The sequence below is a fragment of the Patella vulgata genome, chromosome 8, assembly GCF_932274485.2.
Source record: "Patella vulgata chromosome 8, xgPatVulg1.2, whole genome shotgun sequence".
NCBI lineage: Eukaryota > Metazoa > Mollusca > Gastropoda > Patellidae > Patella > Patella vulgata.
The window spans coordinates 53,918,360-54,045,612 of NC_065886.2; the positions used below are offsets into that span (position 1 = coordinate 53,918,360).

The 127,253-nt window shown below is 36.2% G+C and overlaps 6 protein-coding genes and 2 long non-coding RNA genes across 12 annotated transcripts; 4 read left to right on the top strand and 4 right to left on the bottom strand.

Moving 5' to 3' along the window:
• The first annotated feature begins 1,180 nt into the window (after nt 1-1,180).
• LOC126829967 (uncharacterized) lies at nt 1,181-17,576 on the top strand. Its single transcript, XR_007683615.2, has 4 exons — nt 1,181-1,304; nt 8,850-8,966; nt 16,028-16,202; nt 17,359-17,576. It is a non-coding gene; the product is annotated as an uncharacterized LOC126829967 (long non-coding RNA).
• A 4,426-nt stretch (nt 17,577-22,002) lies between these two features.
• On the bottom strand, nt 22,003-24,180 carry LOC126829954 (cell division cycle protein 20 homolog). Its single transcript, XM_050560155.2, has one exon. The coding sequence runs from the start codon at nt 24,079-24,081 to the stop codon at nt 22,504-22,506; it is 1,578 nt and encodes a 525-aa protein (XP_050416112.1). The 5' UTR covers nt 24,082-24,180; the 3' UTR covers nt 22,003-22,503.
• A 982-nt stretch (nt 24,181-25,162) lies between these two features.
• Nucleotides 25,163-36,225, bottom strand: LOC126829966 (peroxisomal biogenesis factor 19). Its single transcript, XM_050560167.2, has 8 exons — nt 36,065-36,225; nt 34,079-34,158; nt 33,200-33,356; nt 32,307-32,392; nt 30,828-31,001; nt 29,972-30,148; nt 27,337-27,381; nt 25,163-26,117 (listed from the first exon to the last, which is right to left on the bottom strand). The coding sequence occupies exons 1-8, from the start codon at nt 36,186-36,188 to the stop codon at nt 26,043-26,045; spliced, it is 918 nt and encodes a 305-aa protein (XP_050416124.1). The 5' UTR covers nt 36,189-36,225; the 3' UTR covers nt 25,163-26,042.
• Nucleotides 36,226-36,397: 172 nt separating this feature from the next.
• LOC126829956 (peptidyl-prolyl cis-trans isomerase-like 4) lies at nt 36,398-40,713 on the top strand. Its single transcript, XM_050560157.2, has 3 exons — nt 36,398-37,072; nt 38,055-38,237; nt 38,977-40,713. The coding sequence occupies exons 1-3, from the start codon at nt 36,499-36,501 to the stop codon at nt 39,642-39,644; spliced, it is 1,425 nt and encodes a 474-aa protein (XP_050416114.1). The 5' UTR covers nt 36,398-36,498; the 3' UTR covers nt 39,645-40,713.
• A 91-nt stretch (nt 40,714-40,804) lies between these two features.
• LOC126829963 (leucine-rich repeat-containing protein 58) lies at nt 40,805-49,764 on the top strand. Of its 2 annotated transcripts, XR_007683613.2 has the most exons (4): nt 40,805-41,801; nt 43,420-43,823; nt 44,360-45,927; nt 45,967-49,764. XR_007683613.2 is itself a non-coding variant. In XM_050560164.2 (3 exons), the coding sequence occupies exons 1-3, from the start codon at nt 41,287-41,289 to the stop codon at nt 44,554-44,556; spliced, it is 1,116 nt and encodes a 371-aa protein (XP_050416121.1). In that variant the 5' UTR covers nt 40,805-41,286; the 3' UTR covers nt 44,557-49,764. The 2 variants fall into 2 exon arrangements, 1 of the variants encoding a protein (XP_050416121.1); XM_050560164.2 differs by having other exon boundaries at nt 44,360-49,764.
• A 2,300-nt stretch (nt 49,765-52,064) lies between these two features.
• LOC126829968 (uncharacterized) lies at nt 52,065-64,591 on the bottom strand. Of its 2 annotated transcripts, none has more exons than XR_007683617.2 (9): nt 64,546-64,591; nt 61,762-61,841; nt 61,036-61,096; nt 60,136-60,178; nt 59,412-59,443; nt 58,632-58,700; nt 57,376-57,511; nt 55,987-56,157; nt 52,065-53,759 (listed from the first exon to the last, which is right to left on the bottom strand). It is a non-coding gene; the product is annotated as an uncharacterized LOC126829968 (long non-coding RNA). The 2 variants fall into 2 exon arrangements; XR_007683616.2 differs by having other exon boundaries at nt 64,466-64,591.
• Nucleotides 64,592-64,731: 140 nt separating this feature from the next.
• LOC126829960 (glycogen synthase kinase-3 beta) lies at nt 64,732-88,337 on the top strand. 3 transcript variants are annotated; one of them, XM_050560161.1, is made up of 10 exons: nt 64,732-65,124; nt 65,372-65,524; nt 72,060-72,256; nt 73,560-73,643; nt 74,222-74,332; nt 74,968-75,098; nt 77,263-77,369; nt 77,814-78,007; nt 82,239-82,425; nt 84,425-88,337. In XM_050560161.1, the coding sequence occupies exons 2-10, from the start codon at nt 65,506-65,508 to the stop codon at nt 84,610-84,612; spliced, it is 1,218 nt and encodes a 405-aa protein (XP_050416118.1). In that variant the 5' UTR covers nt 64,732-65,124; nt 65,372-65,505; the 3' UTR covers nt 84,613-88,337. The 3 variants fall into 3 exon arrangements, with proteins under 3 accessions (XP_050416118.1, XP_050416117.1, XP_050416119.1); XM_050560160.1 differs by lacking the exon at nt 65,372-65,524; XM_050560162.2 differs by lacking the exons at nt 65,372-65,524; nt 82,239-82,425; nt 84,425-88,337 and adding an exon at nt 79,471-82,200.
• A 1,682-nt stretch (nt 88,338-90,019) lies between these two features.
• Nucleotides 90,020-101,558, bottom strand: LOC126829950 (adhesion G-protein coupled receptor D1). The gene is made up of 11 exons (XM_050560150.2): nt 101,421-101,558; nt 100,182-100,296; nt 99,380-99,483; nt 98,711-98,810; nt 97,602-97,819; nt 95,687-95,753; nt 94,617-94,702; nt 93,789-93,918; nt 92,412-92,453; nt 91,392-91,541; nt 90,020-90,192 (listed from the first exon to the last, which is right to left on the bottom strand). Exons 1-11 carry the CDS (start codon nt 101,438-101,440, stop codon nt 90,127-90,129), a joined length of 1,098 nt encoding a protein of 365 aa, XP_050416107.2. The 5' UTR covers nt 101,441-101,558; the 3' UTR covers nt 90,020-90,126.
• Nucleotides 101,559-127,253: the final 25,695 nt, after the last annotated feature.

The following is a 127,253-nucleotide window of genomic DNA, read 5'->3' on the forward strand; positions in this document are numbered from 1 at the left end:
TGGTTAATTTTATTTCAATAATTTGCTTGCGCGTAGGGGTGTTTAGCAGTGGCAGGTCCCGGAGAAAACCCACGAGGTTTGACAGGCGACCCAACACGGAAATCGAAACCACATCAGTTGACTCAATGACAGACACCCCCCCACCCCCCCACACACACACACTTTAAAAAATAAAGCAAAATGAAATGAAATGAAATGAAATGGGGTTTAACGTCCTACTGTTTTGCTCCGAACTGGGCTAATGAAGACGGGCATACGCCATACAGTGTGCTATGAGGGAAATTTTGCCCGGACAGCGGCACTACGGCCTACTCTTATATCGAATTCCAACTGCCAAGGGATCTATTACGTGCACGCCAATGTGTACACGGGACCTCGGTTTTTCGTCTCATCCGAATGACTAGACAGCTGTCCTTGTCAGGCCCTCCGTCCTGCATCACTCACAAGGGGGAATCACGCCGGAAAATCGGGATGAACTTTCTCGGCCAATGCAGGGATCGAACACCCGACCTCCAGGCTAGCGAGCCAGCGCCTTACCCACTTAGCCACCGTGATCCCAAAAAAAAAAAAAAAATAAAAAAAAAAAAAAATAAAGCAAAATGGTACTAAAATTATACACAATGCATGACAAATGGGGTTGGATGGAATTCAGGGATGTAGAATGCTTGGGGTTGAACTAATGAATGTGTGGAATGATACGGTGGAACCAATGGATATCACATTATTACTGGAATGATTGTCGTTAGATCATTGGTCCGCGGTTAATAGACCCGGTTTGTTTCTATGCCAAAGAATCCAATCTCATAGCAGTAAGTAAACGACATAAAAACATTTATATACATGTTGATTAAGTTATTTTTTATGTGGTCGTTGTTGGAACAGGAATGATCTGACAAAAAAATATTACCATCAAACGTTTGTAGAAAGTAGCGGGATACGTCAAACCATTCACCAATACACCCAAGAATTTTGATAAACGCGGGCCTTAATCCGAAAAGCACAGAGGTCGCCGTTTTCCTAAATTTATACAAAAAGGAGTGTTATGTACACTTGGTTGGTAATTCACAGTCATAAGTAATGTATAAATATCAAAAAGTCATCTCGGCCTCGGTATATCGCCATATTTGTTTAAGACCGCCAACCATGGCGTCTTCCTTACTAAATGTATATTATAGCGACATTTATCGGGGAAACCTCAAAATTTTGGTGAAACTGCCGAAATAAACTGAACAAGTCCCGTCATGTTCAATCTTTGAAGGAATACAAGTTTCTGTGTGAATCAGAAAGTCGTATATATTACGCAGGTAAGTTCTTGTTTTATTTCTGTGTCAAGAAAAAAATAGCCTATCAAGTTGGAATACTTCAATTTGACCCCCCCCCCCACACCCATAACCTCCCCTCCCCTCCCATCCCATCCCACTTTTCTTGTAGTTTTACCCTGCATCATTTATAACTTCTTTTAAACAGGGGGGTCACGGTGGCTAAGTGGCTAAGAGGCTGGCTCGCTCGTCTGGAGATCGGGTGTTCGATCTCTGCATTGGCCGAGAAAGTTCATCCAGATTTTCCGGCGTAGTTTCCCCTTGTCAGTGGTGCAGGACGGAGGGCCTGACAAAGACAGTTGTCTAGTCGTTCGGATGGGACAACAAACCGAGGTCCCGGTTACACAATGGCGTGTACGTAAAAGATCCCTTGATAGTTAGAATTCGATATAAGAGTAGACCGTAGTGCCGCTGTCCAGGCAAAATTTCCCTCGTATCAAACTGTATGGCATATGCCCGTCTTCATTAGCTCAGTTCGGAGTAGTACGTTAAACCCCATTCCATTTCATTTCTTTCAAAGATGGTGCGCTGAGTTAAGAGTACAGACTGGGTATGCTCTGTTGGTCTTTCAGGCAGAAATAGTAGAATTTCATTTCTCCATTTTTTACAATCATTTCCTATTTCAAACGTTGACGTCATATGAAATATGCTTAATCATTGCTGTTTAATAACTCTTTAATGATCCAAATCAAAAATATAGATTAGTTTTCAAAAAGACAGGAAATTGATGAGAGTAATGAAATGACGAACACATGAAATCACATCAATGTAATAATTCTGTCAGATCTCCAATTACACGAAACCAATACATGTACAAATAATGTTCACCACAACCGAGTTATTAATTTATACCTCAGCTTTTATACATGATAAATTGCTTTCTGGACAAAGCATGAACGATTATTTTTGCTTTTGTTCAATATACTATGTAATTATTCGGAGATTTTCAAAAAAGAAAAAAAAGAAAAAAAAAACAACACATGTATTTTATGTGTAGATTTGTTTTTAGTTCGAAGGAGATTAAAATATGGATGCCAAGGATTTCGCTAAAATTACGGAAATTAAATAGGATCACGTTATTTTTTTTTTAAAATAGCCTATAATTAGTAACTGGAAATTTCAACTTTGCAATTGGAAATTTCGACTACTCTTATATCGAATTCCAACTGCCAAGGGATCTTTTAGGTGCACGCCAATGTGTACACGGGACCTCGGTTTCTCGTCCCATCCGAACGACTAGACAGCTGTCCTTGTCAGGCCCTCCATCCTGCATCACTGACAAGAGGAAATCACGCCGGAAAATCTGAATGAACTTTCTCGGCCAATGCAGGGATCGAACACCCAACCTCCAGGCTAGCGAGCCAGCCACGTGATCCCCCATTATGCAAGAGCTAAAAGTGCAGGTCTTTCTCTAGACTTTTATTAACATGACAGGAACATAATCAACTCTCGATGGCATCGGATATCTCCGATATTTAGTAGATTAGAACGGTTTAGCAATATTTTGATTTTATCTAAAAATGGTGAAGCGAGGCTAATCTTCGAACAACCAGTACGGTGATTGAAATTATTAGACAGGTCTTGTCAAACTTTCAAAAGGCTAATATCTTCGCTCACAGTGGAGCAATTTGAATGAAATTTTCAATAAATTCATTTTGCGTTATCTTTTTTCGAACTATTATAGTAAGAATGGCCAGCTCTGAATCTAAATTTTACATAATGTATCTTTAATTGATTGGAAATTTCCACTTATATCATTTTGAAATTTCTACTTATACAGTATTATCAATCTGATTAGAATACAGATCTATATTTCATTTCGTTTTTTTATACTTTCAATGGCCTACACTACATGAAGATCTGACCGGTTGTAGCGACAGGTCACGTCAGGGATCAAAAGAAAGACCGACTTTTGACCCTATAACGTCAGACATTTGATTAACCAATCAGCATTGATGTTACTAGTGGATTACCCACGGTTCCGTGCAAAACACGCCTAAAGTTCGCCGTAACAGACCGTTTCATTGGCTTATCCCTGACACCATGCAGAACACGGGTTAAATAACAACTTTTCCAGATTCTAGTGTAGTACAGACAAATAAAACGAAATATTGAACTATAAAAACGAAACGAAATAGGATCTGTGTTTTAACCAGATTGTATTTTGGAATTTTGTGTGATGAATGTTTCCCATAATGTTGATTATATTGTGTATCGTTGTGCGGTGGTAAATTGTACCACAATATTTACCAGAAATGAAATGGAGTTTAACGTCCTACTGTTCTGCTCCTAACCTGGGCTAATGAAGACGGGCATACGCCATACAGTGTGCTATGAGAAAATTTTGCCCGGACAGCGGCACTACGGCCTACTCTTATATCGAATTCCAACTGCCAAGGGATCTTTACGTGCACGCCAATGTGTACACGGGACCTCGGTTTTTCAGCCCCTCCGTTCTGCATCACTGACAAGGGAGAACCACGCCGGAAAATCTGGATGAACTTTCTCGGCCAATGCAGGGATCGAACACACGACCTCCAGACTAGCGAGCTAGCGTCTTACCCATTTAGCCACGTGATCCCCTCACACACACAATATTTACCGAGTGCACTATACTTATATCAAACGTTGGAGATACTTAACGAAAGAATCGGGCGGTCAAGAAAAAGCGATTACGCTATTTAAAGTAGCTAAGTCTATAAAACTCAATATCTTCCAAAGTCTTCGACATTGAAAACACGATTTATTTGTCAATTTAAATCAACATTGATGTTGTGATCTTACCGGGAAAATAAACATTTTACCATTGGTACACGAATCGTGTATCATAATGTGTTTCAGCGCCATATGTAACAAGCAAGGGACTCGTAGACACATTCCACAAGTCATGTCAAACAGTGACGCCACATTCTTATCTGGAGAGCATGCGCAATAAATAGTATCGGTGTAGACGCTAGAGATTGAAATTCGATTAAGACTTCTGGCTTATTTCGCCGAACATAACTGATTAGAAATTACAGTAAAAACAGAAATGATTGAATGTAAATCAGTTTATATACATTCGTATTACATTATTATATGCGTTACGACCCATTTGTGTCAATTTCTAGATCCTAAATATTAGCGATTTAGCTACTTTCAGACGTATTGTATCTATATCATTAACATTTCACAGCATGTGAGAAGTTGACAAAAGCAAATGCCCCCATCCCCCCGCACCCTCTCGCACCCCCTCGTCTTGCCCACACTGATCCGCAGTGAATATTTGCTTGGCCGCGACAATCACTGATAAGGATGACATTGATGCGGCTTAATGAGCTAGAAATATTAACTTTTTTCCTGCGACAAATTAAATTCTAAAACATTTTTTGTATATATTGGAAAAATAAATAAAGGCGTTTGACGTATTTGTAGTTAAAAATTATTTCCGATTTAGTGTAAATAGGTATTAAAATGACTAAAATGCAGCATTCTCTCCGAAGCAGTTATGTCTTATGTAAACAATGCACGCGCCATTCAGCCAATGATTCACACCGCGTGCTGTGACAGCACGTGTTAAGGCAGTCATCTATGACAGAGATATTATACGAGACTCGTAATTCTCTGTGAAACAGATTGCGTCTTGCCATGTGCGCCTTTGTCACCCAGAAATCGGATTCCAAATTCCTTGTATAATTGTATCCCTAAGTTCATGGGGGGTTGGATGGCTGAGTGGTTAGCGTGCGCGCGCTGTATCATAAAGTCTGTCATTGAGTCGACTGGCGTGGTTTCGAATTCCCGGTTGTACGTGGCAAGGAGTAGGGTCGCCTGTCCAACTTCGTGGGTTTTCTCCGGGTCCTCCGGTTTCCTCCCACTGCTAAAGACCCCTACGCGCAAGCGAATTATGTAAATAAAATTAAACCATATGTTAGTCCCGAAATGACCTAGTTTGTGTCGAGTGGACGTTAAACCCCATTTCTCACTCGCTCTCCCTAAGTTCATTTTCCGTAAATTGTTATTCCGTCCTTTGAACTGCGGCAGCCTCTGATCTTAATATTGTTTCTTATAACCACACAATCTTCATAGTAAAAGTTCAACTTTTATTGATATTCTGAAATAATTAGCTATAAAGTAACTTTGCGTTTCTTTTAAATTTAACAAAAATAAATGCTTTTCGTTTGTTATCTGTTAATCTCTTTGTTTACATTATATCCAGATGCCAGCCTTCACATAAAGAGAGGGGATCACGTGGCTAAGTGGGTAAGACGCTAGCTCGCTAGCCTGGAGGTCGGGTGTTCGATCCCTGCATTGGCCGAGAAAGTTCATCCAGATTTTCCGGCGTGGTTCTCCCTTGTCAGTGATGCAGGACGGAGGGGCAGACAAGGAAAGCTGTCTAGTCGTTCGGATGGGACGAAAAACCGAGGTCCCGTGTACACATTGGCGTGCACGTAAAAGATCCCTTGGCAGTTGGAATTCGATATAAGAGTAGGCCGTAGTGCCGCTGCCCGGGCAAAATTTCCCTCATAGCACACTGTATGGCGTGTGCCCGTCTTCATTAGCCCAGGTTAGGAGCAGAACAGTAGGTCGTTAAACCCCATTTCATTTTATTTAATTTCACATATAGAGAGAGAAAGTATCCAATTCAATAATTTATTTATTTTTTATAAAACTGATTGTGGCAGCCATAACATCCAAACAAGACTTAACGATAAAATCAATCAAGCAGTGTGCTCTTTCATGGAAATAACTTGGCATGGAAATAATAACAATATTATAATAAAAATACTTTCTTTGCTTAATGAATTTACTTTTGAATTCTGATCATCGCCATTATTGTTGTTATCAACAATTAAACCAAACTGATGTTATCCCACTAAAATAACTCGGGTTTTTTTTGTTCTCTAATAACGTGGGGATTATTTAATTAAATTTACAACAATAAACTTATTCTGTACATTATATATACCAATGTGCTGTGTAACGAATTCTATCAAATTCCAATTGCCAAGGGATCTTTTACGTGCACGCCAATCTATACACGGGACCTAGGGTTTTCGTCTCACCCGAATGACTAGACAGCTGTCCTTGTCAGCCCCCCCCCCCATCCTGCACCAAAGACAAGGGGAAACCAAGTCGGAAAATTCCGATGAACTTTCTCGGCCAATGCAGGGTTCGAAAACATGACCTCCAGGCTAGCCAGCCAGCGTCTTACCCACTTTGCCACCGTGACTCTACATGGAGTCTTGTCTTCATTAGCCCTGTCGGTGCAAAGCAGCATTTCATTTCATTTTCTTCGTTCTGTTACAGTTTCAATATTTGAATATATTCAAACTGTTACAGAACTAAGAAAATAAACTGAAATACATAACATGAAATGAAATGCTGTTTTGCACCGACAGGGCTAATGAAGACTGGCATACGCCATACAGTGTGCTATGAGGAAAATTTTGCCCAGACAGCGGCGCCAAGGCCTACTCTTTACAGAAAGCCGACCAATTCCGAGGAGTAGTCCTCGAAATAAAAAAAAATGGTAATAATTGCTTAGATAAGCAAGTCGGGGTCATTGTCTTAAAATGATGTATCTTGTAGGTTTATTTAACAGTAATTAATGATTTGTTCTAAATAAAAGTAGAAATTACTCAATGTTCATCTACAGGAAATTATTCAACCATAACTTCATTGATGGGGCAAACTCTATACAATTAAATGCTTTTTGAGTAAGATTAAACGGCGGAAGTCGGCTTGTTTGCTACTTTTGGTTTAATTTTTGTCTTACTGCTCGAACAGTGTGAAACTAAATTGATCATTTTAACACTGGCTTTATCTGTAGATGTAAAATATTCAATGAAGCCTGATCAATATTTAAAGGGACAATAACACTCTTGCTGGCTTTACAGCTACAGAAAATAAAAAAATAGCCTTATTCTAAGTACTAGATGTGTTAGTGTCCTACCTGTTGTGTAAATTATCCATTAAATCCTATTTTACTTGTCCAGAGGGTTCAAAAATATTTTTGAATCCAAGCCACATTTGAAAAGCTTTACGTCAGGCTTTTCAAATCATTTAGTTGAATTTTTCCAATTTTTTAAATTAGGTGTGTTAAGATGAAATTTGTATCATCAATTAATTGGAATATTGTAAAATAGTACAATTTGTTGACCAGAATAAAGATTGGGACATATTATTCAGTTACAACAAGAGTGGTATTGAGCCTTTAAAATCCTATAAAATTTTACATTTTATCTTTTGTAATAATGTACTTCTGTATCGATTCCCTAGAATTATCTAAGTTCAAACTATCAATCTTGTGGGTTATGGGAAGCCGCAGATGTCGTTATATATAACAGCTGATACCACATCCAGTTTATTTAAGAAGTTTGAGTTATGTTAACTGTATGTGTATTATATTCTACTCACCAATTCAATATCTTAAAATCTGGTCACAACTCGGAATCTGTGACAAACAGGATTAATATTCATATTTAAAGCAGCTAAATCGCTAATATTTGGGACCTAGAAATTGACACAAATGGGTCGAAACGCTTATAATTCTATAATATGAATGCATATAAACTGATTTACATTCAACCGTTTCCGTTTTTACTCTAATTTCAAATCAGTTATGTTCGGCGATATATCGGTACATCAGAAGTCTCAATCGAATGGCAATATCTAACGTCTGGTTATTCTAGTCTACATCGAGAGTATTTATTGCGAATGCTCTCCTGATAAGAATATGACGTTACCGTTTGACATGACTTGTGGAATACGTCTAGCATCGTTCTTCGAGTCCCTTGTTACAAATGGCGCTGAAACGCATTATGGTACACGAGTCGTGTACCAATGGTAAAATGTTTATTTTGTCTTAAATATTAGATACCAGAAGTCCATCTTTTCCCGGTAGGATCACAACATCAATGTTGATTTAAATTGACAAATAATTCGTATTTTCAACGTGTAAGTCTTTGGAGGATATGGAGTTAGAGACTTTAGCTACTTTCATGTAGACTCGGTTATTTTAATTACCTAGACATTTGGCAACTTTACCTGGAGATAATGTTAATGGAAGTTAAATAATTTATATTATAGATTATTGTGAACCGCGATGGCTCAGTGATTAAGGCGTTGACCCACTAACCAGGAGGTCCGGGGATCGATCTCGGGTGTTGATCGAGAAAGTTTCCCGGAATTTTCCAGCTTGGTTTCCGCTGGTCAGTGGGCGCCGGACAGTGGGCCTGGTATGAACAGTGTCTAGTCGTTCGGTTGGGACGAAAAACTGAGGTCCCGTGTACATATTGGCACACATTGGCGTGCACGTAAAAGATCCCTTGATAGTTGGAATTCAATATAAGAGTAGGTCGTAGTGCCGCTGTCCGGGCAAAATTGTGCTCATAGGACACTGTATGGCCTACGCCCATCTTCATTTGTCCAGTCAGTGCAGACAAGTAGGACGTTAAACCCACCTCATTTCATGTTATTTTAATAAATAGAAGGTAATTAAATTTTGAATCGTTTCAACTTTGTCTAATAAAAACAATATTTTTCTTTCAGCGAGATCAATGAGATCGATATATGGATTATTTCCCGTTTTGGCCTTTGTGTGTGCCACATCAATTTTTAAAAATAAAGATGTGTTAACTACACCCACCAAATGGGGAACAGGACCGGGTATGAGTATACATATTTATTTCTCCAGCCCCGTCTCCGTCAGTCCAGTCGGACATTAAACCAGTAATGGGATTTCGCCCGTATGTTCCGGACATGTCCGACGCTATTTTCCAAACGTCCTAAATTGTCCGACCAAGAATATGCCCAATCGGTGAATAATATTCAAAATTCTAAAATTAATATAGTGTACTGAGTGTATAACTACCACTCAACCCGATTATCGTTGATAATAAGCTAGATTGATTATACCGTCTATATACCTACCTTGATTAACTGTTACCCGCACACTGTTAGTCTAATAAATTAATAGACAAAAACACTTCTAAAAACACTTTCTACTACCAGACATAAAGACTAAATATAAATAAAACACTGTGTTCAAACGCTGTCAAAACACTTCCTTGAGCCAGGATAATAATATCAAGTTTTCAAGACGAAAAGGCTAAATATACATAAAAACAGTTCGATCAAACACTGTTAAAAAAACACTTTCTTGAAACACTTCTTGAGCCAGGATATTACTATCCAGTCAAAGACGCAAAGGCTAAATTAAACACTTCGTTAATTACACTTTCTTAAAACCTTCTTGAGCCAGGATGTTAATATCCAGTCTAGAAGACAACAGGCTAATGCATGGAGGCAATGAGACTCTACTTATTCATCCACCTAGTAATAAAAGGTGGGGTGAAATCCTAAACTAACAGACACAAAATAAATAAAAGAACCCATGCCTCAACTAAACCAACATGACACATGGCTTACAACATGCATAAATAATAATTTGAAAGGATAAAATATACTAAATAAGACTTAAATTAAACATGCCTACTAATTAATAAATTCTTGATATACAAGAAGCTAATATTATCTCCCTTGGACAAGTCGGCATGGAATCTAAAATCCAGACACGGGTACTATCCAAAAAATATGCAGAACTTTTGACACAAAGTAGGCACCACAAAACTAAGGATAGGCACGGATAGCTAGATAATTTATCTACCAGATACATATAAGTCCCCATCAAAAATGTTTACTTACAAAATCTGCCCACTAAATATTATAACAAACTAAGTGAAAATACATATAAATACATAGTAAAGTTCTTGCTTGAAAATACAGTCGGCAGACACAATTAACAATAATAAAAACATAGGCAGCATGCTCAATTAGAAATATATACTCTTACACAATATAAAAATATCAAAATATTAAACAGGCGATGACTGTGCCGAGAAAACCATAGATTTTACTAGAGTAGCGATAGGTACCAAAACTTACACCCATAGTCTAAATATAGAACTACGGAGCGCTTTTCCGGAAAACGAAATACAAATAATTAAGATAGCTACGGCTACCGGTTACACTACCCACGACTCCGAAAATCGATCGTCCTCGATCGAAATAGTAAACATAATGAACAAATTAAACATTTCAAAACACTGATAACTGGAATAAACTTATAAAGTTCAAAATGTCAAATCATTAAATCACAGTTCAAGTCACTTTTACTCCAACACGCGACATATTGTCCAAATTACAGCTCGCAAACGCGATGTTTTCGCGAAATCAGTTCACACTGATGATCTATAAAATCACAGTTTAAAGAATTAACACAGTCATTAGAGTTGAAAATCACTGATTTGTTCCCGCGATATATATATTCATCACAACACAAATAACGTATACCACCAACACACTTTTATATCACAATGAACCACGATCAGTTCAACACGATAATCGTCGATTAAACTCGCAAACATTACTCAAAGTTCACTTAGCGTTATCGCGTAATCTCTTTTCTTCTAATTTTTCCAAGGGTGGTGGAGGAGCTTCATCGACGGGCCAATACAAAGATTGTAGCGTTGTCCTGAAACCCTTCAGTTTCCCGTTACCATCAAAGTCTGCAACTTCCTGTCCCCATCTAGGTATAAGTCGGTAAAGGCGTTCTTTTCCACCAGCCCCTGATGTTTTGTGTATGGATTCTTTAATTGTAAATCCCAATGGCTCATCTGAGTTAGACATAGCAATGGGCCATAAGGGTGGGGGAGATGTTGATACATCGGAAGTTTTAGGCCTTGCATCAGATTTCATAGGTGAATTATCCTTCCTGGGACTCAAAGATATTGTAGGCAGTTTCTTTGGACTTAACGAAACTGCAACAGATTCTTTAGGGCTAAAAGACATATCAACAGGTACTTCAAGATCAACAGTCTTCTCTTCGTTCGACAAAGTCGATTCGGGCTGCTGAGAAATTTGACAAACAAAACGTTTGGTAGCCTCCGAATCCACAACACTAGCTGGACTAGAACCAACAGAATTACTTGTTACTGTTGCCACCGGAACAGTCTTCAGTGTAGATTTTGAAGTATTACCTTTAGCCTTTGCAACTTCATCCATGACAAGCTTAGCATATATATCATCTGTATTGTCGTTCTTCGGCAAATGTGTAGCTAGATGTCTTCTCCAGAAATATTTTGAGCGAAACCTCCCTTTACAATCAACAAAATGACAATGATAATTGTAAGACAAAACACCTGGCGGTAATTTAGATGGTTGGCAAATCGGTGGATGACTCCCAGTTTCTATACAAGGAGACATAAGTTCCGTTCTACCAACGTCATCACTATCAACCGCAAAAGCCTTTATATGCCTGGACAAAGTAGTCACTGTAATATTATACTGCTGACTTGTTAGGCTTTCCTTACAAGATTTAAGCAAAGTATCAATCAAAGAACCACGAACCAAATCATCCTTTTCGGTACCCGATTCGGGGATAACACGACATACACCAATTCCACCCTTAGTCTGACATGGGATCACCTGACCACCAACATAAATCTCTGACAAAGGAACATTAATAATAACATTTTCCTCTTTTGCAAAATCTAGACCAAGAATAGCCTTTGTTGGCATGGTCACAACTGCAAATGGGAAAACAAAACTCTTATCGGTAACTTCGATCTTAAGAGATGCACGACCCTTAACGTTTAAAGGCGAGCCATCAGCCTGTAACAGCTTACAATTAACCGGACGCAACTCGGTTTTCTCTTCAAACGAATCATAAAAATCTTCTGAAATCATCGACAGGCTAGCACCTGTATCAACTAAAAATTCTGTGTCCAGCCCCTCTACTTTGCCTTCAACAAAAATACCGGAACTGGAAGGGTTCACAACACCAACAGTTCTGTCTAAGCTAGAATGATGTGACCTTGAAGGTGCTGGCATGGGAACTGGTACAGCAGGTGTATCTCTCTGATTAGTCTGCTGAAATGGTACCCTCCCATCTCGCCAAGAGCCAACAGGGGGACTCTTGCGAGGTGAGGGACATGTCGTAGAATAATGCCCTAACTCTAGACAATTAAAGCATGTTACTTCAGACAGGTCTCTTCTTTTCCTATCTGAAATCTTATTTTCTGACTCTCGTAACTTCTCTTTCACTTCTTTTAATTCTTCTTTCAAACTTGCTATCATTTTATGCAGTTCAGAACTCTCAGATTCTGCCTTCTTTCCAGACTTGGGTTTTGCATTAGCTACATGAGTGGAGCGTACATCGGGATCTGAATGTTTGATGGCTTCTAACTCCATAGCATGGTGTAGTGCGGCATTCAAATCACGGGGACGTGCTTGGCTTACAAGCATTCTCATCTGGCTATCTCCAAAATACTGGATAAAATGATCTTTAGCCATCTCTTCTTTCGTTATTTCACTACTTCTGGGATAAGCAGAATACACCAGGCGATGGACAGCTTGAGCAAACTCCGATAAACTTTCGTTGTTCTTTCTTCGTCGTTCTCGTAACTGTACCTTGTGCATCTCCGCTAACTCCGGGGGATCAAATTTCTGCTTTAAAGCTTCTACCAAACAGGGGTAGTTAAGAACATCAGTTGGTTTCAACGTACCAAATATATCACTTGCCTTACCTGTAAGACTAATCGCCAAAAATCTCGCTTTATCACCTTCACTCCATGAGTTGATCTCTGCAGTGACTTCAAATTGAACCAAATAATCATTCAATCGTGTTTCACCATTATACTTGGGGGGCATCGCAATAGGCTTAGCCAACCTTTGTAATGGTCTAGCATCGGCTGTCTGAGCTCTGTCAAATCCAGACATATGACTGTCTGCTTGTCTTGCCCTTCTGCTAGATTCTGGAGAACAGCGACTGGCTAAGGTTGAGATATTAGACACAGGTCCATACATATTATCTCTCTGTCGTTGAGTATCTACTGGCGTAGACGTCCTCGTTCTAACAGGATTCGAATCTCTGTAATAATCTGCAGTTCTCTCCAAACCTGACGTAGATGAACTGAAACGAACACTGGATTGCCTTTGATTCTGACATCGAACAGGAGATCTGCTCATGTCAGAAAATAAAGATGGCGAATTAACAGGAACTGTCGATCTCTGACTCATGAATGATGGAGGAACAGCATCAACCCTTGTTTGGGATAACATCCTCCCAAGCGTTGCAATGTCGCTGTTATACGAATCCGTAAGTTCTGCAATAGCAGCCTCCAACTCTCCAAGACTCAAGTTATCAAGTCTATTCATGTTGGCAATTGATGACATCCCCACAGCAATAAAACATAGTATAACTCCAAACATCAACTTCTTCCGAATTCTTCACAAAACTATCCCACTCCAGCCACCAATTAAACTTTAGTGTTACCCGCACACTGTTAGTCTAATAAATTAATAGACAAAAACACTTCTAAAAACACTTTCTACTACCAGACATAAAGACTAAATATAAATAAAACACTGTGTTCAAACGCTGTCAAAACACTTCCTTGAGCCAGGATAATAATATCAAGTTTTCAAGACGAAAAGGCTAAATATACATAAAAACAGTTCGATCAAACACTGTTAAAAAAACACTTTCTTGAAACACTTCTTGAGCCAGGATATTACTATCCAGTCAAAGACGCAAAGGCTAAATTAAACACTTCGTTAATTACACTTTCTTAAAACCTTCTTGAGCCAGGATGTTAATATCCAGTCTAGAAGACAACAGGCTAATGCGTGGAGGCAATGAGACTCTACTTATTCATCCACCTAGTAATAAAAGGTGGGGTGAAATCCTAAACTAACAGACACAAAATAAATAAAAGAACCCATGCCTCAACTAAACCAACATGACACATGGCTTACAACATGCATAAATAATAATTTGAAAGGATAAAATATACTAAATAAGACTTAAATTAAACATGCCTACTAATTAATAAATTCTTGATATACAAGAAGCTAATATTATCTCCCTTGGACAAGTCGGCATGGAATCTAAAATCCAGACACGGGTACTATCCAAAAAATATGCAGAACTTTTGACACAAAGTAGGCACCACAAAACTAAGGATAGGCACGGATAGCTAGATAATTTATCTACCAGATACATATAAGTCCCCATCAAAAATGTTTACTTACAAAATCTGCCCACTAAATATTATAACAAACTAAGTGAAAATACATATAAATACATAGTAAAGTTCTTGCTTGAAAATACAGTCGGCAGACACAATTAACAATAATAAAAACATAGGCAGCATGCTCAATTAGAAATATATACTCTTACACAATATAAAAATATCAAAATATTAAACAGGCGATGACTGTGCCGAGAAAACCATAGATTTTACTAGAGTAGCGATAGGTACCAAAACTTACACCCATAGTCTAAATATAGAACTACGGAGCGCTTTTCCGGAAAACGAAATACAAATAATTAAGATAGCTACGGCTACCGGTTACATAACTACTTAATCTGCCTTGATTAACTGACCCCATTTCGTTTCATATTTTCAGCAAACACATTTTTAAACAATTCTATGTATTGTCTACTGGCTATGTAATCCCGTGTCAAAGTTTGGGTCACTATCTAGTTTTATAAGGGATCCAGTTTTGTTTCGTTCGGTTTCTCGAATGTAACCACATCAGTTACGTATTTTTTTTTTTGTTGTTTCCAGTTTTCATATGAAAGCTATTTTACGGCAACCAAGAATTGATTTATCCTATTGGTACATAATCTTTATATCTATTATCTTCAGGTTGGGGGTGGAGGGGCTAGATGACCGACTGGTTAGTGCTTGCTAAGGTCTGGCGTGATTCCGAATCCGCGGTTGTACGTGACAAGGAATAGGATCGTTTGTCCAATCTCGTGGGTTTTCTCCGGGTCCTCCGGTTTCCTCCCACTGCTAAAAGCCCAGACGAGCAAGCGAATTATTGAAATAAAATTGAACCATATGTTAGTCTTGAAAAGGCCTAGTTTGTGTCGAGTGGACTTTAAACCCCATCTCTCTCTCTCTCTCTCTGTTGCTCTCACAACTAGACTATTTGTCTTTAGTATTTCTTATTTATTTACAGATTTTTCTGTCTGACAATAGGTCTACAAGTCTGTTAAAACAGAGATCCTATTTCGTTTCGTATTTTATAGTTCAATATTTCGTTTTATTTGTCTGTACTACACTAGGGCCTGGAAGAGTTGTTATATAACAGGCGTTCTGGATGGCCAATGAAACTGTGGGTAAACCACTAGAAACGTCAACGCTGATTGATTAATCAATGTCTGACGTCATAGGTCAAAGCCGCTCGTACGACTCCTGACGCGACCTTCCAGTACAACTGATCAGCTCTTCATGTAGTGTAGGCCATCGAACGTATAACAAAACGAAACGAAATATAGATCTGTATTTCAATCAGATTGCAACTATATCAAAGTCGAATTCATACCTTCTCTTTAACTCCTCGGACTTCTCGCTTAGACCAAACTCTACTTTCATTTCTTATTTAGAAGCGAATTTACATTATGGGTACATCAATTAAAGCTTTTGTGAATTTTGCCAATTTGAAACCGTAATCATTGTCAATCAATTTGTATGATCAAGGATCTTCATTTTTATATTTTTATCATTAATCCATGGGACGCAGGATGAGGGACGGTGGCAAACTTTTGCATCATGGAAAAAGTATAAAATCATCCCTCGATCTATAGACAGGACTATTCTCCACGAAACAGTGCCCTTGATAGATTATTTTTTCTACTTTCGTTTTTCTACTTTCAGCGTGTATTGTCGGTTGTTCTGGCAGACCGGATGGTGTATATCAATCATGTGATTCTTGTCAGACATTTATTAGATGTATAAGTGGTAGGTTTTATGAAAATGAAACTTGTGGAGAACATTTAGTGTGGGATGATAATGTAAAGGGGTGTGTCTATCCACCATCTGGAACCTGCTGGTGAGTCCGTACGTTTTAATTTGATGGGGGTTGGGATGGCCTAGTGGTCATCTCTGGCTTGTGGTTGTGGTTCCGATCCCTGGTGTGAGCGTATGTGGCTTGGAGATAGGAGCACCTTATCAACCTTGTGGGTTTACTCCGGGTACTCCGGTTTCTTCCCACAGCAACGACCCCTGCGCGTGCTCTAAGATAATAAAAATGAAAAATATGACTTGTGATATCACCTTCGGTAGAAGCGGACGTTAAACACTAACAACAACGTTTGAATTTGACCAGAGTAAATCTTTTAACAGCCCCATTTCGAACTGTACGCTGTATTTGGCCTAATAAACGTAATCTCTTTTTCTATAAGGGAAGAGAGAGAGAAATGGGGTTTAACGTCCGCTCGACACGAGCCAGGTCATTTCGGGACTGACACATGGTTCAATTTTATTTCAATAAATCGCTTTCGAGTAGGGGTCTTTAATAGTTGTTAAGTACAACCAGGCTCAATGAAAGACCTTATGATACAACGCACACGCACTAACCATTCGACCATCCACCCAACCTCCCTTTTCTATAAGGGCGTGCTGTATTACTAACAGTCTTGCTTCCCAAACCCGTACGAAACTTACGCTGCCTGGCTACAATGAGCTCCGTTTGACAACAGACGCGAAGTTAGTTGACCGACATTTTAATTCCTGCATCAAGATTTTAGCCGAAAACACTAAGTATACTTTGGGTAGTATTTATTCCGCTTCTATTTAATGAAACTGAAGATTTTTATGTATATGAAAGATTGATTGTTAAAGATTTACTCTTAAAGAAAAGTGCATTATCTGAGAGCTAAAGCTGCGTATTGCAGATCTTCTGTTTGGCCTCAAATATTATATAAACCAATAATTAGACATTTAATCACATACCAATCACACACTCTCTAGACCATAGGACGGTTGAGATGTTCAACGGATTTATACACGATCATTTAATTAAACAATGGATAATCGAGACTTTGTTTATTATCATAGCAACGACAGCCTTGATAATCGAGACTACGTTATTCCTCCAAGGGCCTAGCCCCGCCCCCCCCCCCCCCTGCGTCATTCACATCCTCTGCTACGCCAAGCATAAATAAAGACAAGTGTGCTAAAATACTATTCTCTGTTTCATATTACAGGACGAATGGACCGTGTACATACAACTGCAGCAACAAACGAGACGGTAATTACCAATCGTGCAAATCATGTAACGTATATGTTACATGCGTAAATGGAATTTTATACGCAGACCAGCCGTGCATGGATGGCAAAGTTTGGGATGAGTCAATTCGGGAATGCGATTTAGCTTCATCAACTTGTATTCAAGATTAATTAAATAAAATATTTAGCTTCTTTATACCGTGATTGTTATTTTGGTGGATGTATTTTATTTTAGAAATAATACATGTTGAATCTAATTGTCGACGGGGTACACTGGAACAATGCCTATTTGTACCAGCTATATAACAAACACGAGAGAGAGAGAGAGAGAGAGAGAGGGAGAGAGAGAGTTAACGTCAACTCGACACAAACTAGGTAATTTCGGGACTAATAATGGTTCATTTTTGTTTCAGTAATTCGCTTGCGCGTAGGGTTCTTTAGCAGTGGGAGGAAACCGGAGGACCCGGAGAAAACCCACGAAGTTGGACAGGCGACCCAACTCCTTGACACGTACAACCAGGGAATCGAGACCACGCCAGCTGACTCAATGACAGACGTTATGACACAACGCGCGCGCTAACCATTCGGCCATCCACCCCCCTATAATAAACACAAGAGCCATGCAACATCCAAGTTAACATACATTAGACAAGAGCTAAATCTGCCTATCGCACGTCTTTCTTGAGGCCTGAAATGTTATCTACATAATTAATTAAACATTAATTAACTTATCCAGACCAGAATCAACTCTCGATGCCATTGCTAGTCTGTGATGTTTATTGGATTAGGTTTCGATTTGCTGTTCGACTTCCATTCATGATTTAATCATGAAATGGATGATCGAAACTAAGTTTTTTTATCGTACCGACTTAATGATGATCGAGGCTAAGCCGAAAATTCAATCGCTAATTGAGTGGATCAATTTGGCAGAAATTTTCAGCAAATTCCCTTTACATTATGTAGTTTTTAACTATTATAGTAAGAACTGCCACTCCTTAAGATACAGTTGTTTTTCGTTTAGAACAGACTACCTGGGGCGTATAAAGATAGCGGCGTTAAAAATCATTAGAAAATATTATAAACTTCCAATGGTCCTGATCGATTTTAATTATTTTTTAACTTAATATTTATTTATTTATGACAAATATTTATTTTATATACGGTCTCAAAAGCAGAAAATCGATGTTTTTGTACGTTGTGTGCTACTTTTTCAGAACTTTACAAAATTGATATTAAGTGCACCAGTTCCGTAACAAACAATATATTGTTCATGTTTAAAGCACCAACATGCCAGAGTCGAACAGCTAACTGCAGAAAATCGTGGAAATCGTTCAAATTGGAACAAATACTCCCTGGGAACTATTCTTTTGAAAAAGCTCATTAGCCATTGGAAAATCCAAGATGGCGACCATTTTCAAGATGGCCGCCTTTCAGACACCGAAATCACTCGGCAAACCTCGGCAGATTCCGGTATCATACATCTAGCCTCGGCTGTATGATGGTAAGTGATATGTACATACGCCTATACAATTGCGATGCGGCGCCGGTTTACTTATTCGGAAAACTTGCCGCTTTTAGAAAGAACTTCTTACAATTGCCTTGTTCGAAGAGTGTGTAGAATTTTCAGTGCAAACTTGTCCTTGTCTAAAGAAAATTGGATAAACTTTAGACAAAAACAGCTTCAGACTTTGAAATCTTTGTATGATAAAACATTCTTCAAAGGCGTCGTCATGGGCAACGCCGTTGGTAATCATGCAGGGAACTTGAAAGTAGTTTCAATGGCGGACCTCGTCACACAGCCGAGGCTAGATGTAAGGTAATAAATCTGCTGAGGTTTGCCGAGTGACACCGAAATATCATTTTTTTGCGATAGAGTCACACCAAATTCTCTATTTTATTGACCTTTAAAACATATTTTAAGTTTTTATCTTAATCGAAAAAAAATGGGTGGCTCTAGAAATGTCCACAAACTTTATATAATTCACATTTTGCGTAAAAGATAACCATCTTGGAAATTCAAGTGGCTAACGGGATTTTGCTAATAAATGACCCTAAACGAAGAACACCCATGCAAATTTTAGTCTGTGTGTCGAGATTTGGAGAGGGAGGGAGAGAAATGGGGTTTAACGTCCACTCGACACAAACTAGGTCATTTCGGGACTAACACATGGTTCAATTTTATTTCAATAATTCGCTTCCGCGTAGGGGTCTTTATCAGTGGGAGGAAACCGGAGGACCCGGAGAGAACCCACGAGGTTGGACAGGCGACCCTACTTCTTGTCACGTACAACCAGAGAGTCGAAACCAGGCCAGTTGACTAAATGACAAATGAAATGAAATGAAATGAAATGGAGTTTAACGTCTTACCCACTTAGCCACGTGATCCCCGACTCAATGACAAACCGTAGGATACAGCGCGCACGTGCTAACCATTCGGCCATCCAACCCTCCATCCAGATTTGGAGTATTTTTACAATTAGCTGCCCAATTAAAGTCCCCCGCCAGTTGACTCAATGACAAACCGTAGGATACAGCGCGCACGTGCTAACCATTCGGCCATCCAACCCTCCATCCAGATTTGGAGTATTTTTACAATTAGCTGCCCAATTAAAGTCCCCTGCCGACGCGAACAAATTTTACAATGCATGGGTTTATAAGCACATGCGTCTGTAATTACGTGGCAAATCTCTTTAAAGTAAAGCTATTATCTTTCAAGTCTTATTATGTTCATGTTCCAATCAAATTCAGCGGCAAATAACTCGTCTGAGACAGAGTCGCTGAAAAATGTCATGATAATTTAATTCAAATGTGACGTTGGGTGGTGTAATTAAGTTGGCCTTAACAGATCCAGCCTTTAATTGTGTGTTTTAATTTGGGTTAATAACATAGCTATTCAAGGTCATTCCAATAGTATATCTATTCCTCTTCACTTCCACTCACTACTTAAACCGTTAATGGTACTAACTTAAAAATCGATCATTTATAACTTCAAGCGTAAAGAATCGATTTCTGTGAGTTATGGGCTATTTATTCAAAACTTTACAAAGCTAATATTAAGTGCACCAGTTCCGTAACAAATAGTATATTATCCACGTTTAAAGCCCAAACATGCCACACGAAAGTTAAAAAAAAAAAAAAAAACTTTATTAACAAATATTGGGCCAAGTCAAACAATTCTTACATCAGCTATTTTTTTTATTTTTTTTTTATAAACAATATTTTATTCACAGAAATGGTCTCAGTTGATTTTACACCCACAACCTTTATGCGTCTTACACAAATCGGGGACACGGGGGCTCAGTGAATGAGGCGCGGGGTAATTAACCAGGCCACTGATCATGAAGGAATACGTTAAAATAATAAGATGTCTACTCGACACAAACCAGGTCATTTCGGGACTAACATAATATGCTTCAATTTTATTTCAATCATTAGCTTGCGCGTAGGGGTGCAATTGAAACCACGCCGCGCGCTGACCATTCGGCCATCTATTCCCCCTGGCCCAGATGACCTTGAGGAACTGATGTGTCAAGGGAGACAATTCATGCGTGTATATATGACTATTCTATTGCAAAAGGGCTTTAGACATTGGGAACACTGAGAAGACGGATAACACACATGCCTCTGTACTTGACCATCAATAGAAGACGGATAACACGCATGCACCTGTACTTGACCATCAATAGAAGACTTAATTGATATAAAATTCAGAAAGTGAATGTCTTCAGATTAAACAAATCTTTATCAACATTATTTTATGTTTTACACATAATTCAATGTTTTCATCAATTACAATTCATATTTATTAAGTTTATCAAATTACGATTTTTAGCTTTCTATTTCCTATTCTTGAATAAAAATAAAATTCCCTCAAGTAATATTATAATTATGGAAAAACTATATCACTGTCTAGACTGTGTTTTATAAATATTTTATTCCATGAAAAATGATACACATATGAAAACACCACATATTTAAAACAGTACAGAACAAAGGCTTTAGTGCACATGAAAATTACCCAAATACAATTTAGATTGCTTATTACATCAGTGGTATCTTAGCCTCATTAAACAAAGATATCACTCTACATGAAAATTATAGTATTCTATTTTTATCACAATTTAAATAAAATGATATAAATGAGGACATATTTATGTCATTGTTCAAATACAAACTAACATTTCATTATTTCGGATTTCATTATGGTGGGGATTTCCTGTGTTCTGGTTTAGATGTCTTAGTCAACACAAACATGTACACAACCCTAAAAACAGACATTCACACATTCTTTACAATATTATTATACATTATGTACAGAACATACATCAATCTAAATTTATTAATCTTTAAACTTTCATTCATTCAAGCATTTACATAAATAACATCAATTAATAGAGAGCTAACTTATATTCATTCAAGCATCTGCATGAATATCATCGATTAATAGAGAGCTAGCTATATTCATTCAAGCTTTTACAAGAATATCATCAATGGAGAGCTAACTTATGTTCATTCAAGCATTTACATGAATATCATGAATTAATAGAGAGCTAGCTTATAATAATTCAAGCATTTACATGAATAACAAATTAATGAAGAGTTAGCTTATAGAGAGCTAGCTTATATTCATTAAAACATTCACATGAATATCATGAATTCATAGAGAGGCAAGAGTTAAACAACAAAGCCTTTATAAACTAATGAAAGTACACCTAATTGATTTATTAATTCCAAAATTTATCAATCAAAACTGGTAAAATATATATAAACATAATCAGTAATCGAGTTAACTTTATTGAGGATATGATCACACAAGAATAATAGTGAAAAACAGAAAAGGACATAGAATATTTTGGACTCATTTATAAAAAGATATTTACAATTGGAAATAGCACATGGTATATGAAAGAAAGATTAACAAAGAGAGGGAGAGATATATATATATATATATATAACAAAACTTGAAGACTATTAAGAAAATATCAATATCTCTCACGAATCTACCATTAAAGATTCCACTAAAGTAGTTTTCTCTTTTATTAGATAAGCTTTAATGACCGAAACACATTTATACACAGGTTAATACTGAAGCTAGTCTCCTCAAGTATAAGTCCTTCATTTTCTCATCGGATTTTCTTTAATATGCTCAGAGTGGACGTTTCACCAGAGGTTTTTGCAGGAGCTTTCGCTTGCTTTATGTTTTCAAAACATTTCCATAATCTAATTGTCTCATCTGCACCTGCACTGGCCACTGTTGTACCATCTGGAGACAATGCCATATAGAGAATTCTTGCTGAATGACCCATTAAATCTGCGACCTTTGACATGGAAGGGTATTTCCATAAGCTCAGTTGATTTTGTGAATAGCCATGTCCAGAAATGAGTTCTCGGTGTTCCTTAGACCATAGAATGGAACACACCTGTGAATGGGTGTTGACTGCATTAAGACACGTACCTGTGCTCATATTCCAGAATCTGATGTAACGATCAGCTAATCCACCACCACTTGCTAACAAAGATGGTTGCCAAGAACACCAGGATATGGCTTTGACAGAAGACTGATGTTCACTAAGTGAATACAAGGGTTTGATGTCATGTCCGAGTGTCGCATTCCAAATATATAGCATATTGTCATTCGCCCCACTGGCAAGGTATCTTTTATCGGGTGACCACTTCAAACCGCAAACTTCCTGGGTATGACTAGACAGGGTTCCCACGTGATGTTCTGCAACACGAACATCGTGGTGGTGTATTGCGCCACAACGCGAACCGCTCGACAGAATGAAGGTGTTCCAATCTAACGCGCCTACTCTCGCTGCATGACCAGACATTGTTCTGATGTGTTTTTCGGTGCCAATGTCAAAAAGCATCACACTTCCAGAGCTAGTGCCCAGGGCTACATAATCCCCCTTTTCAATACAACGAATGCTCGAAAAATAGTCATCCGCATACGGTAACTCGCATAGCTGAGAAATACTGCCTTCAGTGGCGTTCCATAGATACACCGCATTACCCAGCGCAACCAACAGTAGATTTCTGTGGGACCAATCGAGCAAATTTAAATAATAATCATCTCTTAGATCTGGCGCATCCAAGATACGTTCTGGCACTTTAGGCACTTGTCGTGTAGGATTAACTTTTGGACCAGAACATTTAACAGAGCTGTACAAAACTTTCAGATTGTTAGAAATACCTTCGGCTTGGGGTGGGGCTTTGCCTTTATATGAAAGGATTTTAGCTTTGTTTGGATCTACCCCATTTGTTAGAGCACTGTTCAAAAGTTGTTGATAAACATCACTTTCGTCGTCCTCCTCGTTTACAACTGTGCTTTCCTTCTTGCGTGTCAATGCATAATGACCCATTTCAAAATTTGTTGTTGATCGATTCGGGATGAACCTATCCCCATAACTTTTCATTGGAGTTTTACGCGGAGTTTTTGTTAATGCAGCTGATTTTGGTGTTTTACATGGCGTAAATGTGTGACATGACAATTTAGCACTCAATGGAGTTGCTGGGGTTTTAGCAGATCTTGGCTTTGATGGGGATAAAACGCAAGAAATATCGCCGGAAGCCGATGGCATCGTCAGTCGTAAATCGGCTTCTTTTGCTTTCCTCTGCCATCTCATCAATGGAGCTTTCTGCAATGGCCCATCCAGTCTTGTTAATTCGTTAACTGTTTTCTCAAAATTAAAATGAGACATTTCATCCACATAGATGACAAGAACTTCTGAAGAAATACGAAGAATAAAAGTCTAATTCAATGAATGTGAACTTCAAAACATCTACCGCCTCCTCTCTTTTCTTACCCAATAAAGAAAACGGAAGAGGATATCACGTGACTACAAAGTGCACAATCGCTAGACATCGGAATGCAATTTAAGGCCAACCTCATTATGAGACCTGACGGAGCATCTTTTGTTTTATTTAGTTGAACAAAGCTCAACCATTTAACTTTGTAACATGAAATTTCAATTTGATATAACGTGAAATTGAACTTAGTTCCAGGATAGAGTTTTGTACGTCTGTTTTACAATTTAATCCGAATATTGTCGTCGCCCCAGTCCGCCTGCATGTTCCATGTTGTCAATTTAATTATCCTGTCTTTGAAATTTAAATCTGATGTTAAAAAGGTTTTTGTTTTTTTTATTATTAAAGGATCAATGAAAATGATTTATCACAGGACTGTAAAAACCGGGTGCTAAACGTCGGCGGGGGGCTAATGGCACAATTATAGTGGGTTCTTTTTCAAACTTTCTGGCATATTCCACCACCCCCCTCCTCAAATAATTTGTGAATAAGTGTTCATTAGTTGACAGGCGTTTTTGTCTAATCACTATACAATTTACCAGAAACCCAAAAGTTGCACAGACCTTAGTTTTCCGTTCCATTCCGATGACTGGGTGCTGATCATGACCCTAGCCATACTGTAAATGATATCTATATTTTGGCACGCCGTAAGTCATACCTCAGTTGCCCATGTCATCAAATACTTGTTATCACTTTAACAACATGGATTATATAAAGATATTAAGGCCTATATATAAGTTGTTTTGGGGTCACAGATTTTCCAATGTTTACTTCTTGCTATTGTTTTGCTCATCAATTATATTTCAAGTTTAGTACCTTGTCATCAAAACCAGATATTTTGAGGTGGTGAATCAAAACCATGCCAGTTGACTCAATGACAGACCTTATGATACAGCACGCACGTGCTAACTATTTGGCCATCCAAACCATTTGGGCATTTGGCAAATGAAAAGATGATATAAAAGATAAATAAAATGGTTCTACTATTGAAAGTTTTAATCAATGTTTTAAGCAATCACAATTAGTAATAATAATTATAAAATAAATTCTGAAAATTATAAATACAAAATTATTCCTTTATATGTATAACTAATTGTTTAAATGCCATAATTTACAATCAAATTAATACATAATTTAACAAGAATCTTGCAAACATTAAAACATGCTAGCTATATTAACCATATGCACACATTCAGTCAACACTAACACTCACACATCTCTAAAATCAATTATAAAAAAAACTCAATATTATAATGCTTCACAGAACTTGAAATTATTATTGGTTTCATTATTTTGGAGAGAGAAATGGGTATAACATCCACTAGGTCATTTCGGGACTAACATATTGTTCAGTTTTCATTTCAATTAGGACCCAGAAAAAACCCACGAGGTTGGTCACGTACAGCCAGGGAATTGAAACCACGCCAGTAGACTCGATAGCAGATCTTATGATACAACTCGCCCATGCTAAACATTCGGCCATCCAACTCCTCAAGCGAAAAAAAGGTACATGTATATTAATGGTTTATCAATAATTCTGGAATTTTGTTTGATATATTTTAGTTAATGCATGGAATAGTTAAAGATGTGTACTATTACCATAGTATCAATAGCCTGTTATATGATCTGCCATCTTTAATAAGTTATAAATGCATACACAAATAAAGTCAAAAACATTTTAATTTTATTTTAAAAGATTTCAAGCTATTTAGAAAACATGTAACTAATAGCAACCGAAAGTGAACTATCACAGATCATAGATTTGTTGATAATGGTTATTACCATTACAAAGTCTAAGATCTGATGAAACCAGGAATTCAGACAAGTATTGGAACGTACATCATAACATGTATTTTCACATGATTGAACATGAAGAAGCCATTCCAGGGAGTTTCGGTAATCCATTCTCATCAAATTCTAAACCTGGTGCCTGAAATAAAATATAAAATACTCTTTACAAATGATCAAATTGTTAATCACAGCTTAACCAGAACAGAAATGTTCATTATGAAACTTAGTTAAGACCGTGATGTAATGAAACTATTTACCAATTCTATTAGAATCAAAGTGTCTGTGGTATGATTTAGATTCTTCGACAAGGAGTTGGTTTTCTCCAGGTCCTCCCACTGCTAAAGACCCCTACACGTAATAAAATAAAATTAAACCATATATTAGTCCCAAAATGACCTAGTTTGTGTCGAGTGGACGGTAAACCCCTTTTCTCCCTCTCCATTAAGTCGAAGCAGAAAATGCTCATAACCAAAGTCAGTCAAGATATTCACCTAATGAACATCTACACCAATTTTTAACATTCAGAAGCAGGGGTTATTGTGTCAAAAAATGTGTATCCATATCGTTATCATTTCTTCCATAATCACATGCTAAAGACCCCTATGCGCAAGCGAATTATTGAAATAAAATTGATCCATATGTTGATCCCAAAATGACCTAGTTTGTGTCGAATGAATGTTACCCCCCCCCCCCCACTGTAACACACATAGGAAAACTTTATCCTGGAATTAGCCTGCACCATAAAAATTATGGAATAATAATAGAGAGAAAGAGAGAAATGGGGTTTAACATCCACTCGACACAAACTAGGTCATTTCGTGACTAACATATGGTTTAATTTTATTTCAATAATTCGCTTGCGCGTAGGGGTCTTTAGCAGTCGGAGGAAACCGGAGGACCCGGAGAAAACCCACGAGGTTGGACAGGCGACCCTACTCCTTGTCACGTACAACCGGGGATTCGAAACCACGCCAGTCGACTCAATGACAGACTTTATGATACAGCGCGCGCACGCTAACCATTCAGCCATCCAACCCCCCCCCCCCCCCCGTGATGTAATGAAACTATTTACCAATTCTATTAGAATCAAAGTGTCTGTGGTTAACTTTTCAATAATTCGCTTGCGCGTAGGGGTCTTTAGCAGTGGATGGAAACCGGAGGACCCGGAGAAACCCCACGAGGTTGGACAGGCAACCCTACTCCTTGCAACGTACAACTGGGGAATTGAAACTACGCCAGTTGACTCAATGACAGGCCTTATGATACAGCACGCACGTGCTAACCATTCGACCATCCAACCCCGCAGGAATAATAATAATATGTTTTATACAAGATCATATTTATAAAGGAAAACTTACCATATCCCCAACTATATCTTTAGGAGGCTGGCCTAATTCCTGCATCTGTAAAAGTATTGTATATAAATTAATTTTCAGATTTAAGATGTTTCTTTGTTCAGTTCAACCAATGTCTACAAGAGCCAGACATGTTTTATAAATATCTTATAAAGATAACAAGAACAAAGTATTGAATGAAACAAAGGAATGAATATAAAACAATCTTGTCTCTCCTAAGTTATTAGTTTTATATTGTAAAACACAATAATCTGTCTCAAACAACAAACACACATTTCTTTTGGGGTTTTTCTTTTCAAAAAGCTTTTATTTAAAAGAAAATTTTGAAAGTGAAAGGTAAAATTGATTTTTAAGATTTTTTCAATATTTTTGTTTATATTTATAGTAGTAGATAAAACTATGACTGTACAACTTTACAAGGTTTTGATGACAGAGGCAATAACCCTGTAAAACTTTACAAGGTTCTGATAACAGGGGCAATAACCCTGTAAAACTTTACAAGGTTTTGATGACAGGGGCAATAACCCTGTAAAACTTTACATGGTTCTGATGACAGGGGCAATAACCCTGTAAAACTTTACAAGGTTCTGATGACAGGGGCAATAACCCTGTAAAACTTTACAAGGTTTTGATGAACCCTGTAAAACTTTACAAGGTTTTGATGACAGGGGCAATAACCCTGTAAAACTTTACAAGGTTTTGATGACTAGGACAATAACCCTGTAAAACTTTACAAGGTTCTGATGACAGGGGCAATAACCCTGTAAAAATTTACAAGGTTCTGATGACAGGAGCAATAACCCTGTAAAACTTTACAAGGTTTTGATGACAGGGGCAATAACCCTGTAAAACTTTACAAGGTTTTGATGACAGGGGCAATAACCCTGTAAAACTTTACAATGTTTTGATGACAGGGGCAATCACCCAGTAAAACTTTACAAGGTTCTGATGACAGGGGCAATAACCCTGTAAAAATTTACAAGGTTTTGATGACAGGGGCAATAACCCTGTAAAAATTTACAAGGTTTTGATGACAGGGGCAATAACCCTGTAAAACTTTACAAGGTTCTGATGACAGGGGCAATAACCCTGTAAAACTTTACAAGGTTTTGATGACAGGGGCAATAACCCTGTAAAACTTTACAAGGTTTTGATGACAGGGGCAATAACCCTGTAAAACTTTACATGGTTCTGATGACAGGGGCAATAACCCTGTAAAACTTTACAAGGTTCTGATGACAGGGGCAATAACCCTGTAAAACTTTACAAGGTTTTGATGACTGGGGCAATAACCCTGCAAAACTTTTAGGAATAACTCTTATTCCTCTTAATAGGTGTAATAACTCCATAATAATTTTACACATAAATCTGAATTTCTCCTTATAGCAATGTAGCCTAACCTCTTGTCAATGGTGCAGGACGGAGGGCCTGACAAGAACGGCTGTCTAGTTGTTTGGATGGGACGAAAAACTGAGGACCCATGTAGGCTATACATTGGCGTGCACGTGAAAGATCTGCTGGCAGTTGGAATTCGATATCAGAGTAGGCTATATTGCTGCTGCCCGGGCAAAATTTTCCTCATAGCATGTGGAGTATTTTCGTCTTCATTAGCCCAGTTGGAGCAGAACAGTAGGATGTTAAACCCCATTTCATTTCACTTATAGCCAAACCATGGACCTTAAGTGATCTTGCTACTGACATTTCTCACGTTTTTTTCGCGTGAAGTCTCATGTGGCATACATTGAACGGTATTGCTTCTCGTAACTAGTCCATGTATTATACGATCCATGGCCTAACTGTTCAATCCCAAAAGGTTGAAAAAACTATGAAGGATGTCTTAAATGTTTTGATCTTAATACACATGGTTAAGTTTCGATAGGGTTGCTTTTAGGACTTCTCAGAAATCTCAAATACTCTGAGCGATGAACGGTGAACATCAACATAAAATGTCAGCTTGTATAAATTTGTAGGTAGTAGAAGAATTAGTTTCACTAGCAGTGTCTCACAAGATTTACGTTTTGGACCAGAATCTGGGCCCTAAGCATAACTCACAAGGCAAGGTGTCTAATAACATATCCTTTATGGACCAGAAACTGGACTCTAAGAATAACTCTCCATGTTCTTCTTTATTTTTGTGGGAGGGGGGAGGGGAACCCTCTTCAAAAAAAGCCTAAGGCTCACCAATTCAAGTACGATCGAAATGAAACTTGGCATACATGTTCCTTGGACAAATGCATTTCGATTGACCAGCTTTTATTTTTGATATGTCGCAATTCCAGGAGGGCAACAAAAACATCATTTTCGGTTCCTGGTCATACTTGTTTTGTAACAAATATACTTTTCCTGATGATTGGAACAAATTTTAAAGGATAGAAACTGTAGTCACATCAGTCAATATTAATTTTACGACATGCCGTGAACAAGTATAATAGTCTTTGCCAATTCACGGGTGAAGAATGCAGTGTTTTAATACAAGAATGAAGTGTGACATAAGTTTATTTATTTCATTGACTAAAATCTTTAATTACATGTCTCGATAAATATCATAGATAGCCATGTTTACAGACCATGGTTATACCAAACTGCCCTAACCCTAACCCTGTAACCCTGTCATCTTAAGAAATCAACAAATACACACCTGTTGCATGATGGTCATCAAGTTTTCAAATCGTTCCCGCTTGACATCATCAGAATCTGTTTCTTGTTCGGTTTCATAATGGCTACAAATTTCTACCATTAATGTATGCTGTTTATTAAATCTGTTCCGATCTTCTTCCTCTATTTTATCTTTATTTTCATCTAACCATTTCGGATACTAAAATAAAACCACATGCTCAATTCTAAAACTTTGAACTTTTGGAAAGAATGGCATGGCCATATTGTTCTTGTCAGAGAAAGACTAAGAAATTTCAAAATTTGTTTATGTGTGTTATCTTTTTGGACACTGTGTCATTTTCTAGTACTTCATTTAAATCCAAGTGTCCTGGAATCCATAAGGTTATAAATACATAATATATTTCAAAGACCTAACGTGCAGTAAAGTGGTGGACACATTAGCTGAATCAATTGGCGCCAAATTTTATTTGGCCTAATGGGTGGACATGCTAGGTGAATCCCACGCTGTGATGCACCAGTCAATTGCATCACGTCACATGATTAAACATGGCGACGACCATGTCTTCAAACAATCATGTGACTTGGGTGAATGCTTCGGCGAATATAATTTGGCTGAATGTATCAAACATGTTTGATTTGGGTGAATCATTCGGCCGAATGACAGTGGACAAACTAGGCGAATTTCGACGCCGATTGATTCGGCTGAATCATTCCGATAGTGTGTCCACCACTTTACACAGAACCACTCGACTCGGTACTAAAAATAAAACAAAATTAAGAATAATACTCTTAAAATAAATCCAGATAATAAAACAGGTTTTCTCGGTCCTACCTTTTAAAATAAATCAAGATAATAAATTAGGTTTTCTCAATTTTACCTTTGAAGAAATTTCTTTTAATGACGGATATAAAACTTCTTTAGATAATAACATCTGCATCATTCCCTGCATCATGGGAAAATAATCTGGACCTTCTTGTCCATCACTAGCACCCATTGCACCAACACCCATATTAGCAAACGCTTGATTTAAATCCTCCTCCGACATTTCTTCCTAAAATAAATTAAACAAACTCCTGACATCAATAGCAACTTGGTGTGAACAAGAAGCGCAAGCTGGTTTCAGAAAAGGTTTTAGCATAGTATACCACATTTTTAATCCAAAAATACTTATCTAAGAAAAAATGGTAGATTTTACTGCTTTATATGTAGACTTTAGCCATGGCTTGTATCATACATGTATTTTAAAATATGTGCTTCTAAAAAAACGACATAATGTAATAATATTGCTAGAATTTTTGCTCTTGAAATAAGATGTCTTTATATTTCATTAATTAATATCTTTGGCAAGTTAGTTATTTCAAACATATTCACATATATAGTGTGCACTAAATCAACTTAGTCTGTAATTGACAGTTGACACATAAAAAAGAGTTATTTATGTCACTCATTTACCACCAGGATTTAGCTTAAAGTAACCAATCATATCGTTAATTACACAAGTTCAGGGCCATGATCACACTTGATTGTGTGTGATATTCATATGGTTATAAGAGAAACCGGGGAACTTTGTAAGACAGACTTGCATTAGATTCCAGAGATCGAGGGTACATCTGAGTTCCTAGACAGCCGAGAGGCTGGATAGGGTGGAGAAGTGGTTTTAGCTATATAGTATTGTAATTTTTGCTATGCTTGTATACCTGTATTCAGCTATATATATATATATAAAATATGTAGAAGCAAACTGTCGCATTGTTATTCCTGGTAAGACAGACGTCTTAAGAAACTGTGAGAAGTAAATACACAACGTGAAGCAGAAGTAAAGACAGCTAGAGACAAATTCTAGACGATCACAAGGCTACAGAAATATGTAGTAAGAAAAGATGCATGGGTTCTACGTAGGATGTGGCGACCGGTTTGACAATGTACGCTCTCCACGTCAGACAAAAGACCCATGGTGCTACAATAAACTGTTAAGTATTTAAAGTTATAAACTCTATGTACGAGAATCTCAAATCATGCATCCAATGTAGTAAAGAGACAGGTGGGGTTTAACGTCCACTCGACACAAACTAGGTCATTTCGGGACTAACACATGGTTCAATTTTATTTCAATAATTTGCTTGTGAGTAGGGGTCTCTTATCAGTTTGAGGAAACCGGAGGACCCGGAGAAAACCCATGAGGTTGGACAGCGACCCTACTCCTTGTCACACCTTATGATCCAAGGCGCACGCACTAACCATTCAGCCATTCCACCCCCCACCCCCAAACATTTGTGGGAATATATCTTGAAAGTTATATTTCCTACAAACAATAAATCAAATTGATCGTATGCATTCTCAAAAAGTTAAAACCCACCTGTAAACCTTCTGCATTTTGTGCTAGACCAGACAATGTCTGTGATAATGTGGTGGCAAACTCTTGCTGAGCCTCAGCAGACTCCCCTAAAACAAAATAGATATTATTTTGAGAGAGAGACACAAAGTAGTTCATTTCGGGACTAACATATGGTTCAATTTTATTTCAATAACTTGCTTGCGCGTAGGGGTCTTTAGCAGTGGGAGGAAACCGGCGGACCCGGAGAAAACCCACGAGGTTGAACAGGTGACCCTACTCCTTGTCACGTACAACCGTGAAATCAAAACCACGCTAGTTGACTCAATGACAGACCTATGATACAGCGCGCACATGTTAACCATTTGGCCATCCAACTCCCTGTGTCAAAAGTACTCTGATCAGTTTTTAACATTTGTTCATCATTCACTATAGGCAATTATAATACAGAATTTCGGTAGTTTTTTTTTTTTAAAAATGTAAATATTTATTTCGCATGTTTTACACATTATACCTTTTATTCTGTAAATAATGAGCATAAGTTAAAGTACAAAATAAAAGTATATACCGGTATATAAAAAATACCATGAATCAAAAACCATAACAACTCTAAGGTATATAAAACATTTCAAGAATAAGATTTAAAAGAAACCAAGGAAACATCTATCAACATTGCACAATTAGAATAAAATACAGTATTCAGACTCTGAAATGTTTAAGCATTTAACAATTAAAATGGCTTTTAAAAAGATGGGTCTTTAAATTTTTCTTAAAAACAGGCAAGGAAGGGGAATCTTTAACCTCAGAAGGTAACTTATTCCATAATTTCAAAGCAACAAAGCTAAAAGATCTTTCACCAAACAAGAAGTGTGGTATCCATGTTACACACTATGAAAAAACAACAATTAAATACCAACCGGCTTTACCAGCCACTTCTGATAGTTTTTCTAACTGTTGTACCATACTAGGATCTTGGGACATAAAAGCTTTCATCGCTTCTTCAAACTGAGCAGCCATTTGCTCTGAAAATTCGTCAGCCATTGCCTCTTCTGAAGCTGCAGGACCTGCTCCATCCTAGCAGAAATAAATAAAAGGCACAGAATTAGATATTGTAAACAGTTGCCTAAAATTCTTTTATCTTGTTGGAGGTGTCTTCAATTTGTTCTAGGTGTCCAAATATCAGAAAGAAATATTCAAATTTCACTAAAAAGCTGAATTAAACATACATTATATTATGCAAGAGCTAAATCTGCCTAGACCTGAAATGTTATATAAATTATTAATTAGACATTAATTAACTTATCCAGGCCATAATTAACTCTTGATGCCATCGCTAGCCTGCGATATTTAGCAGATTGGAATACATTTTGTGAAGGATAATTAAACGTAAAAATGAATAATCAAGACTTTGTTTTATTATCATATCGATTTTAATAATGATGATCAAGGCTAGCCTAAAATTCAAAAGCTAATATCTCGGTTCAGAGTGGAGAAATTTGACTGAAATTTCCAGCATATATTCTATGTACGTTATCTATTTTCTAACTATTATCGTAAGAACTGCCTAGTCTTTATCTGATCTCCCATAATTGCCCTTTAAATTCTTTATTTGAAATTCCATTTAGTTAGATATTAAGTTTTGTTTTCACTGTATTTAAAACATCTGTGAGAGGCCCATGTAAATCATTTCATCAATAAGCCAATCAATATATGTCTAGTAATATTTTGAGTAGAGTAAATGTTTTTAATTTCTCCACACCTCAACTTAACATAAAACAAATGTAATGTGTACATACCGATGCTGACCGTGTTGATTGATTGGACTCATCTTTTTTTACTTCTGGTGTTGCCTGTTTGTCAAAATCTTCTAGTGCACCTAAAAATAAAAGATAAGGGGATGATTAAATCAACCCCAAATACTAAATTGTTTTAAAAGTTTAAATGGTTGGTTATATTTACATCACTTTGCTAATCATAATTTGACATTAGATTTACGTCTGAAAATGATGTTCGTTTAAACAGGCATTATGCAAGAGCTAAATCTGCCTATTTCAGGTCTTTCTTTAGGCCTGAAATATTATATAAATTATTAATTAGACATTAATTAACCTATCTAGACCATAATAAACTCTCGATGTAGATTACAATGGTTCAGCCATTTAATGATTTTATTTAGAAATGGAGAAGCGAGGCTGAGCAAGGAATATACAAGTCCCATGGCTATGATAATAAACAATCAATGTAGGTCTATATTCATTTTGCATGATCTATTTTTGAACTTTTATAGTGAGAAAACGGCCAGCTCTTTACCTAAATCTTACATAATGCCTCTTTTATGGAGGCAAGTCGCCAACTCAATATCATCCAGAGTCTTCGAAATTGCAAACAAGATTTATTGGTTGTTATCTTACCATGAAAAAAGGTGGGCTTTTGATATCCAATATTTACATGTAAGACTGGAATAACCAGATGCCAAAGATGCCATTTGCCTAACATAACTAATTAGAAATTACAGTAAAAACAGAAACGATTGAATGTAAATGATGGTAAACTGACTATGGATGTAACAGTTCAAATATTATTAGAACCGTTAATTGGTCATTAAAATCCAACTGCAACCAGTTAACCGATTTATTCACACATTTAATAAAACATTTCTATTAAAATATTTGTTGCACCACAGGAAGACTTGGTGATACATGTTTAAATTTATAATATTATTATTATACAGTTTTTAAGTTAACTGTCAGTACAAATTCTATTTATTCATTCATTCAATCTTGATGTTTTTGCCCCCGATGTTAGAAAAGAAAGTTCATGGTTTCCCCTTGTCAGTGGTGCAGGATAGAGGGTCTGACAAGGACAGCTGTCTAGTCGTTTGGATGGGATGGAAAACCAAGGTCCTGTGTACACATTGCCATGCACGTAAAAGATCCCTTGGCAGTTGGAATTCGATATAAGAGTAGGCCATAGTGCCACTGTCCGGGCAAAATTTCCCCTCATAGCACATTGTATGGCATATGTCCGTCTTCATTAGCCCTGTCGAAGCAGAAAAGTAGGGTGGTTTAAAAACCCTATTTCATTTGACCCACAGCATGGCACGCTCGGGTGATAATATAATAAACAATGTTACTATATTTTAATATTATTTCATCACATCAAACTGTTTTGTTTCCTTCAACTTCAATTTTTTTATTTGCATATTACGTCCATTAAGAACAGTATACAAAACATACACATACATCAATCTTATGCTTGGGAGCAAGTGCTAATAACGTATAGACCTACAAAACTTCGAGAGGGAATCTAAAGACCTTATAGCTTCCTGTGCTACATTACAAATGACAAGTGCTATATGAAGTATTTATGTGGTCTTTAGTGAAAGAAAACTATGTTGTGGCTACCATTCCAGGGTTTGAAGGTCAGGCATGATATGAAAACGAATATCGGTTAGGCAGTAATTTTTTGAATCAGTTCATTTTAAGCAGTGCAATCGAACCGTGACACATTAATTAACCCCAGGTAGCCATTTACATCCTTAAAACGGACCGACCATTTTTATGTAAATTTAACGTCATGATGTTATCTCAATCTGTACCAATAGAGGTCAAGTTTTTTTTTTTTTAAAAATTGGCTTTAGTTGTAGTACAAAGTACAGATCTGTGATGATTAGATTTATTTATTTTAAACATTTCGTCATTTCATGATTTGTCCACCCTGAATGTCACGTTGATCCCAAGTTATAGTGACAAACATTTAATCAAAGATTCATATATACATACTATCAAGTAGTTGGTCTAATTCTGGATCTCCTACATCTTTAACAGATGCGTTATTGGTATTCAAATTGTCTTTCTTTGAACTGGTATCTTCTTTTGAAGCCACATGATCTCCATCGTCTGCCATTGCTGTTATTCTTTGCCGCTTAAAGCATCAACAAATCAAGTCTGGATTATGACGGCAATCTTGTATCACTCACACAGCTTAGATAGAATCGGAAGCGAGATTTGTATAAATCAAAATCATACTTTATTCCAACAAAATGGTATTTATTGTCTAAATATGTTTCAAAATACACTATCCGGAAGTAGCTTGTAAATGGCCTAAACGGCTGTATGAGATTTCCGGTAATGGACGTCAAAACTGCATTTTGAGAAAAATGTGTTTATAAAAATTACATTATTTCTATAATAATTGCAAAAATCTACAAACAAACATGTCAGTTATAATCGAAACATCAGTGGGGTCAATAACTGTCGATCTTTTTACTGATGAAAGGCCTAACTGTAGTAAAAATTTCCTGAAACTTTGCAAAATTAAATATTATAACTTCTCGCTCTTCCATTCCGTCCAGAGTAATTTGGTTGCTCAAACTGGAGACCCAACTGGCACCGGCAAAGGAGGAGAGTCTGTCTTTGCTGTTTTATATGGAGAACAAGCTAGATACTTTGATATGGAAGCTGCCCCAAGAATCAAACATAAGCAATCAGGATTAGTTTCAATGGTTAACAACGGTGACGGCAAGCATGGCTCACAGTTTTTTATAACTCTTGGAGAAAATCTTGATTACTTAGATAATGTCCACTCTGTCTTCGGTGAGGTTGTGGAAGGATTAGATGTTTTGAAAAAAATAAATGAAGTGTATTGTGATGAAGATCATCGACCATACCGAGACATCAGAATCTATCATACTATTATTTTGGATGACCCATTTGATGATCCACCAGGCCTTCAGATACCTGACAGATCCCCAGAACCAACGAAAGAAATGTTGAGTAGCGATAGGATAGGTACATGTTCTATATGTTGTTTTTTTTATTTCCTTTGTCACGATTTCAAAGAAATTAGTGTGTTATGGTTATCGATTGGTTATAAAATACATTTATAGGATTTTAGATTTGATGTGATTTGATAATATTCAAGTTATATTGTAGCCTATCCAAAATTAAAGACAAATCTGCAGAGCTGTTAATGAGATATAAATGTTTTAAAGTTTTAACTCTCAAATTCCGTTATTGACAAATCATACAAATTTTTAGTTCTTTTATTACCTGTAGTGTAGGGTTATTTTTGATATGATATTAATATTATTTAAAATGAGTGTAGGGCGCAGTGACGCTGTCCGGGCAAAATGTCCCTCATAGCATACTGTATGGCATAAGCCGTCTTCATTAGCCCAGTTTGGAGCAGAACAGTAGAACGTTAAACCCTATTTCATTTCATTTATTTAAAATGAATTACATTAATTGAAGTGTAAATTTTGTAACAACATAAATGCCATAATCTGAAAAGCATCAGGCAGTATAACATATGGTAGTGGTAGGCCCTATACATCTGTATACATAGGCAATGCAATGTCTTAGTTAATGTGTTCACATTGAGAAGCAGTGTCAGTACATCCTCAGTGTAAACACATTCTATTGGCATAAGGGTCTATTAATGCAAGTAAACTTCATAATTTATGACATAAATTGGACATGTGATAAAAAAAAATGCAAAAAACAAAAACATACGTGTACAGAAATTACAGGTATATATGCAAAATGTTATCTAAGTTGCAAAAAAGCGATTCCATGGAACATGTAACTTAGCACTAATTTGCTCAATGATAAACAGATGAGGTGGAATAAAATCTTTATGGCATTGTTCAAGAAAATTTATTGATTAGAACTCCAACTCCTATGCTAGGGGTAGTTTTAATGTTATATTTTACCCACAGCCCATAATCTGAACACAATATATTTAACCTTAATGTCTTATCTTTTTGAACAGGAGCAGATGAAGAAATTGATGATACCAAGGGTAGAACAGAAGAAGAAATAAAAGAAATGTTAGAAGAGAAAGAAGAAAAGGCCAATGCTCAAATATTAGAAATGGTTGGTGACCTTCCTGCTGCTGATGTAGCACCAGATGATAATGTTCTATTTGTTTGTAAATTAAACCCAGTCACAACAGGTAAAAATTCAATTTATTGACTGATTACTTTTAAAAGGCATCAAAGCTTGGAAGAAATAAAAGGTCATTTAAACATTGTAACCCTTAAAGATGTATTATACAAGAGCTAAATCTGCCTATTGTATGTCTTTTTTATTTGGCTTTACATGTTGTATTATCTAAACTTTTGTTAATATGACAAACCAATAATCAACTCTCTGGGCCATTGGAGGGGAAGAGGGGGGTGGGGAAATGGCTGAATGGTTTGCAGGTGCGCGCTGTATCATAATAAGTCTGTCAATGAGTCAACTGGCGTGGTTTCAATTCTCCGGTTGTACGTGACAAGGAGTGGGGGGGGGTAGTGTCGACTGTCCAACCTCGTGGGTTTTCTCCAGGGTCCTCCGGTTTCCTCCCACTGCTAAAGACCCCTACGCGCAAGCGAATTATTGATATAAAAATTTACGCATATATAGTCCCGAAATGACCTAGTTTGTGTCGAGTTGACACTAAACCCCCATTTCTCTCTACATACGCCAACACAGGGGCAACTTTTAAATATATAAAATTGTTATAGGTATGCATGAAGATTTTTTACTAATATTTGAAACTTAATTCTTTGAATGGCATTTAGTAATTGGAACATAATCGAATAACACACTATTTATGGATAACAATTACTATGGTTTATTTCACTGCAACGTTTCAACAAGATTTCACCTAAATTCTATTTTTGTTTTTCATTTTTCTACATGTATTTCAGGTGAAGATTTGGAAATGATATTTTCTCGATTTGGTAAAATAAATAGCTGTGATGTGATCAAGGACCAAAAGACTGGAGAATCACTTCAGTATGCTTTTATTGAGTTTGAAAGCACAGCATCTTGTGAAAATGCTTATTTCAAAATGGACAACGTGTTAATTGATGATCGAAGAATTCATGTGGATTTCAGTCAGTCTGTTTCAAAATTACGAAAATCAGGCAAACTGGATAAATTTGATGATAAAAAGGGTGACATTCCATCAAAATACGTTCTCAAAGATCAGTCTCGGAAATCTCACGGTTACGATTTAGTATTTGAGAATGATGATGATGATAAAAGCAGTTCAAAGCAGCACAAAAAAGGGAAAAAGAATAAAAAGAAAGATACTCATTCTGATTCTGATTCAGATCGTGAGAAAAAACGCCACAAGAAGAAAAATAAGCATAAAGAGAAAGCTAAACAACGAAAGCGATCTCGTTCACGATCTCGATCTCGGTCTCATTCGGCTGATGGAGATCGCTATAGGAAAAATAAGAGAGATCGATCTGGATCTCCTCAAAGAAATTATTCCTCTAAATATGGTGAAAATGATCGTAGAGACAATTATAGAAATGACAAGAGAGATAGAGAACGACGGAGAAGTCGAGATAGAGACTACAGAAGATAAATACTATATGATATGTTGTATCTATTAAACATACATTATTCAAGAGCTAAATCTGCCTATTACAGGTCTTTCTTTGGGCCTGAAATGTTATATAAACTATTAATTAGACATTTATTAACAAAACAAGATCGTAATCAACTTTCGAAGGCATCGGATACTCGAGAGTTTAACTAAATGAGAACAGTTCGCCATTTAAAAACTTAATTTAAAAATGGAAAAGTGAGGCTGCTAAGTCTTGAATATACCAGTGCCGTGGTTACAACTATGCAGACGTGAAGTAATTTGGATGAAATTTTCAATATTTTCATTTTACATTATCTATTTTTGAGCTATTATAGCAAGAATGGTCAGCTCTTTATCTAAATCTTACATAATGTATCTTTAATTTACAGACATATTGTAATTATATTTGTCCATATCATAAACACGACTTTCATCATCCATTTCATTTTGTAAAATAAAAATATTTAAGGTTTTTGGTTATCAGTCTTGATAAAACTGTTGGTTCAATATCATTGTGGAATAATAAGATACCCTATTCTGAAATTTCAACAGCAAAAAAAGAAAATTGATATATTATTATTTAATAGTAATTGCAGAGGGGACTGCACCACACATAATTTACATAAAAAAAACCAAATATACGGACAAGACACAATACGCAGAAATCACAAACAAACGAACAATTCAAATTAAGTGAATGGATAAAAAAAACCAAATATACGGACAAGACACAATACGCAGAAATCACAAACAAACGAACAATTCAAATTAAGTGAATGGATCCGGGGGCTAATCGTAAACATCCACTGCGCTGTAAGTCCCAGCCCTGTAGTGATTCAAAATTAAAAAATATTAATATAATGATTCAAAAATGTGTAGAATGGAGTGGACTAAGCAGACTTAGAAATCATAATAATTTTTTTTTTAAATTTAATATAAATCACTTTATATACATTCATATTACAGTAATGTGCTTCTAGAACCATTTTCTTCATCTTAATGTTTCAAAGAATCAAGTCCTACACCCTTAAACTGATGTTTGTTTACCCAAAAATAATCAATATTTTCTTGATATATTGGTTTCAAATTTCTTAAAATATCGATATATAGTCCTACTATGTAATAAAAAAATATGTTTTTTGATTGTTTAGAACGTTAATAAATATGAAACTTATTGTTTTCATCGTCTCAACAGATAAAGGGAGCCAACTCCATTTATCAAAGTTCATTGATCCCTGTAGCAATGAACAAGACTATTAGACACGCTTTTCTCACGTAGAACAACACTACTATCTGTTATTCGACACTTTTTAGACATAGTTTTATATTTGGAGAAAAAAATTACTTTCACGTGTCTTAATCCATTTCATCCAGTGGCCGTGAAATATATATATAGGGCATTTGTAGTGTTATGCAAATAGGGTATGCAGATCGTACTTGATATTCAAGACTAGCACGTGCTCACTGACTGCTATCCATTCGGCCTTGACCAACATTTCGGTAGGCCAAAAAATTGCCAAGTCAAAGGCAGTGAACGCGGCTGTTCATGGTATGGGTGATGGAGAAACAATAGGGATAGACACTCTTGTCTTTTGTTAAAATTTAATTGTGTAAAATTGCTAAATTAACGAACGAAACTATGGCGGCAGCAGGTTTCAGTACGCTTAATATGGAATATCTCCGAAGACAATCGGAAAGTGACACTTCGTCTTCAGAAAGTGAATTCAACGGTGAAAATGCCGAGGACTTGTCGTACTCTGATTTAGAAACTTTACCAGATTTTTTGCTGCTGAGGTCAAATGAACTACGTGCTTTACAGCTTGATCACAATGAAATATTATGTCTACCAGACACGATATCTAGTTTTAGAAACCTGGTTACCATGGACATTAGTGCCAATAATATGACTATCCTCAGTCCAGAACTTGTAAAATTACATAACCTGAAGACTTTTATAGCCAGGAATAACTGTTTTGACACCGACAGTATTCCCAAAGACTTTGGACTCATGAGTTCACTGGAAGTACTAAATCTGGGAGGAAACAACTTTAAAGAATTGCCTCCACAAGTTACAGAACTAGAACATCTGCGTTGTCTATATATGGGTGGAAATAAAATTGAAGTGATCAATAGCAGTATTAAAAGTCTAACAAAGTATGTATGAGTATGACCATGTTACCATATTGTTGTATTGTTTAACCGTATTTGGGTTTAGTTACATAATACTGTTTTGGTAGGTCCAAAGGTTATTGTTCCAGTTCTGTATTCTACGTTGAGATAATATTAGGCTAAGTTAGTACTCAGTGACTTTATAGAACACTCTGGGAATTTTGATCCTGGTGTTACTATTATTAGGGTTACAGGTACACTTCGAATTATTAGAATCTGGACACTAAGTGTTTGTACAGAAATTTTAAAAATAAACTTTTTAAATATTAAAATGAAATGAAATGAGGTTCAATCAATGGTGAAGGAGGAACCACGCTGGAAAATGCCGATGAACTTACTCGGCCAAAGCAGTGAAGGAACAAGGGGTCTCCTGGATAGCGAGCCTACGGTCAACGTACAGTAGTTGGGATGGGACGAAATACCGAGGTCTGGTGTCCACATTGGCATGCACGTAAATGATCCCCTGGCATTTGGAATTCAATATAAGAGTAAGTCGTAGTACCGCTGCCCGGGCAAACTTTTCCTCATAGTACGCACTATATATGGCGTATGCCCGTCTTGATTAGTCAGGACTTTAAACCCCATTTCATTCTATTTCTTATTGGAAATTATCCGGCGCACGCCAGTTATTATCCGGCGCGCGCCGGTTATTATTATTATATTGTTTTTTTTTGCGTCCCTTACTGGGCTCTGTAAATTTAGACCAGTAGTCATATTGACAAAATAAAATACAAAAATAAAATCGTGTCTCGCATCAGATTTTAGGCAAGAATTGTCTTAGAATCATAATATATTTTTGTATGGTATGAAAGAGGGCTGGAGTGTAGCCGGAGGGGGTCTAGTGAAATCACAAGGTCTGTCATTAAGTCAAGTGGCGTGGTCTACTTGAACTTGACAAGTAGTACTAGTGTCGCCTTTTCATTCTTGTGGGTTGTCTCTGTGACCTCCTGTTTCCTCTCACTGCTAAAGACCCCTACGCGCAAGCAAATTATTAAATTAAGATTGAACCATATGCTAGTCCCGAAATGACCTAATTTGTGTTGAGTGGATGTTAAACTCTCTCTGTCTTATCGTTTACAAGTATGTATGGTCACAGATTCTGCACGTTCGCTGCATGTTTATGTTCTCTACTGTACACTGCCAAATTGTGATATGATTTATAGGCTGTGAGGAGCCACGGTGAATAGTGGGTCAGACGCTGGTTCGCTAGCCTGGAGGTCGCGTGTTCGATCCCTGCATTGGATTTTCCGACGTGGTTTCCCTCGTCAGTGGGGCAGGACGGAGGGCCTGACAAGGACAACTGTCTAGTTGTTGGATGGAACGAAAACTGAGGTGCCATGTATATATTGGCATACACGTAAAAGATCCCTTGGCAGTTGGAATTCAATATAAGAGTAGGCTATAGTGCCGCTGCGCGTGCAAAAATTTTCTTTAAAGCACAATGCATGGCGTATGCCGTCTTCATTAGCCTAGATCAGAGCAGAACAGTAGGCTGTTAAACCCCATTTCATTTCATTCTATTTATAGACTGTGTAAGTATTCGAGTAGGACATAACCTTAGTAGACACCTATTCCATGTGTTTATATAACTTTATCGTTTCAGCTTGGAAGTTTTATATCTTGGAGGTAATTGTCTTACAGAGATTCCAGCTGAGGTCGGCTGTTTACATAAATTAACAGCTCTGGTATTATGTGATAATCAAATACAAAGTTTACCACCAACACTCATTCATCTACAACAATTACGTTCTCTTAGTCTCCATAACAACCAGATATCAACGCTACCTACTGCTATAGTTTCTCTTAATATCGTTGAGCTGAGTTTAAGAAATAATCCCCTGGTAGATAAGTTTGTACAGGATTTAGTCTACAATCCACCTACGTTGTTAGAACTTGCTGGTCGATGTATAAAGATTGATGGTTTACCGTACAGTAGTGAAGAATTACCTCGTCACTTGGTGCAATATCTCGATTCTGCCCATCATTGTGTTAACATCAAATGTAAAGGTAGGTTGGCCTTCTGTTACAATGATTTTATATATTAACTTAGTCGGCGTAGATACCGAGATAGATTTAAGTGAATCAGACAAGTTCATTCTGTGAGGAGGACTCTTAAAAATCTTTTATCATAAAATAACCTCAATTTCTGTAGTACATTTACTTTTTAGCAGAAATAGAAACTTTCAGATTAGCGATACATCTCCACATTTCACGAGGGGATGTTGGATGGCCGAATGGTTAGCATGTGCGCGCTGTATCATAAGGTCTGTCATTGAGTCAACTGACGTGGTTTCGAATCCCCGGTTGTACGTGACAAGTAGTAGGGTTGCTTGTTCAACCCTGTGGGTTTTCTCCAGGTCGTCCGGTTTCCTCCAACTGCTAAAGATCCCTACGCACCGGCGAATGAATTATTGAAATAAAATTGAACCATATATTAGTCCCAAAATGACCTGGTTTGTATGAATGAAGACATTAAACCCCATCTCTCTCTCTCTCTCTCTCTCTCTCTCTAAATTAACAACATTGTGCCATATCCATTTCAGGTGTGTACTTTTCCTCAAGAGTAGAACAAGTGAAATTTGTTGATTTTTGTGGAAAGTATCGACTACCATTATTACAGTATCTATGTTCTCCAAGTTGTAGTACAGTTATTAGTCCATCACCAAGTTATTCCAGTGATAGTGAGCCGGAAGAAGAAGACAATACAAAAGAACGGATGAGACGAGTCTTGTTGGGTTAAATTCTCGAATATTCCCAGACAGGGAGGTTAAATTTAAATATTCCCCGAAAGGGATGAATTTTATTATTAATCAGCAAAAATTACCCCCCTAAAACATCATTTTTGGATTGTAGAAATTTGACTTTTGAAATATTAAACTTTAGACTTTAGTTTGTTTTGTATTTGATACATTTATTTTTAACGCTTTAAGTGCTAATCTTTATAATGTACGAGAATTAGAGAATTCTCAAAGTTCTAAACAAAACGTCCATTAAAATTACTGAATTATGTTTCTGGTTGAACTTGTTACACTTGTGGCCTTATAAATCTGGCAGCTACTAAATAAAATAAGTTGACCATAAACAACATAATTAATTGGTGTAGGCTTTTTATTTTTTGTTATGATATGCACCAATATGGTTGGGCAAACTGTTTCCTATGAACAAATTCTGTGAATATTAATGTCAGTATAAGATACAATTAAATTTAAAATACTGTTAAATAGACTTCTATATAACATTGTTTTACGCCCACGTTTAATGTTGAGGTATACATACATGTATTGTAGTTGCCTTCCTACATCGTCTATCCACAATTTCTACAGATCAGAGTTTTTGTTGGATTTGTTCAAATTCCCATGGATTGTTAAATTTCTATGTTTTGGAAAAATATATTGTATTAATTAAATTTGTTTTATAGAAAATCTTAGCGTTAGTCCCCCTCCCCCTTACGTTATATACTTTATTTTAACAATTATTTTATTACTGTGATTTATAATATGGTAATTAAGTTATGTTGGCATTGAGATATGTTGTGTGTGTCGTATTATATTTACATTTATCACTCAGGGATTGAAAATATTTTATATAATTATATAATAATAGGTAAATAAACATTGCAATTAAAAAAAAAAGCAATTATTTTGAATAACACCTTTTTTTGATATCTTTCTTTGATTATGAAAGTTAAAAACAGATTTACAAGAGGCATTTAGTTAATGTCTTTTTGTATTATGATGTTATATTAAAGGACATGGTTCATCTCTTTCTATATTTTTATAAAACTTAGACCGATACGTCAGTTAATCCACAGAATAAATTCTGGATGACCCTGTTCAGGTACTACTCAGTATTAGAGAATGTGTTAGCGATGTCGCCAACACGGCCAGATCTTTCATTGTGGCATCACCAAGCTTAGAAATGATGGTACACCAGTAATTTAGTCAGACAAATTTGATTTTTTTGAAAGTCTAAATTAACTTTCAGTTGTTTTACTAACCTTTCTAATTGACAGTTGTGAAATGGTTAAATTAGTATGACATTTGAACAGAGGCTTCACAAAGGTCTTTTATAGCTGTCAACATTATCTATCTTTGTTAAAATATAGAAATAGGTTGACCATCTCCTTTAAGTTGTTAAAATATAGAAATAGGTTGACCATCTCCTTTAAGTTGTTAAAATATAGAAATAGGTTGACCATCTCCTTTAAGATACTGTGATGGAATATAAACTAGAATATCATTCCAATCTAGTATATTACTAAGATTACATAGTTGGTTTGATATATTATAATGTATGTTATATACCAAATCTGATAATGTTTATATATGAAGAGTATTATTTTATTCTTCCTTTAAGTATATTGTATTTCAAATCTAGTCCTTATTGAAATAGGGGTTTTCGATGGCTGAATGGTTAGCGTGCGCGCGCTGTATCATAAAGTCTGTCATTGAGTCAACTGACGTGGTTTCGAATCCCCGGTTGTACGTGACAAGGAGTAGGGTCGCCTGTCCAACCTCGTGGGTTTTCTCCGGGTCCTCCGGTTTCCTCCCACTGCTAAAGACCCCTATGCGCAAGCGAATTATTGAAATAAAATTAAACCATATGTTAGTCCCGAAATGACCTAGTTTGTGTCGAGTGGACGTTAAACCCCATTTCTCTCTCCCCTTATTGAAATAAATCGGTCACATTAAATGATAGAAATTAAAGGAACCTTCCCCAATTATTTTAGGAAATAAAACTGACCATGTACAACTATTTGATGAAATATCATCAGGATTGTTGTGATTATCAAGTCATATATAAATATTGATATTCCAGATGTAAGAACTAAATCTACATATTACACAAAAGTTTTTATTTTGGCTTGTAATGTTGTGATTATCAAGTCACACATATAAATAATGAGATTCCAGATGCTTTATGTAAGAGCGAAATCTTCCTATTACAAGATTTTATTTTGGCTTGTAATGTTATATAAATTATCAAAATCTCTAACTTTAATTTACATACTTAAAATCTCTGTGAGATTTGCATATTCCAGATAATATCAAATCTGTCATGGTTTAATCTATACTAAAATTAGTTAATAATTCATGATGAAAACAGAATATCAGTGGTAGATGTTCTCCCTGAGGCCTATCAATAGAGTTCAGAGAAACTGAGAGGTGGTTATAGCTGAAACAAAACATCTCAAAAATGACATAAAAACAAGCATGACATTCAGTCAAAATGACCAAAGATTGGTCTTGACAGCTATAAAAATCAAAATGATCAAATAAGTAGTTTTATTTAAAAAGAATCCAGTGATATTATTAGATAAATTTTGACCATATATTTAGTTGTTTTGTTTAAGATAAATTTTGGTTTACAACTAATTTGACCATATCCAGGTTTCATATGTCTGCGGAGCCACAGTGGCTAAGTGAGTAAGATGCTGGTTTGATTCCCCCAGTGTCGTTTGAGAAAGTTTATCAGGATTTTCCGGCATGTTTTCTCCTTGTCAGTTGGATAGGATGAAAAACCGAGGTCCTGTGTACACACTGGCGTGCAATTGGAATTTGATATAAGAGTAGGCTGTAGCACCGCTGTCTGGGCAAAATTCCCCGCATTGTAGTCATAGCACACTGTATGGCATATATGCCCGTCTTCATTAGCCCAGTCAGACGTTAAACCTCATTGTAATTCATCATATCTTTGTTAATACTGAACCAATTTTATTCCTTTTATAGAGATCCAATTTTAACAATATTGTAGTCTGAAAGGGATTAACAAGCCTTCAGATTTGAAAGGGATTAACAGGCCTTCAAATGATATTAAATCTACTGTTATTTAGTGTGTTCTTGGACCTACCCTTTATATAAATAGCTTACCAAAAATAACATTGTTTATGATAACAAGAATATTACCATCAGATATATCGTGGGTGAAGTGTCAAAAGGGTGTATCTAAGAATTTCTGAAGATTAAGAAATAGAACCTTTTGCATTTCAAAATTTTCACAAATCAAGATACAACATTTGGACACATGATACCCAGAACAGTTCTAATTGGCGTAGAGATACACAGCTTAAGACAGAAATGTGCATATTAATTGTGAGATTTTAAAAATGCAAAAAAGTGTACATGTATTGGACTAATTTCCTGAGATACACCCTTTTAACACTTCACCGACAATATGCAGTCTTACGTCTCAGCTAAAATGCGATCTGAAAATACAGTAGGTGTTTATAAATTTAATATTAAATAAAATAAACCGCTAGTGTGATATTACTTCCTAACTTGAAAGTTTGTTTTATAAGCAAAAAGTTATTTCCAGGTTAATACTGAATTTAGTATTATTACATCCATACCAAAAATAAACCATATAATTTCTGTTGTATTAATTATGTAATATTTCATCCATATCGAATATCATATAATTGGGTAGGTGTTTTTTTATTTCCATAAACCATTACCATTATTTGACTCTTGTGTTATTTCATCCATACCGAATACCATATAATTTGGTGGTGTTTTTTATTACATAAACAATCACCATTTGTATTGTTTTAATCTTGTGTCATTATGGGTTTCCCATAATGAAAACCATTGTATTAATTTACTTATTACATTCATACCCAACGGTCTAATTTGATGTTTCTTATTATTATATCCGTACTATTTCCATTATAACAATCTTGGAAAGGATTACTCTAAAGTCTGATCAAGTTAAAAGGTTATCCAAAATTACATTTTTAATGTCGCTCATTAACCAAATTTATCGCAATAACCACTCTGGTACTTTGTATTATTTTGATGGGGGTTGTATGACCGAATTGTTAGCGCATGTTTGCTGTATTGTAAGGTATGACATTGAGTCAACTGGCGTGGTTTCGATACCCCAGTTGGACATGACAAGACGTACAGTCACCTGTCCAACCTTGTGGCTTTTCTCCGGGTCCTCCAGTTTGCTCCCACTGCCAAAGACCCCCTACGCACAAGCGATTTATTGAAATAAAATTGAACCATATGTTAGTCCCGAAATGACCTAGTTTGTGTCATGGACGTTAAATTCTATTTCGCTTTTTCCAATACAGTACTGGTGTTTTAACATATGAGGTTGTATTTGAACATTAGCAAATTAAACTACAGAATAAACAAGCTATTCAAACCACTATAACTTGTATAAAAAGAAGTTGTAAGAAGTTGATGAGAACACCAGTTTGTTTGAGTAGGAAAGGGGTCAGCTGTATCAATATGTTTGAGTAGGAAAGGGGTCAGCTGTTTCAATTTATATTATTGTTGTGTATTATTTAAATGCTTATATATTACATTCTGTCTAGTCCTCTTAGTATAATGTATGTACATGTATATATATGGATGGTTGACATTGAACCTGGCAAAATAAAACTACATTTTTATGCTAATGTTTTCACCGTGATCGCGGCTCTTCAGCCATATATTAAACAATTATTCAAATAACAATAGTCTATGACATCACAACATCATAGTTAAATTATAAATTTAGTGTTTTTCCTTTATATAGACTTAATAAATAGCAAAAACAACAACCTCTTGAAGGCAAAAGAAAGTTATTTTATTGAAAAATACGACCTGAAACTCAATTCTAAATAAGAGAGTAATTAAATAAAGTAAAATAAAAACCGTGATGGGATTGAATATTTGTTGTCTGTAGGCTACAGAGTAATTTCCCTTGCCTGTATAATTTAACTATTGTTAATTGAATTATTGTTTTTGCAATGAAAACATTAGCATAAAAATGTAGTTTTAATATGCCATCTTTAATATCAATTAGATATTACCAAAGAGCAGCATTGATTAACTATTCTACAGTATATATAGGTACCTGTGCTAATTTATCTGTTATTATGTACTTTTTGATATATAACTATTTCAAGCATGCTACATAGTTTAAATAAACTATTCGTGTATGTTGCATGAATCTAGAATATTGTTGTTGTTGTTTAAAGTCCGATGGGTAAGTCGCTGGCTCGCTAGCCTGGAGGTCGGGTGTTCGATCCCTGCATTGTCCGAGAAAGTTCATCAGGATTTTCCAACGTGATTTCCCCTGGTCAATGGCGGAGTTCCTGACAAGGACAGCTGACTAGTCGTTTGGGTGGCACGAAAAAAACGAGGTCCCGTTTATACATTGTCATGCACATAAAAGATTCCTTGGCAGTTGGAATTTGATATAAAAGTAGGCCATAGTGCCGCTGCCCGGGCAAAAGTCCCGCATAGACCCACTGTATGGCGTATGCCCGTCTTCATTAGCCCAGTCGGAGCAGAACCGTAGGACGCTAAACCCCTTTTCATTTCTGTTTTAACTTTCGATTCATCCATAGTAACAAGAATCACATCGTTTGCTGGAGTTAAATCCATAGATTTTAATATAACTCGGATGTAGGTGAACCAAGTCTTTGACATGTTTGTCTATAAACCTGCAGAATTCTGGTGCCAGTTACGAGTCTGCCCAGGACTTCCATCATGTTCACTACATTTGGACATGAGATAGAAACAACCAGGTTTGGGTTTGTCTACTTCTAGAAGATTTTCCCACATCTGCCCAATTTGATATATTTTCGATGGTTAAGTTAATCATTCTGCTAAAATTTGTCTAAAAGCATGTGCTCGATAATTGTCTTTCTGATTTTTTGAAGATTACAACTCTCTACCCAACCTAGGAGCCACTCAACTTGGGATTTTTTTTTGAGGTATCAAACTCAGATAAGTAGTTTGGTTAACGATCCACGTTTTTATGTTGAGGTCTAGTAGGAGTCTGACTTAAAGTTAGTCCTTATCTTGTGGACTTTGTTCTAAGTTAGACAAATTGACAACAACAACAATTTCGTATAAGATTAGGTTTATTTTATAATCACCAATTTGAATTAAATTTTTGGGTAACTGAAATTTCGTGGTGAACTGGATTGAGCCGCTTATTACGTCTATGCCCGTGATGAAGCTCTGGGTTGTTAAACTTCTCTCCTTTTATATACCCTTGTTTCATTTTGCACCTATGAACACTCTAATGATAGAGTTATCCTATTTAGATGCATTATTTACATTATTAAAACAAAATACACTGTCGAATTTCAACCATTTTTGTAAATTACTTCCAGAGTTAAAGCCGTTGTTTCAGTTTGTAGCACCATGTGAACCCTCAACGAATTTGTTTTGCAAATTTAATGATACCAGCGGCTGCCAGGCAGGATACGCCCACATTTTCGAGAGATGGATAGAGAACAAGCTAAAAAGAAAACAATTTTTCGTACAATCAGGGGCCATAATTTCACGAAATTTGAACTCAGCTGTCCTTAGGGTGTTAATGGTAATATAATAATACGTTTTTTTAAATCGGATAAAAATTATGACCTCTATAGGGTCCACAAGCTAAAAACGTGATTTTTCGTACAATCAGGGGCCATAATTCAGGAAGTTATGATCCGATATGCGCGAATATCGAAAGGAGCCGAGATTTTTTGGGTTATAAACTTACATTTCCAGTTTCAACAAAATCGGATAAAAGTTGTGACCTCTATAGGGTCCACAAGCTAAAAACGTGATTTTTCGTACAAACAGGGGCCATAATCCATGAAGTTTCGATCCGATACATGCCAATATCGAAAGCAGCCGAGATCTTTTGGAGATAAACCTACATTTCAAGTTTCGTCAAAATCGGATAAGAATTGTGACCTGTAGAGTGTCCACAAACAAATTGTGGACGGACAGGGGCGACGACAATATACGTCCACATGAAAATGTGGGTGTATAAAAATGAATAATCCATTTTAACGATAATAAACAATCTATGATACATCTTCCAACACCCACAACTTCACTCAGAATAAAGTAATTTGAATTAAATTTTCATTTTTTAAATTTGAACTATTATAGCAAGAACGGCCAGCTCTTTATCTAAATCTTACATAATGCACCTTTAAGCAAATAGAATATAAATTCTAATCAAGTTTTTTTTTTTACAAATATATTGTAGAACATGTATACATGAAACAACAACAGCAGATAAAAATCTTATCAAATGCACAAAAACACATTCCTGGAATATCTGAAAAATAGTTTTATAAAATTTTAAATATTTTTTTTCAAAAACTATCTTCCAAAGGAAACTAACATTATGTATAAACTCTATACATGATGCAAACACAACAGATATTTTTTATTCATAGAAGGGGTTTGCCTAATAAATAGTATTAAACAAATCTAGGCTCCCCCCCCCCCCCCCCCCCCCCCCGTCAACATTGAAGTCTGTAGTTGATGATGTTGACATTTTTCGTGCAATAAAGATGGCGACCATTTCAGCTACCGCTATTCCATATACTGTTACCTATAAACGATAGTGGTTCAGCGTTAACAGTGTTTAAAATCTCTGCAAAATTATTGTTAATATTTCTGGTATGAACATAACAATACATGTATCTTAACAATAAGGCCAAACAAAATGATATTCTCGTTCTCAGACAATCTGTTCCAATAATCTGATGTGGGAGGGAGGTTTTTATTTATTTTTGTGTTTTTAATTTGTCGACAGATCACTACTGGGCTAAATTTCACGGGGAGAGAGACACACACACAGATGGGGTTTAATGTCCACTCAACACAAACTAGGTCATTTTGGGACAAACATATGGTTCAATTTTATTTCAATAATTCACTTGTGCTTAGGGGTCTTTAGCAGCGAGAGGAAACCGGAGGACCCAGAGAAAACTCATAAGGTTGGACAGGCGACCCAACTCCTTGTCACGTACAACTGGGGAATCGAAACCACGCCAGTTGACTTCATGACAAACCTTACGATACAACGTGCACGCACTAACCATAAAGATGGTGACCATTTCAGCTACCGCTATTCCGTATACCGTTACCTATAAACGACAATGCTAACACCATGGGTCGATAGTGGTTCAGCGTTAACAGTGTTTAAAATCTCTGCAAAATTATTGTTAATATTTCTGGTATGAACATAACAATACATGTATCTTAACAATAAGGCCAAACAAAATGATATTCTCGTTCTCAGACAATCTGTTCCAATAATCTGATGTGGGGGGGGGGGGAGGTTTTTATTTTTTTTGTGTTTTTAATTTGTCGACAGATCACTACTGGGCTAAATTTCACGGGGAGAGAGAGACACACACAGATGGGGTTTAATGTCCACTCAACACAAACTAGGTCATTTTGGGACAAACATATGGTTCAATTTTATTTCAATAATTCACTTGTGCTTAGGGGTCTTTAGCAGCGAGAGGAAACCGGAGGACCCAGAGAAAACTCATAAGGTTGGACAGGCGACCCAACTCCTTGTCACGTACAACTGGGGAATCGAAACTACGCCAGTTGACTTCATGACAAACCTTACGATACAACGTGCACGCACTAACCATTCGCCCCCCCCCCCCCCACCACCACCCCCGCAACTAAATAGAATGTTTTTATCATTTGAAATAAAAATGGGTCATGCGTCCCTTTTTAAGTGACGATTATCTGAGAACCATAATATTTTCTTATATGGCCTAACAAAGGAAATGATTGGATCACAGGAAAATCCAAATTGACACACTTATACACATACACTTAGACATCAACATGATTTCTAAAAGGTTAAAGTTCAATTATAGATGACTTCCGCATTGATGAACATATTTACGCTTCAAATCACTTATCAACTATTTTAAGTCCTTTAATTTAACGAGCGCTACTGGAATACACAATGGATTAATTGTAAATAGTTTGGGTTTGACTAATGATTGCTGATGTCGATTCTTTGATGTTGGATCTTTAACAGATTCCTCTGAATTATCCTGTGCTTTACAAATCTTGGCAAGGCTGTTCATATCCAAAGTTGCACCGCGTTTTCGTTTTTTTCCATGTCCAGTTTTGGACTTTGGATTCTCTGGTGTCTTTTCAGGGTTCAGTAAATCTGAGAAATCTATAAAAAAAAAAACACAAGTATAGAATTAGAAAACTAAAACATAGGTTCTCCATCAAAAAGATAAACTTCATGATATAGAATGATTACAATGTCACCATTAAGGTACATTAGGTAATAGATTAATAAAGAGTTGGCCATTCTTGCTATAATAATTTAAAAATAGATGATTAAGAAAGAAAATATTCAAAATTCAGTCAAAGTACTTTATTCTGAACAGAGTTGTCACTGTTAGAAGTTTGAACTAGAAAGGCATCAACTGTCTCTGCACCGTCTGAGAATTGCCGATTAATAATTTCTATAACATTTGAAGCCTATAGAAAGACTTACAATGGCCAGATTTAGTTCTTAACACTGTAACGTTGATATCGTTGACTAAGCAACAAATAACTGTTATAAATGAAAATATACAACTCTAATAGATCAAAGTCATCAGTTTATATACATAATGTGTATTAGTTAGTTAAAATTGTTAGTAATCAGGCAGTAGTCATTATGTAGGTGTTTTGTCACTAAGGTGTTAAAACTGTGACTATTGAATGATATACATCACTATTGTCCAGGTTTGTGTATTCAATAGTGATGGGTGTTATAAATAGTCACATTTTTTACAGCTAGTTACACACTTGCTAATTAATGACAACTGCATAATTTCTAACCACTTTCTATACATACTAAACATTAGTTTAGAATACTAACCTCTTATATGAGTTAATGACAAAAATTGTCATTACTAAAAGGCCTAGCTTCATTAGTCAACAGTATCAGCTTACACGTGTAACTAATGTATCTTTAATGATAAAGTCTTTATGGAAAATACATTTTAGATCCGACGTCAAGATAAATACAATCAGATTAAAACACAGATCCAGTAGCAAGTACTTTTACATGTTATAGAAAGTGTAAGCATATCCTGCCCTATATATGACACCCATGTTAATATGCAGGTTACACGGCCCAAACTGTAGATCTAGTCATCTTGTTAACTCAATGTTACAATGTTTCAAATTAAAAATGTTTATCTGAGAGGATGGAACACAATATTAATAATTAATCAAGGGTGTTGAGTACTCTCTCTAAAATGCGCATTTTAAAGCTAGCACTATAAGTTTTGTTCAATAAGATATGACATTTTCGGCTATTTAGGGTCATAAACTACATATCAATCACCTAAAAAATACTAATTTTATTTACTAACTATGTTCCAAACTTAGCCCAAAAGCATGATAATTAAGGGTGCTGATGACAACAAAAGTCAAAATTTCTCAGTTATGCCTGCATGGATTTTCAAATTGGGCACGAAAAATGCTCATTGCAAGTAATAGTAAACTGCAGTTCGTTTTTTGGCTATAGACTTTGGTTTGTCTTGCAAAAAAATGATGAGTTTTCTTGAAAATTCTTTAAGTTATCGGTATGCTAAAAAAAAGATTTCGATAATTCCAACCATCAATTGAAAGTAAGGGTTATAATATCAACTCAAAGTATTTTAAAATCTTTTTTATTATTTACCTTCAAATGAGATTTTGTGATTTGGGTTAATTCTTTAAATACATCCACAACAAGTTTTAAAATACAACAATTTGGATTACTTCAATGCTCTACTCCGCCGAACTCAAATTCATTTTATGCATTCAAAAAAACAAATTCACCGATATTCCAGTCGTGATAAATGGTAGACCTCGATTGTTGCGTTGTAGAGGGAATTACTTCTGGTCATGTGACTTAATTGAGGTGACGTGATATCTTTGAGTAAAAGGGATACGTCGTCCAATGTGAAACTGTTGCTGGAGGCAACCATGATTGTTTACTGTGGCTCATGTGTCCGAGGTGTAAGAAGTCCTAATTTATTCAAAAACTGATTTAGGTCTGAGAAACCGTCTTGTTTACTATAAATAGTTTTTTTTCTCTACCCCAGAAACCGTCTTGTTTACTATAAATAGTTTTTTTCTCTACCCCTTGTATCCCCATTACTACACAACAGTCGGACTGTGTGTGTTATGTGTCCTCTGGGTTATTTTACACATGGATTAAGTATACAAAGTCTTAAGATCGATACTGAAAAGTTAGTGCGCAACTTAGACTACTCAACCACCATAAATGTAAACCTATACATAATCCAAATCATTTCAAAACAACCAGTTACTTGTTTAAGCCTTGACAACAAACTTCAGCTTTAAATAATATATTGGGATAAATATGTAACAACCAGATTAGGAAATAAACATACCATTAAATAGAGCTTTTCTAAACTGATCTGTTTGATGTTGTTTATTATATAAATCTATTTTACAAGTTAATAATTTATATTTCCATTGTATTATCTTCTCATGTATTTCTGTATTCTTCTCTTTTAAAACATCTGCTAAACTATGCATTAAATCTAATATAACTGTACATTCTGAAAACAAGATATTTGCATTAAACGTACATTATACAAGAGCTAAATCTGCCCATTGCAGGTATTTCTTTATATGTAAACTATCAATTAGACATTAATTAACTTATCCCTGCATTGGCCGAGAAAGTTCATCCAGATTTTCCGGCGTGGTTTCCCCTTGTCAGTGATGCAGGACGGAGGGGCTGACAAGGAAAGCTGTCTAGTCGTTCGGATGGGACGAAAAACTGAGGTCCTGTGTACACATTGGCGTGCACGTAAAAGATCCCTTGGCAGTTGGAATTCGATATAAGAGTAGGCCGTAGTGAGAACTGCCAACTCGTTATCTAATCTCCCATAATGTATCTTTAGTAATGTCAACGTTATTGTATTAAACTGCTAACTATAGCCCTGTTTACACTTGGCGGCGATAAGCGTGCCATTCTCTGCACGGTACCAGGCTGAGATATTTCAAGAAATTGACCGTTTTCCATTACTCTAAAATAACCGCTAAGTTAATTTCAGTCCCTATGCAAATTACACGGATGAAAACAATTATGGCGGTTGATTTAGTTTAGGCCACAGAACTAAAATAATTGTACATCAGTAACAATAATGTGAATGTTATTGTATGAAACTGCTAACTATGGGACATTGAATTTATGGCATTAAGTTTCTCACAATTCTGTTTTCTGGCTGAAATGTCCATTTCGTCCCTATCTTCACATCTTGTACAGTATTATCTAAATAAAAATATTATACTGAGGGTGTTCCAAACTCTCCTCCTTGATATTACCAAATGTGATAGTGTACCTTTCCATTGTTCCCCCCCCCCCCCCCCCGACAAAAAAACTGATGTGTAATGTCCAGATCCACAGCAAGCATATCTAGACACAAGTCCCCATTCAAGAGGACTCTGTACTATCGTCCCAAATTACATTAATGATTTTACTTTGCTTTTTATTGGGGGGGTTGGATGTTCAAATGGTTAGCGTGTGCGCGTTGTATCATAATGTCTGTCACTGAGTCAACTGGCAAGGTTTTGATTCACTGGATGTACGTGACAAGGAGTAGAGGCGTCTGTCCAACGTCGTGGGTTTTCTCAAGGTCCTCCAGTTTCCTCCCATAGCTGAAGACCCCTACACGCAAGCGAATTATTGAAATAAAATTGAGCCATATGTTAGTCCCGAAATGGCCTAGTTTGTGTGGAGTGGAGGTTAATCTCTCTGTCTGTCAACGTACCTAAAGCTGGTAATGTTGTAACTGATGCCTTATTTAGTAATATATCTGCTAGGTATCTATATATCCGTTTATAATCAACCTTTAACTCACAATCTACTGGTGTTCTATCTTCATACTCACTAATTAAAGACATGGCCTAAAAATAAAACAATTCATAATCTCATTAAAACACAGGGCCCTTATTCACAAAAACTTAAACTAATTTACAACCGAAATTTTAAGAAATACTGCAACTTCATTGGATCTAGCAAATTGATTTTACTGGTCAGCCAATCGAATTGCAGTATTTCTTAAAATTTCGATTGTATCTTAGCTTAAGTTTTCGTGAATAAGGGCGCTGATCCTATTTCGTTTCGTTTTTTTTATAGTTCAAAATTTCATTTTACTTGTCTTTACTACACTAGGATCTGGAAGAGTTGTTATATAATAGGCGTTCTGGATGATGTGAGGGATTAGCTAATGAAACAGTCTGTTGCAGTGAGTTCTTGGCATGCGATGCACGGAACTGTGGGTATCCTACTAGAAACATCAATCAACATTGATGTTATAGGGTCAAAAGCCGCTTGTATGACCCCTGACACGACCTTCCACTACAACTGTCAGATCTTCATGTAGTGTAGGCCATCGAAAGTATAAAAAAAAACGAAATTAAATATAGATCTGTATTTTAATGAGATTGGTTTATTCACTGAACACAATCTAAAGAGTATTGGTTGGTTATAGTAGCAGTTTTAATCTTGTAAAATGAATTTAAAGCAAGACTTAAAGGCTCAATACCACTCTTGTTGTAACTGAATAATATGTCCCAATCATTATTCTGGTCAAAAAATTGTACTATTTTACAATATTCCAATTAACTGATGATACAAATTGCATCTTAACACACCTAATTTAAAAAATTGGAAAAATTCAACAAAATGATTTGAAAAGCCTGACGTAAAGCTTTTCAAATGTGACTTGGATTTAAAAATATTTTTGAGCCCTCTGGACACATAAAATAGGATTTAATGGATAATTTACATAACAGGTAGGACACTAACACATCTAGTACTTAGAATAAGGCTTTTTTTTATTTTCTGGAGCTGTCAAGCCAGCAAGAGTGTTATTGTCCCTTTAAAATAACTCTAAGTAAGAAAGATGTATTAAGTTACAAACTGCTTTAAATTAAATTTAAATAAATTAAACAAACAATATAAGTGCTTTGAGTTACATTTAAATAAATTAAACTAACTAGATATTATAAATAAATGAATTACCCTTGAGAGATTTTCCGAGTGATCTATAGCATCATGGTACACCAATCTTGCTGCTAAACCTGTCCAGCTCTGAGAATAAACATGTATAAAATATACAGAATTATATTATAGAATGTCATCTTTTAATAATCTTTAATGGTTACAGAAAGAATACCAATGTTTAGCATTGTCATTAATTTCTTGTGTATTCTAAACCAAACCATGCAAGGGAAGTAACTCTACATGGTACCTCTATTGTCTCCCCTTACACCACAGAATACATTCCCATAGACGTGAATAACATGTTATTTTATACAATAACTTTTTATTTAATAATTATCTTTTCCACTTTATTTGTTATCTTGTGGCCATTTAAATAGTTAACCATTTTGTATTCATATGAGAAAGAGAAATGGGGTTTAATGTCCACTTAACACAAACTAGGTCATTTCGGGACTATGTATTCATATGATTTTTTTTTCTTCTCTTTTGATTATGTCATTGAAAGTACACCAAATTAACATACTGAACAAAATATTCTTAGTAGGTTTTAAATAAATAATGTCAGACCTCAACCATGTACTAACATCAGAGATAAGAAATAAGGAAGTGGCCGCTTACAGCTAGCCCCCAGATCCATTCACTTAATCTGATATGTACGTTTGTTTGTGATTTCTGTGTATTGTGTCTTGTCTGTAGATTTATTTTGTGTAATTGTGTGTGGTGTCATCTCCCCCTGCTCTTATTATTAGATCTACATCTGTTTATGTTCTGTAAACCATCCAATTTAAAAATACATACCTCAATGGGGGCTTCTAAGCTGGGAAGTTTTTCTGTAAGTTAAAACATCAATCATTACTAAATACATACATCTGAACAACAACATAAAATATTGCAAAAAGGGAAGATTACTTATTTCAGACTCCACCAACTAAATCATTCATTGCTTTGTGAAATAACCATGTGCATCGGTGGAAAAGATTTTCTATTTTCAAAGACAAAGCTCTGAATCTGGATTACATAATTTGATATTAAACATATACAGGGTTCCCGCGGCTTCGTCAAACATTTTTTCAAGGATATTCAAGGATAAATATACATCAAATTCAAGGATTTTCAAGGACATTTTTTAGCCTAAAGTTACAATTTTTTCATCTTAAAAAAACCCAAAACATTACCAACTATCGTTATAATCTCATATTTAAAAGGAATTGAAGACATTTGAAACAAAATTAAGGATCTCAACTGAAATTCAAGGATATTTTCCAATTTCCGCGAAATTCAAGGATATTCAAGACCTTGAAAATGAAATTTTAAATTTAAGGATATTCAAGGATTTTCAAGGACCGCGGGAACCCTGATATAATCTGAATGCCTAAGACCGTTAAATATGAATTAACTCTGTTCATCTGATAAGAAAATAGCAGAAATGTAATTTATTAATGCTGAACCAAAAGTGAGACATAAAAAAGCTCCTGGTATTTGGATCGTTTGCTTATTTCTGCACTATAATAATCGTACTAACCTCTAAATTCATACGTTCGACATTTTGTTATTAAATCTTTAATCTGTCAAAATAAGAAAGGAGGTTATAACTCATAACATTATTTAAATTCAACAAATCATATTGAAATAACAGGAACACAACTTTAATAGTGCTTGATAACGACAAGAGGATAGGCCTACTTGATAACGACAAGAGGATAGGCCTACTTGATAACGACAAGAGGATAGGCCTACTTGTTTAAAAGTTGCACTATTAAAGTTACTAGTGATTGTCATCCATAAAGTTGTGTTCCTGTCATTTCAATATTATTCCTATCACTAAATGCCGTATAAACAATATTTAGTCAGAAAAGTTTTAAAAGTGCTATTATTAAAAATATTCAGTCCAAAAAAATATCTACCACTTGTTTTAATTCAATCAGTGAAAGGGACAAGTTCATTTCATTAAACATACATTATACAAGAGATAAATCGGCCTATTGCAGGTCTTTCTTTAGGTCTGAAATGTTATATAAATTATTAATCAGACATTTATTAACATGAAAAGACCATAATCAACTCTCAAAGTCATCTTATGTGTCGAAAATCATTGGATCTGCTGTTCAACGCTCATTGATCATTAAATCCAAAACTGGATGATCGAGACTAGGCCTAAAATTCAATCGCTAATATCTCCGTTCAGAGTGGAGCAATTTGGCTGAAATTTTCTGTATATTCCCTTTACATTATGTAGTTTTTAACTTTAATATTTTTAATTCTGTGGAAGTTGGTTTGATTATTTATTTCACTTTCGTTTTTTACTTCAACTGTCAGCCATTGTTAAGCTCTGTTACATCCAATCGAATTAAAATTTTTCATTTGATGCATCCTTATGACCACATCATTGACTGAATGATACCGGGCACTAATGTTGACTCACCTGTGATTCTGTTTTAAATGGAAGTTTTTTCTGGATCTTGGGTATATCATCAATAGGAACACTACAAAATAATCATATCGATCATATTAACACAAGGATCAATTTTATGGATAAATTTGTGTATCCGTACCATGTGTTAACAGTATTCAGTGAAATGAAATGAAGTTTAACATCCTACTGTTCTGTTTTGACTGGGCTTACGAAGACGGGCAAATGCCATACAGTGTGCAATGATAGAAATTTTTCCCGGTCAACGGCACTATGGCCTACTCTTAGTCTTATATCAAATTTTAACTGCCAAGGGATCTTTTTCGTTCAAGCCAACGTGTAAACGGGACCTCAGTTTTCCGACCCATCCGAACGACTAGACAGCTGTCCTTGTGAGGCTCCCCGTCATCCACCACTGACAAGGGGAAATCATGTCGGAAAATCCCAGTGAATTTTCTCAGCCTATGCAGGGATCGAACACCCGACCTCCAGGCTAGTGAGCCAGCGACTTACCCGCTTAGTCACTGTGACTCCAACAGTATTCAGTCTCGATCATCTTGATCATTGAGTAAAGTGATATAGTCAAAGTATTCCCTTTGGCCGTGGGTAGCAGACCTAGTGAGAAAGAGTCTAAGATGCCTTGAAATAATTTTAAAGGTAATGTAAAGTAGGGTAAAATAAGAAAAGGAAACAAAAATGGTCTACTTTCAACTCTACCAGCTCGGAACACAAACTTACGTGTTCAAAACCTCTTTTAAATCTTTTAAGTCTTTTATAGACCAGTGTTCGTCTTGAAATTTCTTTTTGGTAGCCATTTTCTGTAAAATAAAGTGCAAAAATGTACCATGAATCAATCGGCAAAAACATCCTGCAAACATTTAAACTAATCCATGTTAAAATATACCCATCATCGGTTTCCTCAGAGGTCTCATTCCGTACTACTCCACTATACCCTGGGTTAATCCATCGGGTATTCACGATTTCAAATTATCTTCTGTGGCCTTGATCGTGGCTTGAGTCTGCGAACCAATCAAAAACAGTTTACAAACCAGTGTTACTAAGACTCTTTAGCCTTTTTGTTTACGTTCACAACAACATGGCGGCTTGTTGCAAAATGATTAGAGTTACTTGACTTCGCTAACTTTCTTTTCAATTAACAATTTATGGGATTGGTTGATAAAAATAGCACAATCATCAAGGGCAGATAACTTGAATACGTGCCCTCTCCCATGGATTAACCCAGAAGTTAGTGGAGAAGAAACGAAATGAGACCACAGTGGAAGCCGAGGATGAAATATACCCAAATTGATTATTTAACATTTAATTGAACATACATTATGCAAGAGCTAAATCTGCTTATTACAAGTCTTTCTTTAGGCCTGAAATGTTATATAAATTATTAATTAGACATTTATTAACTTATCCAGACCATAATAAACTCTCGATGTCAAGGCTAGCTTTCGATGTTGGCTGGATTAGATTCCTATATGCCGCTTAACGGCCATTGATAATTAAATCAAGACAGTGGATAATCGAGACTATGCTGTTTATATTAATGATTTTAGTAATGATGACCGAGATTATGTGAAAATTTCACCCGCTTCGTTCTCGGCTCATAGTGGATCAATTTGACTGAAATTTTCAGCAAATTGTCTTTACAGTATCTAGTTTTTAACTATTATAGCAAGAACTGCCATCTCTTTATCTCATCTCCCATAATGTATCTTTAAGAAAACAAAATCAAAACATCAACTGTAGATAATCTCCGGGCTTGGATTCAATCAGATTAAAAAGAGGCCCATCAAAGATTTAAACAGAGAGAGAGAGAGAGAGAAATGGGGTTTAACATCCACTCGACACAAACTAGGTCATTTCGGGACTAACATATGGTTTAATTTTATTTCAATAATTCGCTTGCACATAGGGGTCTTTAGCAGTGGGAGGAAACCGGAGGACCCGGAGAAAACCCACGAGGTTAGACAGACGACCCTATTCCTTGTCACATACAACCGGGGATTCGAAACCACGCCAGTCGACTCAATGACAGACTTTATGATACAGCGCTCGCACGCTAACCATTCAGCCATCCAACCCCCCCCCCACCCCAGATTTAAACAGAGATTATAGGTGGCACTAGCTTATTTTGAATGTATCCTTGAATCTCTTATCTCAAAACATGGAGGGTTGACAGATGAGGTTTTCTTATTTATCTAAGTGACAGCCAATTGAACTATTGAAGGATTGAAAATGGTGAAAATCAAGACTTTGTTTTTATTGTGTACAAAATCTAACTTATTTCTCATCAAGACTTCAAATGTTCATAACTTTGTCAGAAAAAAGCAATTTATTAGAAATTTTCAAAAGTTGGGACTGTGGTCCTATTATTATTTAATATTATACTGTATTATTTATCCTTATTTTGTTTATGGCTAGCTCTTTATCTAAATCTTAAATATATTACAGTATTATCAATGATCAGTAAAAATGTAACCAATTATTCAGTTAGTTCACAAGCTTATTTTCATCATAATGAAATGAAATGGAGTTTAACGTCCTACTGTTCTGCTCCGAACTGGGCTAATAAAAATGGGCATGCGCCATACAGTGTGCTATGAGGGAAATTTTGCCCAAACAGCGGCACTATACAGCCTACTCTTATATCGAATATCAACTGTGCACGCCAATGTGTACACGGGATCTCGGTTTTTCATACCATTCAAATGACAAGACAGCTGTCCTTGTCGGGCCCTCAGTCCTGCATCACTGACAAGGGGGAACCATGCCGGAAAATCTGGATGAATTTTCTCGGCCAATGTTAGCGAGCCAGCGTCTTATCCACCTAGACCGGAGACCCCCTTCATCATAATGACTTTTGACCACAAAAAAAAGATGGGTCCGCGTTGCATCATAAGGTCTGTCATTGAGTCTCAACTAGCGTAGCTTTGACTCCCCGGTTGTACGTGACAAGAAGGGCATTCATGTTTGATGTGACTCCCATTTTTGTGTTATAGGTTTTAATCTTAAATACCTGACCCTAACCCTAACAGAAAGTAGGAAGTTCCATGTGGGCACTGTACGGACGGCTAACTAAACCGCTAGTTTTTTGGTTTAAAAGTGATGGAAATAGAAAAGGGAGTCAGATCAAACATGATCACCACAAGGTCAAAAAGTAGGGTGGCCTGTCCAACCTCGTAGTTTTCTCCAGGTTCCACAGGTAAAGAAAACAACACGCAAGCGAATTATTGTCGAGTGGACGTTAAACCCCATTTCTCTATCTCTGTCACACAAAAAGATGGTAAATTTGGAGAACTTCAAGTTCAGACACAGACCGTCTAATTTTTTTTGGCAGTCGTCGTCGCCGACCAAGTTGAAGAAATCTACCGGGCGAGATGATATAAACTACACATAAGGCTATAACAATGTTTTAATAGTAGACCTATACCTAATAAACAAAACGGCGGAGTTTGCTAATGAATCATTGATCTATCATTGATTGAAAAGTTCACTTATCGCATCACCTACTTCCCAGTCGGAGAAAAGAAGTCAGTGCGTCACTGTCTTAGTGCACTGATACTGATGACGAAACCAATACCGTGATCATTTTATAATCGTCAGAGTCCGAATGTAATCGTAATATGCCGAGCTCACATTTTCGTGAATTTGATTGGCTCGCGAGTTTTTCCGTACAATGACTTCGGAAGTCTCTTATCATTTTATGGCAGGCGATCGGCCATTAGAAACGAATATTAGGAGAAAACATTGTCGTAACTAGAATTATAACATAAAGCCTTTCTTGGGCTACCAAACGAACCAAGAAACCTGTAAAGGGATACATAAAGGTTTTGGAAATAACGGTAACGGATAAATGGCCTGATTTTTAAAATATTATTATCAGAAACGATAGAACTCCGTCGATCGAAAAGGAACATTTTGTCCGTCGTCGACTGAAATGTAACAGATCTGGCTAGTTTTACCCTTTCTGGACTGATTGTTTTATCTAAAGACTTTAATTTATAATGAGTGGTCGCCCAAGGACAACATCTTTTGCTGAAGGAGGAAAAGCTGGTTCATCGGCGCCTTTTGGAGGAATGAGGACCATCAGTAAGTTACCAGTTTAGTCCGCATGCCACACTGGCTTCATCTAACATTAAAGATGGCGGCCGATCATCCAATAATTATTTCATATGTGTTATAAGTGTAGAATATAAACGTTAAATTCGTAATTATACGAGATAAATGTTGCTATTTACGTATTTAACTCACTGTCAATTATTTCTGCTTCTTTTTGTGTTGTAGAATCAATCACATAATCAAATCTGGTTATGTGTATTTCATAATCTGATTACAGATCATTGAAGTCAGTGACAAAGAACTAAAGAAGCCAACTGTGAATGTTGTGGTCAATTAATTAGACCAAATCTTGCCTCTACAGTTGTATTGACAAACTGTTTCAGATCTGAAGACAGTCAACTTGATAAATTAATGATGAATTTACAAAAAAGTATGAAGCTGTTTGTTATCTCGATGTTCCAAATTTCTTTTTATTAGTCGCCTGTTAACTTCTGTCTTTTTCTGTGCTGTGCATCATATTATTATAGCGGTAATTGTCCCTGCCACATGGATTACAAATCGTACATGATAATCTAAAATTATACAACAGTTTGTTTTATTTATCGTTTGTTTATTCCACTTCATCTTCCATCTTGATCTGAAGACATTTTTATTTACAAGACACAGTCCGTACTCAGAGTTAGAATCCAGATCAACCTACATGTACATGTACAAATCAAAGCCCATGAAAACAGAAATTCTTACATTTGGTTGTCAGTCTGACCAAAGCAAGTTTCTATATTATCTGTCGGTAACCGGATAACGTGATTTTTAAAAGAAAACTTTTCTGCACAAACCAAGCTAATGACGATGACTGGGACAGTTTTTACTGCTAAACGGTCGTGTGTCAGTCCCTGTGAACGCCTGTACAATGAAGGTAAAGGAACAGTTTAGTGAGAAAATAAGACCTTGCTTAGCTTACTAGAGTCAGTACATGTATGTGCGACACAACACAGTTAAAAATACGTCCCCTTTTGGCAAGTAGCTTGGGCGACGGCATTGCCCCTGAACTGCACCAGTGACGAGAATACAAGGCTGGTAATATGTTGTTCAACGAGCCACCATGCCTCCTTGTGAAAGGACATAACCCACTTTCATTTAGGTCTCAATTTGTCAACACATTATTTTGGTCACATTGGGACTAAATGTAACATCTTGTTATTTTTTTTTTTATATGATTACATACAAAGTAACAAATGAGAATTTTGCCCGGGTAGCATCATTTGTGCCTACTCTAAACTCTGATTTTGAACTGCCAAAGCATGCTGACATGATCTATAGATGTAAAATTTTCATCCACAAAACAAAACATGTAAATTCCGATGAAGGCAATAATTTTATTTTTGTGTTTTGCTTAAATCAAGGAGGTCTAGCCATTTTAAACATGTCTTTAGATTTTAATTGAGTGATCATATACATGTAGGGCTGGACTCTAATTGCAATAAATCCTCGGAAATAGTGCAATATTCCAATATATCATTTGACCCCAAATAGTGACGTTTGCACTGCAATATTCTCCAAAAAACTAGTTCTAAACATTCAGCAGAACAATTAAAATTAAAAATTCTTCAGTTACATTCCCAAATAACTAATCCGACATATCACATATTAATAACAGACTAACTAAGAAATAATACATATTGTTCTGGTAAATATAACCCAGACTAGTCAATGTCCTGATGTCCAGTAACAAAATATATATGATCTATATTGGAGACTATAAAAAGTGAAAATAAGAAAAACTGGTAAAAACGTTAATATTTTCGGTATTTTTCTAGTCTTGATTATCAACATTCAGATTTAAATTGTAAATGCCAGATGATGAAGAAGTGGATGTATAAGAGACATAATTCTCGTGAAATAAAATGTATTTAGTATGATGCAAGTTGATTAATAAAACAACCAGTACCGTAATTAACCCAAAGGGTATCCATTTCAAGGTCCAGATTTAAGAGAAAGAGAAATGGGGTTTAACGTCCACTCGACACAAACTTGGTCATTTCAGGACTAACATATGGTTTAATTTTATTTCAATAATTTGCTTGCACGTAGGGGTCTTTAGATGTGGGATGAAACTGGAGGATGTGACAAGGAGTAGGGTTGCCTGTCCAACCTCATGGGTTTTCTCCGGGTCCTCCGGTTTCGTCCCACTGCTAAAGACCCCTATGCGCAAGCGAATTATGGAAATAAAATTAAACCATATATTAGTCCCGAAATGACCTAGTCTGTGTCAAGTGGACGTTAAACCCCATTTCTCTCTTTCTCTCATAAAAAAAGATCTGTTGAAAGATCAACTTGTTTGCTTGTATTTGCTGCACAACTTCATCACAAAATGAAACCTGTCACCTGTTGAACAAAACAAATAAAGATGTTGTGGGGGGGGATCAAATTTGACTGAATAAACGTCTGGGCATCTATAATGTACTCCTTTCATTTGAGCATTATTAACTCGACCTTGGTGAACTTACGATATACTAAATTTTAATAATAATAAATGTATGTACGTTACATATCACTGACTGAACGGATACTAGTATAATAAATAGTCAGTCAAAACATTCTGATCTTTAAAATTAATATTACGATGATAATGAAACTTACAACACAAGTTAATGAGTATATTTCATACTGGCTTTCGTTACGGAGTATATTTCAATTTTCAAACTTATTTTTGTTGAGTATATTTCAAACTTGCTTTCATTATTCAGTAGGCTATATTTCAAACTTTTGCTTTCGTACTGTTGTGCCAAACGTTCATTTTTACTATATCATAAGGTCTGTCATTGAGTCAACTGGCGTGGTTTCGATTATCCGGTTATGCATGATAGGGAGTAGGGGGTCGCCTGTCCAACCTCGTGGGTTTTCTCACAGACCCCTATGCGCCAACAAACTATTGAAATAAAATTCAATATGTTAGTCTCGAAATTACGTAGTTTGTGTCAAGTGGATATTACACCCTATTTCTTCTAACTAACTCTATCTCGTGCTATCATCCCTTTGTACAAAATGATCTAACATATCCTTATTAGTGAGGTAATTAGCTGTCATTGCAGTACTGTGCGAGTCCAAATTTTTTTATACAAGAATGTTTTTATGGTTTGGAATACTGTACAAATGGATTTTATTTTTCTGTACATACATATAGGTGATTGGTAAATTGTTGATAACCATAATTACATGTAACAAGATTGGTCATATAGGATGAAAACACTCTATTTTCAGCATGACTAAGTCATAGATTGCTTTTAACTTTATTTAAGATTTAGAAATAATAGTGGAGGAAAGTTAGTTTAAAACATACACACACCATCACAAAATCAAACACCAAAATCACAAGATATCAAAAATATCAAAAAAATAAAATGCTTGTAGTAGATCATAACTTGTGTGAAGTAGCACATGAAAATTTGCATTTGTAATCCATGTGATGAGACAGTAAGTTTCTAGTTTTAATTTTTATCAAATATTTATAATAATTATTTATTTTTTTTAGTTCCAGTTCAGTTTCACTATTTCAGTTTAGTTGTGTTGTACTCTTATTTTAATTTGAAAGATTTTACTTTTATTTTAGATCGATTATCTCGGGCTGTCTTAGTATTGATGTTTTATTATATTATCTTTCTTGTGACTCCATTCTATATAAAGGAAGTTGTAATCAATTATGCTACTGTCCTACCCATGGCTTCACCCATGTATACATTGGTGTACATGTAAAAGATCCCTTGGCAGTTGGAATTTGATATAAAGTACTAGGCCATAGTGCCGCTGGCCAGGTTAATTTCCCCCCATAGCACACTTTTTAAGCGTATGCCTGTCTTCATTAGCCCAGTTCGGAGCAGAACAGTAGGACGTTAAACTCCATTTCATTTCATTTGGCCATGGCTTCAGTTAAGATCATGTGATAAATGAATTCTGGGAATAAACCTCCTGCCTCTGACACTGTCAGACACAATCCCTTTAGTGTCAGTCAATGTCTGGTATAAATTGACGCACACAGTTAAAAATACTGACATTTTGTACAAGTAAAGGATTATTTCTACATGTCGGCCTGGATAAAATGCTTAAACCCCCAACAACTTCACAGTGTGATGAACATTTATTTTCCTCTCCTCCAGAGCTCCCATCATTCTTTACCACACGATACAATCAATCCATACAACCATCGGATGCAACATATTGGACGATACAATTATTCGTTGTAACTTGTATGGCAACCTTTATTCCTTCTTAGTAACTGAAAAAAATGGCAGTAAGGCGACACTTCTCATCCCTGCGTCTTCGTGTAGTTTTGCTGCTGTGGGTTCTACAAATTCCATTCTTCGTATACAGAGTTATTAGATATTCTAATTCAGTCGTGGATAGGTCTAAACTCAATTTTAAAGAACATCAAAGTACTGGAAGTGACAGAAGAAGACATCTTTTATTGGGAATTCAGATTGCCAAGTCAGATACGTTGTCATGCACCATATGACGTGTGATTGGCTATTGCATCAGTTGGTCGGATGAGGATAGAACTTAGAACTGGTCCTATCCATACAACAAGTTATCCATCCAAACATTTGTCTGATGAGTTAGTCGGATGCGACCGTTGTATTCGATGGTTGTATGGATTGGTTGTATCGTGTGAACGCCACTGAAGTGTTAAAAACTGTAAAAATATACATGTATACAGTAGGCCTTGACATATAATTTAATTGGAATTTAAAAACATGAAATGAAATGAAATGGGGTTTAACGTCCTACTGTTCTGCTTCTAACCTGGGCTAATGAAGACGGGCATACGCCATACAGTGTGCTATGAGGGAAATTTTGCCCGGACAGCGGCACTAGGGCCTACTCTTGTATCGAATTCCAACTGCCAAGGGATCTTTTACGTGCATGCCAATGTGTACACGGGACCTCGGTTTTAGGTCCCATCCGAACGACTAGACAGCTTTCCTTGTCAGCCCCTCTGTCCTGCATCACTGACAAGAGAGAACCACGCCGGAAAATCTGGATGAACTTTCTCGGCCAATGCAGGGATCGAACACCCGACATCCAGGCTAGCGAGCTAGCGTCTTACCCACTTGGCCATGTGATCCCCCCCCCCCCCAAAAAAAAACAGTTTAATATTCATATTGTTAATGACTTTGTGACATTGAAATTGAGTACATGTATGAGTAGCTTGGTTGGAATTCTAGTCAGTCATTATTATTGTTTTATATTATCTATTGTGATTATTTGTGTAATTATTACTGATTATTGTAATACCTGCTTAACCCAACCCACCAAATAATTTTTACCTTGTACGTACAGGATTTGTGTTAAGTTTATTACGTAGTTACTTGTTAATAATGTAAAAACTTGTTTTAGTTAGTCTATCATACAGAATGTGGAGTCACACCACTACATACATTAGTGTGTACAAATTATAGACATTGTGAAACATAGATGTACGTCTTGGCAGAAGTGACCCCTGCCTCTTTTAGTTAACACTGTGCTACTTAAAATATTTATGGTATACCACTGTCAGCCGAATGGTTCGTGCATTTGTGCGCGTTGAATCATGACAAGGAGTAGGGTCGCCTGTCTAACCTCGTAAGTTTTCTCCTGGTCCTCCGGTTTCCTCCCACTGCTAAAGACCCCTACGCGTAGCAAATTATTGATATTGAACCATGTGTTAGTCCCAAAATGACCTAGATTGTGTCGAGTGGAGTAAACCATCTGTTTCTATCCCAGTGTTGACCAGTAAAGTTTCTGTGCTATTTTTCTCTTGTGTTTCCCCCTTGTCAGTGGTGCAGAACGAAGGGCAAGAAAATACACATTGTCTTATTGTTCAAATGGGTCCTGTGTACTCCTCGGCAGTACATAAAAGATCCCTTGACAGTTGGAATTCAACAAAGAGTAGGCATAAATGAATGCCCTGATAAAATTTCCCTCTGTGCACACTGCATCAACATAGTGAGCATCCATGTGTGGAAAAGTGGGAGTCGAATCCAATTTCATTTCAGCTTGTGGAAGTAAAATACCTTGACATAGATGTACAGATAGGATGAAATTGAAACTAGATATCAAATTTAAATGGAAAAATAATGAATGTAAATGTAGGCCTACGTACCAGGATGTTCGGTTTAAATTAGGATCGTTGTTTCAAGTTAGGATCATTAGTAATTGAAAGACCAGACAACATCGTAAGATGTCATAAAATGATAGTTTATTTTGTATGTTCGATATGAACTGTTTCTGTTATAACTATTATAATATATATTTCTGGTTTAATGAATAAAACAGACAACTTTAAATCTATCGAGTAGAATCAAACATCTGACTTGTTCCGCCGATTTAACTGATGTTTTGTATAAGGATATTGATCAGATCTATTATATGTTTAAGGAAGACATTATGTACTTGTACTGTTTGTGGTGAATTATTATATACCTATTTATCATTTTTGTTGGGGTTTTGTTTTCTTATTGATATGTGATGTAAATATTTTGTGCCCAGGCGTATGTGACATGTGTATGTAGCCATTGGTTTAATATTTTTTGTTTTGCCCATACACAATGTAAATTTTTGACAAGAAAAGGCCCTGTAACATACATTTATAAGCCTATTCTTTCTGAGAATTTGTTTTAATATTTAAATCGTATATTGCTAACATCAATATAGAATAGATGTGATACTTCTTATATAAATATAATTAGTCATGCAGTTTACATTGCTGAATAATTCTTGCTTTTAGTTAAGACTATAGATTTAAACATGAAGATTAGATTAAAAATTAGTTTCATTATTAAAAATTAGTTTCGTTATATGTTTTTTTTTATTTGTGATTCCAGTTTTATCTGCTTGTACAATACAATATGGTACTTGAAAGTCCGATAGAAATATTACGGAAAAAGGAACCAAGCATTTTAATCGTAATACATTGTATAATTTTGTTACAGGTAAAGATGGGAGTAAGGTCACAACCGTTTTGGCTACTGCCGGAAATAGTCAGGGTCAGGACCGACCCCAAGAAGTCAGTTATACTGATGCCAAGGTGATAGGAAATGGTTCATTTGGGGTTGTTTACCAAGCGAAACTAGTCGAAAATTCCGAACTTGTAGCTATTAAAAAAGTTTTACAAGATAAAAGATTTAAAGTAAGTAGATTATAGTAATTTGTTATAAGTAGATCTGCTTGTACGTGTATAACTGGTCTTGTCATTAGAAAATGGGGAGAAACGACCTCTTTCACAAGTTTTTATGTGTGTTTGTTATATCTGAGCGTAGTGTATGGTTGCTCTCATACTTTTCATTATCGCTAGAATTTACATTTAAGGCAAGGTCATGTGTACTTGTACAGTAAGCACGGGATTTCTACAGGTATTTACATTAAGAATGGCGGAGGGGGGGGGGGGGGTGGAGTGGTTAGCGCCTGCGTGTTGTATCATAAGGTCTGTCATTGAGTCAACTATAGTAGTTTTGATTCCCCAGTTGTACGTAACAAGGAGTAGGGTTGCCTGTCCAACCTCATTGCTTTTCTCCGGGTCCTCCAGTTTCCTCCCACTGCTAAATAAAATTGAACCATATGTTATCTCTCTCTCTCTCTTTCTCTCTCTCTCTCTCTCTCTCTCTCTCTCTCTATTACATTAAAATTGATAAGCCCTTGATTTAGGTACATGTAAATAAAATTGAATGACTGATTTGAACACCTAAAGACTTGATCTGAAATCCTTTTGTTTGAAGTCAACAATATATGGCTCGCCATTGAACCCTAGAAACTTGTTACAACATTTGATTGCTGAATTTTTATCGTTTTGAATAATGCACTAAATAAATTAAATCAATTCTGATAATGACTTCTATTGTCTTTGACTGAATATCATAGAATCTTGGCAACTTATATCAAATATAATGATTAAGTTCGTTATTCGGAATAGTCATGTCATTAGGACAATATAATAATATCAAGAGATAAACTACAGTATTGAATAACAATTGAACAGATCAATTTATACTGGTATAAAGAGTTGGCCTACCATTCAGACATTTAACCATACCACCTTAATTATACATGTACTAATAAACATCAGAAATAAGACTTTATGGATTTTAAAACAAGTCCCTGGTACAGACCTTAAACTTTTAAAGCCCAAAACTGTTCAACTAGTCTCTTATGGTCAGCGCTCTTTTAGTTATCAAGCACCTGTTTTATGGAATAATCTACCATTTAGTTTAAGATGTTGTACTTCTCTATATTCTTTTAAAAAAACAACTTAAAACACATTTATTTAATCAGGCTTTTAACTGACTCTGTATACAATCGTTAACATGTCCATAATCTTGTTGTTTATGTATGATTTACATTGTCACTTTGTAAAGTGCCCCTGAACATGTTATATGAAAGGATGCACTATAAATATGCTGTAATAATAATAATGATGTTTCTTATTTTTATTCCAGAACAGAGAATTACAGATAATGCGAAAATTAGAACATCCAAATATTGTGAAATTAAGATTTTTCTTTTATTCAGCAGGAGATAAGGTAAGTGTCAAGATCATATTATCTATAAAGCTATCATTCATTCCATTTAATCTTTGATTTAAACAAATTCACTGGTCTAGACTTCATACTAAAATACAGGTAGGTAGATTCACGGAGATTTTCAATTAAATTTAGAATTTTTCGAGTATACCGTAAACACCTGCATGTAACACCCACTTTATTACCCAGGGGGGGGCTCCCTGATCTAGGAGTACATGTTATTTTACGAGAAGAAAATTTGGGAATTTTTTCCATTACTTTTAATTTTAATGCAAAAAAAGATGGATGTCCTTTTGTATGTAAATATTATCTGATCTTTTGAAATATTTGTCCCTTTTTCAGTTTAGAGAATTGAAGTCTGAACTATTTTGATTGTTGCAATGAATATGAATTAGAAAATCTTGTCAAAGCTTGTTAATTAGATATGGAGACAGGTTTATGAAAGGGTCTGACAAACCCCCATTTTTTATGCACTGCTCAGGAGACATCTCTGGTCTATTATCACATCTTGTGGACCGCAATATTGTGAAACGAGAACTGGACTGTAGGGTAATGGTGTTTTTTATGTATTAATATAGAAAGATGAAGTTTACCTCAACTTGGTATTAGAATATGTACCAGAAACAGTATATAGAGTAGCTCGACATTACAGTAAATCAAAGCAGACAATACCCATACTATATATAAAGGTAAGATCATCATTCTTTTAATAAACGGAATAAAGTGGGGTTTTATACGCCCACATTTAATACCAAGGTTGTGGACCCTCCAGAGGTCACAATTTTTGGCCGATTTTGATGAAATTTAAAATATATCTTTATAACTTTCTGGATTATGACACCTGATACTACTGATAGTACAAAAAATCTCTTGCAAAATATGGACATGGCAACCGCTTGTTTTTTCAAAATGTCATTCAAAACCGGAAATATCATTGGATTACGGGTACTTAATATTTAATTTTAAATGCAAGAGGAATGAATGGGTACACCAATAACAGCTATGGAACCATAGACGACAAGCTGAAAGAATGGATCCTGTGGCTAAATATCACTGCAATATACATGTATGGAGAATTCATATAGCTAAACTTAATAAGAACACAAATTTATATGGAAAACAATCACTGTTTTATTTGACACTACGTTTCGACAAGTTCCTCTTGTCGTTCTCAAGTAAGTAAATGAAGAACTTGTAGATTGTTTTCCATATAACTTTGTGTTCTTATTATATGTTCAATTACTAAATGCCGTATAAGGATTTTATAGGTAAACTTGTTTGAAGGATCTTGTGGATAGATGATATTAAACTGTATATATTTCAGATGTATATGTACCAACTGTTTCGCAGCTTAGCGTACATACATTCCCAAGGTGTTTGTCATCGGGATATTAAACCTCAGAATTTGCTAGTAGATCCAGAAACTGGTGTTCTCAAACTCTGTGATTTTGGAAGGTTAGTTGTGTAAAATCCTGCATTGGCCGAGAGAGTTCATCCCGATTTTCCGACGTGGTTTCCCCTTGTCAGGGATGCAGGACAGAGGGCCTGACAAGGACAGCTGTCTAGTCCTTCGGATGATACGAAAAAACGAGGTCTCGTGTAAACATTGGAATGCACGTAAAAGATCCCTTGGCAGTTGGAATTCGATATAAGAGTAGGCCATAGTGCCGCTGGTCGGGCAAAATTTCCCTCATAGCACACTGTATGGCGTATGCCCGTCTTCATTAGCCCAGTACAGGAGCAGAACAGTAGGACTTTAAACCTCATTTCATTTCATTTTTATACGCCCACATTGAAATGTGGACGTATATTGCCGTCGCCCCCGTCCGTCTGTCGGTCCGTCCGTCCATCGTCCACAATTTCTTGTGAATGCTCTAACGCCAAAAGTTATAATCCAATTGTTTTAAAGTTGATATATTTGGTTACATTAGTGAGATGAAGAAGCCTATTGAATTTCAGCAATTTCTGTTTATTACGTCTAGAGTTAAGGCCCTTGTTTCACGTTATTGAACCTTGTGAACGCTCCAACGCCAAAAGTTATCATTCGATCTTTGTGAAATTTATATGCATTATTTAGATTAGTGAAACAGAGAAGCCTATTGAATTTCAGCAATTTCCGTTTATTACGTCTAGAGTTATGGCCCTTGTTTCACTTTATTGATCCTTGTGAACGCTCTAACACAAAAAGTTATCACAAAAAAGCCTATTGAATTTCAGCAATTTACAATTATTACTTCTAGAGTTATTGCCCTTGTTTCACTTTGTTAAACCTTGTTAATGCTCGATTGATGATAGTTATCATCCGATATGTATGAAATTTATATGCATCATTTAAATTTGTGAAACAGGTCTATTGAATTTCAGCAATTTCCGTCAATAATTTCTAGAGTTATGGTGATTGTGAACGTTTGAATGACAAAAGTCATGTGATCTGTATGAAATTTATATGCATTATTTAAATTAGTAAAACGAAAAAGCCTGTCAAATATCAACAATTTCGATAGATTACTTCCAGAGTTGAGACCCTTTTTTCAGTTTGTAGAACCTTGTAAACCCTCAAACGACTGTCTTGTAAAGGCCCCCAATTACCTACAAATAAATAAATATGCGACAACCCTTGACGACCGCTCGGACGAATTAGCTGCTGTGGGCGTATGTTTTGTTGCCTGGCAACCTATCTTTGTGTAAAATAAACAGTTAAATTTCTTTACTGGAATTCAGTATTAATGGCGGAAGTTTAATATCTTTCGATAAAATATCACTGATGTTGACAAGAAGATAAACATTGTATTTATCCACAGGCATATTAACATGATCATACATAGTTCATCAACATTAAACTTGTTCATACTAAAATTTCACGAATTGTCACTATAGTGCTGAACAAGATCCCCATTATTTTTGAGCATTTAACAAATACTTTACCCAGTTGTTTCCCCTGAATAGATCAGTAGATATTGTCCCAATTGGACTGTTCGTTACATCTGATGAATTAAAATGATGTATGAACAAGTTGTTCATGATAATTAATTTCGCCAATCTGATTTCGTTTTGATTTTTATAGTTCAAAATTTCGTTTTACTTGTTTTTACTACACTAGAATCTGGAAGAGTTGTTATATAATCTGCATTCTGGATGATCTTAAGGATTAGCCAATGAAACGGTCTGTTACAGCGAGTATTTGGCATTAGGATGCACGGAACTGTGGATAACCCACTAGAAACATCAACACTGATTGGCTAATCAAATGTCTGACGTCATAATGTCAAAAGCCACTTATTTGACCTCTGACGCGACCTTCCACTACAACTGGTCAGATCTTCATGTAGTAGAGGCCATTAAAAGTATAAAAAAACAAAATGAAATATAGATCTGTAATTTAATCAGATTGTAATTTCGCGGAACTAGAATCAGTACTGTTCCTGTAAAGGTACGTCTGATTCATTGCGACTACTGAACACACAGACTTGATCCTCTTTCGTATATCTTACATATAACCAGTTAATAATCACGACAAAGCTCTGCTGGTGGATAGCTAGCCTTCTATTGGCAAGACTTATCTACAAGAAATTTATATTGAGGTTATGTTATTTTAAAGTTTCTTATTCTTCTATTTCAGTGCAAAAGTATTAGTGCGTGCTGAACCAAATGTATCGTACATATGTTCTCGTTATTATAGAGCACCAGAATTAATATTTGGTGCAACAGATTATTCTTGTCGTATAGGTACGTCAAAATTCCATTTATAAACCAGATCCTCACTGGTCGGGGGTATCACTTTGCAGGGTTACAAGAACAGTGAGGGGGGGCGGGGTGTGTGATGGCCGAATGGTTAGAGTGTGTGGCGCATTGTATCATAATTTCTGTCAACTGCCGTGGTTTCGATTCTTGGGTTGTATGTGACAAGGAGTAGGGTCGCCTGTCCAACCTCGTGGGTTTTCTCCGGGGTCTTCTGGTTTCCTCCCACTGCTAAATTGAACCATATGTTAGTCCCGAAATGACATAGTTTGTGTCCAGTGGACATTAAACTCTCTCTCTCTCTCTCCACTTGTCTGGGGAAACCTCTGGAGGGCAGACATCAATAATTTTTGAAGGTCAAGAGAGGTTGAACACAATAAGTTAAATATGGAGAACGATAAAATGAAATCATTGTTTCTTTTCTTCTTTTAGACGTCTGGTCTGCTGGATGCGTATTAGCCGAGTTATTACTTGGTCAACCAATATTTCCTGGCGATAGTGGTGTTGATCAGTTAGTTGAAATTATTAAAGTTCTTGGTACACCGACGAGAGAACAGATCCGAGAGATGAACCCTAATTACCAGGAATTTAAATTTCCACAAATTAAGGCACACCCGTGGACAAAAGTAAGTATTATACATTGAACATTTTAGTTTTGTTGTAATTTAGAACGTTTAAATCCTGTTTGCATTTTCTTGTTCTGTCATGTTGTGTGACAATGTTGACTATATTAAGTAGAGATTGTCCAGTAGTGATCGAAAATAGAATAGGTATTGTAGCCTCTCCATAAATTTAGATAATGTGAATTAAAGTCTTGGATCAATATATTATCTTGATATGTACTGCTAACCCAGTCTATAGTCACACTGTTATCTAATCGCATATATACAGTTTGAGCTCTATTACTTATTTCATGGATTAACAGTTTGAGCTCTATTACTGATTTCTTGGATTAACAGTTTGAGCTCTATTACTTATTTCATGAATTAACAGTTTGAGCTCTATTACTTATTTCATGGATTAACTGCTTGAGCTCTATAACTTATTTCATGAATTAACTGTTTGAGCTCTATTACTTATTTCATGGATTAACTGTTTGAGCTCTATTACTTATTTCATGAATTAACTGTTCGAGCTCTATTACTTATTTCATGAATTAATATCATACAAGTAGATAATTACACAGACATTCATCTATATTAAGATTATTGATTACCAATATTTCCGTTAATTGAACAATGCATTTTTAGCGTAAAATGAAGAATTATCATCGGCTGTATTGACAGTTTGTTGTTCAGGTTTTAAAAACTACTTTAAACGAGGTAAATTACCTAGTAAGGTGAATCAAACAACTAGATTAACTAATTGAAACTCTTCTGTAAATTTTATAAAGCTGTCTGCCAATCTGTCCTAACATTCTAGACATTGATCGAGAGTGTACTTGGCCAGGTGGACAAGCATCCTATCAAATTAACTTCATTAGTCCAAGAATATTGGACAGTTTACCTAGAATTATGTTGTAGGTTATTTGTCCCAATATTCTCCGTTTGATGATTTTCTTTCAGTTTCTGTCGATATTATAGACCATGGTGCTTATTCCAGAATTCAATCAAGATTTCCTGATTTCAAATGTCTTAATTACGAAAAAATGCATTGTTCATAAAAGTACAGTGATCTGTACGTCTAATATTAATACAAATAATATACAGAAACCAAACAAACAGGAAAATTTCTCAGTGGCTATCTCAAGAATTTTCAGTTTTTTCTTTTTATCTCTCTGGTTTTCAGATTTTCATTTTCTTCATTTCTTTTTGTACATGTTCTACTCTCTCTTGTTTGTCTGTATAAAAAATTATTGGATTGCAAAGAAAGAAAAATGTCAAAAGTGTTAAGACTTTAAAAAGCTCATCCCACCCATTTTTTAAAAGAATATATTTTGAGTGTCCCCCATCTTATTACTTTTATGTTTGATTATTATTTTTTTTTGTTCACTGTAATGCTTTAATCCTTTTTGAGAAAATAAATTTTGATACTTTATGCTCGTAACCATGGAAATCGTAAATTCTAAGCTCAAGGCTGTTTTTTCCAGTTTAATCAGAGAAAAAGCAACAGAGATCATGGCACTATTAACGGTGTACGTATGGCAAGTACTTCCCCTCATTGGTGTCTGTAATATCACTGTTTATACATTTAGCTAAATCTTGAGATAGCCACACACATTATTAGCTATTGTAATCTTAAATTTCCCTTTCTTCTTTTCATCATTTAGTGGTTATTGTGGGGTTGATATTCAAAAAAAAAAAAAAAAAAAAAAAAAAATTGAGACCAATGTCTCAAAAGAACGCCATGCATATACATGTTTTTATTTGGTTAACTTCCATGAAAGATTTAATTTGTTTCAATAGCATGAGTCATGATTGGTTATTTTTGTATTATATTTATTTTTATGGTACTTTTTATTTTCAATTATTAATCCATAGTTTATTTTCTATTGTGACTAACAACAACAGTTAACTTCGTTCTCATTTAGTTCTAACCATCAGTGGTATAAATACAATCTGGTTAAAACACAGATCCTATTTCGTTTCATTTTTTATAGTTCAAAATTTCATTTTACTTTTCTTTACTACACTAGGATCTGGAAGGGTTGTTATATAACAGGGATTCTAGTTGATGTGAGGGATTACCCAATGAAACTGTTATGCGAGTTCTTGGCATGCTCTACACGAAACTGTGGGTAAACCTCTAGAAACGTCAACGCTGATTGATTAATCAAATGCCTGATGTCATAGGGTCAAAAGCCGCTCGTTTGACCTCTAACGCGACTTCCCAGTACAACTGGTCAGATCTTCATGTAGTAGAAGCCATCGAAAGTATAAAAAATGAAACGAAATATCGATGTGTATTATTAATCAGATTGGGGTATATGGGTAGAAAAGTCATCACTAATACAATCTTTATTAGGATAAATAACCATAACTCAACTCATTAATCCTTTATTATTTCTTGATGGATTATTAATTAACTTTATCAATGATGGTGACGGTGAACACTAAGGTCTTCAGCAAGCTGGGATCAACAAGCAAGATCTCATATTTACAGGGTTTGTTGTCAAAATCTGATTTTGTAAGTTAGAAGAAAGTCAACTGATTGACTTATAAACGTCCTCCAATATCAGAATATTATACTGATATTGCCCTTGGTAAGGAAAGACTAACTTGTGTGGGTGGGTGGTTGAAACCGGCCTTGGAAATGGACCTCCCACCCCCGTCTCTTTGAAATATATTTCCGAACTTGTGTGGGTGGGTGAAACAGGCCTTGGAAATGGTCCTCCCACCCCTGTCTCTTTGAAATAGATTCCCCAACTTGTGTTAAAGTAACTGAACGAAACGGAAACAATATTTATATAACATGTCAATTAAACCAGTAGGCGCCCCATCCAAGAACTACTGGGTCCAAGACAAAGCCCCCTAAACTGTGCTTTGATTACCTAGAGGACATAACATTTAATATACCTAATTGCTTATTGTCAACTTAGAGAATTACAAAGGAGACAGTAGGCCTACAGTGTTCAGATAGTATTTGGACGATAATGGCTGGAATAATAATATAGAATTATCATTTATTATTATAAAAGAATTCTGAATATTCATCATTAGACTCATTAGTAACTTTATAATAGTAGCGCTTCTGCTAAAGCATAGCTTTTAGCTTAAAGCATAGCCCTTCTATCTGCACCCCATCTTTTAGTTATAAATATACACATAATGGCTCTTACAAATCGTTAAAAACAAAATAACTTTATCAGATTCTTGAAAGCAAATTTCTTTTTTTTTCAACAAAATTTGATACTTTGATTGATAAAGGGAAAAAACACTGGTTATAAAGTTGTTGTGCTAAAACTCGTACTTTGATCGTTTTGTAATCGGGAACAAAACAAGCCTTTTAATGTAAGGAGGATGATTGAAACTAACCAACTCCCATAGAACATGTCTGAACGATGGTTATTAAATACTGGATGAATATAACTCATTTTGTACAATAATATCAAAACAATGGTGAGCATGTACTTACATCATTCGTTGCGTGTGCAATGATATCTAGATGCTAATTACCTGCCAATCCTCACAATTTGGCTAAAATTCTGGCTATTTCCTAATATTTTTGGTCTTGATACTGGTTGATTGAATAGAAATATCTACATTAGGGGTAAGCGGTTTTAAAATAATATGCAAGTTGTGATTGTCCAGTCATTTAAATGATATACAATAAACAGGGTCTGTAGTACATAGTATAGTATCATCTGGACTGTTGACAGTTATTTATCATCAATACACTTAGCACATTAATCTTCTAAAACGCCTTCAACTACATTCTCGTAGGTACTAATTCCTCTTACCAATATAAAAATAAGATATGTGACAATTCATTGTTTTTATTTTGTTTTCGTGTGTACTATATTTTAGTTTTGTATTTTGTGTATAATTGATGTAAAACTTAACACCTATACATGTATCTGTCTTGTCTCATAATATATGAATGTTAACTCTTGCATGTCTAATAATATTTCAACTTTAATTTAGGATTAAAGTTTTAAAAATGATGATGATCATGAATTATTATTGTTTTCCTGTTTTCGTAGACACTATCATATTTGTGGGGTTTTTTAACACAGCTATCAATATTAAACTACAGTTTCTATAGCTTGAATAATAGTATGAGTGGGCATTGTGTTAAGTAAGTTATAGACATTTATCTCAAACAAGAGACTTGTTAATTACTAGAACTGTTAGGCCATATTTATACGATTATTATTTCTACAAGAGATGTATGTAGTCTGGTAATTCTATTTTACAGGTATTTCGACCGAAGACTCCACCAGAAGCGATACAACTCGTTAGTCGTTTGTTAGAATATACTCCATCAGGTCGAATAGCTCCCATTGAGGCTTGTGCTCACCCTTTCTTTGACGAATTACGAGACCCAACAACTCGATATCCCAGTGGACGTGAACTGCCACCATTATTTAATTTCAGAGTAGATGGTAAGTTTTCAATAACAAAAAGATATACAGTGAAATCCCTCTATTAATGGGACAAAAAAACGAGGTCCCGTGTACACATTGGCGTTCACGTAAAAGATCCCTTGGCAGTCAGAATTCAAAATAAGAGTAGGCCGTAGTGCCGCTGCCCGGGCAAAATTTCCCTCATAGCACACTGTATGACGTATGCCCGTCTTCATTAGCCCAGTATAGAAGCAGAACAGTAGGACGTTAAACTCCATTTCATTTCATTTCACCTGTGGGACTGTCTAGATGTGGTTTTAATAGTGAGTTGGTCTCATTACTGAGTGAGCATGCTTGAGGTAATTTGAACGAAAGACAGTGTTATGTAAATTGTAGACACATATTTTATTACTAATAACAGATGTAATGTTGAAACACATCATGAAAACATAATAATAATATACATGTGATTATAATATATACTGTATGTGACATGACGTTAATGTGATCTGAATGGGGTTGACATGTGGATATTAATTCCATCAGAATGTGGAAACACTGTATCAGATTCCTGTATAAAATATGTGGCACTAAAATTATTTAACAGAGAATCCGTTAGAGTAGCACCCCCATTCAAATCTCTGAATGTTGTTTCAGGGGTTGTTAATCCTTTGCAGACGACAATTTTTTCACTAAAATTTATGCCCTGTTTTCACCAAATTTTTGGGCCATTTCGTCTATAACCCTTTTAACTCTTAGCTGACCCAAGTCGACTTTTGTCGACACCTATAATGTTATCGTTAAATACCCACGGCGACTTTTATAGACAAAACTGGTTAAACAAATGCAACGTTTCTAGCGTAATAAGAGTTACTTCCCTTATAAACAGGCAACTTTAACTCATTTGTTTACTTCCTGTGTGACATTTTGAAAGTTAAAAATCATTCGGTTTCTTCTTGATAAATGATAATAACATGGTGATGTTCTATTAATCACGGATTAACGTTATGACGTCTAACTTAAGAGTGAAACAAGCAGACGATGCCATCATTAAGTTCCCCTGATCTCTTTTGACGTACGTAGCTCTTTTTCAAAATGACTCCTAACAATGAGATTATCTATCACTTCTTTTTTTTTTAATCAAAATGACCCCAGAGAGATTATCTATTACTTTTTTTCTTAATAAAATGTTAAAGATACATTATAGGAGATTTTTATAGGGAGTTGGCCATTCTTGCTATAACAGTTCAAAAGTAGATGATAAAAAAAAGAAATATATTGAAAATTTCAGTCAAATTACTTTATTCTGAACATAGTTATCATCGTTGTAATATTTGACTAGAAATGGTAGTGAAATGTGTCTTCACCTTGGCCGAACGTTTGATTGACAGGCGTTAACTCCACCTACATATCTCGATTATCAAGTAAAGTTTTAAATGGCATGCGGAAACGCTCTACAGCGGCCTCGCTAAGTACACTCTATCATTTAGCCTCGATCTAACTGACGTATTCTCACCAGGGTGCGCCATATTTGAATTTATCAATAAGTGAAATCCTATTTAAATCCGAGCTGTAGCCGAGCCATCCATGGGTCTACAGAGTTGATTTTGGTCTTGTTGTTTAAATAAAGATCTAATTTATAATTTCTATAACATCTGAAGCCTAAATTAAGACTTGCAATAATCAGATTTTGCTCTTGCATAATGTATGTTTAATTAATCAATGTGAGAAGATTTTAATCGTGTAAATTTGACATTTTGCGAACAAGGCAATGACACATTTCCTTGAGTTTTAATTTATATGTTTTCCCCCCACATTTTAGTGGGGCTGTAAATTGACCCCTTTGTCTTCACATTTAATTATCAGCTATATTGTTTTGGTGGCTGAATGGTTAGCATCTGTCATCGAGTCAGCTGTCGTGGTTTCGATTCCCTGGTTGTACCGGACAAGGAGTAGGGTTGCCTGTCCAATTTCGTGGGGTTTTTTATGGTCCTCCAGTTTCCTCATAGTGATTTATAATGTTCTGTTTTTCTTTCAGAATTGGCTATCAACCCCTCCCTTAATTCAACGCTTATACCAGAACATGCCCGATCACAAGCAGCCAACTTTAATACAACAGCGTCTCCGACTGGCGAGGTATCGCCTAACTCCTCCCACACACCAGTAGGTGAAGAGGCCACATCACAAGCCCCAATGGCTGGTGCAGCAGGTGGTGGTAGTGCTTGAAAATGGTAGACCCGTAGATTTGTAAATCATATTAATATCATAAACTGACTACAATGTTTAATTGCAATATCGGATGTCAGTCGTATGTGATGGTGTGAATGAGTTCATCTGTTTTTGTTGCTATTAATAAGTTTATTTTTAAAGTATGTGTCGAAGCCCAGTCATATTTTTATTCTCCTCTGACAATTCAAGCCGATAAGGGATGACTGAATCTATAAACGAACCTTGAGATATAGATATATATTATATTATGTATACAAGTGATGGGTTGTACTCAACTTGGGTTTTAGTAACCCTTGATCGATTTTGAATTTTGGCGAGAAAACGTTAGAGAAATTGCACGTTTTTTTAAAGTGTTTTCATAGGTACATTAATCTTTTTAAAGGGAGAGCAACATTTTAGTTGGACAATTTTTAGGACATAATCCATCAAACGCTTTATTTTGTGTGTAGAGTGAGTTACTGATACTTGAGTAACGATATCCACCAAAATCTGAACCAATCAAACGATCACACACTATCAATCCTAACAATCTATCCAAATTTATTATTTGGTGAAAATGACATTTTTAAAAAACTTTCCTCGTTCATTCTAGAAGATGGCTTGGTCCTTAACGACAACTCCCTTTAAAATGGATTAAATAACTGAAAAAGGCTGTGGTACATAACATGCTGCAATCTGATTAAAACACAGATCCTAATTCGTTTTGTTTTTTATAGTTCAAAATTTCCCTTTACTTGTCTTTACTACACTAGGATCTAGAAGAGTTGTTATATTACCAGCGTTCTGGTTGAAGTGAGGGATTAGTCTGTTACGGCAAATTCTTGGCGTACTGTGCACGGAACTGTTGGTAAACCACTAGAAACTTCAACGCTGATTGATTAATCAAATGCCTGATGTCATAGGGTCAAAAGCCGCCCGTACGACCCCTGACGCTACCTTCCATTACAACTGGTCAGATCTTCATGTAGTGTAGGCCATCGAAAGTATAAAAAAACAAAACGAAAGATAGATCTGTATTTTAACCAGATTGAACATGCTGTGATAATAGGTCAAGTTATTTTTGCATGAATTATTCTCATCATTATTTTCATCATATTTTAATTCTTCTTTCTCTTACCAACTTAAAATAACTCAACAAATTAATATTAAAATTATTATAAAAAATGTAAATTATTTATGAAAATTTTTGTTCTTTTTCTATTTATTATATTTAATATTGAAAAAAAAAAAGGTATTTGTCCTTGAAATAATCGGCTTAAAACTGGTTTAGAAATTTACTAAAAATTGGAATGAATTCTTAATCATCGATCATATTTTTATTCTTCTGTAATAAAATAAAACGGTTATAAAATTTGCCATACTATCTTCGAGAAAATCGGTCTTTTATCAATTAGGAACTGATATAAAAGATTGGGTTAGTTGCTAGGACTAGTCATGTTTTTATAATGATAGAGACGTCATTGAATCTTGATATAATAATACTACTACTATATATATTATGTAAATACATGTACTATATTCATTTAAATAATCTAGGTTCATCGCTCGTTAGGATTAACAGTGTGTAAAGTAAGGTACACAAAAGTTGGTGAGAGTATGTTGTGTCCGAAATATTGAATGCCTCTTTTTGTGAACTGCATTTTACACTACGAATACAGATGAATTTTAACTCATCTTGCCTTCAGTTTGAAGTACTAAATATCCGATGGTACTTCAATTAATTGTAGCTTAATTAGTTTCAGAATAGAAATTTTATAAAAGATCTTATAACATTGGTTGACAAATGAGTAAAACAATAATTTGTAAAGTCGAAATTAATATGATACATCGCTGAAACCAATATTCAAAATGGAAAATTGTTAGAATGTTTGAAACTGAGTGTTAATGAGGTAGGCCTTATGACAGATTTAAGTTGACATTAATGTTTTATTTTGATTAATTTTCAAGAACCAGTTAATAGTCCTGATGTGCCATTTTAAGCAATAGAAATTACTTGCGAACTACAATATTGTAAAAGATGAATCGTTAAATGGAATGTCAGTCCAAAACTGGTTCAGTTCCAGTTAGTACTTACAAATATATGTTGAATTGAAATTTCATTATTCTGTGCTGCTCGCTATGCAAACATTCATGATAGGCCTGTTGTAAATCCGACTGAATCCAAGCCAGGTTAATATCTAGCGTTGGTATTTCACTTTTATTTTCTTAATTAAATGTTAAAGAATCCGTGGTGACATATTGGCGAGCCTGTATTAAGCAGTGAGAAATTTGATATTTTAGCGACAAATAAGAATGGCATATCTTCACTTTAATGTTGACTATGATTTGATGTTTGATGAAGCAGAAATTACAGTTTGATAGTTAGATCTCGTGTTTTCAATGTTACAAAAACTTTTTAAATATTTGAAGGCTTCGGCCCATTCGTTAGCTGTGTATCAGAATATAATAAAACTCAGTTATAGACCCTAGCTGTCTACGGTTTAAATGTTATACAACTGTAAATGTAACGGTATCTGTTTTTGTCTTGTTTCACTGACAGTTGATATATATTTCTGACTTGATCTCGCCATTGACTGACACAACAATGAAATTTATCAATTGGATAAAACAAGGACATTAAATTTTGAATCTATACACTACGTCTTTTACTATGAAGGTAAAATATTGACATTTGATTTTACATACCTTAGATTTATTTTACCCAAGGTTTTAGAACAATTAAATTTAAAAAAAAAAAAACTAACACACTGACATTAGTAAGCTTATACCTTATATTTTGTCTTGGTAACTTGGTGCAGAATAATAATTATGTCGTTGACAGAGCTTAACAAAAAGCAGTACATCTCATTAAAAATGGTGGTTCAAATTTTGTGTATTTTTGTTGTCTACATTTCATATGGGGGAAATTGTTTTGAGATTTTAGAGACCATTTTGTGTGTAATATAGTATTTTTGTTAATTTTTTGTTTTCTTTCAAAATTTTTTTTTTTTTTTTTTCTTTTTTGTAGATTTTGTTACATCTAATAAAAAATGGATATTATGTAAAATAGTGTTTTTACCAGTATGTCTGCTATTCTAATCAGAGTTATGAATTTTGAGTTATGAATTTTTAAATGGCAGTCTTGTAATGTGTAAATTGTTTGAACGTGTAAAAAGTTGCATTTATCCATTGTTTATAGCTTCATAATAAACAAACAGACTTGGATTAAATTAAAACAAATTCTTAATAAATCTACACCTATTCAAATTTTAGGAAAAAAAAACAAACCCAAACTCTGATTTAATTTCACTTATTAAAATTTCCAAAGAAATAGTTCACATAAATTTGCGAAAGTCTGTCACTGTTCCAAAGTGATAAGAGTTACGTCCCCTGTCATATATTCCCCCTTCCCACCTGCCTAATATGTGTTGCATTATTTCATATTTTAAATAAAACGGCTTTGTTTTGTTTTTTTTATGAACAAAGACAATGTTTGTAAATAGATTTACCAGTGTCCAGATGAATATTTATTTTAGTCTAGGAATTTTTAGCTGTTATCTCGTGTTAAGTTTCTTATATCCTGTATGATAGTGGTCAGTGTTTGATCCACATGTAGGTAAAAAATATACAATAAATTATTAATATGTTCATGTACACATAGCAGGATAATCTCATGTGTTGAATTTCCTCTGACCATTGAATGCTTGTAAAGAAAATGACATTAAAATGTACAGTATCTTTAATTAATTTGTCTTGTATGTATCGATCAATTGATATGGGGAGCTTTTCCAACATGGTTTCCACTTGTCAGTGGTGCAAGACGGAGGGTCGGACAAGGACAGCTGTCTAGTCGTTGGGATGGGATGAAAAACCAAGGCCTCGTGTATACATTGGCGTGCACGTAAAAGATCCCTTGGCAGTTGAAATTTGATATAAGAGTAGACCATAGTGCCCCTACCTGGGTAAAATTTCCCTCATTGCACACTGTATAAGGTATGCCCGTCTTCATTAGCCTAGTATAGGAGCAGAACAGTAGGGCGTTAAACCCCATTTCATTTCGAATTTGGGACCAATATAAGAATTTGTTAAAAGTTTTGGTAATGTCTGCTCTGTAGCAGTCACTCATCCTACTCAAGGGCGCCATTAATATTATAATTTATTTTTTGGACATGAACAATTTCAAAAATACCCTTATAAGTAGCAACCTGGTCAGCCTGAACGTCTGTACAAATGGAGTGTAAAGGAGACTTGAGTTCATAGTTTCTATTGTGAATAACGACCGGTTGACTAATAAAATCTCCCGGTATATGAAGGAGTGTCCAGGGACGGATACAGAGGGGGTGGGGAACAAACTTAAATTAGAATATAGGTTTATATTCCAAATATCACGGGTGGATTCAATTTTGGCACGGATCGTATTGTAACATCATGGATAACTGCCCTCGATTGCACAGTTTAAATAATGTTCAAATATATGTGCATTATACAACCATCGCGAATGTTTTCGATTTTCGTACCGACACCACCGTCAAAATGGCCCCACCCCTTTAAGCAAATAGTGGCAAAGCATACAATACATATACCAAGGATATGGACCCTCTAGAAGTTGGGCCTCCTGCCAGATAAACCAGCGGGATACGCCAACAATTTCGAGAGATGGATAGAGAACAAGCTAAAAAGAAAGTGATTTTTCCTACAATCAAGGGCCATAATTCAGGAAGTTACGGTCCGATATGCGCGAATATCGAAAGGACCCGAGATTTTTGGGTTATAAACTTACATTTCAAGTTTCAACAAAATCGGATAAAAATTGTGACCTCTATAGGGTCCACAACCTTGATATACCATATTTTTGAGAACGAACGGCGGCCATTTTGTCTGTCAGTTTTGGGCCGATTTTCACGAAATTCGAACTCAGCCGTCCTTAGGGTTTAACGGCGATATAAGAATACGCTTTTTTAAATCGGAAAAAAATTATGACCTCTATAGGGTCCACAAGCTAAAAACGCGATTTTTGTACAATCAGGGGCCATAATTCAGGAAGTTACGTTTCGATATGCGCGAATATCGAAAGGAACTGAGATCTTTGGGTTATAAGCATACATTTCAAGTTTAAACCAAATCGGATAAAAATTGTGACCCCTACAGTTTTCACAAGCTAAATACGTGATTTTTCGTACAATCATTGGCCATAATCGATGAAGTTACAGTCCGATACATGCCAATATCGAAAGGAACCTAGATCTTAGGGTGATAAACCTATATTTCAAGTTTCATTGAAATCGGATAAAAATTGTGACCTGTAGACTGTTCACAATTCGGGATGGACGGACGGACAGGGCGACGACAATATACGTCCACATGAAAATGTGGGCGCATAATAAAACAACGAAACAAATACTTTATTGATCGTTAAACCGTTTTATTATTGGCTCCAATAAACTGATTTATGTTAACCATTTGCCATTATCTGGAACATTTAAAGCCTAAATCTGTTCTCGGCACCAAGTAAGATGCCCAATAGTCAATCTATTATTTTGATGATGTTCTCGGCTGTAAGTTGTCACTTTTTGATAGTTTGGTTTTTTGGAATGATTTCTGAAAATAAAACGAAAACATAACTGAAAATAACTTTGTTCTTCTCAAACGGGTTCAGTTCACAATTTTAAGTTTTGAAACAATATAGGCTATATGGATGTTTATTTGGGCTTGGAATCCGCGGTGGATCCGTGAGTAAGGCGTTGTTTCGATAATCTGGAGATACCAAGTTCGATCCCTGTGTTGGCCGAGAAAGTTCTTCGGGATTTGGCGGCGTGGTTTCACCTTGTCATTTGTGACAGAGGGCGTGACAAGTAACAGCGTCTAGTCGTTCGGAAGGGACGAAAACCCGAGGTCCCATGTACACATTGGCGTGCACATAAAAGAACCAATGACAGTTAAAATTCAAAATCAGAGTAGGCCGTAGCGCAATTGTCCGGGCACAATTTCCCACATATCACACTATATGGCACCTGTCTGTATTCTTTAGCCCGGTCGGTGCAGATCGGTAGGACGTTAAATCTCCATTTTATTTCATTTATTTGGGCGTCATTAAATAGGTCGACCATACAGTTATCACATACCCTGAGGGAGATGGGCTTTAAGTGCACTCGACACAAACTAGGTCATTTCGGGACAAACACATGGTTCAATTTTATTTCAATAATTTGCTTGCACGTAGGGGGTCTTTAACAGTGGGAGGACCGGGAGAAAACCCACGAAGATGGACAGGCGACCCTACCTCTTATCACGTACAACCGCGGAATGGAAATCACGCTAGTTGACTCAATGACAGACCTTGTGGTACAACGCGCACGCGCTAACCATTCCGCCATCCAACCCCCCAATACAATTATAGGCCTAGATCATCACACCTTTAAAGGGACCATACCACACCCCATGAATAGTAACTTGAAGTAAAACTTAGTCCTAGACCTTCGCACCTTTAAAGGGACCATACCACACCCCATGAATTGAAGTAAAACTTAGTCCTAGACCTTCACACCTTTAAAGGGACCATACCACACCGCATGAATAGTAACTTGAAGTAAAACTTAGTCCTAGACCTTCCCACCTTTAAAGGGACCATACCACACCCCATGAATAACAATCTGAAGTAAAACTTAGTCCTAGACCTTCCCACCTTTAAAGGGACCATACCACACCCCATGAATTGAAGTAAAACTTAGTCCTAGACCTTCACACCTTTAAAGGGACCATACCACACCCCATGAATAATAATCTGAAGTAAAACTTACCACCAAAAATAAACTATATCTATCTCGAGTGGTTTTATGAGTGCCATCTACTGGCGACAACCCGGACGACTTGGTACCTGGTTTATCTGAGATGTGGATAACTTTACCACGTGGACGACATCCATACTTCTTAAACACTACACTGGTAACCTGAATAGGATATAAAAATAGAAATAATCAACATCGTCTACAGTAGACTCTTACGACCAGCCACTCCTACTCAGCGACGATAAATTCCTCCCTGTAAAAATTCTATTGTTTCATCTCTTTAATCAACTTAACAACTTATAAATTTAACAAAACATCGCCCATTTAACGGCCATTGTTGAATGACACCATCTTGTCGTACTCCCGTGATTAATAGTTAATTATCAGGCCCCCACCGATCAAACTGTATACTAAGATAATGTGACTGAAATTTTCAATATATTCGATTTTTATTATTCATTTTTAAATTATTATAGCAAGCCCGGTCAGCTCTTATAATTACATGACGCACCTTTAAAGAGAGAGAGAGAAATGGGGTTTAACGTCCACTCGACACAAACTAGGTCATTTCGGGACTAACACATGGTTTAATTTTATTTCAATAATTCGCTTGCGCGTAGGGGTCTTTAGCAGTGGGAGGAAACCGGAGGACCCGGAAAAACCCACGAGGTTGGACAGGCGACCCCACTCCTGGTCACGTACAACCGGGGATTCGAAACCACGCCAGTTGACTCAATGACAGGCCGTATGATACAGCACGCACGTGCTAACCATTCGGCCATCCACCCCCCCCCCCTGCACCTTTAAAGAAGATCCGCCATTGACGTGATAAACGCAATCTTTAACTTTATAATAACCGACAAAAGAGTTTTTAATAGTTGATTCTAATAGATGATATGATTTTCTATCTATTTTTGAAAAACACGTAGGTTGATCATATCCTTTATGGTTTTCTCGAATGTATTTGGGTAGAATATTGATAGTTTATGGGTGTTTCAATCAATCAAAATATTATTAAAATTATCAACTTACATCATCATTGAGCAGAACATGAAACACCAGTACCAGGATTCCCTGAGGAAGAAAAAAAACATGGAGAATACCAGATCATAAAAACAATATGGCAGTCCCCACCCATCAAACACTGACCCCCATCCCATAGCTATAAAACCATGTAAAATAATTCCATGGATAACAACGTTATGTATCACATAACACTGCAAGTGATAACCCAATCTGATCAAAACACAGATCCTATTTCGTTTCGTTTTTTATAGTTCAAAATTTCGTTTTTCTTGTATTTGCTACACTAATATCTGGGAAAGTTGTTATATAAACCGCGTTCTGGTTGACGTGAGGGATTAGCCAATCAAATGGTCTGTTACGGCGAGTTCTTGGCTTACAATGCACGAACTAGAAACATCAACGCTGATTGATTAATCAAATGTCTTACGTCATAGAGTCAAAAGTCCCTCGTATGACTCCGGACGCGACCTGCCATTACAACCGACCACAGATCTTGATCTACTAGAGGCCATTGAAAGTATAAAAAAACAATACGACATATTGATCAGGGGCCTGTTTCACGAACTTTTAACTAAGATGAAATCCAAATTTTAGTAATTTGATTGGATAATATTAGATTGATTTTAGTGCCTAGCCAATCAAAATTGAAGTATTTACTAAAATCTGGATCTTAACTTTAGATAAGATTTCGAGAAACAGGGCCTTGTATTCTAATCAGATTGCATTGTTAGTGTATAAAAGAAACCAACCAAGTGTTACATAATCACAGATTATCTGATGTTATAGACGCTTCCTGCCAACTTGACACCTGTTCGCTATCGACATCCCTGGAGTTCTTGGTCTATGTGATCATGTAACGATTATGTAACCTTAACTTGCTGGCATGTTTTATTTAAACTTTCTGTGTCTGATTAGCATGTATCGAATGTTAAACCTGATATGATATATGATACATTAGCCAGATGCCTAATAAGATCCTTTGTTTGGAAGGGTTTATAAACCCAGATAACAAACGAATCGACAGTCAGGTCCGGCCAGGACACGAGAGTTGGAGGCTAGGCGAGGGCGTCTAGAAATTAACTCCAGGCCACGCAGGTCTGGAGTTAAGAGCGGACAACGGCCATGTAATGTAAGTTAGTTGGGAGTTGGCACACTCGTGCCTAGCCAAGCTAGGACATGGCTCTCTCAACACAAGCTAATTACGGAGTCTTAGGTTTTAATATGTTAGAAGAAGAATAAAAGTATTATATAAGATGTTAAACAAGTTTTGTAATCAAGAACCTGATATAAAGACACAATACTGTAACATATAAACAAACCTCGTTTTCTAAACAAGACTTTTGAAACTTTGTTCCAAAAGAAAAGAAAAACAAAACAACTTACCTTTAACATATTGAGGAGAACGAACAGGTATTGAAAGAAAACTGTATTGGTATTATCTAGAGCAAACACTCCAAGTATCCAGGATGTTCCTAATAATGGTAGCAGAACAAAACACGCCCTTACACTTGCCCTTGATAAAAACAAACGGCCTAATATAACTGTCAATTGTTTGTATAATTGCCACCACAATCATGTGATTTGTGTAATGATTTCATACAGACAGAATTCGGAATCACAGAAATACTAGATACCAGGAAGGATTTCTCACCTTTGTTTATCATATCTATTGATATCATGGGGGGGGGGGTGAATGGTTAGCGCGTACGCGTTGTATCATTAGGTCTGTCATTGAGTCAATTGGCGTGGTTTCAATTCCACGGTCGTACGTGAAACGGAGTAGAGTCGCCTGTCCAAGTTGGTGGGTTTTCTCCAGGTCCTCCGGTTTCCTCCCACTACTAAAGACCCTTTCGCGCAAGCGAATTATAGAAATGAGAGAGAGATAGAAAGAGAGGGAGAGAGAGAGAGAGTCCACTCAACACAAACTAGGTCATTTCGGGACTAAAATATGGTTTAATTTTATTTCAATAATTCGCTTGCGCGTAGTGATCTTTAACAGCTGGAAAAACTGTCATTGCTCAGATATACATGAAATCAATTCTAGCATGTGCCACAGAACCAAAACTTTCTTAAAACAACCTATAGCAGCCTATGCCACATCTGTTACCTTCAAACAGTGATAACGTTTAATATTATCCCTCGTTACAGGCGACGATGAATAATTCGACAAGGTTTTAAAGGCATCAAACATATTAAAATAATATTACTTACTTGAATTTATCTTGATCACTTTTTCTAGCATTAATTTGTACAGAGTTGAAAGTCTTCAGAACTCGAATTAGTACCAACAAATTCACCTATACAAGAAAATGATATGGTTAGTTTTAGTTATCGTTTAATTATACAGGATTTTCCCTGATGCCGAGATGAAAAATACAACGCTGCATCTACTGTTAATAAATTTTAACATAGCCTGACAGTGGGGGGGGGGGATTACTGGGACCCCTGAAGCTGGGTGTTATCTTCTCCAGTGTTGTTGGTTTTGAACATGTGGAATTCAATTACTAATTTCCAGAGTCTCAATTCTATCTAGAATATCACCGGGACGCATAGCTCTACAGAACCTATTCATTCCTAATCTTCCCTGAGTCTCAATTCTACCCAGTATATTACCGGGACACATAGCTCTACAGAGCCTATTCATTCCTAATCTTCCCTGAGTCTCAATTCTATCTAGAATATCACCGGAACACATAGCTCTACATAGCCTATTCATTCCTAATCTTCCCTGAGTCTCAATTCTATCTAGAATATCACCGGGACACATAGCTCTACAGAGCCTATTCATTCCTAATCTTCCCTGAGTCTCAATTCTACCCAGTATATTACCGGGACACATAGCTCTACAGTATCCATTCACTCTTAAGCTTCCCTGGTTTATGTAGACCTAAAATGTTTTAAAACGTGGACTTGGGTCGTTTCTGGGACAACTCCAGGATCTGGGACCCTAAACGAAAGCTTCATTAGTTTTATAGTAAATCCGTTCCTGTAGTAGTCTGTCGGGTATCTGTGTACAATTATATAGGAATGGTTGTCGTATTGGTCATGGCAGATCCGTCCCTGTGATCTGTCGTCTTGGTCATGGCAGATCCGTCCCTGTGATCTGTCGTCTTGGTCATGGTAGATCCGTCCCGGTGGTCTGTCTTACTGGGCTTGGTAGATCCGTCCCTGTAGTCTGACATGTATCTGTATGCAATTATATATAGGAATGATTGTCGTACTGGTAGAATTTTGCCCTATTAATATTTTAAAACCATTGACTAACGTGTTTCTATACTTACAATTATAACAAACAGTGCAGGTCCAACAAAAGCAAACATTAGTCCTTCACTGGGTGCTAACCAACAACTGCAAGAAAAATATATTATATTATAACATATGTCATTTAACCCTGGACACGTCGCAAGAAAAACATTCTCGGCAACAAGGAGTAATATACGACCCCATAAATAAATAGGTTTTTGGATGCATAATTTTATTCAAATACGATCAAACTACAGCTTCATATAAAGACTGAATAATAATCAATCAGAGTGAAAAAAAAATATTTGAGGTATTAACAGTGATGATATGAATTATAAGGAGTTTTTGAAACCATAAAAATCTGAAAATAACTTAATTGTCATTAGTTTACATGTCTTTTGACGTGGTTGGTAGAGTACCAGGATTTGTTTTCAGATCTAGATTACTAGAATGATCAACACAACATCATCAGTATGAAATATTCCAAATACAAAGCTAGCACCGATCCCAGAATAGATTAGGCACTTGTAACCATCAGCATTATACTCGAAATTAAGTAGCTGACAATGTATAAAATTCTCTCTAGACAATTATGGACCAGTTCCCCACAAAGGTTAAGGATATGGTTGCGGGGTCCCAAAATACCACAATGGTTAAAAGAAAAAACATCCCCGTATTTTTATATTGATGACACAGTCAAATAATGCACCAGTTTAATGTAACGACTGATTTTTTTTTTTTTTTACATAAAACAAAATCTTTGACTATGAAACAGTTTTTGATGAAGAATTCGCTGGCTTGTACAAACCAACGTAAACTTAAAATAACTTTAGAGATCTGAGTAATTTTTGGTCCAAAATGTTTTTAAATTTTAAGCACCTTTGATTGCATAATGGTCCTAAATTCAAACAATACCCTTTCTTCTGACAGGTAGGAGTTTAATATGGTATAAAGGTCCTAAACTTAAACAATAACCTTTATTTTGGCAGGTAGGGGCTTAAGATGGAAGTCAAATTGAAGTTGGGGGGTTGGATGGTCGAATGGTTAGCGTGCGCGCGCTGTATCATAAAGTCTTTCATTGAGTCGACTGGCGTGGTTTCGAATCCCCGGTTGTACGTGACAAGGAGTAGGGTCGCCTGTCCAACCTCGTGGGTTTTCTCCGGGTCCTCCGGTTTCCTCCTACTGCTAAAGACCTCTACGCGCAAGCGAATTATGTAAATAAAATTAAACCATATGTTAGTCCCGAAATGACCTAGTTTGTGTCGAGTGGACGTTAAACCCCATTTCTCTCTCTCTCTCTCAAATTGATGTTGGTCAAAAGTTGTAATGTGATAATGGTAATAATAATTATTTAATTTCAGTCATATTTCGGTCTGTGAAAAGTGAGATATTGACTTTGATAATGATGCCCTTGAGATTTTTTTTTCTAATTTAAATGGGGTATTATGGGGTATTTAGTTAAAGGGCCAATCTCGATTATATTTTGGAGAATAAAACTGCTTAATTTTGTGTTAAAAGCCCTTAAAATCATCTACCTTAGGGCTGAGCAACCAACCGCCAGTCTTCATCTGGAAATGGAGACCGGTGTCCCAAGCTGTATTATACGGTGTCTGGATAAAACCAGATTTTTATTTTATAAAAATAACGTGTAGGTGAAATTTATCTTTCTTTATCAAGTACACCACGTGGACAAGCACTGTATAGACCTCGAAAGGAAAGGCAATAGATTATCAGGTCACCCAACGAAAAAACTGACCCGAAATCTTAACAGGGTTACGTGTCCGGATAAGCGGTTTTGACGTTGACGTCCAAACGACTCAATGTTTTGAGACAAGGTAAATACACCTTTCTCTATATCTTGGCGCTTAAATTCTATACAGACACAGACTTTTATTTTTGAGACTCAAATTGGGATGGCCCCTTTATTAAAAACAAAATAAGAATGTTTCTTACTATTTAGCGTAACCATAATTTCTGTGAGACTTTATCAATGAAATAGCTACAATCACAGCAGGTATAACATACGAGATTAATGTATACTCTATCCAATGGCTGGCCTGTGACGTAATATACGAAACTTTTATGTAGAGTTGTATCCCTTGACTAAACATCCACATGATGACGGTGAGAAAAAGGTAGTGTAATAAAGCAGCTATTACCTTACAAACCACCTGTAATAAACAAAACAATATTATAATAACCCACGGGGGGGGGGGGGGAGCGTTGTATCATAAGGTCTGTCATTGAGTCAACTGGCGTGTTGTACGTGACAAGGAGTAGGGTCACCTGTCCAACCTCGTGGGTTTCCTCCGGGTCCTCCGGTTTTCTCCCACTGCTAAAGACACCCACGCGCACGCGAATTATTGAAATAAAATTGAACCATGTTAGTCTCGAACTGACCTAGTTTGTGTCGAGTGGACGTTAAATCCAATCTCTCTCTCTCTTTCTCTCTCTCTCTCTTTCTCTCTCTCTCTCTATCTCTCTCTCTCTCTGATCTGTCTCTCTCTTTATAATAATAACCCAGGGGTCACGGTGGCTCAGTGAGTAAGACGTTGGCTCGCTAACCGCGAGGACCCGTGTTCTATCACGGTGTTGGCCGAATGAGTGGCTTCCCTTGTCAGTGGTGAAAAATTAAAGGAGGGTCTGACAAGAAAAAATGTATAGTCGTTCGGATGGAACGTAAACCCGAGGTACAAGAACTCCCGACAGTTGAAATTCGAAATAAGAGTAGGGGTATGAAAAACTTTTTTTTTAGCTTGAACTGCCCAAATAAGAAGTCACGGATTGGTTTCATGTTTTCCAAAAAGACTGAGCATTCTCGCTTAATGTATGACAACGGTGACTGTGCAGCAAAATGTCAGAAGCCAAGGGTCACAGGGCATTGGATAGGCTCGGTACAAAAGGTCCCAAGTAGACCCATCCAACTTAGTAGCTATTTAGCTGGTGGTTAACTTAAATTTGAAACTTTAATGGAAAATCTTCTATTTCTCGAGATCAGATGATGTGTGTGCAACTTCTCATATTTACTATCTTACACTTGTAGTAACCTGTGATTCACTTACAGGAAGATGTGTCTTGTCAACTCCAGTTAAAAATAATATCTGTGCCCAAAACATCATAAATACCATATTCTTTAAAACAAACACTTTATCTGTCTGTAACCTTCAAATAATAAACAAAAAAATAATATAATTCACATTTCACAAAGTAACTTTAATACAAACACATTATCTGTCTGTAACCTTCAAATAATACAAAAAATAATTCACATTTCACATAGTAACTTTGTCCTTAAACATGTTTGTTTCAAAGTAAGGGGGTGGATGGCCGAGTGGTTAGCGCGTGTATCATAAGGTCTGTCATTGAGTCAACCGGCGTGGTTTCGATTTCCCGGTTGGACGTGACCAGCAGTAGGGTCGCCTGTCCATCCTCGTGGGTTTTTCCGGGTCCTCCGGTTTCCTCCCACTGCTAAAAACCCCTACGCGCAAGCGAATTATTGAAATAAAATTGAACCATATGTTAGTTCCGAAATGACCTAGTTTTGGTCGAGTGGACGTTAAACCCTATTTCAACCTCTCAAAATTTGAAAAAAAAAAGAACCAACACCTGCCTGGAACTGGATTCACCGAGTACTCAAAAGAAGTGCTGAACGGACTGGCGGACCGGCATGGCGACACAAGAGTTTGCCAACCTTTCAATTATGAATTTTAGACTCAAGAATCGAGACTTACCTAGAAAGTACTAGTAAAACAAAACTTATAAACAGACAAGTTATGGAGACACAGCAACCAAATATAGATAGGTAGTCCAAGGCTTTACGATCACTGCCAGAGATCTAGAAAATGTGGAACAATAAAATATTGTATTTCATAGTTTGTTTTAACCACACTGATCTACTCCTTTTCAGACTTGGAACCTTTCAGCCTAATTCATGTGATAACGTTCAATTTACGAAACTAGTTTTCAAAACCCGTTAAAATGCCCGATCTATTAATAGGCCTTAAAATACACATGTGGCGTCATCCTTTGATGTAAGCATGCCATTATTTCAAATAATGGTACGGGCAATGCGCCAAGCGTATTATTTATACTAGATGAAATTTTGGACCGACGTGACGTATATCATTATAAAGCACGTGCGGGTGTCTGTATTTTAAGTTGTTTAATGGTCTCGAGCTTTAGACATTGCGTAATATATTAAACAACACCCGGGACTGACGCCACTCGTGTAGTTTCAATAATATATGACTCAATGTCCCGCTCTCGACCGTTAAACTATACATAGCAGGCCATTCTATTATAAATTTGATATTATATTCAAAATTAATTACCTTGATTTTCTTTGTGAGAGTAATAATTCTTCTGAAGACGTGATATTCGCTTATTAACAGAAAAAAACTTAAGTCTATGATCTAAAACAAACTCGAGGATAAGACGGCGAATCTTTGATATTTAATAGACCTGATGTTCGAGTATAAAATAATTAAAATCAATTGAAGTGTAGGTTGAACAGTAAATGATATCAATTCATACCTCTAGGGCGCTAATCTGCATCAACACAGCAAAATTAGTAAAATGGTTGGAAAAACATCTAGTTGCTGTTTTATTTAAAGGTAAAGTTTTCATACCATCGATTAACCAGTCCAGACTGTAAAACAAAAATACTTTTATACCTCAGAACATGAATCTCACCATGTTGTAATCAACCCCATAACTTTAAAGAACAATATTGGTGTCAGTCATTATCACAAGTGTGATAGAACTGGTTAAACATGTTTCAAATATAATATTAACACAGAGATCAGTGCTACGATTGATGCGTAATGCAGGTTTCTACAAAAGGAAGTGACGAACACAAAAAGGAAAACACGAGTTATCCTTCTATATAACTGACTGAAGTGACGAGTGATAACAGATACACAGGAGAATTTCTGCTCACTTACAATTCCTTCGAAGACCAAAAGTTGTTATGTGAGACTGTGCGAGGATATCTGACAATTCAAAAAAGTAATTGAATGTCATTAGACAAGAGAACACGACAAAAATCGAAATAGTCCGTACATTCACGTGTGTTTATTTATTCTTTACTCAATAAAAACATGGTAATGCAAGGACTTTTTATATATTTTTTCGTTTTCTCTTTTCTAGTGGCAGTCAAGTGTCCAACCTCGTGGGTTTTCTTAGGGTGCCCCGGTTTCCTCCCACTGCGAAAAAACCCTAGGTCATTTCGGGACTAACATATGGTTCAATTTTATTTCAACAAATCGCTTGCGCGTAGGGGTCTTAAGCAGAGGGAGGGACCGGCGGACCCGGAGAAAACCCACGAGGTTGGACAGGCAACCCTACTCCTTGTCACGTACAACCGGGGAATCGAAACCACGCCAGTTGACTCAATGACAGACCTTATGATACAGCGAGCACGTGCTAACCATTCGGCCATCCACCACCCCCCCCCCCCCCCCCCACGCGCAAGAGAATTATTGAAATAAAATTGAACCATGTCAGCCCCCAAATTATTATTATTATTATTATTACAGCATATTTATAGTGCACCCTTTCATATAACATGTTCAGGGGCACTTTACAAAGTGACAATGTAAATCACACATAAACAACAAGATTATGGGCATGTTAACGATTTTATACAGAGTCAGTTAAAAGCCTGACAAATGATCTATGCCAAGTGGACGTTAAACCCCATTTCTCTCTTTCCCTCTCTCTGTGTAGTTATATGACGAAGGTGATCCTATTTGTAATAAATGATATATTTACTTGTCTGAATCCTTGTCCATGTAGACGCATATTGGTACCCTATATTCCTGAAACGAAATAATCTTTTGTAAATTAATGTGTTAATTTATGGAGTAATTCCTTCTGAAACAAAACTGCTCTTCGTGTATCTTCGTTCTTCCTGGCCAATACTATTTTTAATCCTCTCTTAGGCAGCATTTAGCAATAATTGACATACGTAATAAACACAGAAACATAATATGGAAAACAATTACTATTTTAATTAAAGCGACGTTGCGTTGAGCGTTCTCTCAACGTTTTCAAGCAAATAGTTATTATTCTTAGTGTTTAACGTCCGCTTCCACCGAAGGTGATATCGCAGACAAGTTGTCTTATTTTCATTTTTTCATTATCTTAGTTCACGCGCGGGGTTCTTTCCTGTGGGAGGAAACCGGAATAAACCCACGAGGTTGAGAAGGCGCCCCTATCTCCAAGCCACATACGCTCACACCAGGGATCGAAACCACAGCCGCAAGCCAGAGGTGACCGGCCAGCTAGAGGTCGAAGCGCGACTAATTATCCATTAATCAATAGGGAAACCATTTAAAATATATTAAAGATACATTATGGGAGATTAGATAACGAGTTGGCAGTTCTCACTATAATAGTTAAAAACTAGATGATGTAAAGGAATTTGCTGAAAATTTCAAATTGATCGAATCTGAACCGAGAATTTAGCGACTGAATTTAAGGCCTAGCCTCGATCATCATTACTAAAGTCGGTACGATAAAATAAAGTCCCGATTGTCCACTCTTTGATTTAATCATCAATGATCGTTGAGCAGCAGATCGTATTCTAATCCAGTAAATATCTTAGGCTAGCGATGACATCGAGATTGATTATGGTTTTGTTATGTCAATAGGTTAAATAATGTCTAATTTTAATAGTTTATATAACATTTTAGGCCTAAAGAAAGATCTACAATGTCTAAGTTTATATAACATTTTTGGCCTAAAGAAATATCTACAATGTCTAAGTTTATATAACATTTTAGGCCTAAAGAAAGATCTACAATGTCTAAGTTTATATAACATTTCAGGCCTAAAGAAAGATCTACAATAGGCAGATTTAGCTCTTGCATAATGTATGTTTAACCATAATAAGTAAAATAACAGATCAGAAGGAAACTTATAAAAACATATACAAGTTAAACATACATTATGTAAGAGCTAAATCTGTCTATTGCAAGTCTTTCTTTAGGCCTGAAATGTTATCTAAATTATTATTTAGACATTAATTAACCTATCCAGACACAACCAACTCTCGATGGCATCGGATATCTCCGATATTAAATAGTTCAGTCATATTTTGATTTAAGCTAAAAATGGAGGAGAGGGGCTTAGCTTCGAACAACCAGTACGGTGGTTGAAATTATTGCATACGTCCTGTCAAACCTTCAAAGGCTAATATCTTCGCTTACAATAGAGTAATTCGAATGAAATTTTTAAATTATTCATTTTCGAACTATTATAGCAAGAATGGCTAGATCTTTGATCTGTTAACGTCTTTGTCAGTATTTTGTGTTGTCTTTCAAGTCTAATTGCTAGCAACTGAGAATTCCAGGACGAGTGGGTGGAAACGATGTTTCCCGGGTAGAATTTCCCTCTACCACACGACATGACGTATGTCTATTTTCATTAGACCCGGTTCCTTTCTTTTCATTATCTTCGTCAAAGAACTGTAATTTCTCCTGACCAGTCACAAATAATTAACTCATTTTACTTTCGTATGAAATCAGCTCCGGTAAAATAAAATCTTTTGTACAAAGCACAAAATAGATCTTTCTTGAAAGACCGAATTCATCAACAATTTGTGCCATACAGAAATGCCAAAATGGAAGCTTATTACGTCCCACATATGGATTTCGTACAAAGCGGGGTACATGCCATATTTATTGAAAAGTTTCTCGGCACTTTATTATTTATGATGGCTCAGGCAGTGTATAAGTTTTATTGAAGCATTGCATTTTGACTGTACTAAATTATTTTTCTTGAAACTTACATTGGTCTCATTGTGTATAAAATCCATGTACAGAAGTCTATCTGATGGAAAACTACCTTGCATATTGATAGATAAGATGGGCGTGGCTTGTATATGTTTACCATTAATACCTGTCTCGGTTGTCCAGTCTCTTATAACTGACATCAGTATACTACTCTTGCCTGTTCCTATCAAAATAAAGAACATCGTGTTTTATACACAGAGTGCCGTGATGGCTCAGTGAGTAAGGCGCTAGTTAATTAACCAGAAAGATCTCCAGAATATTCATTTTCATATTGATTCTCATTCTTGAATCAAGCTACGTATGTCCCCGATCTTTATCTATTACTTATCTAATCCACAATCGGATTAAAATACACATCTATATTTCGTTTCGTTTTTTATACTTTTGATGGCCTACACTACATGAAGATCTGACCACTTGTACTGTCGCGTCAGGGGTCATACGAGCAGCTTTTGACCCTATGACGTCAGACATTGATTAATCAATCAGCGTTGACGTTTCTAGGGGTTTGCCCACAGTTCCGTGCAGAGCACGCCAATATCTCACCGTAACAGACAGTTTCATTGGCTAATTCCCCACATCAACTAGAACGCCTGTTATATAACAACTCATAGATCCTAGTGTTGTGAAGACAAGTAAAACGAAATTTTAAATTATAAAAAACGAAACGAAATAAGATCTGTGTTTTAACCAGATTGTATAATCCCCGTCATTTATCCATTAGGTTTATAAAACCCGTTAATGGTCGCCATTTATCTGTATATTAGTTTTATACTTGCATCATATTTGTTTTTTTTTTTTTTTTGTTTATCTATTTATATATGCGTGTATTAGATGCAATGTAATATATCTGTTTACCTGTAATATATATCTATTTGTATGAAATCTTACCTAATTTAGGAATATTGATATTAAAATTATTTATAGTAACACTATAATCGTCTTCCAAGTCCAGAATTTCAGCAACAAATTCTATAAAACAAGAGGATTAAAAAGACAGATAAAGACAAAAATAAGGAGAGTTAACGAAGTCATTAAAAATATACCAGCTGCCTGTATAGGGTAGTTCTATTTTTAGAGCAGAATTGAAAATAAAATGAAATAGGGTTTAACGTCCTACTGGGCTAGGATGACCAAATGGTTAGCACGTGAGCACTGTATCATAAGGTCTGTCATTGAGTCAACTGACGTGGTTTCGATTCCCCGGTTGTACGTGACAAGGAGTAGGGTCGCCTGTCCAACTTCGTGGGTTTTCTCCGGGTCCTCCGGCATCCTCCTACTGCTAAGGACCCCATGTCAGTCCCGAAATGACCTAGTTGGTGTCGATCGGACGTTAAACCCCGTTTCTCTACCTCTCTACATGGATAAGAAGTAGGCCTACTTTTGAGCTTACCAAATTGATCTGTAGATAATCTGATGTCTGTGCCATTAGTAAACACCATAGCCAAGGCAGCGGTAAAACCATCAGTAGAATTTAAAACTTGTCTGATTTCAAATATTCCATTTTCAGTGATCTTTTGATAGAAAATTAACAAAGAAACTTCTAATTAAATAGCCTTGATTCGTCATAGTATTGGCAAATAATATCACTAATCACAATAAGATTTAGATAAAGAGTAGGTCGTTCTCGTTATAAAAATAGATAATGAAAACTGAATTGTAAATTTCAGTCAAATTACTTTACTATGAGCAAAATTACGAATGTTTCAAGTTTTGACAAGAATAGCGTAGTCTCAATTGTCATTGCTACAATAATAAACACGAAGCCTCGATTTTCCAGTTTAATGTTTTCTGTTTTTTTAATCAATATTTAAAAAAAAAACAAAGCCACAAAAACCAGGTAGAAATGATGGAGGCCTTGATAATTGTCAGTCACCGAGTGCTTTCTATCAGATTGATCTATTTATATACCTGACGAATATCACCTCAAAAATGATTAAATCATGTTCAATATTTACACAGATATCATGAAATAAATATTTCCCAACCTTCCGAAATCCCTTATGTGTTAATGGGCCTCTTTTAAATTCGACGGAATCCATGCCAGGGGAGTCTCTACAGTTGATGTTTCGGTTTTGTTTTCTTAATTGGATAATCCATTTGAATACGTTTTAGTGTGGGGTGGGGGGGTTGCCGAATGGTTAGCGCGTGCGCGTTGTATCATGTTTGTCATTGAGTCAACTGGTGTGGTTTCGATTCCCCAGTTGTACGTGACAAGGACGGCCAGGGGTGTTAATGAAAATATATAAAAATGCTAAATTACATGTACATACCAATTCCTTAATAAGATTAGCAGAATTGGTTAAAACTCTCTGAAAAATTCCAAATATTAACCTTTTAGACGCACATATTTTATAAAAACTTAATGGAGTATGTTCTTTGGACCACAACAGCCCTCTCAAAATGAGAACTTTTATATTTGACGAAGACTGTTCAACTTTCCGACATCCGTATGTGTTTTTATTGAAGAGGTTCGAACTGTAGGATATGTTGTTTATGTAATGATTTTGACTGCCTGACATACATAAGCGTACAGAATACTCTTGGTGTTTAATTAAACATAATGGCGTAAAGTACAGAATATCAGAGCTTCAAGTTCAGACCTTCTCACAAATTATTACAGCATATTTATAGTGCGCCCTTTCATATAACATGTTCAGGGGCACTTTACAAAGTGACAATATAATCATAAATAAACAACAAGATTATGGACTTGTTAACAGTTGTATACAGAGTCAGTTAAAAGCCTGATTAAATAAATGTGTTTTAAGTTGTTTTTTTAAAAGAATATAGAGATGTACAACATCTTAAACTAAATGGTAGATTATTCCATAAAATAGAGGCTTAATAACTAAAAGAGCCTTTGTGCCTCTGCCATGGTGATTGTTTTAAGTTCTTTAATCGGGATGTTTTTGTCACAGAATCTGATGGTCTATCAAAACTATGGGATTTTTCGATGTGTCATTGACATAAAAGTTGTGCTATGACATCTACTTATATTTCAAATATGACATAGAGATTGAACGATATATTTCTAATTGGGTAGACAAAAGGTTGCGCACCTTGATTAAATCTATATCTAGATAACCTTGATCCACGCCATTACCGAGGGCAGCCATGACACTATCAGCAACTTCCATAACATCATCTGTAGTAGCATTAGATACATCATGACTGAGTGATATGATGGAATCCAGGGCATCATCTACAGCTTTGGCATACTTCGTATCCCGCTCCTGAAATCAAAATATTTAGCCTAAGCGGTTTTTAGACATTTGTGCGGTTTTTTTTCAGCATTGCATTAAAATTAGCAGGAGTCGTTGGTCGATAAAGGTTGGTGTTTGGTGGTCGACTTCTCTTAAAGGGCCAATCTGATTATATTTTGGAGAATAAAACTTCCTAATATTGTGTTGAAATCCCGTAAAATTCTTACGTTAATGTGCGGGGATAGTATTCCAACTGAACAGTATAATTCCACACCAATTAGAATTCAGGCGGATATACAATGCCCCCAAAATTTCCCGCTTAGAGTCCCAGAACGGCGGGCGGGCCTATTGCGGTCTCCTTGTCCGCGAGTACAGCATCAGCAAGTGGTCCAATTTCTTTTGCAACCAAAGCCCCAGTCAATCCCGAATTCAAGATTGTGTATAACCCATCAGTTTGTTGCAACAGCATTCACCGGACATCAGAAATTTCACATACCGAAAGATTGACCAAACAAATAATGATGATGCCCATAAAATGTCGCGCATAAAGCAGAGTGGCACTATACAGAGTTTGTTACACTGATTTTAAACGTTTTAAATTTTAATCCATTTGTTAATTTAAAGAAATGAACAAGAACGTAAAAGTGTTTTATTATTTCGTAAATTGTCCACATCGCACCGAAAGGTTTTCACTCGGGATAGTTGTCGAGAACTGACGTGGCATGGACGGTAAACCTAGAGTAGGACTACAGAGTTCTTCATCGTACTGATCATTGGTATTGTATAACAATAGGTCGTTCGGATGGGACGAAAAACCGAGGTCCCGTGTACACATTGGCGTGCACGTAAAAGATCCCTTGGCAGTTGGAATTCGATATAAGAGTAGGCCGTAGTGCCGCTGTCCGGTCAAAATTTCCCTCACAGCACACTGTATGGCGTATGCCCGTCTTCATTAGCCCAGGTTAGGAGCAGAACAGTAGGACTTTAAACCTCATTTCATTTCATTTTCGTATAACAATAGATGCCATGATGGTGTCCTGAGCTCACAAAGCATTCACAGCCGATATTTTAGCTACAATATAGCCTTTTTTATAAAACTTTTATTGTTTTAATGTATCAAATACATCAATAAAAAACTATGTACAAAGTTTTGTGTTTCTGGAACAAAGATATTTCTCATAAACAGAATGCTTTGTGAATTGAACCAGTATCTGGTGTCAGAGACATCTCTAACAAAAGACAATAGAATGAATTGGTAGTCTATGCGAACGTATATAATTGGTATTCAGAGAAGAAAAAGATGTTTTTCATGTTTTGCGCAAATTGAGTGTAGGTCTGGAAAGTAGGGGTAGGGGAAATTTATATTGTCGACTTAAAGGCAACATATTTGTTTTTTAAATATAAAATTATACCCATAACAAAACACAACACAGGGTATATGAATATAACTACTACTCTATTATTTAATAACGAAGTTTCCTAACACATACAGGGTATCAGGGTATATATGGATATAACACATACAGGGTATCAGGGTATATATGAATATAACTACTTATATATGGATATTTAACACATACAGGGTATCAGGGTATATATGAATATAACTACTTCTCTATTTTTTAATAACGAAGTTTCGCAACACTCAAAGGTCACGTTTTCAAGTCAATGATAAATATCCATCTAGTCAGCCTATTTATACATATTTTGGCTTACACCAAATTACATGTATACCCCGTCTGCCCGAAAAATCTTTGAGGCGAAGCATCCTTTAGGGTTCCAGCGCACGAGGCCACAGAGAAAAACCGCGAAAACTTTTCTCTAAAAATTGCTTAAAAGGCGGCCTTGTATGTTATCCTGTGGTCAGTTTCTTTACAACAAGCACGTGTTTGCGTTTTGCCATTATTCTTCGCCATTTCTAAAATGCAAAGACCGAGACGAAATATTATACCTACCCGATAGAAAGTGAATGCGAACAGCAGCAAAAACGTTTACTTGAATACGATTCTAGTTCTATATAGAACGCCTACGATTACATCCGTTACACTTATATATATAGTTAGTCTTGATATTTTAAACATCTATCTATAGCCCTTTGTTGACAGTCAAAGAAAAACTTTTCTTTCAGATGGATCACGAAGCCATCAGCCTATTCATGTATAAAATTGCATTCATTTTACTTGAAATGTCTTTCAGTGTTGTTTTTTTTTAAAACAGCGGGAGTAAATGCGTGGGTTAATTTGACAATTATTAATTTCAATCCTTATAAGCATCCTCATTATTATACAAAACATGATATTGTCACGTACACGTCCAGAGGGGTTGAATGGCCGAATGGTTAGCGTGTGCGCGCTGTGTCATAAGGTCTGTCATTGAGTCAACTGGTTTTGATTCCTCGGTTTTACGTGACAAGGAGTAGGTGACGCCTGTCCAACCTCGTGGGGTCTCTCCGGGTCCTCCGGTTTCCCCCACTGCTAAAGACCCATATACGCGCAAGCGAATTATTGAAATAAAATTGAACCATATGTTAGTCCCGAAATGACCTAATTTGTGTCGAGTGGACGTTAAACCCCATTTCTCTCTTTGACAGTCAAAACCCGCTGCGAATGTTTATATGTAAATAAAGATAGTGTTTCATGTTCCCTGTCTAACAAAGGTAAAGAAAAGTACGACCACGTTCATAAACAGAGGCGGATTCAATGGGGGGCGCGAGGGGCGCTCCACCCCCCTAATTTTCGACAGTGCCCTTTTTTACTGCTGAAAGTGCCTTTTCTCAGACTCAAATATGTCCGTTCCCAACCCGTTGTAGGGATCCCAAATGACTCAAACCATCGACTCAAACACACCAGTCTGGGAAATAGCTCTTGGAATGGCTACAGATGCAAGGAAATGACGGATAATTTTCTTGGGGACCCCCCCCCCCCCCCACACACACACACACCACCCCACAGCGGCGTGCCCCGTCTCCGCGTTCAATGCCTTCATTTTGCAGCGCCCCCCCTTTTCAAAATTCCTAGATCCGCTCCTGATAAATATAACTAGATGTGACAGCCTCGCAATATAATCTCCTAGAAACCATTCGACGTTTGAGATAGATAATATAAGGTTTCTCTAGTATAGACCAGATTTCACGTAGTAAAGGCTCCATTTAATCTGTCTAAAGTTGACCCATTTTCTAGGTGGAAATCTATTTGTTAAGGCCAGCTCGATTTTTGTCATGGTCGTTGAGATGTAAATAAGGTTAGGGCACGTGATTGTTGGCGAGATTGTAGGTTACGGTTAGGGTATGGGGCTGGGTCCAGGGTTAGGGTTGGGATTAGCGCTAGCCCTGTTTACATCTCGTGACCTATGACGAAAAATTGAACTGGCCTTTTCAATTAGCACTAACCGTGTAAGATAGTCTCAGAATACACTGCGGGCACATTGTAATCGATCATTTAGCTTCGTATACTCACCTGACAAAACGCTAATCCGCTCTAACAAAGTTCTAATAAATGATATCCATTCTCTCCACTACAATGATACTCAGGTTCAGTTTACTGGAGAATTGATTTGTCCCGGACATATGGGACGAAAAACCGAGATCCCATGTACACATTGGCTTGCATGTGAAAGATTCCTTAGCAGTTGGAATTCGATATAAGAGGAGACTGTAGCACCGCTGTCCGGGCAAAAATTCCCTCATAGCCCACTGTATGGCGTATACCCGTTTTCATTGGTCCAGTTCGGAGCAGAACAGTAGAACGTTAAATTTCATTTGTCAGTCAGATTTGTCCATGTCAAAACTTCAGGCCTAAGTGTCATTTTTCATTTGTGCAAAAACAATTTTACATACGTTTGAAAATCTTAAAAAAAGGATTTCCGATTACTTATAATGGCTAATCGCTTTAATTTCAGTCAAAAATTTCAAAATGTCGATTTGTTTTGTCAGGTCACAATCTGTCACCATTCAAAATTCTACGTCTATAATATTATTGAAGCACGTGCTGATTTTGTATTTCAAAATTTGCATTAAAATTAGCACAGCAGGCGCCGTCTTCTTTATCTTTCAAAAACAAGTGTTAAATCGTATCACTAGTTACAAAAACACATTACATCAACTGAACGGATCTTATAGAGCTTGTCCAATCACTAATTGAAAAAACAAATTATCTCAGTTCCATGCTTAAATTTAAAGATATTTTGTCACGAAACTATTTATCGTGTGATTATTTCCATTAAACGTATGGCAAATTTAGTATATATGGAAAGTATAGACACCCAATCTTACTAGAAAAATACTGGATTACCTGAAAAACACTCATGGGGCAAACTCAGGGTATCACTAACTGGCAACCCGACGGCGTAAGATCTATTTTATAAGGTCAACTTCAAGTTTGGTCGAAGGTCACGAGATGTAAACAGGGCTAGCGCTAATCCCAACCCTAACCCTGGAACTAGCCCTAACGTTTACCTTAACGCTAACCTACAATCTCGCCAACAATCACGTGCCCTAACCTTATTTACATCTCAGCGACCTTGACGAAACTTGAGTTGGCCTTAACAAATAGATCTAGCCGAAATGATGCTGGATCCGACTACTGTTAAGGTAACGTGCACGCCGATTTGTATACATGATCTCTGGTTTTCTTCCCATCCGAATGACTAAAGACTGTTCCTTTCCAGACCCTCCAGAAGAAACCAGGCTGAAAATGCCGAAAACCTTTCTCTGCCAACACTGTTATCGAACCCCGGACCTCTTTTTATAGACTCGATAACCTGCTCTAATACGTCAGACTCGCTCCTACGTCACTCCTTTTCTGACTTACATTATCTATATTGAAGTCAGAATAGCGCAGTGACGTAGGAACCAGTCTGACGTCATTTAGAGCAGGTTGTCCAGTCTACTCTTTTTAATTCATTTATCAGCACATTAAGTGGACTATATTTCCAGGGTTGTCGACCCTCTATCTGAATATATGTATTCACGTACCCACGTATCTACACAGCACGGAGAGCAGGCCTTAAGTGTTAAAACGAGACTAACCATCAGTGGCGCCATACCCACTGGACGAGGATGACAAAATGTCCGGGGCGTCGGACCTCCAAGGGGCCTCCACCGAAATTACAAAAAACCTAATATACAATTGAAAATAAGATTCGAGGGACAGAAGATGGTAACTAGTGCGTTTAATGTTTTATATGCAGCGAATCTCCTGAAGATATCAGACGAACAATTAGGCATTTACGCATCTAAAATCGTAGAAACTTTACTGTTCTGATCTGATATTAGCAATGATATTATTTCTGAATTGCGGTCTTTTCGTCGAGAATTTAAAGGGCTAATCCCGATATTTTTTGCAGAATAAAACTGCTTAATTTTGTGTTAAAATCCCTTAAATTTCTCTAGCTAAGGGCCGAGCAACTAACTCAATATTTGTGATATGTTTTCAAACAACTTACACCCGCCAGTCTTCATCTGGAAATGGAGACCGGTGTCCCAAGCTGTATTATGCGGTGTCTGCATAAAAATAGACTTTTATTTTATAGTAATAATGTGTAGGTGAAATTTACCTTTCGTTATCAAGTAGACCACATGGGTCATTCACTGTATAGACCTCTAAAGGAATAGAAATCGATTATCAGGTCACCCAACGAAAAAACTGACCCGAAATCTTAAAAGGGTTACGTGTCCGGATAAGCAGTTTTGACGTTCACGTCCAAACGGCTCAATATTTTGAGCTGGAATTTTGAGAGAAGGTAAATACACCATTCCTCTATATTTTGGCGCTTAAATTTCATACGTACCCCGACTTTTATATTTGAGACTCTTTTGAAATCGGGATAGTCCCTTTAAGCAAGAGTTAGCTTTGAAGAACACCGTACTGGACGTTTTACAACTGTTGAGTTCTTCTAAGGCAATGTCTTTAATGGCCGAATGGACAACAGTTTATGCAGGATTTGTTGTCTTGCCATAACATACTCGGTCGACCACGAGACTGGATAGATTAGCTATTTTATCAATTAAAAATGCAGATGCCAAAGTGATGGAAATAACTAATATTATTGATATCTTGTTATAAGCTGAAGCTCGTTAAACGTGTGTAGAATCCGCATCCAACAGAAATATGAAAACAATGGATAGGAGGAGGATCCGATACCGAAGTTTTCTTCACTCGATAAATATTTAAATATAATAATGTTTTATTTATTACCTTGAAGGAGAAGAGAGTACCTCATCGAAACGTTGATTTAATAATATCTGACCGATGAAAACAAACTTTTTTTCTACTAACGCTCGCAGTGAGAAGTTTTAATATTGATTGACATGATTACACGCAATGTTGTAAATGAAAATCTAACAAAAAAGTAAATTATCATAAAACAAGAAGAGCTGAAAAACAAAACTTGACCCCCCCCCCCCCCACACACACACACACACGGCCTAAGGGTCCCGGGCCCTCCTGTTACGTCACTACTGGCTATTACCTTGATGACGTCTCGTCTCGCGTATTAAATTGCGAATTAAATTCGAAATGATTTTTATTGCAACTTGTATATTTAATTATAATATTTGATAATGAATAAAATGAAAGAAATTCCAACCTCTTTAACCCCACTTACCATTGCCGCTGAATGCCCGATCAGTTGATTTACAATATCTTCGCTTAAGCTCGAGTTCAAGACACTCGTATTGAAGACTGAAAAACGAACTTGAGAATTAGAGCGGGTACTGAATTTTTAAATCAAGAGAAATAATAAATATAGAGAATCTCCTACTCGTCTTTTTTATATCAAAAAATATCAACTCAAGTCGATAAAGTAAAAAAAAAACCCGAGGCTTTGTTGATTTTATTTTTACTTTATCGACGTGTGTTAATATTTTTTTTTATATCAAAAAAGACGAGTAGGAGATTTTATTTATCACCCAATCCTTTCTTACATGCACAAATCAATAAATATAATTATTTGCTACAGATTTCACTTTTACTGAACCTGATTACATTACGATGTAGTGATACATCATTTTTTGACAGAAATTCAACCATTACAAAGTCCTTTATATTGACCCAGTGTTTCCATCAAGGTCAATAAAATAAAAATAGTTCCTTTCTAATAAAAAAAGAAGTTATTTTTTAAAAAGAAATTAATTTTTCTTTGAAAATAAAAAAAGGTTCCTTTTTAATTGACCAATCAAATTCATGTAAAGCGATATATCCTAAGGAGATATCGCAGTAGATTATAAAATATATCACACAAGCGATATCTACTGTAGAATGTATTATTGGGTGATAAAATATAAATACACACAAGAAATATCTACTGTAGAATGTATATATTATTGGGTGATAAATTGTAGTACATGTATATCAATTTGTTATAATGAGATTAGAGTCGTATAAGGTATTGTTTTAAATAGGGCAGATTGTTCATGTGTTTATCAGGGATGCTTACTTTAGAGTTTTCATATGGGGAAGGAAAATGTATCTGTAAAACTACTAAAGTCTCACCGTTTTGGACTCTCAAATCGAGAGTCGAGTCTGTTGTAGTCGACTTACCATTTTGGACACTCAGATCGACAGTCGAGTCTGTTGTAGTCGACTGGGCTGCAATTTTGCTAATTGGTTTCTGTGGCCATTTGAAGGCTTTTTGGAACAAAGAACTCCAAACACTGCGCCCTATTTTAACAGCAGCAACAGTTGTAGCAGTATCTGTGGATCCTTGATCTGCAACTTGACTCATTGTTGAACTGTCAGGGGGCATTCCTGCTGTTTCCAAAACAGCATCATCAGTGAATGGTGTATCAGTTGACAATTCATCTATCCCTATGGCAGTGGAAATTTCTATGCTGATAGCAACTTTGTGAGCAGGAATTTCCGTTGTTTCTAGGTCAGGAGGCATTACTGTTGTTTCCACAACAGATGTATTAGTCGATAACCAAAAGGTGTTGACTGTAGTCGCTCCATCTGCATGTACTGAACATAAATACATTATACGTATCAGTAAGATAGAAAACCAAAACAATACAAACCAATCGGATTTTATACTTTTGATGGCCTCTACTACACGAAGATCTGACTGGATGTAGTGGAAGGTCACGTCAGGGGTCGTACGAGAGGCTTTTGACCCTATAACGTCAGTTATTGATTAATCAATCAGCGTTGACGTTTCTAGTGGTTTACCCACAGTTCCGTGCATCGCACGCCAAGAACTCATCGTAACAGACCGTTTCATTGGCTAATCCCTCACTTCAACCAGAACGCCGGCAGTATAACAACTCTTCCAGGTCCTAGTGTAGTAAAGCCAAGTAAAACGAAATTTTGAACTATAAAAAACGAAACGAAATATGATCTGTGTTTTAATCAAACAATATTTTGATTTTATCTTAGTTAAAATTTCGTGAAACAAGCCCCAGTTCTAACACGTCATACCCACTTGCTAAACTCGATTGTTTAACATAGAGGGAAATGACTCGCTTATTACCTGACATAAATAAAACATGCTCCAACATAAAAGATATTGTATTGATGTCCTCGTAACAGAAGTTTATTACCTGTACTGTTATTTGATAAAATAGCCATATAAAGTAATGGGATGGTTAAATTGGATAGTGTAGACGTCTTCATCTTATTATAGTAGATTTATTACTCCATTAGTCCATTCCAACTCATTATCAAATAATATTAACTTGGATAGCGATACCTAATAGACAAAAGAGTATATATATTTACTAATCAGAAATAGATATATGTATATACACATATCCATAAAGAGAAAAATCCTTAATATATAAATAAGTCAATCCTAATGGTACAGATCATATTGTTTATTACCAGTATTCACAAATTAATAGATACATAAAACCAATTCGGGAACTATACAAGATAAAATAATAATAATTTATAAGCTAAATTCTCATTTTTATTCTTTCAAAAACTAATTAAAACTGAACTATTGATCTTTTGTCGTCTGTGTGGTATATATTCCAATTCGGGAACTATACAAGACAGTATAATAATAATTTATAAGCTATAGTCTCATTTATATTCTTTCAAAACTATAATTAAAACTGAATCTTGATCTTTTGTCGTCTGTCATACAGACGTCATTTTCAGGCGGAGCTAGCTGTAGACAGGCAGCCTAAGTTTGGGATGGTCGTCTGTGTGTTACATGTATATATTAAAGAGCCATGGCTTGGCTCTAATCTATTAAACCTTAAAATAGACCTTAAAATTGGGTCTAAAAGCACATATTAATGTAATATAAATGTATATAAAGCCATTTATATTCATTTTTTTCTAAATATTGTAATTTCTAATCAGTTATGTTCGGTGAAATACGTAAACAGTCCAAATTAAACGACCATCTTTTACGTCTACACGTGTTTTAATTATTATATTGTTCTTCATAAATCAGGGGGGTTGGATGGCTGAATGGTTAGCGTTCGCGCGCTGTATCATAAAGTCTGTCATTGAGTCGACTGGCGTGGTTTCGAATCCACGATTGTACGTGACAAGGAGTAGGGTCGCCTGTCCAACCTCGTGGGTTTTCTCCGGGTCCTCCGGTTTCCTCCCACTGCTAAAGACCCCTACGCGCAAGCGAATTATGTAAATAAAATTAAACCATATGTTAGTCCCGAAATGACCTAGTTTGTGTTGAGTGGACGTTAAACCCCATTTCTCTCTCTCTCTCTCTTCATAAATCAGCCATTAATAATAACTTCCGTATTGTCTTGTGTAGGATATTTTTGTTGTTTATAAATCAGCCATTACTAATAACTTCCGTATTGTCTTGTAAGATATTTTATGTCCTTGTTCATTACAAATTTTCAGAAGACTGTTGATTGATGGTATCACGATAGACACTGAAAATCCGGCTCAAAAAGATACATGTATTATTATATAAAATATATTTGGTGCAATTGACAACTGTTCTATTTAAATATTGAGTTAAGACACCAGAAGGTTAGGGTTAGGGTTAGGGGCAGGGTTAGTGGTTAGTCTCACCAACCGACCTGAAAATATAGAATTGGGGATATATGAATGATATCATTTACCTTGGTAGTTTCTTGTTCAGATATAAGATGGTCCATTTAAGATGTGGATTTTTTGCTTTGCTTTTTTGAACAGAATTTCGAGTAACTAGATGCGTGTGAAGTACAAGAGCCTGTTTCACGAAATTTTAACTAAAGATCAGCCGATGTAGCGCGATAGTCTTCTGTAAACACTGTTTTAGCATATTTTACGGGGTTAAACTAAAACATCACACCAATGCAATGTTTATCATGTTTAAGTCAGGGGCTGCCGTATTCATATTTTTTTCATGACTTTTACATATTGAATGTTACGCTTGAGTTATGAACAACACGAGAAAGAAAGTTTAGTAGGGGAATTTTTATGAGGAGGATTCAAATGAAACAAAACTTGACCACACAACTTTAGTTTATGAGGATGCATATTTGACAATCACCTTGTTAACTACAATACTATATATATATACACATTGACATTTACAAGAAAGTTGTATAGATATTTAAAGTATTTTGTACATTTTGTGTATTATAAATGGATTTCAAAAATTAAACATAAGAGGGCGCAAAAATTCAACTCAAAACCATGATGCAAAGCTCGTCAAGGCGTATTAGTTATAATACTAATCAAATCTCATCTTCTTGGGATGTTGTCATTATTAAAACCTTATCAAATCGTTGTAAATACTCCACAACAATCTATTCATTAATCATTTATAACACTTTATCAAATTTCATTTTCTTTCAACGTTTGTCATTATTAAAACCTACTAATCATTGTGTATACTCCACAACACTTATCCATTAATCAATTAGTCAATTTTTAGGTTAATTGGTATTATTGAATGTTCCTATTTATAGCCTTCATTAAATTAGATTACCTTTTAGGTACACGTAATTAAGGGAGATCTCTGGTTTGTCAGAATTAACTAAGTATTGTTGTGTACATGTATATATTGTCCTGTCATATTTTCATAGTCGAAACGTCGCTCAGTAATAAGCAGTAATTGTATTCCATAAAATTGTGACCTGTATATTCCAGTTCAATTACTAAATACCACTGAAACAGTTTGCACCATGTTCTCATGCAATGAGTCGATACTGCAAGAAACCGATTTTAAAGGCCCTATATACACAATTTAGGTCAATGTATAAACTTAATTTTTAAAAAAAAATGTGAGCGCAGCATCCTGCATGTGCTGGGTGGTGGGGGCATTGTAGTCACCCACGAATGATCAATCATGTGCTTGGAGGTGGGGGCATTGCGGTCACCCACGGATGAACAATCATGCAGAAAAGACAACACTAATTACCGAAAAAAACTCTAGGCCACACATGAAAATTGTTAGGTGGGTCATGGCTCAGGCTCGGCCACGCATAAAAATTGTGTGGAACCCAAGGTCACGTATGAAAATGATGGACACTCTAGGTAGGTACCTGGTCACGCTAGGCCACGCATAAATATAATGGAACACTCTAGTTTGGTCATTGATCACAATGGGTCCCGAATAAGACTGGTGGGGAATTGTAGGCGGGTCATTGGTCAGGTTAGTATAGTACAGTCATTGGCCTAGTCTGACCCATGACCCATCTACAGTGCCCTACCAGTCCTATGCAGGACCCATTGTGATCAATGACCAACCTAGAATGTCTCACTACATTCATACGTATATATTTAAATTTTTTTTAGATTTTTTCCGTACATGTAATTATAGTAGTATCACAAAATTATTTTCGGTATTTTTCGGAGTTTTTCGGTATACAGTACAGCCCAGAATAAGCGCGACCATTAGATCAGCTATGGAAACCTAAAATAAGAGGTAAAAGCGGAGGAAATTAGAAGTATTGCTTCAGGAATCAGGAATATGTGTGTTTATCAAATCAGCGGGGGATCACGTGGCTAAGTGGGTAAGGCGCTGGCTCGCTAGCCTGGAGGTCGGGTGTTCGATCTTTGCATTGGCCGAGAAAGTTCATCTCGATTTTCCGGCGTGGTTTCCCCTTGTCAGTGATGCAGAATGGAGGGCCTGACAAGGACAGCTGCCTAGTCGTTTGGATGGGACGAAAAACCGAGGTCCCGTGTACACATTGGCGTGCACGTTAAAGATCCCTTGGCAGTTGGAATTCGATATAAGAGTAGGCCGTAGCGCCGCTGCCCGGGCAAAATTTCCCTCATAGCACACTGTATGGCGTATGCCCGTCTTCAATTAGCCCAGGTTAGGTGCAGAAGAGTAGGACGTTAAACCCCATTTCATTTCATTTCATTTCATTTATCAAATCAGCAATGCAGAAACCTACTACGGGACCTAGAGGGAGAAAATTATTGGCTTCGCTTGTTGAATTGGGAATATGTGTGACCATCATGAGCTATGGAAACCCCCATCTTCAATAGAAGGCTTGATCTCGCCTTAACTACGTACATCTTATCAAGCTCGCGGGTCGTTGTTTCAGGAACATGTGGAAACCCAAAATAAGAGGGAACTGTGGTAGAAAATCAAAGAGAGGGAGAGAGAGAGGGAGAGAGAGGGAGAGAGAGAGAGAGAGAGTTTAACGTCCTCTCGACACAAACTAGGTGATTTCGGGACTAACATATGGTTCAATTTTATTTTAATAATTCACTGCGCGTAGGTGTCTTTAGAAGTGGGAGGAAACGGCAGGATCCGGAGAAACCCCACGGGGTTGGACAGGCTAACCTACTATCCTTGTTACGTACAACAGAAACTACGCGCTAACCATTCGGCCATCCAACCCACTGAAAATCAAAGACCAGGGGCCGTGATGGTTTTAAACCGTTCATATTGCAACATGACATTGACCCCAATCCTACCACTCAAATATTGTTTACTATAAAGACCACGCCATAAAACTTTAGGATTGTCTTCAATGAATAGAACGCTTTGTATGATCAGTGAGGTGGAAAATAAAATGGCTCCATTAATGAGATTACATGGAATGTCAATTAGTAGATATTGTAGTACATTATTCACAGTAATCTTATTATACTCAAAACCACAGTTTGACGTCCGTAGCTTGCACGTAGGGGTCTTTAGCAGTGGGAGGAAACTGGAGGACCCTGAGAAAACCCACGTACAACCGGGGACTCTAAACCACGCTAGTTGACTCAATGACAGAACAAACCTTAAGATAACAACACACACGCGCTAACCATTCGGCCATTCAACCCCCAAGAAAGAAAGAGAGAAATGGGGTTTAACGTTCATTCGAAACAGACTAGGTCATTTCGGGACTAACATATGGTTCATTTTAATTCCATAATTCGCTTGCGTGTAGGAGTCCGTAGTTGAGACAGGAAACCAGAGGACAGTTAGAAAACACACGAGGTTGTCACGTACAAGTTGGGAATCAAAATTATGCATGCAAAGCATCAGCGAAAATAAATTTTGTCATTTTAAAATAAAATAGAAAAAAACCCATGGAATTATGGTGGCTGTTAGCGGCCATTCAAATGTCATCTAAATCGGCGCCTTATGAAGAAGGCGACGAGTCGACAAGTCGACGAAATCAACCCGCCAACACGACAAAATAACTTGTCGGGTCAATTCTGTCGACTTGTCGCGTCAACTTATTCACAACCCGACAAGTCGACAAAATACAATTATTTCGACTTGTCTTGCAGCGACGTGTCGCCTCGGAAGTTAATCTGTGCACATGCAAGTTATCCAATCAGCAAATGCGCAAGCTCGACTTTGACTTCCGAGGCAACAAGTCGCCGCACGACAAGTCGAAATAATTGTATTTCGTCGACTTGTCGCCTTTTCGTGTTGTGAATAAGTCCAAGTCGACAGGGTTATTTTGTCGCGTCGGCGGGTTGATATTGTCGACGTGTCGACTTGTCGCCTTCTTCACAAGGCGACGATTTAGATTCATTTGAATGGCCGCTAACAGCCACCATATGGAATAGAATAAAATAAAAATAGCAAGCTTAGAAGGAACATTTACACTGAACAAATGAAGAAGTTGGATTATACATTGTCTTGATTTAGAAATTACATGAATAGAAGTTAGAAATTACACGAATCTAATAGGTCGCCATAAAATATACGATGATTAGTTTATTTTCGTTTTTAATTTGGTAAGACTTTTAATATCAATTTCTTTTATATCAATCTATACCGAATAAACACAAATATATGATTTTTATTGAAAATATCTGGTGGATTTAGTTATATTTGGCATTCACAATTGTTTAAAATATTATTATTTTTTTTTTTTTTTTTAAATTACTTCCCCGATGATCAAAAGATCAATATATACCATGCGTCTAGCAAAGCTATTAATTAGAGAATCTTAAAATTCGATTTCTATATTAAATCTAACATTTTAAAGTTTGGATAGAATAAGTTTTACTAATTGTAGAACATGTAATCATTGATTTCCAACAGAATCGGGTCGATGGTCAAAAAACTGATATCAATCTTCTATCATTTATTTAATTGTAAACATTTTTCCAGGGAAGGTTTACCATTATACCAAATTATTATCCGTGTAAATCGATTTTACAATCACTAAACCTATTTATTTAAAGGAGATAAATCGCTAATATTTGGGACCAAGAAATTAACACAGAGAGAGAGAGAGAGAGAGAGAGAGAGAGAGAGAGAGGTTAACGTCCATTCAACACAAACTAGGTCATTTCGGGACTAACATATGGTTCAATTTTATTCTAATAATTCGCTGCGCGTAGGTGTCTTTAGCAATGGGAGGAAACCGGAGGACCTGGAGAAAACCCACGAGGTTGGACAGAAATTAACACATATAATAATATAATATAAATTGATTTACATTCAATCCCTCCGTTATGTTCGATGAAATACGCCAGAAGTCTCAATCGAATGGCAATCTCTAGCGTCTGGTTATTCCAGATAGTATTTAGTGAATAAAACTGCTTAATTTTGTGTTAAAAACCCAACTAACTCAATATATATGATACGTTTTCAAACAACTTAAACCCGTCAGTCTTTATCTGAAAATGGAGACCGGTGTCCCAAGCTGTATTATACTGTGTCTGGATAAAGCCAGACTTTTATTTTATAAAAATAACGTGTAGATGAAATTTACATTTCGTTATGAAGTACACCACATGGGTCCTGCACTGTATAGACTTCTAAAGGAACGGCAATAGATTATCAGGTCATCCAACGAAAAAATTGACCCGAAATCTTAAAAGGGTTACGTGTTTGACATTCACATCCAATCGACTTAATATTTTGAGCTAAAATTTGGAGACAAGGTAAATATACCATTCATCTATATTTTGGCGCTTAAATTTCATATGTCAACAGACTTCTATTTTTGAGGCTCTGTTCAAATCGGGATAGTCCCTTTAAATATTGGATATCAGAAGCCTATCTTTCCCGGTACGATCACAACATCAATGTTGATTTAAATTAACAAATAATTCGTGTTTTCGAAGACATTAGATGATATTGAGTTAGAGACTTAGCTACTTTAAAACGATACTTATTAATGTATGTAGAGTTATAGATGTAATTATGGAACAATTCCCTGGATTAAATACCCATTCACCTCCACCCCAACCCCACACCACCCACACCACCAACATCTTGTATATATCTGTCAATGTGTTTTGTCTGGTAAATGATTTGTAAATAAAGATCATTTCAGATTGTGGATTAAAGGCGTTTCCAAGACAACGAAAAAAATTTAAAAAGTGTGAAGGCGCTTAATTCTATACCTTTCTCCATAAATTCTTTATATTTCAGGCTTATTCCATGTACCATGCATCGAAATATAACTCACTACCTATTTTTAAAATGCCTAATCTACTTAGTTTTTAGGAAATTCCTTATTTCATAGCAAATTTCTAATTACAAAATATATACATATCAATTGAACATGCATCACGCAAGAAAAAAAAAAAAAAAAAAAAAAAAAACCCAAAAAAACCCCAAATCCCCAAAATACAACTGAAATGAATGAATTAGAAATTTTAAAACTGTATGAATTTACACAAGTAAACCTAAACCGTATATATGACCATTACTTACCTTGACGTATTACACACCTTGTAAAACTATGATCTAAGCCCGCTCAAATCACTGTTGATCAAAATACACGTTTCCTGTTCTTAAACATCACAAAAAATAAATAAAACACGCCAAGACATTGTTTGAATTTCAGCTTTCAGCTCACAAATCGATATTTAATAGTTCGGATCGAAAATGGCTTCATTCACAGCCTCGATTAGAGAAAACAATAATGAATACAATGTCCCATGGGTGATAATATTATTACAATAGAAATATTAATAAACATTTAAATCTGGCATCGATTAACCACGGGCGTTTAAACTTAGAACATTAACATTAAAACAATTAAACTATATCTCGATGAACTTTTTCGGCCAATGCAGGGATCGAACACGCGACCACCAGGCTAGCGAGCCAGCCAGCGTCTTTCCCACCTAGCCACCGTGATTCCCTAGTTGAAAGCAGTTGCTCCCAGTTGCAACGTCGACATAATCCCCACACTCCATTGGGATTTCAAGTTACAAGATGCCATAAAATGCCTTTTAACCAATTAAGTACTGTCAATGTAACACTTTGGTCCTTAAGACAATATTGGGCCTTTGTAAAATTGTTGCTTCACTCTTTCTATGGAGTCAAATTACACGTACTTAATGAACGTGAATGATATATTTATTTATAAAAAACAGTGATATTTTGTTAAAATCCTAACCATTGTCAAAATATCCATCAAATTCTATCTGTTTATTGATCTATGGTTGGTAGACCAAATAAGGTAATGTTCTCCCCCATGGTCTTGGGAAATGGGGAGGTTTATGACATATTTGGGGTGGAAATTAATGAAATTAGGGGGTTATAAAAGAAATTGTTGAGTGAGACTGGTCAGAGCTCACCAAGGTATTCCAAGCAGCTATTACTTATTGAGAACTAGGAATCTTCGAAGCCATTACAGCTTAACAATAAAATTGTAGGAACCATTTAACCTGTAGTGTTATATATTACGATCACGAAGAAAACAAACACAACAAGGAGGTCCGATAGTACTACATCAATTCCTATATTATGTTCCCAGGGAATTTATGTAAGAACCCATAAAGATAGAGATTTCATAAAATCGCTGGAATTACAATAGAAGTTTCCTGAAACTGATGAGAATTTGCACCTACTAAGATAAAATCCAACTTTTAGTAATTTGATTGCATTATTGCGACATTTATACACTAATGTTAATATTTTGTATTTGACTCGCGCCTCAGCAGGTAACCAATGTAAAGAAGCCAGCACTTTCTGGATGTGATCAAACTTATGTGTCCTTGTTACTATTCGGGCTGCAGTATTAAGAACCTTTTGGATCTTGGCTAGAAGTGCTTGTGGGATTCCATAGAGTAAACTATTACAATAATCAATCCTTGATAAAATAAGTGATCTCACAAGTAGTTTACAAGCGTCAGCAGTGAGATAGTTTCTGATGTTGCATATACAGCGTAGATGATAGTAGCATGTACGCATTACCATATCAACCTGAGCGTCCATTGTCAGAGAAGGATCAAATATCACTCCAAGGTTTCGAACATTTTTGGAGAAATTTATTTCTGAATTACTAATGGTGATTTTAAGATCAGGTAGTAACTTGAGTTGTTGTGATGAACCTACTAAAAGAGCCTGTGTTTTATCGTCGTTCAATTTTAGTTTGTTCGCTTTCATCCACTGTTTAACTGCCAGAGAACAGTCAGTAGTTTTTTGTAAGGCATTTCTGATTAGCATAGGACTAGACACACCAATGAGTTGAGTATCATCGGCGTAAGAGTAGTGCCTCTGATCATAGCCATTGATCACAGACCCTAAAGCGGTAGTATAAAGAACAAAGAAAATGGGTCCTAAAACACTGCCTTGCGGTACGCCACAGTCAAGTTTAAACGGTAGAGATTTAGCCTCACCAAGTAGAACTGTTTGATGTCTATTACTAAGATATGATGTGATCCATAAAAGCGGTGTACCGGAAATCCAAAACTGGTTTTTAAGTCTATTGTATAGAATCTGATGGTCCACAGTGTCGAACGCTGCAGATAAATCCAAAAAAGTCAAAGATGCTACATTCCCTGTATCCACTGCACACTGTAGGTCGTTGAGGACCCTCAACACAGTGGTCTCAGTGCCATGGTGGGGTCTGTAAGCAGACTGAAACTTATCCAACAACTCATATTTCGAGATATGGGATTGAAGACGGAGATTTACAGCTCTTTCCACAATTTTGGAAAGGAATGACAAGTTAGACACAGGTCTATAGTTTTTTGAGAATATTGGGATCAAGAAAATCCTTTTTGATTAGTGGTCTCACCACCGCCTGTTTGAACACCGATGGGAAACATCCAGTACTTAAACTTAAGTTGACTAATAGAGTAATAACAGGAAGTAGAATGTCTAGCAGTTGAATGAGTAGCTTGGAAGGTATCGGATCAAGTGGACATGTCGTTTTGTTGGCGGATTTGATGATCTTTAAAATGTCATCCTGACTAAAACTCTCAAACTCGTTGAGTGGCACGACAACAGTCAAGTTCACGGGTATACACGTATTTGTATCACTAAGGACTCCATGATCAGTAAACTCCTTTCTAATTTTGTCAATCTTCGAGGCAAAAAAGTCAGAGAAAGAGTTGGCCAATTTCTCGCGATCATCTGAATGTGGCTGAGTGGCAGTGGATTTGGTACCAAGCAATGATTTCATGAAGGAATGACACTTATCAAGAGTTGACATCTTCAGTCAGTTTTTCAAGACAGTAGCGTGACTTAGCCTCTATGATAGTTTTAGATACTCTGGATCTTTCATCGTTATATAATTGCCGATGTACCTCAAGATGAGTAGACCTCCATTTCCGTTCAGCCAGACGACGACATTTCTTTGCATCGCGTACCTCGGTGTTATACCATTAGCGAGTGTGTATTAAAGGAGCTAAATCGCTAATATTTGGGACCTAGAAATTGACACAAATGGGTCGCAACGTATATAATAATGTAATGTGAATGTATATAAACTGATTAACATTCAATCGTTACCGTTTTGACTCTAATTTCAAATCAGTTATATTCCGCGAAATACATCAGAAGTCTCAACCGAACGGCAGTCTCTAACGTCTAGTTATTGCAGTCTACACCGATAATATTTATTGTGCATCCTCTCCAGATAAGAATATGACGTCACCGTTTGACATGACTTGTGGAATATCTCTAGCCTCGTTCCCGTGTACCAATGGTAAACTGTTTATTTTGTCTTAAATATCAGAAGGCCATCATTACTCGGTAAGATCACAACATCAATGTTGATTTAAATTGACAAAAAATTCATGTTTTCAATGTCGAAGATTTTGGATGATATTGAGTTAGAGACTTAGCTACTTTAAGCCGTGAGAAATTTGATATTTTAGCGACAAATACGAATGACGCATTATTACCTGACGAACATTACCACGAAAAGAACTAGCCTGCAAAGAATTAACACGACAGGAACTAGCCTGGAACGAATTAACACGCCTGGAATGATTTAACACGACAAGAAATAATTGAGTGAAGAAGAAATTCTCTAACAAACCAGCGGCTGCCAGGCAGGATACGCCCACATTTTCGAGAGATGGATAGAGAACAAGCTAAAAAGAAATTGATTTTTCATACAATCAGGGGCCATAATTCAGGAAGTTACGGTCCGATATGCGCGAATATCGAAAGGAACCGGGTTATAAATCTAACATTTCAAGTTTCAACAAAATCGGATAAAAATTGTAAACTCTATAGGGTCCACAACCTTGATATACCATATTTTTTACGCTATTTGAGAACGAAGGGCGGCCATTTTGTCTGTCAGTTTTGGGCCGATTTGCACGAAATTCGAAGTCAGTCGTCCTTAGGGTGTAACGGTGATGTAATAGTACGTTTTTTTAAATGGGATAAAAATTATGACCTCTATGGGGTCCACAAGCTAAAATCACGATTTTTCGTACAATCTGGGGCCATAATTCAGGAAGTTACGTTCCGATATGCGCGAATATCGAAAGGAACCGAGATCTTTGGGTTATAAACTTACATTTCAAGTGTCATCAAAATAGGATTAAAATTGTGACCTCTATAGGGTCCACAACCTTGACATACCATATTTTTTACGCTATTTGAGAACGAAGGGCGGCCATTTTGTCTGTCAGTTTTGGGCCGATTCTCACGAAATTCGAGCTCAACCGTCCTTAGGATGTAACGGTGTTATAATAATACGTTTGATTAAATCGGATAAAAATTATGACCTCTATAGGGCCAACAAGCTAAAAACGCGATTTTATGTACAATCAGGGGCCATAATTCAGGAAGTTACGGTCCGATATGCGCGAATATCGACAGGAACCACGATCTTTGGGTTATAAACTTACATTTCAAGTTTCAAAAAAATCAGATAAAAATTGTGACCTCTATAGGGTCCACAACCTTGATATACCATATTTTTACGCTATTTGAGAACAAGGGGCGGCCATTTTGTCTGTCAGTTTTGGGCCGATTTTCACGAAATTCGAACTCAGTCGTCCTTTGGGTGTAACGGTGATATAATAATA

Bases quoted from the DNA above. Each gene is read 5' to 3' on its own strand.
- LOC126829954 (XM_050560155.2), bottom strand. From the start codon at position 24,081: ATGTCTCATTTTAATTTTGAGAAAACAGTTAACGAATTAACAAGACTG.
- LOC126829966 (XM_050560167.2), bottom strand. From the start codon at position 36,188: ATGGCAGACGATGGAGATCATGTGGCTTCAAAAGAAGATACCAGTTCA. The intron at 32,393-33,199 runs GTTGGTATTTAA...ATTTTGTTTTAG, and splicing joins AGAAGTGGCTGGTAAAGCCG to GGGAGTCTGCTGAGGCTCAG. The intron at 26,118-27,336 runs GTAAGTTTTCCT...ATTTTATTTCAG, and splicing joins AAGATATAGTTGGGGATATG to GCACCAGGTTTAGAATTTGA.
- LOC126829956 (XM_050560157.2), top strand. From the start codon at position 36,499: ATGTCAGTTATAATCGAAACATCAGTGGGGTCAATAACTGTCGATCTT. The intron at 37,073-38,054 runs GTACATGTTCTA...CTTTTTGAACAG, and splicing joins GTTGAGTAGCGATAGGATAG to GAGCAGATGAAGAAATTGAT. The intron at 38,238-38,976 runs GTAAAAATTCAA...CATGTATTTCAG, and splicing joins ATTAAACCCAGTCACAACAG to GTGAAGATTTGGAAATGATA.
- LOC126829963 (XM_050560164.2), top strand. From the start codon at position 41,287: ATGGCGGCAGCAGGTTTCAGTACGCTTAATATGGAATATCTCCGAAGA. The intron at 41,802-43,419 runs GTATGTATGAGT...TTATCGTTTCAG, and splicing joins AGTATTAAAAGTCTAACAAA to CTTGGAAGTTTTATATCTTG. The intron at 43,824-44,359 runs GTAGGTTGGCCT...TATCCATTTCAG, and splicing joins TGTTAACATCAAATGTAAAG to GTGTGTACTTTTCCTCAAGA.
- LOC126829960 (XM_050560160.1), top strand. From the start codon at position 65,040: ATGAGTGGTCGCCCAAGGACAACATCTTTTGCTGAAGGAGGAAAAGCT. The intron at 73,644-74,221 runs GTAAGTGTCAAG...GTATTAATATAG, and splicing joins TTTATTCAGCAGGAGATAAG to AAAGATGAAGTTTACCTCAA. The intron at 82,426-84,424 runs GTAAGTTTTCAA...TTTTTCTTTCAG, and splicing joins ATTTAATTTCAGAGTAGATG to AATTGGCTATCAACCCCTCC.
- LOC126829950 (XM_050560150.2), bottom strand. From the start codon at position 101,440: ATGGACAAGGATTCAGACAA. The intron at 99,484-100,181 runs GTATGAATTGAT...CACATTTTCTAG, and splicing joins TGCAGATTAGCGCCCTAGAG to ATCTCTGGCAGTGATCGTAA. The intron at 94,703-95,686 runs GTAAGTATAGAA...TTTCTTGTATAG, and splicing joins CTGCACTGTTTGTTATAATT to GTGAATTTGTTGGTACTAAT.